This window comes from Pelodiscus sinensis, chromosome 3, assembly GCF_052426305.1.
Source record: "Pelodiscus sinensis isolate ZL-2025 chromosome 3, ASM5242630v1, whole genome shotgun sequence".
NCBI lineage: Eukaryota > Metazoa > Chordata > Testudines > Trionychidae > Pelodiscus > Pelodiscus sinensis.
The window spans coordinates 106,685,456-106,827,091 of NC_143054.1; the positions used below are offsets into that span (position 1 = coordinate 106,685,456).

The following is a 141,636-nucleotide window of genomic DNA, read 5'->3' on the forward strand; positions in this document are numbered from 1 at the left end:
AATAAACTTTTAGATTCTAAAGGATTGGCTCAGCGTGATCTTGTGGACAAGATCCAAAGAGCAACTGACTGGGAATTTGTGGCTGGTTCTTTGGGACAGGAAAAAGGGGTTCTATAATCCCTCACCTGGGTGTTAAGCCTGGGGCTGATTGTGGCATAGAGAGAGCTGGAGTGCATGAGCCGTTTTTCTCATGAGGCTTCCCGCTGGTGGGATTGGCAGCTGAAGCGCTGGGTGTTCAAGGGTTTGTGGCCTATTTGGGAAGGGTCTCCAGCCAGGGACTGTAAGGAGCCCTGAGGATCTGGCCCGGTCTAGAACAGGCTCAGAGTCAGCAATACAGGCTCATGAGCGCTAGGGGACCTAATGGTGTTGCGTGCTGACAGCAATACAGGCTAATGGTGTAAGGGGCTCAGATAGCAATACAGCCGACTAGGCACAAAGGTATTGGAGGCTGACACAGCAATACAACCTAAGGAGCACTCGGGGGCCCGATGGCGATACAGGCTTATGGGCAAAAGGGGACGCACTGGTGTTGGGGGCTTAGAGACAGCAGTACAGACTAATGGGCACGCATTTCCGTAATAGTGTTGGGGGCTCAGTCAGCATTACTGCTTCACGGGCATGATGGTTTTTGGGGACTCTCACGGAGCAATAAAGCCTAGTGCGCACAAGGGGGCACAATAGTGCTGGAACCTGAAACCGCAATACAGCATAATGGGTGCAACGGTGTTAGGTGATGAGAGCCAGCAAAGCATCCGAATACCCACGAGGGGGCAAAATGCTGTTAGGGGTTCAGACAGCAATACAGACTATGGGACACTGGAGGGGGGCGAAATGGTGCTGGGGCCTCAGTGGTAGCAATGCTGTCTAATGGGCACACGAGGGGCAGTGTTTTTAGGTGCTCAGAGACAGCAATACTGTCTAATGGGCACAAGGGGGCGCAATGGTATTAGTTGATCAGAGACCGCAATACAGCCACATAGGCAGAAGAGGGCGTAATGGTGGTGTGACCACAGACACAGCAATACAGGAAAATGTGCACAAGAGGGCGCAATGGTGGTAGGTGATCAGAGCGAGCAATACCGTCTAATGGGCACAAGGGGGGAGTAATGGTGTTGGGGGCTGAGACACAGCAATACAATGTCATGAGCACGAGGGGGCGCATTAGTGTTATGTGGTCAGACAGCAATGGAGGCTGATTCACGCTGGGGGGGGGGGGCTGCAATAGTGCTGCGGGCTCAGTGATAGCAATACAGACTAATGGGCGCAATGGTGTTAGCTGATCAGAGACAGTAATGCAACCTCATGGGCAGAAGAGGGCGTAATGGTGTTCTGGGCACGAACAGATAAGTAATAGGGGGCGGAATGCTGTTGCGGGCTGAGAGACCAATACAGCCTCATGGGCACAAGGGGGCGCAGGGGTGTTGGGGAGGCTCAGACGGCAATACTGTCTAATGGGCACAAGAGGGTGCAATGGTGTTAGCTGACCAGAGAGCAATACCGCCTAATGGGGCGCAATGCTTCTGGAGACAGCAATACGTTCTAATGGACACAAGGGGGCGCAATGGTCTTAGGTGACCGGAGAGAGCAATACAGCCTCATGGGTAGAAGAGGGCGTAATGGTGTTGGGGGCTCTGAGGCAGCAATACAGGCTAATAGGCACTAGGGGTTGCGAGCTGCGAGAGACCAATACGTCCTAGTACTAGCCACAAGGGGGCAAAATGCTGTTAGGGGCTCAGAGACAGCAATACAGACTAACGGGCACGAGGGAGGAGGCGAAATGGTGCTGCGGGCTCAGTGATAGCAATACAGAGACAGCAATACTGTCTAATGGGCACAAGAGGGTGCAGTGTTTTTAGGTGCTCAGAGAGCAATACTTTCTCATTGGCACAAGGGGGAGTAATGGTGTTGGTGGCTGAGAAACAGCAACACTGTGTAACGGGCGCTAGGGGGCGAAATGGTGTTGGGGAGGCTCAGAGACAGCAAAAGAAGGACATGAGCACAAGGGGGCGCCGTAGTGTTATGCGGTCAGACGGCAGTGGAGGCTGATACACACGGAGGGCTGCAAGAGTGCTGCGGGCTCAGTGATAGCAATACAGACTAACGGGCACGGGGGGAGCGAAATGGTGCTGGAGGCTCAGTGAGAGCAATACAGACTAATAGGCGCTAGGGGGCGCATTGGCGTTGCGGGCCGAGGGACAGCAATACAGTCTAAAGGGCACAAGGGGGCGGAATTCTCTTAGGTGCTCAGAGACAGCAATACAGACTAATAGGCACTAGGGGGTGCGTTGGTGTTGCGGGCCGAGGGACAGCAATACAGACTAATAGGCACTAGGGGGCGCGTTGGCGTTGCGGGCCGAGGGACAGCAATACAGGCTAATGGCCACAAGGGGGCGCAATTGCCTTAGGTGCTCAGAGACAGCAATACAGGATAATGGCCACAAGAGGGCGCAATTGCCTTAGGTGCTCAGAGACAGCAATACAGGATAATGGCCACAAGGGGGCGCAATTGCCTTAGGTGCTCAGAGACAGCAATACAGCCTAATAGGCACTAGGGGGCGCGATGGAGTTCCGGACCGAGGGACAGCAATACAGGCTAACGGCCACAAGGGGGCGCAATTGCCTTAGGTGCGCAGAGACAGCAATACAGGATAATGGCCACAAGGGGGCGCAATTGCCTTAGGTGCTCAGAGACAGCAATACAGGATAATGGCCACAAGGGGGCGCGTTGGCGTTGGGGACTGAGGGACAGCAATACAGGCTAATGGCCACAAGGGGGCGCAATTGCCTTAGGTGCGCAGAGACAGCAATACAGACTAATAGGCACTAGGGGGCGCGTTGGCGTTGCGGGCCGAGGGACAGCAATACAGGCTAACGGCCACAAGGGGGCGCAATTGACTTAGGTGCGCAGAGACAGCAATACAGGATAATGGCCACAAGGGGGCGCAATTGCCTTAGGTGCTCAGAGACAGCAATACAGGATAATGGGCACAAGGGGGCGCGTTGGCGTTGCGGGCCGAGGGACAGCAATACAGGCTAATGGCCACAAGGGGGCGCAATTGCCTTAGGTGCTCAGAGACAGCAATACAGGATAATGGCCACAAGGGGGCGCAATTGCCTTAGGTGCTCAGAGACAGCAATACAGGATAATGGGCACAAGGGGGTGCGTTGGCGTTGCGGGCCGAGGGACAGCAATACAGGCTAACGGCCACAAGGGGGCGCAATTGCCTTAGGTGCGCAGAGACAGCAATACAGGATAATGGCCACAAGGGGGCGCAATTGCCTTAGGTGCTCAGAGACAGCAATACAGGATAATGGGCACAAGGGGGCGCAATTGTCTTAGGTGCTCAGAGACAGCAATACAGACTAATAGGCACTAGGGGGCGCGTTGGCGTTGCCGGCTGAGGGACAGCAATACAGGCTAATGGCCACAAGGGGGCGCAATTGTCTTAGGTGCTCAGAGACAGCAATACAGACTAATAGGCACTAGGGGGCGCGTTGGCGTTGCGGGCCGAGGGACAGCAATACAGGCTAATGGCCACAAGGGGGTGCAATTGCCTTAGGTGCTCAGAGACAGCAATACAGGCTAATGGCCATAAGGGGGCGCAATTGCCTTAGGTGCTCAGAGACAGCAATACAGACTAATAGGCACTAGGGGGCGCGTTGGCGTTGCGGGCTGAGGGACAGCAATACAGGCTAACGGCCATAAGGGGGCGCAATTATCTTAGGTGCGCAGAGACAGCAATACAGACTAATAGGCACTAGGGGGCGCGTTGGCGTTGCGGGCCGAGGGACAGCAATACAGGCTAACGGCCACAAGGGGGCGCAATTGACTTAGGTGCGCAGAGACAGCAATACAGGATAATGGGCACAAGGGGGCGCGTTGGCGTTGCGGGCCGAGGGACAGCAATACAGGCTAATGGCCACAAGGGGGCGCAATTGCCTTAGGTGCTCAGAGACAGCAATACAGGATAATGGCCACAAGGGGGCGCAATTGCCTTAGGTGCTCAGAGACAGCAATACAGGATAATGGGCACAAGGGGGTGCGTTGGCGTTGCGGGCCGAGGGACAGCAATACAGGCTAACGGCCACAAGGGGGCGCAATTGCCTTAGGTGCGCAGAGACAGCAATACAGGATAATGGCCACAAGGGGGCGCAATTGCCTTAGGTGCTCAGAGACAGCAATACAGGATAATGGGCACAAGGGGGCGCAATTGTCTTAGGTGCTCAGAGACAGCAATACAGACTAATAGGCACTAGGGGGCGCGTTGGCGTTGCGGGCCAAGGGACAGCAATACAGGCTAATGGCCACAAGGGGGCGCAATTGCCTTAGGTGCTCAGAGACAGCAATACAGGCTAATGGCCACAAGGGGGCGCAATTGCCTTAGGTGCTCAGAGACAGCTATACAGGATAATGGCCACAAGGGGGCGCAATTGCCTTAGGTGCTCACAGACAGCAATACAGGATAATGGCCACAAGGGGGCGCAATTGCCTTAGGTGCTCAGAGACAGCAATACAGACTAATAGGCATTAGGGGGCGCGTTGGCGTTGCGGGCCGAGGGACAGCAATACAGGCTAACGGCCACAAGGGGGCGCAATTGTCTAAGGTGCGCAGAGACAGCAATACAGACTAATAGGCACTAGGGGGCGCGATGGAGTTCCGGACCGAGGGACAGCAATACAGGCTAATGGCCACAAGGGGGCGCAATTGCCTTAGGTGCTCAGAGTCAGCAATACAGGATAATGGCCACAAGGGGGCGCAATTGCCTTAGGTGCTCAGAGACAGCAATACAGGATAATGGCCACAAGGGGGCGCAATTGCCTTAGGTGCTCAGAGACAGCAATACAGGCTCATGGCCACAAGGGGGCGCAATTGTCTAAGGTGCGCAGAGACAGCAATACAGACTAATAGGCACTAGGGGGCGCGATGGAGTTCCGGACCGAGGGACAGCAATACAGGCTAACGGCCACAAGGGGGCGCAATTGCCTTAGGTGCGCAGAGACAGCAATACAGGATAATGGCCACAAGGGGGCGCAATTGCCTTAGGTGCTCAGAGTCAGCAATACAGGATAATGGCCACAAGGGGGCGCAATTGCCTTAGGTGCTCAGAGACAGCAATACAGGATAATGGCCACAAGGGGGCGCAATTGCCTTAGGTGCTCAGAGACAGCAATACAGGATAATGGCCACAAGGGGGCGCAATTGCCTTAGGTGCTCAGAGACAGCAATACAGGATAATGGGCACAAGGGGGCGCGTTGGCGTTGGGGACTGAGCGACAGCAATACAGGCTAATGGCCACAAGGGGGCGCAATTGTCTTAGGTGCTCAGAGACAGCAATACAGGATAATGGCCACAAGAGGGCGCAATTGCCTTAGGTGCTCAGAGACAGCAATACAGGATAATGGCCACAAGGGGGCGCAATTGCCTTAGGTGCTCAGAGACAGCAATACAGACTAACGGGTAGGGGGGGGCGAAATGGTGCTGGGGGCTCAGTGATAGCAATCCAGACTAATAGGCACTAGGGGGCGGATTGGCGTTGCGGGCTGAGGGACAGCAATACAGTCTAAAGGGCACAAGGGGGCGGAATTGTCTTAGTGGCTCAGAGACAGCAATACAGACTAATAGGCACTAGGGGGCGCAATCGTGTTGCGCGCCGAGAAAGACCAATACAGCCTCATGGGCACAAGAGGGCGCAATGGTGTTGGGGGCTCAGAGACAGCAATCCAGGCTGCCCGACACTCACTAAGGGGTGTAGAATAGTGATAGAAATGTAGCCGTGTTAGTCTGGGGTAGCTGAAGCAAAACGCAGGACAATGTAGCACTTTAAAGACTAACAAGATGGTTTATTAGATGATGAGCTTTCGCGGGCCAGACCCACTTCCTCAGAGGTCTGGCCCACGAAAGCTCATCACCTCATAAACCATCTTGATAGTCTTTAAAGTGCTACATTGTCCTGCATTTTGCTAAGGGGTGTAGAGAGGTGAAAATGGGTTAAGAGGTGTCTATATAGCTAGCACTAAGGGAACGAGCGGCAGGAGTGTGAAATGGAGGCGGAACGGTCCGTGGCTCTGAAACACTCTGACATTTGAGGGCCAAGGCTGTGGCCGTTGGCGAGGGAGTTTGTGGAAGAGAAGCCCGGTGGCATGCCATGCCATGTCCTGGCACTAGGGCTCAATGGCAGGCCTTGCACCGGTAGTTTTCTGCTGTATTTAATGCCGCCTGGCCGTGTGTGACCAAGGGCGGAATTTTGGGCGGGTAGGGGAGGCAGCAGCCGTGCGCTCCGGGAGGCGGCTTGCTCTTCATCCCGTACCCGCACGCTACGGGAGCGAGGGGAACGTAAGCAAGGAACGCAAGTGCTATCCCCTCGCTCCCTTAGCGTCTGGGCACGGGAGGAAAAGCAACCTGCGTCCGTCCCGCCGCCCGCCCGAAATTCCACCCTTGGCTAAATCCCTTAGCTAAATGACCATAAAAAAACCCAGGGACAAACGGCTTTCAGTGACACCGATGTAACTGCTCCAAATCAGAGGAGCTAGTTCAGATTCACACCAGTGTCTGAGGACAAAAAGTCAAGTTGAAAGGACTCCTGCGCTTTGATACGCGAGAACTGGCTCTTCCCTGCAGAGGAAGGCGTGGCTAGGGCACGAGACCTTCACGTGACCGAGAGAGGCGCGAGCAAAGGAGCCAATCAAAGAGAGGCGTCTGAAAGCAGCCAATCAGAGCCTCGCCGGGACATATAAAAGGAGCTGCAGCAGAGGTGAGCGCTATTTGCCGGTGTGGACTCCGAAGGTGAGGCTGGCGTCTGTGATGAGACTTGAGCGCTGCCGTTTTCGTTCCGCTGCTTCGTGAGTATTCCCCTCCCGTTGGGCCTGGAGTCTCCCCTTCGGCTGGGACCCTGCCCTGCATCCCTCACCCGCTCGGCCTAAAAACCCGTGCGCCTGGGGCCTGACTCTGCCTTGGGTGCCGTCCCACATGGGGGCGGCCGGGCCCGCGGCGTCCGGCCGCTTTTCCCCGGGGGCTGCGGGGCGGCCGGGCCCGCGGCGTCGGGCCGCCTTTCCCCGGGGGCTGCGGGGCGGCCGGGCCCGCGGCGTCGGGCCGCCTTTCCCCGGGGGCTGCGGGGCGGCCGGGCCCGCGGCGTCCGGCCGCCTTTCCCCGGGGGCTGCGGGGCGGCCGGGCCCGCGGCGTCGGGCCGCCTTTCCCCGGGGGCTGCGGGGCGGCCGGGCCCGCGGCGTCGGGCCGCCTTTCCCCGGGGGCTGCGGGGCGGCCGGGCCCGCGGCGTCGGGCCGCCTTTCCCCGGGGGCTGCGGGGCGGCCGGGCCCGCGGCGTCGGGCCGCCTTTCCCCGGGGGCTGCGGGGCGGCCGGGCCCGCGGCGTCGGGCCGCCTTTCCCCGGGGGCTGCGGGGCGGCCGGGCCCGCGGCGTCGGGCCGCCTTTCCCCGGGGGCTGCGGGGCGGCCGGGCCCGCGGCGTCGGGCCGCCTTTCCCCGGGGGCTGCGGGGCGGCCGGGCCCGCGGCGTCGGGCCGCCTTTCCCCGGGGGCTGCGGGGCGGCCGGGCCCGCGGCGTCGGGCCGCCTTTCCCCGGGGGCTGCGGGGCGGCCGGGCCCGCGGCGTCGGGCCGCCTTTCCCCGGGGGCTGCGGGGCGGCCGGGCCCGCGGCGTCGGGCCGCCTTTCCCCGGGGGCTGCGGGGCGGCCGGGCCCGCGGCGTCGGGCCGCCTTTCCCCGGGGGCTGCGGGGCGGCCGGGCCCGCGGCGTCGGGCCGCCTTTCCCCGGGGGCTGCGGGGCGGCCGGGCCCGCGGCGTCGGGCCGCCTTTCCCCGGGGGCTGCGGGGCGGCCGGGCCCGCGGCGTCGGGCCGCCTTTCCCCGGGGGCTGCGGGGCGGCCGGGCCCGCGGCGTCGGGCCGCCTTTCCCCGGGGGCTGCGGGGCGGCCGGGCCCGCGGCGTCGGGCCGCCTTTCCCCGGGGGCTGCGGGGCGGCCGGGCCCGCGGCGTCGGGCCGCCTTTCCCCGGGGGCTGCGGGGCGGCCGGGCCCGCGGCGTCGGGCCGCCTTTCCCCGGGGGCTGCGGGGCGGCCGGGCCCGCGGCGTCGGGCCGCCTTTCCCCGGGGGCTGCGGGGCGGCCGGGCCCGCGGCGTCGGGCCGCCTTTCCCCGGGGGCTGCGGGGCGGCCGGGCCCGCGGCGTCGGGCCGCCTTTCCCCGGGGGCTGCGGGGCGGCCGGGCCCGCGGCGTCGGGCCGCCTTTCCCCGGGGGCTGCGGGGCGGCCGGGCCCGCGGCGTCGGGCCGCTTTTCCCCGGGGGCTGCGGGGCGGCCGGGCCCGCGGCGTCGGGCCGCCTTTCCCCGGGGGCTGCGGGGCGGCCGGGCCCGCGGCGTCCGGCCGCTTTTCCCCGGGGGCTGCGGGGCGGCCGGGCCCGCGGCGTCGGGCCGCTTTTCCCCGGGGGCTGCGGGGCGGCCGGGCCCGCGGCGTCGGGCCGCCTTTCCCCGGGGGCTGCGGGGCGGCCGGGCCCGCGGCGTCGGGCCGCTTTTCCCCGGGGGCTGCGGGGCGGCCGGGCCCGCGGCGTCGGGCCGCCTTTCCCCGGGGGCTGCGGGGCGGCCGGGCCCGCGGCGTCCGGCCGCTTTTCCCCGGGGGCTGCGGGGCGGCCCTGCCCGCGGCGTCGGGCCGCTTTTCCCCGGGGGCTGCGGGGCGGCCGGGCCCGCGGCGTCGGGCCGCCTTTCCCCGGGGGCTGCGGGGCCTCCTGAGCGCAAGGGTCGGAGGTGAGGGCGGATCCTATGTACGTTGCTCTTCACGGTACTGCTCTCTCTCTCTCTCTCCCCTCAGGGTGCTAGGTCCGGCGCTCATTGACTGGCGGGAGTGGAGCGGGGACTTTGCAACTGTACTACATTACAGCTAGGAAGCTCTGGACTTTAGTTTAAGGGGTGGTTGCTGTGCTTAGGGGGCACTAGGAGCAGCAACGTGCACTACGGGAGACTTCCCCTCTTTCGCTCTGTGCTGACTATTAACCAGGGTGGCCACCTCTTTTTTCCTCCTTCCTGCCCCACAATATCACTCTCTGCCTCTGTCTAGTGTGTGTTAGGCAACCTAACATTTTCTCCTTGACTCTCTGCTTGCTGACCTGTGCCTGGTATATTAGAAGTGTATGTCTCTCCTCATCCTCTCGCCTTTATCTCTATGCCTCATCTGTTGTATTCAGGAGACTTTGTTCAGTTTAGCTGCCGCTTCCTGCCTATGGAAGCTCTCCTGTCCCTTTGTGCAATCTACCTGCTCCTCCTTCTCCCTTCCGCTCTTGGCTCTCTTCCACCCTAGTGCCCTGTGAAAACTATAACAGCTCTTTTTCCCCCCTTTCACCTCTGCTGGCTTCGTTTCCCCATTAAAGTGCCCCTTTGTCTTCAGTCATTTGCCCCTACTGCCCATTGTGTAGCAAAGCCTTCCATTTCTCCATCTGGTGCCCCTAAAGCCTGTTCCTCGGGATAGCCACCCTTCCTCCCACTCCTGCCTCGGGGGGCGTCCATGAGGCGCATTACCGTCCTTTTCTCCACTTTCCTTTCAGCTGTACTTAGTCCTGGTGTTGAGGTAGTTTGAGCCCCTGTCTCCTCTCAGTTTTTAATGGCCCTTGTGGGCTATAGTTGCCTCTGCTCCCCTTTCACTGTCTGCTGTCCTTCCTGCCCTTTTTGCAAGAGAGCTGCCCCTTTCTTGCCCCCCGTAGCGGCTATGAAATAAGGGCGTCCTTTTCCCGCTTGTTCTTCATTATTGAGCCTATCCTCCCTCGGTCCCCTTTCATCCTCTGCGTGCCCTGGTGGGCGTTAAAATGTGGGTTTTGCCTCCTTCTCGCCTCCTCAGTCCGCTGCCCCTACAGCCCGTTGACTCTGAGGAGGGGACAGGGCAGCTTTACTGCATAACGACGCCCCCTATGGCGTGGAGAGGGTAAACGGGGGTGAGGGGCGGGTCTCTGCACAGTGGACACTAGGAGCGGTAATGTAGTAGGAGGGCTCTTTGCCCTCTTGAACTCTCTGCTGCCCCTAGCGTCCATTAGCTTGTAAAGGGGGGGGAAACGGGACAATGGGCCTCACCCCCTGTGCTGTCCCCTAGTGGCCGTTGGGAGGTATAACATGTCTTCCTTCCCTCTTTTGCCCTGAGTGAGGGTTGGTTATGGAGGCTAGGCCGCCCCTGTTTTCTGCCCTGAGTTGTGCCTCTTAGCCTTTCGATCTGCCTTTCCCGCCTTTTGACCCTCTTGCCCCTTTCCTCGACCTTTCCCTGTTGTCCTAGTGCCCGTTGTACTTGAACTGCCTTCTTTTTCCCCTTCTCCCTCTCTGCTCCCCATTGTGCGTGTTACGGCCACCCTCCTCAATTTGCTCCCTCTATTGCTGTTGTGTGGTATACAAGTGCTTTTGCTCGGAGCTGACTATTAACCGGGGTGGCCTACTCTTTTTTCCTCCTCCCCGCCCCGCTATTTCACACTCTGCCTCTGCCTAGTGCGTGTTAGGCAACCTAACCTTTTCTCCTTGACTGTCTGCTCTCCTGTGCCTCTTACGTTAGAAATGTGTCTCTCTCCTCCTCCCCCCCTTTACCTCTATGCCTCATCTGTTGTATCCAGGAGACCTTGTTCAGTTTAGCTGCTGCTTCCTCCCTATAGAAGCTCTCCTTCCCCTTTGTGTGCTTTGTGCAATCTACCTGCTCCTCCTTCTCCCTTCCGCTCTTGGCTCTCTTCCACCCTAGTGCCCTGTGTAAACAATAACAGCTCTCTTCCCCCCTTTCACCTCTGCTGTGTTCGTTTCCCCATTAGCTTTATAAGTGCCCCTTTGTCTTCAGTCATTTGCCCCTACTGCCCATTGTGTAGTAAAGCCTTCCATTTTGCCATCTGGTGCCCCTAAAGCCTGTTCCTCAGGATAGCCACCCTTCCTTCCACTCCTGCCTCGGGGGCGTCCATGAGGCGCATAACCGTCCTTTTCTCCACTTTGCTTTCAGCTGTACTTAGTCGTGGTGTTGAGGTAGTTTGAGCCCCTGTCTCCTCTCAGTTTTTAATGGCCCTTGTGGGCTATAGTTGCCTCTGCTCCCCTTTCACTGTCTGCTGTCCTTCCTGCCCTTTTTGCAAGAGAGCTGCCCCTTTCTTGCCCCCGGTAGCGGCTATGAAATAAGGGCGTCCTTTTCCCGCTTGTTCTTCATTATTGAGCCTATCCTCCCTCGGTCCCCTTTCATCCTCTGCGTGCCCTGGTGGGCGTTAAAATGTGGGTTTTGCCTCCTTCTCGCCTCCTCAGTCCGCTGCCCCTACAGCCCGTTGACTCTGAGGAGGGGACAGGGCAGCTTTACTGCATAAGGACGCCCCCTATGGCGTGGAGAGGGTAAACGGGGGTGAGGGGCGGGTCCCTGCACAGTGACACTAGAAGGGGTAATGTAGTAAGGAGGGCTCTTTGCCCTCTTGAGCACTCTGCTGCCCCTAGCGTCCATTAGGTTGTAAAAGGAGGGCGTGGGGGGAAGGAACAATGGCCCTCAGCCCCTGTGCTGCCCCCTAGTGGCCGTTGGGAGGTAGAACATGTCTTCCCTCCCTCTTTTGCCATTTGTGAGGGTTGGTTATGGAGGCTAGGCGCCCCTGTTTTCTGCCCTGAGTTGTGCCTCTTAGCCTTTCGATCTGCCTTTCCCGCCTTTTGGCCCTCTTCTCCCTTTCCTCCTCCTCTCCCTGTTGTCCTAGTGCCCGTTGTACTTGGACTGCTTTCGTTCCCCTTCTCTCCTCCCCATTGTGCGTTACCTCCCCCTTCCTCAGTCTACCTGTAGTGTTGTTTTGTGGTATAGAAGTATCTACGCTCTGTGCTGGCTATTAACCGGGGTGGCCGCCTTTCCCTCTCTCCCACCATTTCACACTCCATCTGCCTACTGCATGTTAGGTAATCTAGGCCTCCTCTCCTGTGCTTCAAAAGTTACGTGTGTCTTCTTCTCCTCCTCCTCCCCCCCCCCCCCCCTTCTATGCCTCCTCTGTTGTGTTCAGGAGACTTGGTTTAGTTCAGCCACCACTTTATTCCTGCTTTGAATTCTCTGCTGCCTCTCGTATTGCTTAGACTGTATAAGCGGTCCACCTCCGTCTCCTGCTGCTTCCCCCCAGTGGCCAATGTGAAGAATAGCCTTCTGGGGCTCTGCTCCCCATTGTGTCGGTTATGCAGGATAGGCACGCTTGTTCCTTCCCCTTCTTTTCTGCCCTCAGTGGTGCTCTTTAAGCTTTTTCTACCATCTTAGCCCAAGTGCTTATTGCGCAGTGTAGCTGACGCTTTTAATTTTACCGCTTGTGCCTAGTGTAATTGTGCTTAGTGTCCCCTTACCCATATACCTTATAGCAGTGGTCTCCAACCTTTCTACACCCGAGATCGCTTTTTAAATCTCCAAACAGGCGAAGATCTACCAGCCTGCCCCTTCCTTGAAGCCCCGCCCTCTCTATTCCCCTCCTGTCCATCACTTGCTATCCCCAGCCCTTACTTACAGACTCTGATAAACAGTTTATTTTTAAATTATGCGATGTTTAAAATTAAAATCATGTGTTTATAGTTATGAAATAAATGTTTTTTATTCATGCTATTTAAATCTAAAATGAAGCATTTATAATTATACATTTTGTGGGGACAGAGTTCTGCGGCGGGGGGCAGGGAAGAGGACAGGGTTCTGCAGCAGGGGACAGAGTGCCAGTGGGGAAAGGTTTCTGCAGCTGGGGACAGGGTGTCAGTGGGGACAGGAATAGAGACAGATTTCTGTAGCTGGGAACAGGGGAGTGGGAACAGAATTCTGTGGCTGGGGAGCGGGGTGCCAGTGGAGGCAGAGAGTCCCCTGCTTCTGCCTCCTCTCAGGATTCCACCCCAGAGGGAAAGCAGCGTGTGCCTGCCCCGGGGCTGAACTCCTCTCTTCTCTCCCCCCCCCCCCGCCCGCCCGTGCAGGGAAACCCAGTGCGTGCCTGCCCCGGGGTTGACTCACCCCTCCTGTGTGGTGCAGGGAGCCAATGCTCCCTCCCGCAGTACACCCGGCAGAGCAGCTAGCGCTACTTCGGGAATCGCTGGAAGTGGTGCTAAGCTGCAGGACTTCTGTCCATCCCCGGGAAGCCTACACTACCTCCATTTTCACTTTAGGTAGGTAGTGGGGCTTCTCGGGGGTGGGAGGGAAATGAGGGCGGGGCGGACAGGATGCCTCGCTATCGACTGGTCGTGGCCTCACGATTGACCAGTCGATCACGATCGACCTGTTGGTGACCACAGCCTTATAGTGATCTTGTCTGTTTTAAGCTAGTTTTTTTCCTTCATCAGACTTCCTCTAATTGGTCAACATGATGCCTGATGATGGAATTGGCACACAAGCGCTGTGGATGAGAACAAAAGAATTACGGTAAGGCTTCCCTTTCCCTAGTGTTACCATTCCTTCCATGTGTGCTCTTTAGCAGGTATAAATGCCCCTTGAACATGAAAGCATCTGCTACCTATAGCTTCTGTGGCTGACAATATACGCACCCTTTCCTCTCCTTTGATTCTCTTACCCTATTTTCCATTGTGGAATATAACGGCTTCTTTCCCATTATGTGTTTTTGTTGGTCCTCACGCTCTTCCTCAGTGTAGCTGCCGCTTATTTGATTGACGGTCCTCTGCTGTTTGCTCCCCTTAGGAAGAATAAAGATCCCTTACCCACTTTTCTCTTGAAACCTCCTAGTCCCCATTACTTGTACTCAGATTTGCTACCCTTTCCCTCCTTTTCTCTCCCTGGTGTGTTCCGTATTCAATGTTAGGCAGATGATCCTTTCCCTCTCACTCCTCAATGGAGCCAATACCCCCTTCTCACCTTCTATACTTTGATCTGAGCTAGGGAGCATACCTTCCATTTAGATTCCCGCTATGACCTTTTAGGCCATTGAACTCACCCATAAATCCCTCCTGGGTCCTCGCCTGTCGGGCGCTTGCTTGCCTGTTTGGCTCGTCGCGGCTGTCTGTATTGCCCCCTTCTTCAGCATGGCCGCCCCAAATTCCCCTGGGACCTTCTGCCTCCTGCAGTGGGTTTTACGCGGTAGAGCTGCCCTTTTTCCCCTCCTCAGAGTCAACGGGCAGTAGGGGCTGCGGACTGGGAGGGGGGGGGGGAAAGGGCAGCTCTACTGCACGAGACCCAGTGTGGGATAGAGAAGGCGAAAGGGGAGTTTAGGGGCCAGGTGTGCTGCACGACGGGGCAATAGAGGTGGCGGCGGCGGCGGCGGCAGTGTCCCATATTGCCTGACGGCCACTAGGCGCAGCAGTCTAGCGAGGGAGCCGCTTGGCGCCCCCTCGTCCCTTTTCTGGTCCCAGTCCCCTTTTGGGCTTCCCCACACCCCTGTCCTCTGCTGCTCCGAGTGCCGGTTACGCCGTACAAGCTCCCCTTTGCCCGCTTCCCGTCTCGGCTCCAAGCTGGTGTTCCTTGGGCGGGGCCCGGGCCTCCTCTTGGCTGCCCTGCATCCATGCTCCTCCTAAGGGGTTGCTGTACGGTGTCGGTGCCCTTCCCTCTCCTGAGTCTCCTTAATGCTTCCTCCTTTCATACGGTAGAGCTGCCCCTTAGATACTCTCTCCCTCTTCAGCACTGCTGCCTCGTTTTCCCCTGTGTGCATTATAGCTGCCCTAGTGGGCCTTGGCCTCTAGTGCCCCTTGTACAGGTGTGGGCCGTTTGGTCGCCCTCTGCTGCCCCTCTCCTGCTCTCCTCTCGCTATGGCCCTTTAGGCCCTGGACCTCACCCGTCCCTCCTCGAGCCTCGGCTCTCGCTAGCGTCTTGTGAGGCCGAGGAAGTGTCCTCCGCTGAGCCCTGGTGACCGTTCTGCAATTTAGCCTCCCCCCTCTTTGTCCTATTGCGCGCCTCCCTCCCCGGGCCGGTGCCCGTGATGCGGGTCGGACGCTTGCTTGCCCGTTTGGCTCGTCCCGGCTGTCTGTATTGCCCTTTCTTCAGCATGGCCTCCCCTAATTCCCCTGGGACCTTCTGCCTCCTGCAGTGGGTTTTACGCAGTAGAGCTGCCCTTTTTCCCCCCCTCAGTGTCAACGGGCAGTAGGGGCCGCGGACTGGGAGGGGGGGGGGAAAGGGCAGCTCTACTGCACGAGACCCAGTGTGGGATAGAGAAGGCGAAAGGGGAGTTTAGGGGCCAGGTGTGCTGCCTGACGGGGCAATAGAGGCGGCGGCAGTGTCCCATATTGCCTGACGGCCACTAGGCGCAGCAGTCTAGAGAGGGAGCCGCTTGGCGCCCCTTCGTCCCTTTTCTTGTCCCAGTCCCCTTTTGGGCTTCCCCACGCCCCTGTCCTCTGCTGCTCCGAGTGCCCGTTACGCCGTACAGGCTCCCCTTTGCCCGCTTCCCGTCTCGGCTCCAAGCTGGTGTTCCTTGGGCGGGGCCCGGGCCTCCTCTTGGCTGCCCTGCATCCATGCTCCTCCTAAGGGGTTGCTGTACGGTGTCGGTGCCCTTCCCTCTCCTGAGTCTCCTTAATGCTTCCTCCTTTCATACGGTAGAGCTGCCCCTTAGACGCTCTCTCCCTCTTCAGCACTGCTGCCTCGTTTTCCCCTGTGTGCATTATAGCTGCCCGAGTGGGCCTTGGTCTCTAGTGCCCCTTGTACAGGTGTGGGCCGTTTGGTCGCCGTCTGCTGCCCCTCTCCTGCTCTCCTCCCGCTATGGCCCTTTAGGCCGCTGACCTCACTCGTCCATCCCTCCTGGGTCCTCGCCTGTCCCCCCGCTGTTTGGGAGGCGATCCACCGGGCCTCTCTGGCCCTTCCCCCCGCCCACTCCTGCTGCGCCCTAGTGGCCATTCTAAGGTATAGCGCTCCCCCTTCTCCTAGTCAAGGTGCCTTTTGGTAACTGGGTTTGGTTCTTTAAAGGATTTGAAACTACAGACAGAGGAATACTCTTTTTAGGGTCAAACAAAGACTTTTTTATTTTTTCTATTTAAATCAATTTACTATTCTTGATTTTTTTTTTAAGACAATATAATATACAAAGAAAAAGTAAAAAAAAATAGTACAGTTAAAAAAAGCAAGAAATAAAAACTTCTCTTCCAGAGATACCCTCCTGATTTACTTTTAAACAATTTATGGAGTTAACAAATATATAATATTTATGTTAAGAAAGATAGAAGCATTGCTTAGGTTCAGGAGATATTCTTTTGTTTATGTTTTTTCTGTCTTTGTGTTTTTCGTTGGAACTCACCACTGGTGTTCGTTCTTTTTTGGAGTTTATTTGTTCCCCTTTCGGAGCTTATGTACGGCAGCGAGATTCAGCGCCGGGGAGGGAGCTTTGGTTGATCAGACTTAGGATTTTGGATTCGCAACCCGTCCACTCTTGGTCTGTTTCAGCTAACTTTATATATCTTGTTTGGGTATTTTGGTGGTACTCCTCCACTCGCTTGACAATTGCTGACATTAGATTTTTGTTGTCTTATTCTGGTTTTACAAAAACTTTCGTCTGCTCCTTTTGGGGTAATTAGCACTTTTGTTGCATACCTCTGTCTGAGTTATTTACTTCTTTAAAAGCGGCGGGGTTATTGTTGGTCATCTAATCAAATTTTGTTTTCATTTTTATCTCCTGTATCTCAGAATGCTGACTTGCTTTGACACTTACAATTAAACTAGTGCTCATTTGACATATTCTGGGTAGGCTTTAACACATCCTTTTGAGTCAAATGAGACACTTTAATTACAATAACTTTATTTCCCTCTGTGCTTGTGGATTTGCTATTTGCTCGTTTTCTATTTGTTTTATTTTCATAAATGTTATAGTTTGTTTTTGGGAAAATTTTTTACACATATAGAATATTCTTATTACAATTATTAATATTATTATTGTACAAATAATCTAAAACTCTTTTTTTGATATCAACATGGATAAAAAGTTTTAAACACTTGCTTTTTGTCGTCTTGTACTTTTTATACTTAATTGTTTTATCTAAATTATGTAATACGTTTACTATTGTTATGGGTGATTCGTTTACGTGTTTTACAGTTTGATTCTTGATTGCTAGCTTAATACATTTTCTAACTTTTAACAAAATGTTCTAATTTCGTTTCTTTACGTCTAGATTTATAACTTCTATTTTTTGTAAGTTTAGTTTTTGTATTGTGAAATGCTCTACTGGTAATATTACTTGGGTGTCTTGGAAAGTTTGTTTTGTTATGGCTTTCATTTCTTTTGTTAAAAATCGGATCTACGACACTATATTTTGTTCAGTAGTCTTATTGCTTTTTTTAGTGCAGTTGTAACTCATTTGTGTTAAGTTTTATAGTTTGTTTACATTACGAAAAGGTACGGTGACATTCATTTTAACTGGTATAACATAACATTTATTATGCATTATTTTTTTGCTTAACAATTGCTAAATTGAGTCACTACAGTGACAAACAATTAAATGGGTTTGGTTAGAGCTTATGTATTCTTTACATTTATTTGGTAACTAATTAATTTTACTCGTTAATGTGGACACAACTTTTTGTCTATTAAACAATGCTGGTTTACACATCTTGAACTTTTCTGAACTATTACATTAATGCTTAGGTGTAGAAACTATTCTTTTTGTTTATACTTCACTTGTTTCTTTATATCTTTCTTGTTGGTATAATTATTGCTTCTTATCTTATATTAATTCTATGGGATGTTATTTCATGACTGATTTGTGCTGTATCTGGTATTTTGACGAATGGTGCTTTTTTACTTATCCCTCTCTCATCTTTCTTAATTTTTTGCAATAATTTTTTTCTAAAACTACTACTACTACTACTACTGTACAAACTTATGCAATTTAGATTATTTAAATACATAGATATATTTTTACTTTATTCTTGTTTTATCGGCATTTGTATTAGATATGTTTACAGCTGTATTTACTTAATGTAATAATTTTGCCGTTTCAGCTTTTTCATGGTGACTATTATTTTTCTACTTAATGAATTAATTGCTAACAAATCTGGTTTTACATCCTCCTCCCATTGCTTTAATAATTTTTTTGGTTGCTTATATATCTTCTTTTCTTTTTTCGTGACTTTCATGTTGTGCAATTTATACTATGTTCTATTCTTTCTTTCTTTTTTATATGCTGGTTGCAATCTTATTATTACTCTTCCTGTTTTTGTTGGTTGTAAATTTGAGGGGGGTATTACAACTGTTAATGTTGGAAGGGTTGCATTACTATCTGATGTAGCTAAGGCTGTGGTTCCAGATAGTGGAATTGTTACAAATGTGGTTTGGATCTATGGGTTGTGTGTTTCTGTTGGGTTGCTAATATTAAGCTATACGCCATATAATGGTGTTATGCTAAAGCTAAATAAACTTTGGTTTGGGGCTTGTATGCTTATCATTGTATGGGGGGGAGAGGGGGGAGTGTGCGCTTTCATATGATTTGTTTACTTAATTGTTCATGTTAGCTTTAATACTATACAAGCGGGACATATTCTAACTGGTATCATTTTGTTGAATTATAACTAGAGTTTGATTTACAGGCAGTCCCCGGGTTACGTACAAGATGGGGACTGTAGGTTTGTTCTTAAGTTGAATTTGTATGTAAGTCGGAACTGGTACATACTGTAGGGGAAACTCTAGCCAAACATTTCTCCAGAGCTCAGTTTTATTCTCCCACACCTCACTTCCCTCAGTCCTTTATTCTCAAGCTGAGGTGTCTGCTGAGAAAAGCCGCTCCGCGTCTCCCTGGTCCGCTGGGGGGAAGCAGCGAGTGCGGGGTTGCCTCACCCCGTTTGTAAGTAGGGATCCGATGTAAGTCGGATCCATGTAACCCGGGGACTGCCTGTACTTCTTCTTTCCTAGTGGGGGTGGTATAGTTTATTTTACACACTTGCCACTGGGCTGGTTTGTTAGCTAATTTAGTTTGGGTGGTGGTGGTGTTTTTGACTTGGGTCTAGTTTTGTTGTAATGGATCATACTTACTATTTAAGCTGGTCTATCTTGCACTGTTAACGTGATTTTTAGTGATGATGAACAACTTGTAATATATAATCTTGTGGAACTGTTAATTTCATTCTTTACTACTTAGCTAATTATGGTGTGCTAATCTTTTTCTTGTTTTTGTTGTGATTACATAGGTGAATGGTAACTTTTTTGGTCTTTCTAATGCTACTCTTTTCTCTTTATTTTTCGTTGGCTATACAATCTATATTTTTTCTCTTTGCTTTATAGGAGGGCTTTTTTTAGTTTGGTTGCTGCTTGGGTTTTATATCTGGCTGTCGGCTTGTATGTTCATTTACATTTAATAAAACTGTATCTAATACTAGGTGTTAACCTTTAAAGGTGCTATTTTTAGTTGCTGTTTTAAGGTATCAGTTTTCTTTTCTGCTACTTTGTTGGATTGAGGATGGTATGGGAAATTTAAATGCTATGTTATGCCTTTTTCTATGGACTATTGTTCTAATTTTTTACTTCTAAATGGTGGGCTTCTATCTGATTGTATTATTTGTGGGCGTCTTTAAGCTGCTATTATTTTTTCTAAGGCTTTTAGTATGTGTTTTGCTTTTGGTTTTTTAAAAAGGAATTACTATAGTACTCTGATTTCTTAACTCTACCACAACTACTCGCTTTGGGTATTGTTTAGCACTCGGTAATGGTCTTATTATAAATCTGTTTGCTAATGGTTTCCTGGTTTATGATATTCTGGGTTATATGCTTTATTAGGCATATTTTAGCTGATTTATACGTTTAGTATTGTGACAAATTTTACAGGCTTTTATGTATTTTTTCATGTTCTTTTATTTTAATTCTTGATTCTCTTCCTGTATATATTGCTTTATCTATTCTCTTTCTTTTTGTGTCTTCAAAGTGGCTTGTGTATTCATGTAAGTATTTTATGAATGGATTTACTTCTTCTTTTTCTTTGTTTTTTTCTACTAACACTTTAAATTCTTGCAATTCTTTATCTAGTTGTTTGTGGTTAGTGTTGTATCTTTCTTTATGGCTAGGGATATGTTTTACTGATGTACCACTTACGTGATTTCTGATGATGGTCTATATTTCTCTCCACCCTGCATGTGTTTCAATGTCTGTGTTCTTTTTTAACAGTCTTTTTATACCATACATACTATCTATGCTTAATTTTTATGGTGACTTTCTTGTGTATGTTGTAATCTTATTCTAACTTTTTCTACTTCTGCTTCTTTTCTTTTAACACAATAAAGAACTTGTTTTCACATTTGGTACAGTAATATCTTGCTTTTGTTTTTCCCCCTTTCATGCTTTTATCTGTTAATATCTAGGGTGTTTCTGTTATTCTTGGTGTAGCTTTTGGGGCTTTAGGGCATTACATTTTTTCTTAGTTTAACATTTGACTAACTAGCTCGCTATAATACAGTTTTTCTTAAGTATTTGTCTGGCTTTCAAAGTTTGGTGGTATTATTTTTATGGTAAGCTATGCTAAAGCTGACACTTTTGGAGTGTGTAAAGTAAGACTTACACTTGTCATTAAAAAAGTACTTATCTTTTATTTTATTAAACTTATAATAGTTTTCTATATTCACTATAATGTTTTGGGGGTTTGTTAAATTGCAAAATCAATTTATCTACTTTTTCTTGTTTTTCTCTTTGTGTTACCCACTCTTCATTCTAGTTAATTTGTAATTCTCTTGGGGGTTTCTTAGGGTCTTACTTTTTTAATAGAGTGGGGTGTTACAAATTTTGGTTTAATTCTATTAAGGCTGCTTGGGCTTTTTCATTGTAGATAATTAAATCTTTCTTTCTTTCTTTTTAATAATTTCAATAAGGGTTTTATTTTATGTCTTAACTGTTGAATACTTGCTTCATTATAATTTACTATGCTTAAAACTTCTTGTAGCTGTTTGTGGGTTTTCGGAGGGTTATTTAACTACTTACTTACACCATTGGGGTAAGTTGTACTTATTGTTTTATTTTCTATCACTTGAATTCTTAGAAGGGAGTATTTACTTTGGGCTATAGTTACTTTTCTTTCGTTTATTTGCTATCTTTGAGTGGTTAAGTGTTCTATAGCTTCTTGTGTCTTGTCTCTTCTTAAAAGGTCATCTACATAGTATATTATTCGGGGATCTTGTTCTTAACTTTGTTGACTAAGGGTATACTTTATGGCATCTGTTGCTAATGTGCTGGTGAATTTTTATAACCTTGGGGGTAATGCGTTCCACCTATAGTATTTTCTTCTAATTGAAAAATTTAAGGTTCTTTTTTATAGGTATACTATAAAACATATCGTTTAAATCTATTAGTGCTCTTTATTTTAATTCTTCTTTTTCTTTTAAATATTGTTCTATAGTTGGTTTGTTTTAGGGGGGGTGGTGGTAAAGGCAACTGGTTGTATTGCTTCATTTATTTTTCTATAATCTCTTTTCTCTTTTTTTTTCTTTTTTTTTTTTTGGTATTCTTTATGCTGGACTTTTATATTGGGTGTGTAATACTTGTTTAATTTATTAGTAACTCTTTTAATGACTGATTAATGGGTTCTTTTCTTTCTGCTTTTGTTGGTATACTATTCACCTTTTGTGACATGGAATTTTTCATTGGATATTTGTATTGATAATACTGTTTTTAAATTCTGTCGTATTGTTGGATTCTGTATTATTATATTTATGCTTAGTATATTCTTTTCTTTTAGTACTACTGTGGTTTTTGTTACATTCTGTTTTTGTTTTACTTTTATTACTTCTGGTTGATACATTTTATCTTCATTTAGTCTTGACGTTCATATTTTACGTTTTCTTTTTTAATGTGGTACTTTTGCTTCATTTATTATGGTTATTTGGGCTTTTGTATCTAATAACTATTTAAATTGTTCATAATTCTTGGTGTTCTAATTTAATACTTCAGCACTTATATAAATTCTATTATCTTTTTTTCTTGGATTGTTTCGGGGCTTCTGCTACTCGTTTTTTGATTTAGAGAATTTTTGTCTATTCCTGCTATCTTTTTTTTTTTCTATTGCTGCTTGTTTCTGTTCTTGGGGCGTTATCTTTTTAAAATCTGGTTTACTGTATCTATTTCTTAACAGAAAACTAAATATGGCTTTTTCTTCTGTGTTTGGGTCTTTCCCCTTCTTCGGGGTTTGGAAATTTTCGCACGTTTTACGCGTGTCTCTCGGGGGATCGTATGTTGGTGCTGAGGTATGTTTGCGTACTACTTTTAAATCATTTATAGTTTCTAATATTCCCCAAACACTAGTCTTTGTTAGGGCTGTTGGCTACAATTTTAGGCTTTGGTTTCTTTCGTTCTCTTCTACTCTTTGCTATACTGTTTGTGGTGTTACTTTGTCTTCTTGTTATCAGACCTGGATCTTGTATATATTTAAATTGGTGAGGATCAGCTCTCTGTGCTGCTGTTAACTGTTTTTGGCTTTTTTCAACTAGTGCTAAAGTACACGGACCCCTTTAGTTGGATCTCATTTGTCGGCAGTTAAATATTTTCTTTTCTTTTTTTTAGCATATTTTATAAGGTCTTCTAGTACTTGTTAGTTGTTTGACTTGGCAATTTTAATATTTCTGGGCTACTTCTATTTCGGTACGGATCTGTCGCGTATCGGCTGTTCTTTCTAATATGTTTTGCAGTTTTTTCTAATTTGTTTCTTTAGATGGGGTTTTTTGTGTTACGTCTGGTAATAGTATTTTGCAATCTTTTAACTTTTATTTTGCTAGATCATTATTAGCTATTAAACATCTTAACTTTGAACATGTTACATGTAGGGTTATAGGTATGATTTTTTTTTCCCCTATTGCTAGAAGTGCTCTTATTTTGAGCATGTTTTTCTTCCCTTTCATCTTTATTACGATAGAACTAGTGGTTGAGAGGTTTTATACCTTCTGTTTTGTTTAACTTATCAAAAGGGCATCTTCTGCTCTTGTCAAATCCTGTTCGTGACGCCATTTTGGTAACTGGGTTTGGTTCTTTAAAGGATTTGAAACTACAGACAGAGGAATACTTTTTTTTTTTTTTTAGGGTCAAACAGATTTTTTCTATTTACTTTATAATTAATTTTCTATTGAAATCAATTTACTATTTTTGATTTTTTAAGACCATATAATATACAAAGAAAGTAGAAAAATAATACAGTTAAAAAAAAAAAAAAAACCCCAAGAAATACTAACTTCTCTTACAGATATACACTCCTGATTTACTTTTAAACAATTTATGGAGTTAACAAATATATAATCTTTATGTTAAGAAAGATAGAAGCTTTGCTTAGATTCAGGAGATATTCTTTTCTTTGTTTTTTCTTTCCTTAGATTTTTTGTTGCAACTTACGACTGGTGTTCGTTCTTTTTTTAGAGTTTATTTGTTCCCCTTTCGGAGCTTATGTACGGCAGCGAGATTCAGCGCCAAAGAGGGAGCTTTAGTTGATTAAATTTAGTTTTTTAGATTCGCAACCCGTCCACTCTTAGTCTGTTTCAGCTAACTTGTTTTAGTATTTTTAGTACTCCTCCACTCGCTTGACAATTGCTGACATTAGATTTTTGTTGTCTTATTCTGTTTTTACAAAAACTTTCGTCTGCTCCTTTTGAGGTAATTAGCACATTTGTTGCATACTGCTGTCTGAGTTACTTACTCGTTTAAAAGCGGCGGGGTTATTGTTGGTCATCTAATCAAATTTTGTTTTCATTTTTATCTCCTGTATCTCACAATGCTGCCTCTCTTTGACAGTTACAATTAAACTAGTGCTCATTTGACATATTCCAAGTAAGCTTCAACACATCCTTTTCACAGTAGGCAAAAGAGACGGCCCTTTTCTCTTTGACACGCTTCTTCTGTCTGCAGTGCCCGCGAGCTCCTAGAGCTGCCCTGTCCCTGCTTTTCAGCGTCTGTGTCCACCAGGGCAGCATAGCACGCACTCCTTTTAGTCCTTTTCTGCCCCGGGTGCCCTTTCGCACTCTCTCCTTCCGCTCTGGCCCCAAGTGCCCAGCATATAGGTGGGCCTCTTTGCCCCCTTAGCCGCATAAACACCTCCTCTCCTCCCGCTATGGCCTTTTAGGCCCTGGACCTCACCCGTCCCTCCTTGAGCCTCGGCTCTCCCTAGCGTCTTGTGAGGCCGAGGAAGTGTCCTCTGCTGAGCCCTGGTGACCATTCCGCAGTTTGGCCTCCCCTTTTTCCTATTGCGCGCCCCCCCCCCCCCCCCCCCCCCGGGGCCGGTACCCGTGATGCGGGTCGGGCGCTTGCTTGCCCGCTCGGCTCGTCCCGGCTGTCTGTATTGCCCCCTTCTTCAGCGTGGCCGCCCCTAATTCCCCTGGGACCTTCTGCCTCCTGCAGTGGGCTTTACGCGGTAGAGCTGCCCTTTTTCCCCTCCTCAGAGTCAACGGGCAGTAGGGGCCGCGGACTGGGGGGGGGGGGGGGGGGAAGGGCAGCTCTACTGCACGAGACCCAGTGTGGGATAGAGAAGGCGAAAGGGGAGTTTAGGGGCCAGGTGTGCTGCATGACGGGGCAATAGAGGCGGCGGCGGCGGCAGTGTCCGTGTTGCCTGACGGCCACTAGGGAGCCGCTTGGCGCCCTCTAGTCCCTTTTCTGGACCCAGTCCCCTTTTGGCTTCCCCATGCCCCTGTCCTCTGCTGCTCCGAGTGCCCGTTACGCCGTACAGGCTCCCCTTTGCCCGCTTCCCTTCTCGGCTCCAAGCTGCTGTTCCTTGGGCGTGGCCCGGGCCTCCTCTTGGCTGCCCTGCATCCATGCTCCTCCTAAGGGGTGCTGTACGGTGTCGGTGCCCTTCCCTCTCCTGAGTCTCCTTAATGCTTCCTCCTTTCATACGGTAGGGCTGCCCCTTAGACACTCTCTCCCTCTTCAGTACTGCTGCCTGGCTTTCCCCTCAGGCCCTGTGTGCATTATAGCTGCCCGCGTGGGCCTTGCCTGTCGCCTTGGCCCCTAGTGCCCGTTGTACAGGTGTGGCCGTTGGGTTGCCCTCTGCTGCCCCTTAGGCTGGGCAGCGGCCCCTTTCCTGCTCTCCTCCCGCTATGGCCCTTTAGACCGTTGACCTCACCCGTCCATCCCTCCTGGCTCCTCGCCTGTCCCCGCTGTTTGGGAGGCGAACCACCGGGCCTCGCTGGCCCTTCCCCCCCACTCGCTTCTGCCGCGCCCTAGTGGCCATTCTAAGGTATAGCGCCCCCCTTCTCCAGTGTCCCCTTTCCCCCAGTTGCCACCAGGGCAGGATAGCACGCACTCCTTTTAGTACTTTTCTTACCTAGGTGCCCGTTCCCTCTCTCCTTCCACTCTGGCCCCTAGTGCCCGGCATAGAGGTCTGCTTAGTAGGCAGCAGGGTAGCACCATCATGCCATTTTTGAAGGGTTTTTTTTTTTTTGGTCTCTCGTGCTCTTTTCCCCTGTACTTTTCTTCCTTCCTTTTCTCCCTACTCTAATGGGTCATGATAGTGTGTCAGGTGCCCTTCCTTCTCCTCAGTCTCCTAAGGGTTAAGTTCTTAGCACATGTTTTCAGCCCAGTGCCCCATTACTAGATTTTAAAGGGAGCAGCCAGATAACTGCTGCGTCCACAGGGGGTTGTGTACGTAGGAGCCGATGTGAGGTGTGAAATGAAAGCTTATGTTCTAATGATTCTGTGTGTGTGGTTCATGTACTTTTATGATGTCTATATGTTGAATTATGGATATGGACTTTGTGCTGATACTGGCCTGAAGTGCCTTTTTATAGGGACGGATGTCCAGTCAATGACTCTGGTAATTAGCAATGGCTCTCAAGGTGCCCAATACACACTTGCAGAATGTGTCTGGGACCGTCAAGCCAGCCAATATCATAGCTTGTGACATGAGACTAAGGGATAGGTCACTTGGCCATGTCACCTGCTCCAGCTTGGAAGATACCAGGGGAGAATATAAAACGCCATGAGGTGGACTGCATCTTGCCTTCAAATCTGCTACTGATTCCAGATGCAGCCTTGCCAGGAACAGCGAGACTGGAAGACTTGTTGGCCCATCCTGACATAGGATGTAAACCAGAGACTTTTAAGATAGCAGTTTGTGACATGTCTGCCTGGAGCCTGCATTGAGAATTTGGTGATTCAATGCATGTAATGTATTCTCCTTAACAACCTTACTCTCGTGCTTTTCTTTCTTTTATTAATAAACCTTTAGGTTTTAGATTCTGAAGGATTGGCTCAGCGTGATCTTGTGGGTAAGATCCGAAGTATAAACTGACCGGGGATTTGTGGATGGTTCTTTGGGACTGGAAAGACCTGTTTGGGGTAGGTGAGATTTGGTTCTATCACCCCCTCACCTGTGTGCAGACTTGGGGCTGATTGTGGCGCACGGAGAGTTGGGGTGTCAGAGGGGTTTTGCTCTTGAGGTTTCCTGCTGTGGTTGGATTGGCAGCTGAAGTGCTCTGCGTGACTGGTATATGACCTGTTTGCAAATAGTCTCCAGTCTGGGGCTGTAATGAGCCGCCCTGGGTTTTGAGCAATTCGCCCTCAGTGGATGCCCTCAGCAGTGCCCAGACCCGGCCTGGTCCATCACGCCCATTGAGTATTTTAGGAACCGCTTTATCCTCTGCAGTCTAGTCCCAAATGTGACCGTTTGCATTCCGTAATAGGTCTTAAGTAATGTTGCCATTGGCTTTTGCTTGTTGCCTGAGGAGGAGAAAAAGGCCGTATGTTCCTTCAGAATACCCAGTGTAACACGTGAAAGCAAGGCCAGTTTTTTAAGTCTGTCTTCATATAGGTACTGTTGTATAGATTTTCTGCCTTGTTGTTTGTCTGCACTCTTTCTAGTTTGTGATCGTCTTCAATGAAACGTAGTTCCAGAAACTGGATGCCATATTGAAATGGACGCCTGATTGCTGAGGACTGGAATAGAAGAATTATGGTAAGTCTCCCACTATTCACTGCGTACGTCTTCTGCCATTAGTGCTTTTTAGGAGATATAGCTGCCCCCTTCTGCTACTCCCGGTTCCCCGATAAAAGATATAACCTCCTCTTTTCCCTATTGATTGTAATGTGTCCTAATGCCAACAGGAGCTGGAGCTGTCCCCCTACTCCTTGTGCCCGTTTTTGAATATGGCCTCTCCCTCTCTCTTTTCATTGTGGGATCCTTCCTCTTCAGTAGGAAGCCTTGCCATCTAACATTTCGCTGTTGGTTCTGTTTCCACATACACACACACACACACACACACACACACAGCTGTTCTGGACTTAGCATCTTGACTCACAAAGGTACTTAGACACAAACTCAGGAGTTGAAGTGTGAATCTGAATTCAGGTGTCTAAATTCCAGTTTTACTCTGCCACTGAACCTTATAGGCACCTAAGTTGACTTGGCGCCTGAGCTTTCAGAGTAGATGTTCCCCGCAAGCCTATCTTTCTGATTCCTCACAGATGATAGATCACCTCTCTAGCACTCCAGATGCCTATTGCCCATCAAAACCCCAATGGAAAACAGGAGTTCACCTGCCAATTGCACATGTGGGGGCCCATCTGAAAAGTTGGTTCCTAGGCCGTTTTGCATTCATAATCTGGGCAGCGAAGACTGTATCACCATGGGCTTTACAAGCCAGGGGTCAGTGCTCTCCCCAAACTGAGAGTTTAAGGTTCAGTTCTCCCCTTTGCCTGGTTCTCAGGCTAGTGTCATTCTGAGGCGGTGTCTACACTAAAATTAAGTTCAATGGCTGTGGACATACCCAGTCACTGTGTCGGTGCAGTACATCCTCACTAGCAGTGCTAGCATTGATGCAGAGCGCAGTGCACCGTGTGACAAAGGACATTTGTCCCAGGTTTTGTCACCGTGCCTGTGACCTGCACAGCACAGGCAGATACATGACCCTGGTCGCCCTGGCAACCACAATCCAAGGGCCCTCACCAGCCTTGTTAATGTTAGTGAGTGTGATATGTTCTTACTGTTTTCCTTTAATCCTAGATAATGGGCCCAGGACCCAAGGATCATCACGCCAGCTTGAGGCGGCATCGTCCTCCTGTATACGCATCATAACTTTTTTAGACAAAAGTTGCCATTGAATTGTCTGGCTTTTTTTGTTTGGTTTACTTAGCTTGTTAGGAATAACTACCTGTATTACTGATAAGAAGTTTAATTGGCGATGGGCGGAGTTGCTGTGTAACCTTCATAGTAGATTGGCTTATGTGCTCATTTGGTCTTGCTGCTAGAACCTATGGAATTGCTTGCCCTCCGTCCGCCGCGCCCCTCCTCCCCGATATAATGTATTGTAATGTTTTGCTTAACCAGTGTGTTCCAGCTTAACCCCTGGTTCTCGCTCGACCAGTGCTGTGTGTAATAAATCCTCCGACTTGTTTTCACCACATCCAGAGTGTTGAGACCTTATTCCTAACAAGTAGCTACATCTACTTGAGCTGTGCCGGAAAGGTGCCCTCGAGCCCAGATCCCACACTCCTGCAACGGTCCCTATTTCCAGACTCTGCAGCCCCATCCCGCTCCTGCACCCTTCTTCCTGCCCATAACCCTGCACCACCACACTCTAGCACCCTCTCACGCCCAGACCCCACACCTTCCCCCCCCCCCTCCCAGCCTGCTCCTGAACCCTCTCTCCTGCCCGCATTCTATGTTCCTGGCTCGCGCCCCCTCCCCCCCGCCAGACCTTGCTCTAGCAGCACACGGAGCCCCCCTCATTTTTGATCCCATCTTAGACACTAGCAGGGCCCCACAACTTCCACTAGCCCCAGCCTAAGGCAGACTTTTGAAAAACATGGTCAAAAAGTATTGCTTGTTTGCCATTGATATCGGGGTGGGAGTAAACTGCATCATGAGAGGTCTAAGGCAGGTTCCAATAACCCCTGTGACAATGTGCAAGTCTCATAAGGTTTTGCAAGTCTTTCCTACAATTGCTTGCAGCTAGGGTGTGTGGCTGGCTGGGGGGGGGGGGGGGGGGGGGGGAGAAGAAGTCATGTTCCCACCAAGATTTTTCCATCCCTGAGCAGAGTGAGTTTTGTCTTGTGTGCCAATATTGAGGTCACATGTGCTTGTTCAGACCTGTGCCACCCTCCTCATTAATGTATATCTTAGTATATATTTTAAATTGTTATATAAGCAGGAATACTCCAACAAGGGATAGTTAAAAATGGGGGGGGGGGGGGGAGAGGGGGCTAAAGTTGTTGAGCAAGAAAAAGGACACCAAGAGTTAAATTAAAAAAAAAAATATTAAAAAAGTATGGCCCCTTTAAGAAATGCTTTTGAGGCTTTTTGGCCCTAACAGGTTGCTTGTCTTCCTGTGCTGGGACAGGACAGCTCCCCTGTGGAACCAGGTAAGCCCCTGGGGTTTTTGTCTCCTGGCCAGAAAATACCAGACACTTTAGGTATTTTAAAATACCTAAGTCCGGTGTTGTCTGATTTTTTGCCAGACGGGTGAAAATACCAGGTGGTCAGGTTCAATACCAGACACCTGGCAACCCTACACCATTTCGCCAACACCACCCCCATCTGAGCCCTGCCGCCATCCTGACCTTGCTCCTCTGCCCAGCAGCTTCCTGCTATGGGCTCCTGTGTGGGATACACTTGCCTTCTCCGTTGGAGCTTTCCCAGCGGCGTGGGGTCCATGCGGCCTGACCTGTGTGCAGCTAGGCAGCCACCATGGGGCTCTGGCACCAGCTCCAGCCTTGGAGAAGTGCTGAAGCTGGGGCAGGGCCGCATGATGGGAAACTGCCCTGTATGCCAAGTCCGGAGCTCAGGTGGTGGCTTGGCTGTTCCTGGGGCTGCAGTGTTGTTTTTAGCAGTTCAAATTAATCAGGATTCTATAGTTCCTGTCTCCTGGCCCCGCTTAAAGCCGCAGGCACCCTGACTAAGCCTTGTGGCAGGAAGCAATACAGCCTAATAGACACACAGGGGTGCAAGGGTGTTGAGGCTGTCATGTTACTGGATTTTAAGGGGATCAGACAGGTCACTGCTGCATCCATGGGGGGGGGGGGGAGACGGACGGGACGGGACGTGTTTGCCCCCAAAGCCTGTACAAAGGGGGCCCAATGAGGTGTCAAATTAAAGTTTATGTTCTATTAATTCTGTATGTTCATTTACTTGTATGATATCTGTATGTGGAATTTTAAATATGTATTCTGTGCTTCTACTGGAAGATTGTCTGAGACAGATCAAAGGCCCAGGAAAGTTCAGTCAGTAACCATGCTAATTAGCAAGGCTCTCAGAGAGGCCAATACACGCGTGAAGAATGTGTCTGGGACCTGCAAACCAGCCAATAGCATGACTGCTGACTTGGAACACAAGGATAGGTCACTGAGCCATGTGACCTGCTCCAGCTTTGAAGACACCAGGGATGGATATAAAAGGCACGCTCCATCTTCCCTTGAATTCCGCCCCGATCTCCGATGCAGCCTTGTGAGGAATACTGAGCCGGGAAGAATCTTTCACCCATAGGATGTACACCGGAGACTTTTAAGATAGCAGTTAGCAGAGATGTTACAAAGAGCCTGCACCGAGAACTCAGTGATTCGGCGCATGTAATGTATCCTCCTTAACAACCTTGCACTCATGCTTTTTTCTTTTAATAATAAACTTTTAGATTCTAAAGGATTGGCTCAGCGTGATCTTGTGGACAAGATCCAAAGAGCAACTGACTGGGAATTTGTGGCTGGTTCTTTGGGACAGGAAAAAGGGGTTCTATAATCCCTCACCTGGGTGTTAAGCCTGGGGCTGATTGTGGCATAGAGAGAGCTGGAGTGCATGAGCCGTTTTTCTCATGAGGCTTCCCGCTGGTGGGATTGGCAGCTGAAGCGCTGGGTGTTCAAGGGTTTGTGGCCTATTTGGGAAGGGTCTCCAGCCAGGGACTGTAAGGAGCCCTGAGGATCTGGCCCGGTCTAGAACAGGCTCAGAGTCAGCAATACAGGCTCATGAGCGCTAGGGGACCTAATGGTGTTGCGTGCTGACAGCAATACAGGCTAATGGTGTAAGGGGCTCAGATAGCAATACAGCCGACTAGGCACAAAGGTATTGGAGGCTGACACAGCAATACAACCTAAGGAGCACTCGGGGGCCCGATGGCGATACAGGCTTATGGGCAAAAGGGGACGCACTGGTGTTGGGGGCTTAGAGACAGCAGTACAGACTAATGGGCACGCATTTCCGTAATAGTGTTGGGGGCTCAGTCAGCATTACTGCTTCACGGGCATGATGGTTTTTGGGGACTCTCACGGAGCAATAAAGCCTAGTGCGCACAAGGGGGCACAATAGTGCTGGAACCTGAAACCGCAATACAGCATAATGGGTGCAACGGTGTTAGGTGATGAGAGCCAGCAAAGCATCCGAATACCCACGAGGGGGCAAAATGCTGTTAGGGGTTCAGACAGCAATACAGACTATGGGACACTGGAGGGGGGCGAAATGGTGCTGGGGCCTCAGTGGTAGCAATGCTGTCTAATGGGCACACGAGGGGCAGTGTTTTTAGGTGCTCAGAGACAGCAATACTGTCTAATGGGCACAAGGGGGCGCAATGGTATTAGTTGATCAGAGACCGCAATACAGCCACATAGGCAGAAGAGGGCGTAATGGTGGTGTGACCACAGACACAGCAATACAGGAAAATGTGCACAAGAGGGCGCAATGGTGGTAGGTGATCAGAGCGAGCAATACCGTCTAATGGGCACAAGGGGGGAGTAATGGTGTTGGGGGCTGAGACACAGCAATACAATGTCATGAGCACGAGGGGGCGCATTAGTGTTATGTGGTCAGACAGCAATGGAGGCTGATTCACGCTGGGGGGGGGGGGCTGCAATAGTGCTGCGGGCTCAGTGATAGCAATACAGACTAATGGGCGCAATGGTGTTAGCTGATCAGAGACAGTAATGCAACCTCATGGGCAGAAGAGGGCGTAATGGTGTTCTGGGCACGAACAGATAAGTAATAGGGGGCGGAATGCTGTTGCGGGCTGAGAGACCAATACAGCCTCATGGGCACAAGGGGGCGCAGGGGTGTTGGGGAGGCTCAGACGGCAATACTGTCTAATGGGCACAAGAGGGTGCAATGGTGTTAGCTGACCAGAGAGCAATACCGCCTAATGGGGCGCAATGCTTCTGGAGACAGCAATACGTTCTAATGGACACAAGGGGGCGCAATGGTCTTAGGTGACCGGAGAGAGCAATACAGCCTCATGGGTAGAAGAGGGCGTAATGGTGTTGGGGGCTCTGAGGCAGCAATACAGGCTAATAGGCACTAGGGGTTGCGAGCTGCGAGAGACCAATACGTCCTAGTACTAGCCACAAGGGGGCAAAATGCTGTTAGGGGCTCAGAGACAGCAATACAGACTAACGGGCACGAGGGAGGAGGCGAAATGGTGCTGCGGGCTCAGTGATAGCAATACAGAGACAGCAATACTGTCTAATGGGCACAAGAGGGTGCAGTGTTTTTAGGTGCTCAGAGAGCAATACTTTCTCATTGGCACAAGGGGGAGTAATGGTGTTGGTGGCTGAGAAACAGCAACACTGTGTAACGGGCGCTAGGGGGCGAAATGGTGTTGGGGAGGCTCAGAGACAGCAAAAGAAGGACATGAGCACAAGGGGGCGCCGTAGTGTTATGCGGTCAGACGGCAGTGGAGGCTGATACACACGGAGGGCTGCAAGAGTGCTGCGGGCTCAGTGATAGCAATACAGACTAACGGGCACGGGGGGAGCGAAATGGTGCTGGAGGCTCAGTGAGAGCAATACAGACTAATAGGCGCTAGGGGGCGCATTGGCGTTGCGGGCCGAGGGACAGCAATACAGTCTAAAGGGCACAAGGGGGCGGAATTCTCTTAGGTGCTCAGAGACAGCAATACAGACTAATAGGCACTAGGGGGTGCGTTGGTGTTGCGGGCCGAGGGACAGCAATACAGACTAATAGGCACTAGGGGGCGCGTTGGCGTTGCGGGCCGAGGGACAGCAATACAGGCTAATGGCCACAAGGGGGCGCAATTGCCTTAGGTGCTCAGAGACAGCAATACAGGATAATGGCCACAAGAGGGCGCAATTGCCTTAGGTGCTCAGAGACAGCAATACAGGATAATGGCCACAAGGGGGCGCAATTGCCTTAGGTGCTCAGAGACAGCAATACAGCCTAATAGGCACTAGGGGGCGCGATGGAGTTCCGGACCGAGGGACAGCAATACAGGCTAACGGCCACAAGGGGGCGCAATTGCCTTAGGTGCGCAGAGACAGCAATACAGGATAATGGCCACAAGGGGGCGCAATTGCCTTAGGTGCTCAGAGACAGCAATACAGGATAATGGCCACAAGGGGGCGCGTTGGCGTTGGGGACTGAGGGACAGCAATACAGGCTAATGGCCACAAGGGGGCGCAATTGCCTTAGGTGCGCAGAGACAGCAATACAGACTAATAGGCACTAGGGGGCGCGTTGGCGTTGCGGGCCGAGGGACAGCAATACAGGCTAACGGCCACAAGGGGGCGCAATTGACTTAGGTGCGCAGAGACAGCAATACAGGATAATGGCCACAAGGGGGCGCAATTGCCTTAGGTGCTCAGAGACAGCAATACAGGATAATGGGCACAAGGGGGCGCGTTGGCGTTGCGGGCCGAGGGACAGCAATACAGGCTAATGGCCACAAGGGGGCGCAATTGCCTTAGGTGCTCAGAGACAGCAATACAGGATAATGGCCACAAGGGGGCGCAATTGCCTTAGGTGCTCAGAGACAGCAATACAGGATAATGGGCACAAGGGGGTGCGTTGGCGTTGCGGGCCGAGGGACAGCAATACAGGCTAACGGCCACAAGGGGGCGCAATTGCCTTAGGTGCGCAGAGACAGCAATACAGGATAATGGCCACAAGGGGGCGCAATTGCCTTAGGTGCTCAGAGACAGCAATACAGGATAATGGGCACAAGGGGGCGCAATTGTCTTAGGTGCTCAGAGACAGCAATACAGGCTAATGGCCACAAGGGGGCGCAATTGCCTTAGGTGCTCAGAGACAGCAATACAGGATAATGGCCACAAGGGGGCGCAATTGCCTTAGGTGCTCAGAGACAGCAATACAGGCTCATGGCCACAAGGGGGCGCAATTGTCTAAGGTGCGCAGAGACAGCAATACAGACTAATAGGCACTAGGGGGCGCGATGGAGTTCCGGACCGAGGGACAGCAATACAGGCTAACGGCCACAAGGGGGCGCAATTGCCTTAGGTGCGCAGAGACAGCAATACAGGATAATGGCCACAAGGGGGCGCAATTGCCTTAGGTGCTCAGAGTCAGCAATACAGGATAATGGCCACAAGGGGGCGCAATTGCCTTAGGTGCTCAGAGACAGCAATACAGGATAATGGCCACAAGGGGGCGCAATTGCCTTAGGTGCTCAGAGACAGCAATACAGGATAATGGCCACAAGGGGGCGCAATTGCCTTAGGTGCTCAGAGACAGCAATACAGACTAACGGGTAGGGGGGGGCGAAATGGTGCTGGGGGCTCAGTGATAGCAATACAGACTAATAGGCACTAGGGGGCGGATTGGCGTTGCGGGCTGAGGGACAGCAATACAGTCTAAAGGGCACAAGGGGGCGGAATTGTCTTAGTGGCTCAGAGACAGCAATACAGACTAATAGGCACTAGGGGGCGCAATCGTGTTGCGCGCCGACAAAGACCAATACAGCCTCATGGGCACAAGAGGGCGCAATGGTGTTGGGGGCTCAGAGACAGCAATCCAGGCTGCCCGACACTCACTACGGGGTGTAGAATAGTGATAGAAATGTAGCCGTGTTAGTCTGGGGTAGCTGAAGCAAAACGCAGGACAATGTAGCACTTTAAAGACTAACAAGATGGTTTATTAGATGATGAGCTTTCGCGGGCCAGACCCACTTCCTCAGAGGTCTGGCCCACGAAAGCTCATCACCTAATAAACCATCTTGATAGTCTTTAAAGTGCTACATTGTCCTGCATTTTGCTAAGGGGTGTAGAGAGGTGAAAATGGGTTAAGAGGTGTCTATATAGCTAGCACTAAGGGAACGAGCGGCAGGAGTGTGAAATGGAGGCGGAACGGTCCGTGGCTCTGAAACACTCTGACATTTGAGGGCCAAGGCTGTGGCCGTTGGCGAGGGAGTTTGTGGAAGAGAAGCCCGGTGGCATGCCATGCCATGTCCTGGCACTAGGGCTCAATGGCAGGCCTTGCACCGGTAGTTTTCTGCTGTATTTAATGCCGCCTGGCCGTGTGTGACCAAGGGCGGAATTTTGGGCGGGTAGGGGAGGCAGCAGCCGTGCGCTCCGGGAGGCGGCTTGCTCTTCATCCCGTACCCGCACGCTACGGGAGCGAGGGGAACGTAAGCAAGGAACGCAAGTGCTATCCCCTCGCTCCCTTAGCGTCTGGGCACGGGAGGAAAAGCAACCTGCGTCCGTCCCGCCGCCCGCCCGAAATTCCACCCTTGGCTAAATCCCTTAGCTAAATGACCATAAAAAAACCCAGGGACAAACGGCTTTCAGTGACACCGATGTAACTGCTCCAAATCAGAGGAGCTAGTTCAGATTCACACCAGTGTCTGAGGACAAAAAGTCAAGTTGAAAGGACTCCTGCGCTTTGATACGCGAGAACTGGCTCTTCCCTGCAGAGGAAGGCGTGGCTAGGGCACGAGACCTTCACGTGACCGAGAGAGGCGCGAGCAAAGGAGCCAATCAAAGAGAGGCGTCTGAAAGCAGCCAATCAGAGCCTCGCCGGGACATATAAAAGGAGCTGCAGCAGAGGTGAGCGCTATTTGCCGGTGGGGACTCCGAAGGTGAGGCTGGCGTCTGTGATGAGACTTGAGCGCTGCCGTTTTCGTTCCGCTGCTTCGTGAGTATTCCCCTCCCGTTGGGCCTGGAGTCTCCCCTTCGGCTGGGACCCTGCCCTGCATCCCTCACCCGCTCGGCCTAAAAACCCGTGCGCCTGGGGCCTGACTCTGCCTTGGGTGCCGTCCCACATGGGGGCGGCCGGGCCCGCGGCGTCCGGCCGCTTTTCCCCGGGGGCTGCGGGGCGGCCGGGCCCGCGGCGTCGGGCCGCCTTTCCCCGGGGGCTGCGGGGCGGCCGGGCCCGCGGCGTCGGGCCGCCTTTCCCCGGGGGCTGCGGGGCGGCCGGGCCCGCGGCGTCGGGCCGCCTTTCCCCGGGGGCTGCGGGGCGGCCGGGCCCGCGGCGTCGGGCCGCCTTTCCCCGGGGGCTGCGGGGCGGCCGGGCCCGCGGCGTCGGGCCGCCTTTCCCCGGGGGCTGCGGGGCGGCCGGGCCCGCGGCGTCGGGCCGCCTTTCCCCGGGGGCTGCGGGGCGGCCGGGCCCGCGGCGTCGGGCCGCCTTTCCCCGGGGGCTGCGGGGCGGCCGGGCCCGCGGCGTCGGGCCGCCTTTCCCCGGGGGCTGCGGGGCCTCCTGAGCGCAAGGGTCGGAGGTGAGGGCGGATCCTACGTACGTTGCTCTTCACGGTACTGCTCTCTCTCTCTCTCTCCCCTCAGGGTGCTAGGTCCGGCGCTCATTGACTGGCGGGAGTGGAGCGGGGACTTTGCAACTGTACTACATTACAGCTAGGAAGCTCTGGACTTTAGTTTAAGGGGTGGTTGCTGTGCTTAGGGGGCACTAGGAGCAGCAACGTGCACTACGGGAGACTTCCCCTCTTTCGCTCTGTGCTGACTATTAACCAGGGTGGCCACCTCTTTTTTCCTCCTTCCTGCCCCACAATATCACTCTCTGCCTCTGTCTAGTGTGTGTTAGGCAACCTAACATTTTCTCCTTGACTCTCTGCTTGCTGACCTGTGCCTGGTATATTAGAAGTGTATGTCTCTCCTCATCCTCTCGCCTTTATCTCTATGCCTCATCTGTTGTATTCAGGAGACTTTGTTCAGTTTAGCTGCCGCTTCCTGCCTATGGAAGCTCTCCTGTCCCTTTGTGCAATCTACCTGCTCCTCCTTCTCCCTTCCGCTCTTGGCTCTCTTCCACCCTAGTGCCCTGTGAAAACTATAACAGCTCTTTTTCCCCCCTTTCACCTCTGCTGGCTTCGTTTCCCCATTAAAGTGCCCCTTTGTCTTCAGTCATTTGCCCCTACTGCCCATTGTGTAGCAAAGCCTTCCATTTCTCCATCTGGTGCCCCTAAAGCCTGTTCCTCGGGATAGCCACCCTTCCTCCCACTCCTGCCTCGGGGGGCGTCCATGAGGCGCATTACCGTCCTTTTCTCCACTTTCCTTTCAGCTGTACTTAGTCCTGGTGTTGAGGTAGTTTGAGCCCCTGTCTCCTCTCAGTTTTTAATGGCCCTTGTGGGCTATAGTTGCCTCTGCTCCCCTTTCACTGTCTGCTGTCCTTCCTGCCCTTTTTGCAAGAGAGCTGCCCCTTTCTTGCCCCCCGTAGCGGCTATGAAATAAGGGCGTCCTTTTCCCGCTTGTTCTTCATTATTGAGCCTATCCTCCCTCGGTCCCCTTTCATCCTCTGCGTGCCCTGGTGGGCGTTAAAATGTGGGTTTTGCCTCCTTCTCGCCTCCTCAGTCCGCTGCCCCTACAGCCCGTTGACTCTGAGGAGGGGACAGGGCAGCTTTACTGCATAACGACGCCCCCTATGGCGTGGAGAGGGTAAACGGGGGTGAGGGGCGGGTCTCTGCACAGTGGACACTAGGAGCGGTAATGTAGTAGGAGGGCTCTTTGCCCTCTTGAACTCTCTGCTGCCCCTAGCGTCCATTAGCTTGTAAAGGGGGGGGAAACGGGACAATGGGCCTCACCCCCTGTGCTGTCCCCTAGTGGCCGTTGGGAGGTATAACATGTCTTCCTTCCCTCTTTTGCCCTGAGTGAGGGTTGGTTATGGAGGCTAGGCCGCCCCTGTTTTCTGCCCTGAGTTGTGCCTCTTAGCCTTTCGATCTGCCTTTCCCGCCTTTTGACCCTCTTGCCCCTTTCCTCGACCTTTCCCTGTTGTCCTAGTGCCCGTTGTACTTGAACTGCCTTCTTTTTCCCCTTCTCCCTCTCTGCTCCCCATTGTGCGTGTTACGGCCACCCTCCTCAATTTGCTCCCTCTATTGCTGTTGTGTGGTATACAAGTGCTTTTGCTCGGAGCTGACTATTAACCGGGGTGGCCTACTCTTTTTTCCTCCTCCCCGCCCCGCTATTTCACACTCTGCCTCTGCCTAGTGCGTGTTAGGCAACCTAACCTTTTCTCCTTGACTGTCTGCTCTCCTGTGCCTCTTACGTTAGAAATGTGTCTCTCTCCTCCTCCCCCCCTTTACCTCTATGCCTCATCTGTTGTATCCAGGAGACCTTGTTCAGTTTAGCTGCCGCTTCCTCCCTATAGAAGCTCTCCTTCCCCTTTGTGTGCTTTGTGCAATCTACCTGCTCCTCCTTCTCCCTTCCGCTCTTGGCTCTCTTCCACCCTAGTGCCCTGTGTAAACAATAACAGCTCTCTTCCCCCCTTTCACCTCTGCTGTGTTCGTTTCCCCATTAGCTTTATAAGTGCCCCTTTGTCTTCAGTCATTTGCCCCTACTGCCCATTGTGTAGTAAAGCCTTCCATTTTGCCATCTGGTGCCCCTAAAGCCTGTTCCTCAGGATAGCCACCCTTCCTTCCACTCCTGCCTCGGGGGGCGTCCATGAGGCGCATAACCGTCCTTTTCTCCACTTTGCTTTCAGCTGTACTTAGTCGTGGTGTTGAGGTAGTTTGAGCCCCTGTCTCCTCTCAGTTTTTAATGGCCCTTGTGGGCTATAGTTGCCTCTGCTCCCCTTTCACTGTCTGCTGTCCTTCCTGCCCTTTTTGCAAGAGAGCTGCCCCTTTCTTGCCCCCGGTAGCGGCTATGAAATAAGGGCGTCCTTTTCCCGCTTGTTCTTCATTATTGAGCCTATCCTCCCTCGGTCCCCTTTCATCCTCTGCGTGCCCTGGTGGGCGTTAAAATGTGGGTTTTGCCTCCTTCTCGCCTCCTCAGTCCGCTGCCCCTACAGCCCGTTGACTCTGAGGAGGGGACAGGGCAGCTTTACTGCATAAGGACGCCCCCTATGGCGTGGAGAGGGTAAACGGGGGTGAGGGGCGGGTCCCTGCACAGTGACACTAGAAGGGGTAATGTAGTAAGGAGGGCTCTTTGCCCTCTTGAGCACTCTGCTGCCCCTAGCGTCCATTAGGTTGTAAAAGGAGGGCGTGGGGGGAAGGAACAATGGCCCTCAGCCCCTGTGCTGCCCCCTAGTGGCCGTTGGGAGGTAGAACATGTCTTCCCTCCCTCTTTTGCCATTTGTGAGGGTTGGTTATGGAGGCTAGGCGCCCCTGTTTTCTGCCCTGAGTTGTGCCTCTTAGCCTTTCGATCTGCCTTTCCCGCCTTTTGGCCCTCTTCTCCCTTTCCTCCTCCTCTCCCTGTTGTCCTAGTGCCCGTTGTACTTGGACTGCTTTCGTTCCCCTTCTCTCCTCCCCATTGTGCGTTACCTCCCCCTTCCTCAGTCTACCTGTAGTGTTGTTTTGTGGTATAGAAGTATCTACGCTCTGTGCTGGCTATTAACCGGGGTGGCCGCCTTTCCCTCTCTCCCACCATTTCACTCTCCATCTGCCTACTGCATGTTAGGTAATCTAGGCCTCCTCTCCTGTGCTTCAAAAGTTACGTGTGTCTTCTTCTCCTCCTCCTCCCCCCCCCCCCCTTCTATGCCTCCTCTGTTGTGTTCAGGAGACTTGGTTTAGTTCAGCCACCACTTTATTCCTGCTTTGAATTCTCTGCTGCCTCTCGTATTGCTTAGACTGTATAAGCGGTCCACCTCCGTCTCCTGCTGCTTCCCCCCAGTGGCCAATGTGAAGAATAGCCTTCTGGGGCTCTGCTCCCCATTGTGTCGGTTATGCAGGATAGGCACGCTTGTTCCTTCCCCTTCTTTTCTGCCCTCAGTGGTGCTCTTTAAGCTTTTTCTACCATCTTAGCCCAAGTGCTTATTGCGCAGTGTAGCTGACGCTTTTAATTTTACCGCTTGTGCCTAGTGTAATTGTGCTTAGTGTCCCCTTACCCATATACCTTATAGCAGTGGTCTCCAACCTTTCTACACCCGAGATCGCTTTTTAAATCTCCAAACAGGCGAAGATCTACCAGCCTGCCCCTTCCTTGAAGCCCCGCCCTCTCTATTCCCCTCCTGTCCATCACTTGCTATCCCCAGCCCTTACTTACAGACTCTGATAAACAGTTTATTTTTAAATTATGCGATGTTTAAAATTAAAATCATGTGTTTATAGTTATGAAATAAATGTTTTTTATTCATGCTATTTAAATCTAAAATGAAGCATTTATAATTATACATTTTGTGGGGACAGAGTTCTGCGGCGGGGGGCAGGGAAGAGGACAGGGTTCTGCAGCAGGGGACAGAGTGCCAGTGGGGAAAGGTTTCTGCAGCTGGGGACAGGGTGTCAGTGGGGACAGGAATAGAGACAGATTTCTGTAGCTGGGAACAGGGGAGTGGGAACAGAATTCTGTGGCTGGGGAGCGGGGTGCCAGTGGAGGCAGAGAGTCCCCTGCTTCTGCCTCCTCTCAGGATTCCACCCCAGAGGGAAAGCAGCGTGTGCCTGCCCCGGGGCTGAACTCCTCTCTTCTCCCCCCCCCCGCCCGCCCGTGCAGGGAAACCCAGTGCGTGCCTGCCCCGGGGCTGACTCACCCCTCCTGTGTGGTGCAGGGAGCCAATGCTCCCTCCCGCAGTACACCCGGCAGAGCAGCTAGCGCTACTTCGGGAATCGCTGGAAGTGGTGCTAAGCTGCAGGACTTCTGTCCATCCCCGGGAAGCCTACACTACCTCCATTTTCACTTTAGGTAGGTAGTGGGGCTTCTCGGGGGTGGGAGGGAAATGAGGGCGGGGCGGACAGGATGCCTCGCTATCGACTGGTCGTGGCCTCACGATTGACCAGTCGATCACGATCGACCTGTTGGTGACCACAGCCTTATAGTGATCTTGTCTGTTTTAAGCTAGTTTTTTTCCTTCATCAGACTTCCTCTAATTGGTCAACATGATGCCTGATGATGGAATTGGCACACAAGCGCTGTGGATGAGAACAAAAGAATTACGGTAAGGCTTCCCTTTCCCTAGTGTTACCATTCCTTCCATGTGTGCTCTTTAGCAGGTATAAATGCCCCTTGAACATGAAAGCATCTGCTACCTATAGCTTCTGTGGCTGACAATATACGCACCCTTTCCTCTCCTTTGATTCTCTTACCCTATTTTCCATTGTGGAATATAACGGCTTCTTTCCCATTATGTGTTTTTGTTGGTCCTCACGCTCTTCCTCAGTGTAGCTGCCGCTTATTTGATTGACGGTCCTCTGCTGTTTGCTCCCCTTAGGAAGAATAAAGATCCCTTACCCACTTTTCTCTTGAAACCTCCTAGTCCCCATTACTTGTACTCAGATTTGCTACCCTTTCCCTCCTTTTCTCTCCCTGGTGTGTTCCGTATTCAATGTTAGGCAGATGATCCTTTCCCTCTCACTCCTCAATGGAGCCAATACCCCCTTCTCACCTTCTATACTTTGATCTGAGCTAGGGAGCATACCTTCCATTTAGATTCCCGCTATGACCTTTTAGGCCATTGAACTCACCCATAAATCCCTCCTGGGTCCTCGCCTGTCGGGCGCTTGCTTGCCTGTTTGGCTCGTCGCGGCTGTCTGTATTGCCCCCTTCTTCAGCATGGCCGCCCCAAATTCCCCTGGGACCTTCTGCCTCCTGCAGTGGGTTTTACGCGGTAGAGCTGCCCTTTTTCCCCTCCTCAGAGTCAACGGGCAGTAGGGGCTGCGGACTGGGAGGGGGGGGGGGAAAGGGCAGCTCTACTGCACGAGACCCAGTGTGGGATAGAGAAGGCGAAAGGGGAGTTTAGGGGCCAGGTGTGCTGCACGACGGGGCAATAGAGGTGGCGGCGGCGGCGGCGGCAGTGTCCCATATTGCCTGACGGCCACTAGGCGCAGCAGTCTAGCGAGGGAGCCGCTTGGCGCCCCCTCGTCCCTTTTCTGGTCCCAGTCCCCTTTTGGGCTTCCCCACACCCCTGTCCTCTGCTGCTCCGAGTGCCGGTTACGCCGTACAAGCTCCCCTTTGCCCGCTTCCCGTCTCGGCTCCAAGCTGGTGTTCCTTGGGCGGGGCCCGGGCCTCCTCTTGGCTGCCCTGCATCCATGCTCCTCCTAAGGGGTTGCTGTACGGTGTCGGTGCCCTTCCCTCTCCTGAGTCTCCTTAATGCTTCCTCCTTTCATACGGTAGAGCTGCCCCTTAGATACTCTCTCCCTCTTCAGCACTGCTGCCTCGTTTTCCCCTGTGTGCATTATAGCTGCCCTAGTGGGCCTTGGCCTCTAGTGCCCCTTGTACAGGTGTGGGCCGTTTGGTCGCCCTCTGCTGCCCCTCTCCTGCTCTCCTCTCGCTATGGCCCTTTAGGCCCTGGACCTCACCCGTCCCTCCTCGAGCCTCGGCTCTCGCTAGCGTCTTGTGAGGCCGAGGAAGTGTCCTCCGCTGAGCCCTGGTGACCGTTCTGCAATTTAGCCTCCCCCCTCTTTGTCCTATTGCGCGCCTCCCTCCCCCGGGCCGGTGCCCGTGATGCGGGTCGGACGCTTGCTTGCCCGTTTGGCTCGTCCCGGCTGTCTGTATTGCCCTTTCTTCAGCATGGCCTCCCCTAATTCCCCTGGGACCTTCTGCCTCCTGCAGTGGGTTTTACGCAGTAGAGCTGCCCTTTTTCCCCCCCTCAGTGTCAACGGGCAGTAGGGGCCGCGGACTGGGAGGGGGGGGGGAAAGGGCAGCTCTACTGCACGAGACCCAGTGTGGGATAGAGAAGGCGAAAGGGGAGTTTAGGGGCCAGGTGTGCTGCCTGACGGGGCAATAGAGGCGGCGGCAGTGTCCCATATTGCCTGACGGCCACTAGGCGCAGCAGTCTAGAGAGGGAGCCGCTTGGCGCCCCTTCGTCCCTTTTCTTGTCCCAGTCCCCTTTTGGGCTTCCCCACGCCCCTGTCCTCTGCTGCTCCGAGTGCCCGTTACGCCGTACAGGCTCCCCTTTGCCCGCTTCCCGTCTCGGCTCCAAGCTGGTGTTCCTTGGGCGGGGCCCGGGCCTCCTCTTGGCTGCCCTGCATCCATGCTCCTCCTAAGGGGTTGCTGTACGGTGTCGGTGCCCTTCCCTCTCCTGAGTCTCCTTAATGCTTCCTCCTTTCATACGGTAGAGCTGCCCCTTAGACGCTCTCTCCCTCTTCAGCACTGCTGCCTCGTTTTCCCCTGTGTGCATTATAGCTGCCCGAGTGGGCCTTGGTCTCTAGTGCCCCTTGTACAGGTGTGGGCCGTTTGGTCGCCGTCTGCTGCCCCTCTCCTGCTCTCCTCCCGCTATGGCCCTTTAGGCCGCTGACCTCACTCGTCCATCCCTCCTGGGTCCTCGCCTGTCCCCCCGCTGTTTGGGAGGCGATCCACCGGGCCTCTCTGGCCCTTCCCCCCGCCCACTCCTGCTGCGCCCTAGTGGCCATTCTAAGGTATAGCGCTCCCCCTTCTCCTAGTCAAGGTGCCTTTTGGTAACTGGGTTTGGTTCTTTAAAGGATTTGAAACTACAGACAGAGGAATACTCTTTTTAGGGTCAAACAAAGACTTTTTTATTTTTTCTATTTAAATCAATTTACTATTCTTGATTTTTTTTTTAAGACAATATAATATACAAAGAAAAAGTAAAAAAAAATAGTACAGTTAAAAAAAGCAAGAAATAAAAACTTCTCTTCCAGAGATACCCTCCTGATTTACTTTTAAACAATTTATGGAGTTAACAAATATATAATATTTATGTTAAGAAAGATAGAAGCATTGCTTAGGTTCAGGAGATATTCTTTTGTTTATGTTTTTTCTGTCTTTGTGTTTTTCGTTGGAACTCACCACTGGTGTTCGTTCTTTTTTGGAGTTTATTTGTTCCCCTTTCGGAGCTTATGTACGGCAGCGAGATTCAGCGCCGGGGAGGGAGCTTTGGTTGATCAGACTTAGGATTTTGGATTCGCAACCCGTCCACTCTTGGTCTGTTTCAGCTAACTTTATATATCTTGTTTGGGTATTTTGGTGGTACTCCTCCACTCGCTTGACAATTGCTGACATTAGATTTTTGTTGTCTTATTCTGGTTTTACAAAAACTTTCGTCTGCTCCTTTTGGGGTAATTAGCACTTTTGTTGCATACCTCTGTCTGAGTTATTTACTTCTTTAAAAGCGGCGGGGTTATTGTTGGTCATCTAATCAAATTTTGTTTTCATTTTTATCTCCTGTATCTCAGAATGCTGACTTGCTTTGACACTTACAATTAAACTAGTGCTCATTTGACATATTCTGGGTAGGCTTTAACACATCCTTTTGAGTCAAATGAGACACTTTAATTACAATAACTTTATTTCCCTCTGTGCTTGTGGATTTGCTATTTGCTCGTTTTCTATTTGTTTTATTTTCATAAATGTTATAGTTTGTTTTTGGGAAAAATTTTTACACATATAGAATATTCTTATTACAATTATTAATATTATTATTGTACAAATAATCTAAAACTCTTTTTTTGATATCAACATGGATAAAAAGTTTTAAACACTTGCTTTTTGTCGTCTTGTACTTTTTATACTTAATTGTTTTATCTAAATTATGTAATACGTTTACTATTGTTATGGGTGATTCGTTTACGTGTTTTACAGTTTGATTCTTGATTGCTAGCTTAATACATTTTCTAACTTTTAACAAAATGTTCTAATTTCGTTTCTTTACGTCTAGATTTATAACTTCTATTTTTTGTAAGTTTAGTTTTTGTATTGTGAAATGCTCTACTGGTAATATTACTTGGGTGTCTTGGAAAGTTTGTTTTGTTATGGCTTTCATTTCTTTTGTTAAAAATCGGATCTACGACACTATATTTTGTTCAGTAGTCTTATTGCTTTTTTTAGTGCAGTTGTAACTCATTTGTGTTAAGTTTTATAGTTTGTTTACATTACGAAAAGGTACGGTGACATTCATTTTAACTGGTATAACATAACATTTATTATGCATTATTTTTTTGCTTAACAATTGCTAAATTGAGTCACTACAGTGACAAACAATTAAATGGGTTTGGTTAGAGCTTATGTATTCTTTACATTTATTTGGTAACTAATTAATTTTACTCGTTAATGTGGACACAACTTTTTGTCTATTAAACAATGCTGGTTTACACATCTTGAACTTTTCTGAACTATTACATTAATGCTTAGGTGTAGAAACTATTCTTTTTCTTTATACTTCACTTGTTTCTTTATATCTTTCTTGTTGGTATAATTATTGCTTCTTATCTTATATTAATTCTATGGGATGTTATTTCATGACTGATTTGTGCTGTATCTGGTATTTTGACGAATGGTGCTTTTTTACTTATCCCTCTCTCATCTTTCTTAATTTTTTGCAATAATTTTTTTCTAAAACTACTACTACTACTACTACTGTACAAACTTATGCAATTTAGATTATTTAAATACATAGATATATTGTTACTTTATTCTTGTTTTATCGGCATTTGTATTAGATATGTTTACAGCTGTATTTACTTAATGTAATAATTTTGCCGTTTCAGCTTTTTCATGGTGACTATTATTTTTCTACTTAATGAATTAATTGCTAACAAATCTGGTTTTACATCCTCCTCCCATTGCTTTAATAATTTTTTTGGTTGCTTATATATCTTCTTTTCTTTTTTCGTGACTTTCATGTTGTGCAATTTATACTATGTTCTATTCTTTCTTTCTTTTTTATATGCTGGTTGCAATCTTATTATTACTCTTCCTGTTTTTGTTGGTTGTAAATTTGAGGGGGGTATTACAACTGTTAATGTTGGAAGGGTTGCATTACTATCTGATGTAGCTAAGGCTGTGGTTCCAGATAGTGGAATTGTTACAAATGTGGTTTGGATCTATGGGTTGTGTGTTTCTGTTGGGTTGCTAATATTAAGCTATACGCCATATAATGGTGTTATGCTAAAGCTAAATAAACTTTGGTTTGGGGCTTGCATGCTTATCATTGTATGGGGGGGAGACGGGGGAGTGTGCGCTTTCATATGATTTGTTTACTTAATTGTTCATGTTAGCTTTAATACTATACAAGCGGGACATATTCTAACTGGTATCATTTTGTTGAATTATAACTAGAGTTTGATTTACAGGCAGTCCCCGGGTTACGTACAAGATGGGGACTGTAGGTTTGTTCTTAAGTTGAATTTGTATGTAAGTCGGAACTGGTACATACTGTAGGGGGAAACTCTAGCCAAACATTTCTCCAGAGCTCAGTTTTATTCTCCCACACCTCACTTCCCTCAGTCCTTTATTCTCAAGCTGAGGTGTCTGCTGAGAAAAGCCGCTCCGCGTCTCCCTGGTCCGCTGGGGGGAAGCAGCGAGTGCGGGGTTGCCTCACCCCGTTTGTAAGTAGGGATCCGATGTAAGTCGGATCCATGTAACCCGGGGACTGCCTGTACTTCTTCTTTCCTAGTGGGGGTGGTATAGTTTATTTTACACACTTGCCACTGGGCTGGTTTGTTAGCTAATTTAGTTTGGGTGGTGGTGGTGTTTTTGACTTGGGTCTAGTTTTGTTGTAATGGATCATACTTACTATTTAAGCTGGTCTATCTTGCACTGTTAACGTGATTTTTAGTGATGATGAACAACTTGTAATATATAATCTTGTGGAACTGTTAATTTCATTCTTTACTACTTAGCTAATTATGGTGTGCTAATCTTTTTCTTGTTTTTGTTGTGATTACATAGGTGAATGGTAACTTTTTTGGTCTTTCTAATGCTACTCTTTTCTCTTTATTTTTCGTTGGCTATACAATCTATATTTTTTCTCTTTGCTTTATAGGAGGGCTTTTTTTAGTTTGGTTGCTGCTTGGGTTTTATATCTGGCTGTCGGCTTGTATGTTCATTTACATTTAATAAAACTGTATCTAATACTAGGTGTTAACCTTTAAAGGTGCTATTTTTAGTTGCTGTTTTAAGGTATCAGTTTTCTTTTCTGCTACTTTGTTGGATTGAGGATGGTATGGGAAATTTAAATGCTATGTTATGCCTTTTTCTATGGACTATTGTTCTAATTTTTTTACTTCTAAATGGTGGGCTTCTATCTGATTGTATTATTTGTGGGCGTCTTTAAGCTGCTATTATTTTTTCTAAGGCTTTTAGTATGTGTTTTGCTTTTGGTTTTTTAAAAAGGAATTACTATAGTACTCTGATTTCTTAACTCTACCACAACTACTCGCTTTGGGTATTGTTTAGCACTCGGTAATGGTCTTATTATAAATCTGTTTGCTAATGGTTTCCTGGTTTATGATATTCTGGGTTATATGCTTTATTAGGCATATTTTAGCTGATTTATACGTTTAGTATTGTGGCAAATTTTACAGGCTTTTATGTATTTTTTCATGTTCTTTTATTTTAATTCTTGATTCTCTTCCTGTATATTGCTTTATCTATTCTCTTTCTTTTTGTGTCTTCAAAGTGGCTTGTGTATTCATGTAAGTATTTTATGAATGGATTTACTTCTTCTTTTTCTTTGTTTTTTTCTACTAACACTTTAAATTCTTGCAATTCTTTATCTAGTTGTTTGTGGTTAGTGTTGTATCTTTCTTTATGGCTAGGGATATGTTTTACTGATGTACCACTTACGTGATTTCTGATGATGGTCTATATTTCTCTCCACCCTGCATGTGTTTCAATGTCTGTGTTCTTTTTTAACAGTCTTTTTATACCATACATACTATCTATGCTTAATTTTTATGGTGACTTTCTTGTGTATGTTGTAATCTTATTCTAACTTTTTCTACTTCTGCTTCTTTTCTTTTAACACAATAAAGAACTTGTTTTCACATTTGGTACAGTAATATCTTGCTTTTGTTTTTCCCCCTTTCATGCTTTTATCTGTTAATATCTAGGGTGTTTCTGTTATTCTTGGTGTAGCTTTTGGGGCTTTAGGGCATTACATTTTTTCTTAGTTTAACATTTGACTAACTAGCTCGCTATAATACAGTTTTTCTTAAGTATTTGTCTGGCTTTCAAAGTTTGGTGGTATTATTTTTATGGTAAGCTATGCTAAAGCTGACACTTTTGGAGTGTGTAAAGTAAGACTTACACTTGTCATTAAAAAAGTACTTATCTTTTATTTTATTAAACTTATAATAGTTTTCTATATTCACTATAATGTTTTGGGGGTTTGTTAAATTGCAAAATCAATTTATCTACTTTTTCTTGTTTTTCTCTTTGTGTTACCCACTCTTCATTCTAGTTAATTTGTAATTCTCTTGGGGGTTTCTTAGGGTCTTACTTTTTTAATAGAGTGGGGTGTTACAAATTTTGGTTTAATTCTATTAAGGCTGCTTGGGCTTTTTCATTGTAGATAATTAAATCTTTCTTTCTTTCTTTTTAATAATTTCAATAAGGGTTTTATTTTATGTCTTAACTGTTGAATACTTGCTTCATTATAATTTACTATGCTTAAAACTTCTTGTAGCTGTTTGTGGGTTTTCGGAGGGTTATTTAACTACTTACTTACACCATTGGGGTAAGTTGTACTTATTGTTTTATTTTCTATCACTTGAATTCTTAGAAGGGAGTATTTACTTTGGGCTATAGTTACTTTTCTTTCGTTTATTTGCTATCTTTGAGTGGTTAAGTGTTCTATAGCTTCTTGTGTCTTGTCTCTTCTTAAAAGGTCATCTACATAGTATATTATTCGGGGATCTTGTTCTTAACTTTGTTGACTAAGGGTATACTTTATGGCATCTGTTGCTAATGTGCTGGTGAATTTTTATAACCTTGGGGGTAATGCGTTCCACCTATAGTATTTTCTTCTAATTGAAAAATTTAAGGTTCTTTTTTATAGGTATACTATAAAACATATCGTTTAAATCTATTAGTGCTCTTTATTTTAATTCTTCTTTTTCTTTTAAATATTGTTCTATAGTTGGTTTGTTTTAGGGGGGGTGGTGGTAAAGGCAACTGGTTGTATTGCTTCATTTATTTTTCTATAATCTCTTTTTTCTTTTTTTTTGGTATTCTTTATGCTGGACTTTTATATTGGGTGTGTAATACTTGTTTAATTTATTAGTAACTCTTTTAATGACTGATTAATGGGTTCTTTTCTTTCTGCTTTTGTTGGTATACTATTCACCTTTTGTGACATGTAATTTTTCATTGGATATTTGTATTGATAATACTGTTTTTAAATTCTGTCGTATTGTTGGATTCTGTATTATTATATTTATGCTTAGTATATTCTTTTCTTTTAGTACTACTGTGGTTTTTGTTACATTCTGTTTTTGTTTTACTTTTATTACTTCTGGTTGATACATTTTATCTTCATTTAGTCTTGACGTTCATATTTTACGTTTTCTTTTTTAATGTGGTACTTTTGCTTCATTTATTATGGTTATTTGGGCTTTTGTATCTAATAACTATTTAAATTGTTCATAATTCTTGGTGTTCTAATTTAATACTTCAGCACTTATATAAATTCTATTATCTTTTTTTCTTGGATTGTTTCGGGGCTTCTGCTACTCGTTTTTTGATTTAGAGAATTTTTGTCTATTCCTGCTATCTTTTTTTTTTTCTATTGCTGCTTGTTTCTGTTCTTGGGGCGTTATCTTTTTAAAATCTGGTTTACTGTATCTATTTCTTAACAGAAAACTAAATATGGCTTTTTCTTCTGTGTTTGGGTCTTTCCCCTTCTTCGGGGTTTGGAAATTTTCGCACGTTTTACGCGTGTCTCTCGGGGGATCGTATGTTGGTGCTGAGGTATGTTTGCGTACTACTTTTAAATCATTTATAGTTTCTAATATTCCCCAAACACTAGTCTTTGTTAGGGCTGTTGGCTACAATTTTAGGCTTTGGTTTCTTTCGTTCTCTTCTACTCTTTGCTATACTGTTTGTGGTGTTACTTTGTCTTCTTGTTATCAGACCTGGATCTTGTATATATTTAAATTGGTGAGGATCAGCTCTCTGTGCTGCTGTTAACTGTTTTTGGCTTTTTTCAACTAGTGCTAAAGTACACGGACCCCTTTAGTTGGATCTCATTTGTCGGCAGTTAAATATTTTCTTTTCTTTTTTTTAGCATATTTTATAAGGTCTTCTAGTACTTGTTAGTTGTTTGACTTGGCAATTTTAATATTTCTGGGCTACTTCTATTTCGGTACGGATCTGTCGCGTATCGGCTGTTCTTTCTAATATGTTTTGCAGTTTTTTCTAATTTGTTTCTTTAGATGGGGTTTTTTGTGTTACGTCTGGTAATAGTATTTTGCAATCTTTTAACTTTTATTTTGCTAGATCATTATTAGCTATTAAACATCTTAACTTTGAACATGTTACATGTAGGGTTATAGGTATGATTTTTTTCCCCTATTGCTAGAAGTGCTCTTATTTTGGGCATGTTTTTCTTCCCTTTCATCTTTATTACGATAGAACTAGTGGTTGAGAGGTTTTATACCTTCTGTTTTGTTTAACTTATCAAAAGGGCATCTTCTGCTCTTGTCAAATCCTGTTCGTGACGCCATTTTGGTAACTGGGTTTGGTTCTTTAAAGGATTTGAAACTACAGACAGAGGAATACTTTTTTTTTTTTTTAGGGTCAAACAGATTTTTTCTATTTACTTTATAATTAATTTTCTATTGAAATCAATTTACTATTTTTGATTTTTTAAGACCATATAATATACAAAGAAAGTAGAAAAATAGTACAGTTAAAAAAAAAAAAAAAAAAAAACCCCCAAGAAATACTAACTTCTCTTACAGATATACACTCCTGATTTACTTTTAAACAATTTATGGAGTTAACAAATATATAATCTTTATGTTAAGAAAGATAGAAGCTTTGCTTAGATTCAGGAGATATTCTTTTCTTTGTTTTTTCTTTCCTTAGATTTTTTGTTGCAACTTACGACTGGTGTTCGTTCTTTTTTTAGAGTTTATTTGTTCCCCTTTCGGAGCTTATGTACGGCAGCGAGATTCAGCGCCAAAGAGGGAGCTTTAGTTGATTAAATTTAGTTTTTTAGATTCGCAACCCGTCCACTCTTAGTCTGTTTCAGCTAACTTGTTTTAGTATTTTTAGTACTCCTCCACTCGCTTGACAATTGCTGACATTAGATTTTTGTTGTCTTATTCTGCTTTTACAAAAACTTTCGTCTGCTCCTTTTGAGGTAATTAGCACATTTGTTGCATACTGCTGTCTGAGTTACTTACTCGTTTAAAAGCGGCGGGGTTATTGTTGGTCATCTAATCAAATTTTGTTTTCATTTTTATCTCCTGTATCTCACAATGCTGCCTCTCTTTGACAGTTACAATTAAACTAGTGCTCATTTGACATATTCCAAGTAAGCTTCAACACATCCTTTTCACAGTAGGCAAAAGAGACGGCCCTTTTCTCTTTGACACGCTTCTTCTGTCTGCAGTGCCCGCGAGCTCCTAGAGCTGCCCTGTCCCTGCTTTTCAGCGTCTGTGTCCACCAGGGCAGCATAGCACGCACTCCTTTTAGTCCTTTTCTGCCCCGGGTGCCCCTTCGCACTCTCTCCTTCCGCTCTGGCCCCAAGTGCCCAGCATATAGGTGGGCCTCTTTGCCCCCTTAGCCGCATAAACACCTCCTCTCCTCCCGCTATGGCCTTTTAGGCCCTGGACCTCACCCGTCCCTCCTTGAGCCTCGGCTCTCCCTAGCGTCTTGTGAGGCCGAGGAAGTGTCCTCTGCTGAGCCCTGGTGACCATTCCGCAGTTTGGCCTCCCCTTTTTCCTATTGCGCGCCCCCCCCCCCCCCCCCCCTCCGGGGCCGGTACCCGTGATGCGGGTCGGGCGCTTGCTTGCCCGCTCGGCGCGTCCCGGCTGTCTGTATTGCCCCCTTCTTCAGCGTGGCCGCCCCTAATTCCCCTGGGACCTTCTGCCTCCTGCAGTGGCCTTTACGCGGTAGAGCTGCCCTTTTTCCCCTCCTCAGAGTCAACGGGCAGTAGGGGCCGCGGACGGGGGGGGGGGGGGAAAGGGCAGCTCTACTGCACGAGACCCAGTGTGGGATAGAGAAGGCGAAAGGGGAGTTTAGGGGCCAGGTGTGCTGCATGACGGGGCAATAGAGGCGGCGGCGGCGGCAGTGTCCGTGTTGCCTGACGGCCACTAGGGAGCCGCTTGGCGCCCTCTAGTCCCTTTTCTGGACCCAGTCCCCTTTTGGCTTCCCCATGCCCCTGTCCTCTGCTGCTCCGAGTGCCCGTTACGCCGTACAGGCTCCCCTTTGCCCGCTTCCCTTCTCGGCTCCAAGCTGCTGTTCCTTGGGCGTGGCCCGGGCCTCCTCTTGGCTGCCCTGCATCCATGCTCCTCCTAAGGGGTGCTGTACGGTGTCGGTGCCCTTCCCTCTCCTGAGTCTCCTTAATGCTTCCTCCTTTCATACGGTAGGGCTGCCCCTTAGACACTCTCTCCCTCTTCAGTACTGCTGCCTGGCTTTCCCCTCAGGCCCTGTGTGCATTATAGCTGCCCGCGTGGGCCTTGCCTGTCGCCTTGGCCCCTAGTGCCCGTTGTACAGGTGTGGCCGTTGGGTTGCCCTCTGCTGCCCCTTAGGCTGGGCAGCGGCCCCTTTCCTGCTCTCCTCCCGCTATGGCCCTTTAGACCGTTGACCTCACCCGTCCATCCCTCCTGGCTCCTCGCCTGTCCCCGCTGTTTGGGAGGCGAACCACCGGGCCTCGCTGGCCCTTCCCCCCCACTCGCTTCTGCCGCGCCCTAGTGGCCATTCTAAGGTATAGCGCCCCCCTTCTCCCGTGTCCCCTTTCCCCCAGTTGCCACCAGGGCAGGATAGCACGCACTCCTTTTAGTACTTTTCTTACCTAGGTGCCCGTTCCCTCTCTCCTTCCACTCTGGCCCCTAGTGCCCGGCATAGAGGTCTGCTTAGTAGGCAGCAGGGTAGCACCATCATGCCATTTTTGAAGGGTTTTTTTTTTTTGGTCTCTCGTGCTCTTTTCCCCTGTACTTTTCTTCCTTCCTTTTCTCCCTACTCTAATGGGTCATGATAGTGTGTCAGGTGCCCTTCCTTCTCCTCAGTCTCCTAAGGGTTAAGTTCTTAGCACATGTTTTCAGCCCAGTGCCCCATTACTAGATTTTAAAGGGAGCAGCCAGATAACTGCTGCGTCCACAGGGGGTTGTGTACGTAGGAGCCGATGTGAGGTGTGAAATGAAAGCTTATGTTCTAATGATTCTGTGTGTGTGGTTCATGTACTTTTATGATGTCTATATGTTGAATTATGGATATGGACTTTGTGCTGATACTGGCCTGAAGTGCCTTTTTATAGGGACGGATGTCCAGTCAATGACTCTGGTAATTAGCAATGGCTCTCAAGGTGCCCAATACACACTTGCAGAATGTGTCTGGGACCGTCAAGCCAGCCAATATCATAGCTTGTGACATGAGACTAAGGGATAGGTCACTTGGCCATGTCACCTGCTCCAGCTTGGAAGATACCAGGGGAGAATATAAAACGCCATGAGGTGGACTGCATCTTGCCTTCAAATCTGCTACTGATTCCAGATGCAGCCTTGCCAGGAACAGCGAGACTGGAAGACTTGTTGGCCCATCCTGACATAGGATGTAAACCAGAGACTTTTAAGATAGCAGTTTGTGACATGTCTGCCTGGAGCCTGCATTGAGAATTTGGTGATTCAATGCATGTAATGTATTCTCCTTAACAACCTTACTCTCGTGCTTTTCTTTCTTTTATTAATAAACCTTTAGGTTTTAGATTCTGAAGGATTGGCTCAGCGTGATCTTGTGGGTAAGATCCGAAGTATAAACTGACCGGGGATTTGTGGATGGTTCTTTGGGACTGGAAAGACCTGTTTGGGGTAGGTGAGATTTGGTTCTATCACCCCCTCACCTGTGTGCAGACTTGGGGCTGATTGTGGCGCACGGAGAGTTGGGGTGTCAGAGGGGTTTTGCTCTTGAGGTTTCCTGCTGTGGTTGGATTGGCAGCTGAAGTGCTCTGCCTGACTGGTATATGACCTGTTTGCAAATAGTCTCCAGTCTGGGGCTGTAATGAGCCGCCCTGGGTTTTGAGCAATTCGCCCTCAGTGGATGCCCTCAGCAGTGCCCAGACCCGGCCTGGTCCATCACGCCCATTGAGTATTTTAGGAACCGCTTTATCCTCTGCAGTCTAGTCCCAAATGTGACCGTTTGCATTCCGTAATAGGTCTTAAGTAATGTTGCCATTGGCTTTTGCTTGTTGCCTGAGGAGGAGACAAAGGCCGTATGTTCCTTCAGAATACCCAGTGTAACACGTGAAAGCAAGGCCAGTTTTTTAAGTCTGTCTTCATATAGGTACTGTTGTATAGATTTTCTGCCTTGTTGTTTGTCTGCACTCTTTCTAGTTTGTGATCGTCTTCAATGAAACGTAGTTCCAGAAACTGGATGCCATATTGAAATGGACGCCTGATTGCTGAGGACTGGAATAGAAGAATTATGGTAAGTCTCCCACTATTCACTGCGTACGTCTTCTGCCATTAGTGCTTTTTAGGAGATATAGCTGCCCCCTTCTGCTACTCCCGGTTCCCCGATAAAAGATATAACCTCCTCTTTTCCCTATTGATTGTAATGTGTCCTAATGCCAACAGGAGCTGGAGCTGTCCCCCTACTCCTTGTGCCCGTTTTTGAATATGGCCTCTCCCTCTCTCTTTTCATTGTGGGATCCTTCCTCTTCAGTAGGAAGCCTTGCCATCTAACATTTCGCTGTTGGTTCTGTTTCCACATACACACACACACACACACACACACAGCTGTTCTGGACTTAGCATCTTGACTCACAAAGGTACTTAGACACAAACTCAGGAGTTGAAGTGTGAATCTGAATTCAGGTGTCTAAATTCCAGTTTTACTCTGCCACTGAACCTTATAGGCACCTAAGTTGACTTGGCGCCTGAGCTTTCAGAGTAGATGTTCCCCGCAAGCCTATCTTTCTGATTCCTCACAGATGATAGATCACCTCACTAGCACTCCAGATGCCTATTGCCCATCAAAACCCCAATGGAAAACAGGAGTTCACCTGCCAATTGCACATGTGGGGGCCCATCTGAAAAGTTGGTTCCTAGGCCGTTTTGCATTCATAATCTGGGCAGCGAAGACTGTATCACCATCGGCTTTACAAGCCAGGGGTCAGTGCTCTCCCCAAACTGAGAGTTTAAGGTTCAGTTCTCCCCTTTGCCTGGTTCTCAGGCTAGTGTCATTCTGAGGCGGTGTCTACACTAAAATTAAGTTCAATGGCTGTGGACATACCCAGTCACTGTGTCGGTGCAGTACATCCTCACTAGCAGTGCTAGCATTGATGCAGAGCGCAGTGCACCGTGTGACAAAGGACATTTGTCCCAGGTTTTGTCACCGTGCCTGTGACCTGCACAGCACAGGCAGATACATGACCCTGGTCGCCCTGGCAACCACAATCCAAGGGCCCTCACCAGCCTTGTTAATGTTAGTGAGTGTGATATGTTCTTACTGTTTTCCTTTAATCCTAGATAATGGGCCCAGGACCCAAGGATCATCACGCCAGCTTGAGGCGGCATCGTCCTCCTGTATACGCATCATAACTTTTTTAGACAAAAGTTGCCATTGAATTGTCTGGCTTTTTTTGTTTGGTTTACTTAGCTTGTTAGGAATAACTACCTGTATTACTGATAAGAAGTTTAATTGGCGATGGGCGGAGTTGCTGTGTAACCTTCATAGTAGATTGGCTTATGTGCTCATTTGGTCTTGCTGCTAGAACCTATGGAATTGCTTGCCCTCCGTCCGCCGCGCCCCTCCTCCCCGATATAATGTATTGTAATGTTTTGCTTAACCAGTGTGTTCCAGCTTAACCCCTGGTTCTCGCTCGACCAGTGCTGTGTGTAATAAATCCTCCGACTTGTTTTCACCACATCCAGAGTGTTGAGACCTTATTCCTAACAAGTAGCTACATCTACTTGAGCTGTGCCGGAAAGGTGCCCTCGAGCCCAGATCCCACACTCCTGCACCCTCCTTCCTGCCCAGACTCCATATGTACACTCCAACTCCTGCCCAGACCCTCCACACTCCTGCAACGGTCCCTATTTCCAGACTCTGCAGCCCCATCCCGCTCCTGCACCCTTCTTCCTGCCCATAACCCTGCACCACCACACTCTAGCACCCTCTCACGCCCAGACCCCACACCTTCCCCCCCCCCCCCAGCCTGCTCCTGAACCCTCTCTCCTGCCCGCATTCTATGTTCCTGGCTCGCGCCCCCTCCCCCCCGCCAGACCTTGCTCTGGCAGCACACGGAGCCCCCCTAATTTTTGATCCCATCTTAGACACTAGCAGGGCCCCACAACTTCCACTAGCCCCAGCCTAAGGCAGACTTTTGAAAAACATGGTCAAAAAGTATTGCTTGTTTGCCATTGATATCGGGGTGGGAGTAAACTGCATCATGAGAGGTCTAAGGCAGGTTCCAATAACCCCTGTGACAATGTGCAAGTCTCATAAGGTTTTGCAAGTCTTTCCTACAATTGCTTGCAGCTAGGGTGTGTGGCTGGCTGGGGGGGGGAGAAGAAGTCATGTTCCCACCAAGATTTTTCCATCCCTGAGCAGAGTGAGTTTTGTCTTGTGTGCCAATATTGAGGTCACATGTGCTTGTTCAGACCTGTGCCACCCTCCTCATTAATGTATATCTTAGTATATATTTTAAATTGTTATATAAGCAGGAATACTCCAACAAGGGATAGTTAAAAATGGGGGGGGGGGGGAGAGGGGGCTAAAGTTGTTGAGCAAGAAAAAGGACACCAAGAGTTAAATTAAAAAAAAAAATATTAAAAAAGTATGGCCCCTTTAAGAAATGCTTTTGAGGCTTTTTGGCCCTAACAGGTTGCTTGTCTTCCTGTGCTGGGACAGGACAGCTCCCCTGTGGAACCAGGTAAGCCCCTGGGGTTTTTGTCTCCTGGCCAGAAAATACCAGACACTTTAGGTATTTTAAAATACCTAAGTCCGGTGTTGTCTGATATTTTTGCCAGACGGGTGAAAATACCAGGTGGTCAGGTTCAATACCAGACACCTGGCAACCCTACACCATTTCGCCAACACCACCCCCATCTGAGCCCTGCCGCCATCCTGACCTTGCTCCTCTGCCCAGCAGCTTCCTGCTATGGGCTCCTGTGTGGGATACACTTGCCTTCTCCGTTGGAGCTTTCCCAGCGGCGTGGGGTCCATGCGGCCTGACCTGTGTGCAGCTAGGCAGCCACCATGGGGCTCTGGCACCAGCTCCAGCCTTGGAGAAGTGCTGAAGCTGGGGCAGGGCCGCATGATGGGAAACTGCCCTGTATGCCAAGTCCGGAGCTCAGGTGGTGGCTTGGCTGTTCCTGGGGCTGCAGTGTTGTTTTTAGCAGTTCAAATTAATCAGGATGCTATAGTTCCTGTCTCCTGGCCCCGCTTAAAGCCGCAGGCACCCTGACTAAGCCTTGTGGCAGGAAGCAATACAGCCTAATAGACACACAGGGGTGCAAGGGTGTTGAGGCTGTCATGTTACTGGATTTTAAGGGGATCAGACAGGTCACTGCTGCATCCATGGGGGGGGGGGGGGGAGACGGACGGGACGGGACGTGTTTGCCCCCAAAGCCTGTACAAAGGGGGCCCAATGAGGTGTCAAATTAAAGTTTATGTTCTATTAATTCTGTATGTTCATTTACTTGTATGATATCTGTATGTGGAATTTTAAATATGTATTCTGTGCTTCTACTGGAAGATTGTCTGAGACAGATCAAAGGCCCAGGAAAGTTCAGTCAGTAACCATGCTAATTAGCAAGGCTCTCAGAGAGGCCAATACACGCGTGAAGAATGTGTCTGGGACCTGCAAACCAGCCAATAGCATGACTGCTGACTTGGAACACAAGGATAGGTCACTGAGCCATGTGACCTGCTCCAGCTTTGAAGACACCAGGGATGGATATAAAAGGCACGCTCCATCTTCCCTTGAATTCCGCCCCGATCTCCGATGCAGCCTTGTGAGGAATACTGAACCGGGAAGAATCTTTCACCCATAGGATGTACACCGGAGACTTTTAAGATAGCAGTTAGCAGAGATGTTACAAAGAGCCTGCACCGAGAACTCAGTGATTCGGCGCATGTAATGTATCCTCCTTAACAACCTTGCACTCATGCTTTTTTCTTTTAATAATAAACTTTTAGATTCTAAAGGATTGGCTCAGCGTGATCTTGTGGACAAGATCCAAAGAGCAACTGACTGGGAATTTGTGGCTGGTTCTTTGGGACAGGAAAAAGGGGTTCTATAATCCCTCACCTGGGTGTTAAGCCTGGGGCTGATTGTGGCATAGAGAGAGCTGGAGTGCATGAGCCGTTTTTCTCATGAGGCTTCCCGCTGGTGGGATTGGCAGCTGAAGCGCTGGGTGTTCAAGGGTTTGTGGCCTATTTGGGAAGGGTCTCCAGCCAGGGACTGTAAGGAGCCCTGAGGATCTGGCCCGGTCTAGAACAGGCTCAGAGTCAGCAATACAGGCTCATGAGCGCTAGGGGACCTAATGGTGTTGCGTGCTGACAGCAATACAGGCTAATGGTGTAAGGGGCTCAGATAGCAATACAGCCGACTAGGCACAAAGGTATTGGAGGCTGACACGGCAATACAACCTAAGGAGCACTCGGGGACCCGATGGCGATACAGGCTTATGGGCAAAAGGGGACGCACTGGTGTTGGGGGCTTAGAGACAGCAGTACAGACTAATGGGCACGCATTTCCGTAATAGTGTTGGGGGCTCAGTCAGCATTACTGCTTCACGGGCATGATGGTTTTTGGGGACTCTCACGGAGCAATAAAGCCTAGTGCGCACAAGGGGGCACAATAGTGCTGGAACCTGAAACCGCAATACAGCATAATGGGTGCAACGGTGTTAGGTGATGAGAGCCAGCAAAGCATCCGAATACCCACGAGGGGGCAAAATGCTGTTAGGGGTTCAGACAGCAATACAGACTATGGGACACTGGAGGGGGGCGAAATGGTGCTGGGGCCTCAGTGGTAGCAATGCTGTCTAATGGGCACATGAGGGGCAGTGTTTTTAGGTGCTCAGAGACAGCAATACTGTCTAATGGGCACAAGGGGGCGCAATGGTATTAGTTGATCAGAGACCGCAATACAGCCACATAGGCAGAAGAGGGCGTAATGGTGGTGTGACCACAGAGACAGCAATACAGGAAAATGTGCACAAGAGGGCGCAATGGTGGTAGGTGATCAGAGCGAGCAATACCGTCTAATGGGCACAAGGGGGGAGTAATGGTGTTGGGGGCTGACACACAGCAATACAATGTCATGAGCACGAGGGGGCGCATTAGTGTTACGTGGTCAGACAGCAATGGAGGCTGATTCACGCTGGGGGGGGGGGCTGCAATAGTGCTGCGGGCTCAGTGATAGCAATACAGACTAATGGGCACAAGGGGGCGCAATGGTGTTAGCTGATCAGAGACAGTAATGCAACCTCATGGGCAGAAGAGGGCGTAATGGTGTTCTGGGCACGAACAGATAAGTAATAGGGGGCGGAATGCTGTTGCGGGCTGAGAGAGACCAATACAGCCTCATGGGCACAAGGGGGCGCAGGGGTGTTGGGGAGGCTCAGACGGCAATACTGTCTAATGGGCACAAGAGGGTGCAATGGTGTTAGCTGACCAGAGAGCAATACCGCCTAATGGGGCGCAATGCTTCTGGAGACAGCAATACGTTCTAATGGACACAAGGGGGCGCAATGGTCTTAGGTGACCGGAGAGAGCAATACAGCCTCATGGGTAGAAGAGGGCGTAATGGTGTTGGGGGCTCTGAGGCAGCAATACAGGCTAATAGGCACTAGGGGTTGCGAGCTGCGAGAGACCAATACGTCCTAGTACTAGCCACAAGGGGGCAAAATGCTGTTAGGGGCTCAGAGACAGCAATACAGACTAACGGGCACGAGGGAGGAGGCGAAATGGTGCTGCGGGCTCAGTGATAGCAATACAGAGACAGCAATACTGTCTAATGGGCACAAGAGGGTGCAGTGTTTTTAGGTGCTCAGAGAGCAATACTTTCTCATTGGCACAAGGGGGAGTAATGGTGTTGGTGGCTGAGAAACAGCAACACTGTGTAACGGGCGCTAGGGGGCGAAATGGTGTTGGGGAGGCTCAGAGACAGCAAAAGAAGGACATGAGCACAAGGGGGCGCCGTAGTGTTATGCGGTCAGACGGCAGTGGAGGCTGATACACACGGAGGGCTGCAAGAGTGCTGCGGGCTCAGTGATAGCAATACAGACTAACGGGCACAAGGGGGCGCAATTGCCTTAGGTGCTCAGAGACAGCAATACGGGATAATGGCCACAAGAGGGCGCAATTGCCTTAGGTGCGCAGAGACAGCAATACAGGATAATGGCCACAAGGGGGCGCAATTGCCTTAGGTGCTCAGAGACAGCAATACAGGATAATGGCCACAAGGGGGCGCAATTGTCTTAGGTGCTCAGAGACAGCAATACAGGATAATGGCCACAAGGGGGCGCAATTGCCTTAGGTGCTCAGAGACAGCAATACAGACTAATAGGCACTAGGGGGCGCGTTGGCGTTGCGGGCCGAGGGACAGCAATACAGGCTAATGGCCACAAGGGGGCGCAATTGTCTTAGGTGCTCAGAGACAGCAATACAGGATAATGGCCACAAGAGGGCGCAATTGCCTTAGGTGCTCAGAGACAGCAATACAGGATAATGGCCACAAGGGGGCGCAATTGTCTTAGGTGCTCAGAGACAGCAATACAGGATAATGGCCACAAGGGGGCGCAATTGCCTTAGGTGCTCAGAGACAGCAATACAGACTAATAGGCACTAGGGGGCGCGTTGGCGTTGCGGGCCGAGGGACAGCAATACAGGCTAACGGCCACAAGGGGGCGCAATTGACTTAGGTGCGCAGAGACAGCAATACAGGATAATGGCCACAAGGGGGCGCAATTGCCTTAGGTGCTCAGAGACAGCAATACAGGATAATGGGCACAAGGGGGCGCGTTGGCGTTGGGGACTGAGCGACAGCAATACAGGCTAATGGCCACAAGGGGGCGCAATTGTCTTAGGTGCTCAGAGACAGCAATACAGGATAATGGCCACAAGAGGGCGCAATTGCCTTAGGTGCTCAGAGACAGCAATACAGGATAATGGCCACAAGGGGGCGCAATTGCCTTAGGTGCTCAGAGACAGCAATACAGACTAACGGGTAGGGGGGGCGAAATGGTGCTGGGGGCTCAGTGATAGCAATCCAGACTAATAGGCACTAGGGGGCGGATTGGCGTTGCGGGCTGAGGGACAGCAATACAGTCTAAAGGGCACAAGGGGGCGGAATTGTCTTAGTGGCTCAGAGACAGCAATACAGACTAATAGGCACTAGGGGGCGCAATCGTGTTGCGCGCCGAGAAAGACCAATACAGCCTCATGGGCACAAGAGGGCGCAATGGTGTTGGGGGCTCAGAGACAGCAATCCAGGCTGCCCGACACTCACTAAGGGGTGTAGAATAGTGATAGAAATGTAGCCGTGTTAGTCTGGGGTAGCTGAAGCAAAACGCAGGACAATGTAGCACTTTAAAGACTAACAAGATGGTTTATTAGATGATGAGCTTTCGCGGGCCAGACCCACTTCCTCAGAGGTCTGGCCCACGAAAGCTCATCACCTCATAAACCATCTTGATAGTCTTTAAAGTGCTACATTGTCCTGCATTTTGCTAAGGGGTGTAGAGAGGTGAAAATGGGTTAAGAGGTGTCTATATAGCTAGCACTAAGGGAACGAGCGGCAGGAGTGTGAAATGGAGGCGGAACGGTCCGTGGCTCTGAAACACTCTGACATTTGAGGGCCAAGGCTGTGGCCGTTGGCGAGGGAGTTTGTGGAAGAGAAGCCCGGTGGCATGCCATGCCATGTCCTGGCACTAGGGCTCAATGGCAGGCCTTGCACCGGTAGTTTTCTGCTGTATTTAATGCCGCCTGGCCGTGTGTGACCAAGGGCGGAATTTTGGGCGGGTAGGGGAGGCAGCAGCCGTGCGCTCCGGGAGGCGGCTTGCTCTTCATCCCGTACCCGCACGCTACGGGAGCGAGGGGAACGTAAGCAAGGAACGCAAGTGCTATCCCCTCGCTCCCTTAGCGTCTGGGCACGGGAGGAAAAGCAACCTGCGTCCGTCCCGCCGCCGCCCCCGCCCGCCCGCCCGAAATTCCACCCTTGGCTAAATCCCTTAGCTAAATGACCATAAAAAAACCCAGGGACAAACGGCTTTCAGTGACACCGATGTAACTGCTCCAAATCAGAGGAGCTAGTTCAGATTCACACCAGTGTCTGAGGACAAAAAGTCAAGTTGAAAGGACTCCTGCGCTTTGATACGCGAGAACTGGCTCTTCCCTGCAGAGGAAGGCGTGGCTAGAGCACGAGACCTTCACGTGACCGAGAGAGGCGCGAGCAAAGGAGCCAATCAAAGAGAGGCGTCTGAAAGCAGCCAATCAGAGCCTCGCCGGGACATATAAAAGGAGCTGCAGCAGAGGTGAGCGCTATTTGCCGGTGGGGACTCCGAAGGTGAGGCTGCCGTCTGTGATGAGACTTGAGCGCTGCCGTTTTCGTTCCGCTGCTTCGTGAGTATTCCCCTCCCGTTGGGCCTGGAGTCTCCCCTTCGGCTGGGACCCTGCCCTGCATCCCTCACCCGCTCGGCCTAAAAACCCGTGCGCCTGGGGCCTGACTCTGCCTTGGGTGCCGTCCCACATGGGGGCGGCCGGGCCCGCGGCGTCCGGCCGCTTTTCCCCGGGGGCTGCGGGGCGGCCGGGCCCGCGGCGTCCGGCCGCTTTTCCCCGGGGGCTGCGGGGCGGCCGGGCCCGCGGCGTCCGGCCGCTTTTCCCCGGGGGCTGCGGAGCGGCCGGGCCCGCGGCGTCCGGCCGCTTTTCCCCGGGGGCTGCGGGGCGGCCGGGCCCGCGGCGTCGGGCCGCTTTTCCCCGGGGGCTGCGGGGCGGCCGGGCCCGCGGCGTCGGGCCGCTTTTCCCCGGGGGCTGCGGGGCGGCCGGGCCCGCGGCGTCGGGCCGCCTTTCCCCGGGGGCTGCGGGGCGGCCGGGCCCGCGGCGTCGGGCCGCCTTTCCCCGGGGGCTGCGGGGCGGCCGGGCCCGCGGCGTCGGGCCGCCTTTCCCCGGGGGCTGCGGGGCGGCCGGGCCCGCGGCGTCGGGCCGCCTTTCCCCGGGGGCTGCGGGGCGGCCGGGCCCGCGGCGTCGGGCCGCCTTTCCCCGGGGGCTGCGGGGCGGCCGGGCCCGCGGCGTCGGGCCGCCTTTCCCCGGGGGCTGCGGGGCGGCCGGGCCCGCGGCGTCGGGCCGCCTTTCCCCGGGGGCTGCGGGGCGGCCGGGCCCGCGGCGTCGGGCCGCCTTTCCCCGGGGGCTGCGGGGCGGCCGGGCCCGCGGCGTCGGGCCGCCTTTCCCCGGGGGCTGCGGGGCGGCCGGGCCCGCGGCGTCGGGCCGCCTTTCCCCGGGGGCTGCGGGGCGGCCGGGCCCGCGGCGTCGGGCCGCCTTTCCCCGGGGGCTGCGGGGCGGCCGGGCCCGCGGCGTCGGGCCGCCTTTCCCCGGGGGCTGCGGGGCGGCCGGGCCCGCGGCGTCGGGCTGCTTTTCCCCGGGGGCTGCGGGGCCTCCTGAGCGCAAGGGTCGGAGGTGAGGGCGGATCCTATGTACGTTGCTCTTCACGGTACTGCTCTCTCTCTCTCTCTCTCCCCTCAGGGTGCTAGGTCCGGCGCTCATTGACTGGCGGGAGTGGAGCGGGGACTTTGCAACTGTACTACATTACAGCTAGGAAGCTCTGGACTTTAGTTTAAGGGGTGGTTGCTGTGCTTAGGGGGCACTAGGAGCAGCAACGTGCACTACGGGAGACTTCCCCTCTTTCGCTCTGTGCTGACTATTAACCAGGGTGGCCACCTCTTTTTTCCTCCTTCCTGCCCCACAATATCACTCTCTGCCTCTGTCTAGTGTGTGTTAGGCAACCTAACATTTTCTCCTTGACTCTCTGCTTGCTGACCTGTGCCTGGTATATTAGAAGTGTATGTCTCTCCTCATCCTCTCGCCTTTATCTCTATGCCTCATCTGTTGTATTCAGGAGACTTTGTTCAGTTTAGCTGCCGCTTCCTGCCTATGGAAGCTCTCCTGTCCCTTTGTGCAATCTACCTGCTCCTCCTTCTCCCTTCCGCTCTTGGCTCTCTTCCACCCTAGTGCCCTGTGAAAACTATAACAGCTCTTTTTCCCCCCTTTCACCTCTGCTGGCTTCGTTTCCCCATTAGCTTTATAAGTGCCCCTTTGTCTTCAGTCATTTGCCCCTACTGCCCATTGTGTAGCAAAGCCTTCCATTTCTCCATCTGGTGCCCCTAAAGCCTGTTCCTCGGGATAGCCACCCTTCCTCCCACTCCTGCCTCGGGGGGCGTCCATGAGGCGCATTACCGTCCTTTTCTCCACTTTCCTTTCAGCTGTACTTAGTCCTGGTGTTGAGGTAGTTTGAGCCCCTGTCTCCTCTCAGTTTTTAATGGCCCTTGTGGGCTATAGTTGCCTCTGCTCCCCTTTCACTGTCTGCTGTCCTTCCTGCCCTTTTTGCAAGAGAGCTGCCCCTTTCTTGCCCCCCCGTAGCGGCTATGAAATAAGGGCGTCCTTTTCCCGCTTGTTCTTCATTATTGAGCCTATCCTCCCTCGGTCCCCTTTCATCCTCTGCGTGCCCTGGTGGGCGTTAAAATGTGGGTTTTGCCTCCTTCTCGCCTCCTCAGTCCGCTGCCCCTACAGCCCGTTGACTCTGAGGAGGGGACAGGGCAGCTTTACTGCATAACGACGCCCCCTATGGCGTGGAGAGGGTAAACGGGGGTGAGGGGCGGGTCTCTGCACAGTGGACACTAGGAGCGGTAATGTAGTAGGAGGGCTCTTTGCCCTCTTGAACTCTCTGCTGCCCCTAGCGTCCATTAGCTTGTAAAGGGGGGGGAAACGGGACAATGGGCCTCACCCCCTGTGCTGTCCCCTAGTGGCCGTTGGGAGGTATAACATGTCTTCCTTCCCTCTTTTGCTCTGAGTGAGGGTTGGTTATGGAGGCTAGGCCGCCCCTGTTTTCTGCCCTGAGTTGTGCCTCTTAGCCTTTCGATCTGCCTTTCCCGCCTTTTGACCCTCTTGCCCCTTTCCTCGACCTTTCCCTGTTGTCCTAGTGCCCGTTGTACTTGAACTGCCTTCTTTTTCCCCTTCTCCCTCTCTGCTCCCCATTGTGCGTGTTACGGCCACCCTCCTCAATTTGCTCCCTCTATTGCTGTTGTGTGGTATACAAGTGCTTTTGCTCGGAGCTGACTATTAACCGGGGTGGCCTACTCTTTTTTCCTCCTCCCCGCCCCGCTATTTCACACTCTGCCTCTGCCTAGTGCGTGTTAGGCAACCTAACCTTTTCTCCTTGACTGTCTGCTCTCCTGTGCCTCTTACGTTAGAAATGTGTCTCTCTCCTCCTCCCCCCCCTTTACCTCTATGCCTCATCTGTTGTATCCAGGAGACCTTGTTCAGTTTAGCTGCCGCTTCCTCCCTATAGAAGCTCTCCTTCCCCTTTGTGTGCTTTGTGCAATCTACCTGCTCCTCCTTCTCCCTTCCGCTCTTGGCTCTCTTCCACCCTAGTGCCCTGTGTAAACAATAACAGCTCTCTTCCCCCCTTTCACCTCTGCTGTGTTCGTTTCCCCATTAGCTTTATAAGTGCCCCTTTGTCTTCAGTCATTTGCCCCTACTGCCCATTGTGTAGTAAAGCCTTCCATTTTGCCATCTGGTGCCCCTAAAGCCTGTTCCTCAGGATAGCCACCCTTCCTTCCACTCCTGCCTCGGGGGGCGTCCATGAGGCGCATAACCGTCCTTTTCTCCACTTTGCTTTCAGCTGTACTTAGTCGTGGTGTTGAGGTAGTTGGAGCCCCTGTCTCCTCTCAGTTTTTAATGGCCCTTGTGGGCTATAGTTGCCTCTGCTCCCCTTTCACTGTCTGCTGTCCTTCCTGCCCTTTTTGCAAGAGAGCTGCCCCTTTCTTGCCCCCGGTAGCGGCTATGAAATAAGGGCGTCCTTTTCCCGCTTGTTCTTCATTATTGAGCCTATCCTCCCTCGGTCCCCTTTCATCCTCTGCGTGCCCTGGTGGGCGTTAAAATGTGGGTTTTGCCTCCTTCTCGCCTCCTCAGTCCGCTGCCCCTACAGCCCGTTGACTCTGAGGAGGGGACAGGGCAGCTTTACTGCATAAGGACGCCCCCTATGGCGTGGAGAGGGTAAACGGGGGTGAGGGGCGGGTCCCTGCACAGTGACACTAGAAGGGGTAATGTAGTAAGGAGGGCTCTTTGCCCTCTTGAGCACTCTGCTGCCCCTAGCGTCCATTAGGTTGTAAAAGGAGGGCGTGGGGGGAAGGAACAATGGCCCTCAGCCCCTGTGCTGCCCCCTAGTGGCCGTTGGGAGGTAGAACATGTCTTCCCTCCCTCTTTTGCCATTTGTGAGGGTTGGTTATGGAGGCTAGGCGCCCCTGTTTTCTGCCCTGAGTTGTGCCTCTTAGCCTTTCGATCTGCCTTTCCCGCCTTTTGGCCCTCTTCTCCCTTTCCTCCTCCTCTCCCTGTTGTCCTAGTGCCCGTTGTACTTGGACTGCTTTCGTTCCCCTTCTCTCCTCCCCATTGTGCGTTACCTCCCCCTTCCTCAGTCTACCTGTAGTGTTGTTTTGTGGTATAGAAGTATCTACGCTCTGTGCTGGCTATTAACCGGGGTGGCCGCCTTTCCCTCTCTCCCACCATTTCACTCTCCATCTGCCTACTGCATGTTAGGTAATCTAGGCCTCCTCTCCTGTGCTTCAAAAGTTACGTGTGTCTTCTTCTCCTCCTCCCCCCCCCCCCTTTCTATGCCTCCTCTGTTGTGTTCAGGAGACTTGGTTTAGTTCAGCCACCACTTTATTCCTGCTTTGAATTCTCTGCTGCCTCTCGTATTGCTTAGACTGTATAAGCGGTCCACCTCCGTCTCCTGCTGCTTCCCCCCAGTGGCCAATGTGAAGAATAGCCTTCTGGGGCTCTGCTTCCCATTGTGTCGGTTATGCAGGATAGGCACGCTTGTTCCTTCCCCTTCTTTTCTGCCCTCAGTGGTGCTCTTTAAGCTTTTTCTACCATCTTAGCCCAAGTGCTTATTGCGCAGTGTAGCTGACGCTTTTAATTTTACCGCTTGTGCCTAGTGTAATTGTGCTTAGTGTCCCCTTGCCCATATACCTTATAGCAGTGGTCTCCAACCTTTTTACACCCGAGATCGCTTTTTAAATCTCCAAACAGGCGAAGATCTACCAGCCTGCCCCTTCCTTGAAGCCCCGCCCTCTCTATTCCCCTCCTGTCCATCACTTGCTATCCCCAGCCCTTACTTACAGACTCTGATAAACAGTTTATTTTTAAATTATGCGATGTTTAAAATTAAAATCATGTGTTTATAGTTATGAAATAAATGTTTTTTATTCATGCTATTTAAATCTAAAATGAAGCATTTATAATTATACATTTTGTGGGGACAGAGTTCTGCGGCGGGGGGCAGGGAAGAGGACAGGGTTCTGCAGCAGGGGACAGAGTGCCAGTGGGGAAAGGTTTCTGCAGCTGGGGACAGGGTGTCAGTGGGGACAGGAATAGAGACAGATTTCTGTAGCTGGGAACAGGGGAGTGGGAACAGAATTCTGTGGCTGGGGAGCGGGGTGCCAGTGGAGGCAGAGAGTCCCCTGCTTCTGCCTCCTCTCAGGATTCCACCCCAGAGGGAAAGCAGCGTGTGCCTGCCCCGGGGCTGAACTCCTCTCTTCTCCCCCCCCCCGCCCGCCCGTGCAGGGAAACCCAGTGCGTGCCTGCCCCGGGGCTGACTCACCCCTCCTGTGTGGTGCAGGGAGCCAATGCTCCCTCCCGCAGTACACCCGGCAGAGCAGCTAGCGCTACTTCGGGAATCGCTGGAAGTGGTGCTAAGCTGCAGGACTTCTGTCCATCCCCGGGAAGCCTACACTACCTCCATTTTCACTTTAGGTAGGTAGTGGGGCTTCTCGGGGGTGGGAGGGAAATGGGGGCGGGGCGGACAGGATGCCTCGCTATCGACTGGTCGTGGCCTCACGATTGACCAGTCGATCACGATCGACCTGTTGGTGACCACAGCCTTATAGTGATTTTGTCTGTTTTAAGCTAGTTTTTTTCCTTCATCAGACTTCCTCTAATTGGTCAACATGATGCCTGATGATGGAATTGGCACACAAGCGCTGTGGATGAGAACAAAAGAATTACGGTAAGGCTTCCCTTTCCCTAGTGTTACCATTCCTTCCATGTGTGCTCTTTAGCAGGTATAAATGCCCCTTGAACATGAAAGCATCTGCTACCTATAGCTTCTGTGGCTGACAATATACGCACCCTTTCCTCTCCTTTGATTCTCTTACCCTATTTTCCATTGTGGAATATAACGGCTTCTTTCCCATTATGTGTTTTTGTTGGTCCTCACGCTCTTCCTCAGTGTAGCTGCCGCTTATTTGATTGACGGTCCTCTGCTGTTTGCTCCCCTTAGGAAGAATAAAGATCCCTTACCCACTTTTCTCTTGAAACCTCCTAGTCCCCATTACTTGTACTCAGATTTGCTACCCTTTCCCTCCTTTTCTCTCCCTGGTGTGTTCCGTATTCAATGTTAGGCAGATGATCCTTTCCCTCTCGGCTAATCCCTCATACCCCTCAATGGAGCCAATACCCCCTTCTCACCTTCTATACTTTGATCTGAGCTAGGGCGCATACCTTCCATTTAGATTCCCGCTATGACCTTTTAGGCCATTGAACTCACCCATAAATCCCTCCTGGGTCCTCGCCTGTCGGGCGCTTGCTTGCCTGTTTGGCTCGTCGCGGCTGTCTGTATTGCCCTTTCTTCAGCATGGCCTCCCCTAATTCCCCTGGGACCTTCTGCCTCCTGCAGTGGGTTTTACGCAGTAGAGCTGCCCTTTTTCCCCCCCTCAGTGTCAACGGGCAGTAGGGGCCGCGGACTGGGAGGGGGGGGGGAAAGGGCAGCTCTACTGCACGAGACCCAGTGTGGGATAGAGAAGGCGAAAGGGGAGTTTAGGGGCCAGGTGTGCTGCCTGACGGGGCAATAGAGGCGGCGGCAGTGTCCCATATTGCCTGACGGCCACTAGGCGCAGCAGTCTAGAGAGGGAGCCGCTTGGCGCCCCTTCGTCCCTGTTCTTGTCCCAGTCCCCTTTTGGGCTTCCCCACGCCCCTGTCCTCTGCTGCTCCGAGTGCCCGTTACGCCGTACAGGCTCCCCTTTGCCCGCTTCCCGTCTCGGCTCCAAGCTGGTGTTCCTTGGGCGGGGCCCGGGCCTCCTCTTGGCTGCCCTGCATCCATGCTCCTCCTAAGGGGTTGCTGTACGGTGTCGGTGCCCTTCCCTCTCCTGAGTCTCCTTAATGCTTCCTCCTTTCATACGGTAGAGCTGCCCCTTAGACGCTCTCTCCCTCTTCAGCACTGCTGCCTCGTTTTCCCCTGTGTGCATTATAGCTGCCCGAGTGGGCCTTGGTCTCTAGTGCCCCTTGTACAGGTGTGGGCCGTTTGGTCGCCGTCTGCTGCCCCTCTCCTGCTCTCCTCCCGCTATGGCCCTTTAGGCCGCTGACCTCACTCGTCCATCCCTCCTGGGTCCTCGCCTGTCCCCCCGCTGTTTGGGAGGCGATCCGCCGGGCCTCGCTGGCCCTTCCCCCCCCACTCGCTTCTGCCGCGCCCTAGTGGCCATTCTAAGGTATAGCGCTCCCCCTTCTCCTAGTCTCCTCCTAGTCAGGTGCCGCGTAGGTAAGAGACGGCCCTTTTCTCTTTGACACGCTTCTTCTGTCTGCAGTGCCCACGAGCTCCTAGAGCTGCACTGTCCCTGATTTTCAGCGTCTGTGGCCACCAGGGCAGCGTGTAGCACGCACTCCTTTTAGTCCTTTTCTGCCCCTTCCCTCTCTCCTTCCGCTCTGGCCCCAAGTGCCCAGCACATAGGTGGGCCTCCTTGCCCCCTTAGCCGCACAAACACCTCCTCTCCTCCCGCTATGTCCTTTTACGCCCTGGACCTCACCGGTGCCTCCTTGAGCCTCGGCTCTTCCTAGCATCTTGTGAGGCCGAGGAAGTGTCCTCTGCTGAGCCCTGGTGACCTTTCTGCAGTTTAACCTCCCCCGCTTTTTCCTATTGCGCGCCTCCCTCCCCGGGCCGGTGCCCGTGATGCGGGTCGGACGCTTGCTTGCCCGTTTGGCTCGTCCCGGCTGTCTGTATTGCCCCTTCTTCAGCATGGCCGCCCCTAATTCCCCTGGGACCTTCTGCCTCCTGCAGTGGGTTTTACACGGTAGAGCTGCCCTTTTTCCCCTCCTCAGAGTCAACGGGCAGTAGGGGCAGCGGACTGGGAGGGGGGGGAAAAAGGGCAGATCTACTGCACGAGACCCAGTGTGGGATAGAGAAGGCGAAAGGGGAGTTTAAGGGCCAGGTGTGCTGCCTGACGGGGCAATAGAGGCGGCGGCAGTGTCCCATATTGCCTGACGGCCACTAGGCGCAGCAGTCTAGAGAGGGAGCCGCTTGGCGCCCCTTCGTCCCTGTTCTTGTCCCAGTCCCCTTTTGGGCTTCCCCACGCCCCTGTCCTCTGCTGCTCCGAGTGCCCGTTACGCCGTACAGGCTCCCCTTTGCCCGCTTCCCGTCTCGGCTCCAAGCTGGTGTTCCTTGGGCGGGGCCCGGGCCTCCTCTTGGCTGCCCTGCATCCATGCTCCTCCTAAGGGGTTGCTGTACGGTGTCGGTGCCCTTCCCTCTCCTGAGTCTCCTTAATGCTTCCTCCTTTCATACGGTAGAGCTGCCCCTTAGACGCTCTCTCCCTCTTCAGCACTGCTGCCTCGTTTTCCCCTGTGTGCATTATAGCTGCCCGAGTGGGCCTTGGTCTCTAGTGCCCCTTGTACAGGTGTGGGCCGTTTGGTCGCCGTCTGCTGCCCCTCTCCTGCTCTCCTCCCGCTATGGCCCTTTAGGCCGTTGACCTCACTCGTCCATCCCTCCTGGGTCCTCGCCTGTCCCCCCGCTGTTTGGGAGGCGATCCGCCGGGCCTCTCTGGCCCTTCCCCCCGCCCACTCCTGCCGCGCCCTAGTGGCCATTCTAAGGTATAGCGCTCCCCCTTCTCCTAGTCTCCTCCTAGTCAAGGTGCCTTTTGGTAACTGGGTTTGGTTCTTTAAAGGATTTGAAACTACAGACAGAGGAATACTCTTTTTAGGGTCAAACAAAGACTTTTTTATTTTTTCTATTTAAATCAATTTACTATTCTTGATTTTTTTTAAGACAATATAATATACAAAGAAAAAGTAAAAAAAAATAGTACAGTTAAAAAAAGCAAGAAATAAAAACTTCTCTTCCAGAGATGCCCTCCTGATTTACTTTTAAACAATTTATGGAGTTAACAAATATATAATATTTATGTTAAGAAAGATAGAAGCATTGCTTAGGTTCAGGAGATATTCTTTTGTTTATGTTTTTTCTGTCTTTGTGTTTTTCGTTGGAACTCACCACTGGTGTTCGTTCTTTTTTGGAGTTTATTTGTTCCCCTTTCGGAGCTTATGTACGGCAGCGAGATTCAGCGCCGGGGAGGGAGCTTTGGTTGATCAGACTTAGGATTTTGGATTCGCAACCCGTCCACTCTTGGTCTGTTTCAGCTAACTTTATATATCTTGTTTGGGTATTTTGGTACTCCTCCACTCGCTTGACAATTGCTGACATTAGATTTTTGTTGTCTTATTCTGGTTTTACAAAAACTTTCGTCTGCTCCTTTTGGGGTAATTAGCACTTTTGTTGCATACCTCTGTCTGAGTTATTTACTTCTTTAAAAGCGGCGGGGTTATTGTTGGTCATCTAATCAAATTTTGTTTTCATTTTTATCTCCTGTATCTCAGAATGCTGACTTGCTTTGACACTTACAATTAAACTAGTGCTCATTTGACATATTCTGGGTAGGCTTTAACACATCCTTTTGAGTCAAATGAGACACTTTAATTACAATAACTTTATTTCCCTCTGTGCTTGTGGATTTGCTATTTGCTCGTTTTCTATTTGTTTTATTTTCATAAATTTTATAGTTTGTTTTTGGGAAAAATTTTTACACATATAGAATATTCTTATTACAATTATTAATATTATTATTGTACAAATAATCTAAAACTCTTTTTTTGATATCAACATGGATAAAAAGTTTTAAACACTTGCTTTTTGTCGTCTTGTACTTTTTATACTTAATTGTTTTATCTAAATTATGTAATACGTTTACTATTGTTATGGGTGATTCGTTTACGTGTTTTACAGTTTGATTCTTGATTGCTAGCTTAATACATTTTCTAACTTTTAACAAAATGTTCTAATTTCGTTTCTTTACGTCTAGATTTATAACTTCTATTTTTTGTAAGTTTAGTTTTTGTATTGTGAAATGCTCTACTGGTAATATTACTTGGGTGTCTTGGAAAGTTTGTTTTGTTATGGCTTTCATTTCTTTTGTTAAAAATCGGATCTACGACACTATATTTTGTTCAGTAGTCTTATTGCTTTTTTTAGTGCAGTTGTAACTCATTTGTGTTAAGTTTTATAGTTTGTTTACATTACGAAAAGGTACGGTGACATTCATTTTAACTGGTATAACATAACATTTATTATGCATTATTTTTTTGCTTAACAATTGCTAAATTGAGTCACTACAGTGACAAACAATTAAATGGGTTTGGTTAGAGCTTATGTATTCTTTACATTTATTTGGTAACTAATTAATTTTACTCGTTAATGTGGACACAACTTTTTGTCTATTAAACAATGCTGGTTTACACATCTTGAACTTTTCTGAACTATTACATTAATGCTTAGGTGTAGAAACTATTCTTTTTCTTTATACTTCACTTGTTTCTTTATATCTTTCTTGTTGGTATAATTATTGCTTCTTATCTTATATTAATTCTATGGGATGTTATTTCATGACTGATTTGTGCTGTATCTGGTATTTTGACTAATGGTGCTTTTTTACTTATCCCTCTCTCATCTTTCTTAATTTTTTGCAATAATTTTTTTCTAAAACTACTACTACTACTACTACTGTACAAACTTATGCAATTTAGATTATTTAAATACATAGATATATTGTTACTTTATTCTTGTTTTATCGGCATTTGTATTAGATATGTTTACAGCTGTATTTACTTAATGTAATAATTTTGCCGTTTCAGCTTTTTCATGGTGACTATTATTTTTCTACTTAATGAATTAATTGCTAACAAATCTGGTTTTACATCCTCCTCCCATTGCTTTAATAATTTTTTTGGTTGCTTATATATCTTCTTTTCTTTTTTCGTGACTTTCATGTTGTGCAATTTATACTATGTTCTATTCTTTCTTTCTTTTTTATATGCTGGTTGCAATCTTATTATTACTCTTCCTGTTTTTGTTGGTTGTAAATTTGAGGGGGGTATTACAACTGTTAATGTTGGAAGGGTTGCATTACTATCTGATGTAGCTAAGGCTGTGGTTCCAGATAGTGGAATTGTTAACAAATGTGGTTTGGATCTATGGGTTGTGTGTTTCTGTTGGGTTGCTAATATTAAGCTATACGCCATATAATGGTGTTATGCTAAAGCTAAATAAACTTTGGTTTGGGGCTTGTATGCTTATCATTGTATGGGGGGGAGAGGGGGGAGTGTGCGCTTTCATATGATTTGTTTACTTAATTGTTCATGTTAGCTTTAATACTATACAAGCGGGACATATTCTAACTGGTATCATTTTGTTGAATTATAACTAGAGTTTGATTTACAGGCAGTCCCCGGGTTACGTACAAGATGGGGACTGTAGGTTTGTTCTTAAGTTGAATTTGTATGTAAGTCGGAACTGGTACATACTGTAGGGGGAAACTCTAGCCAAACATTTCTCCAGAGCTCAGTTTTATTCTCCCACACCTCACTTCCCTCAGTCCTTTATTCTCAAGCTGAGGTGTCTGCTGAGAAAAGCCGCTCCGCGTCTCCCTGGTCCGCTGGGGGGAAGCAGCGAGTGCGGGGTTGCCTCACCCCGTTTGTAAGTAGGGATCCGATGTAAGTCGGATCCATGTAACCCGGGGACTGCCTGTACTTCTTCTTTCCTAGTGGGGGTGGTATAGTTTATTTTACACACTTGCCACTGGGCTGGTTTGTTAGCTAATTTAGTTTGGGTGGTGGTGGTGTTTTTGACTTGGGTCTAGTTTTGTTGTAATGGATCATACTTACTATTTAAGCTGGTCTATCTTGCACTGTTAACGTGATTTTTAGTGATGATGAACAACTTGTAATATATAATCTTGTGGAACTGTTAATTTCATTCTTTACTACTTAGCTAATTATGGTGTGCTAATCTTTTTCTTGTTTTTGTTGTGATTACATAGGTGAATGGTAACTTTTTTGGTCTTTCTAATGCTACTCTTTTCTCTTTATTTTTCGTTGGCTATACAATCTATATTTTTTCTCTTTGCTTTATAGGAGGGCTTTTTTTAGTTTGGTTGCTGCTTGGGTTTTATATCTGGCTGTCGGCTTGTATGTTCATTTACATTTAATAAAACTGTATCTAATACTAGGTGTTAACCTTTAAAGGTGCTATTTTTAGTTGCTGTTTTAAGGTATCAGTTTTCTTTTCTGCTACTTTGTTGGATTGAGGATGGTATGGGAAATTTAAATGCTATGTTATGCCTTTTTCTATGGACTATTCTTCTAATTTTTTACTTCTAAATGGTGGGCTTCTATCTGATTGTATTATTTGTGGGCGTCTTTAAGCTGCTATTATTTTTTCTAAGGCTTTTAGTATGTGTTTTGCTTTTGGTTTTTTAAAAAGGAATTACTATAGTACTCTGATTTCTTAACTCTACCACAACTACTCGCTTTGGGTATTGTTTAGCACTCGGTAATGGTCTTATTATAAATCTGTTTGCTAATGGTTTCCTGGTTTATGATATTCTGGGTTATATGCTTTATTAGGCATATTTTAGCTGATTTATACGTTTAGTATTGTGACAAATTTTACAGGCTTTTATGTATTTTTTCATGTTCTTTTATTTTAATTCTTGATTCTCTTCCTGTATATATTGCTTTATCTATTCTCTTTCTTTTTGTGTCTTCAAAGTGGCTTGTGTATTCATGTAAGTATTTTATGAATGGATTTACTTCTTCTTTTTCTTTGTTTTTTTCTACTAACACTTTAAATTCTTGCAATTCTTTATCTAGTTGTTTGTGGTTAGTGTTGTATCTTTCTTTATGGCTAGGGATATGTTTTACTGATGTACCACTTACGTGATTTCTGATGATGGTCTATATTTCTCTCCACCCTGCATGTGTTTCAATGTCTGTGTTCTTTTTTAACAGTCTTTTTATACCATACATACTATCTATGCTTAATTTTTATGGTGACTTTCTTGTGTATGTTGTAATCTTATTCTAACTTTTTCTACTTCTGCTTCTTTTCTTTTAACACAATAAAGAACTTGTTTTCACATTTGGTACAGTAATATCTTGCTTTTGTTTTTCCCCCTTTCATGCTTTTATCTGTTAATATCTAGGGTGTTTCTGTTATTCTTGGTGTAGCTTTTGGGGCTTTAGGGCATTACATTTTTTCTTAGTTTAACATTTGACTAACTAGCTCGCTATAATACAGTTTTTCTTAAGTATTTGTCTGGCTTTCAAAGTTTGGTGGTATTATTTTTATGGTAAGCTATGCTAAAGCTGACACTTTTGGAGTGTGTAAAGTAAGACTTACACTTGTCATTAAAAAAGTACTTATCTTTTATTTTATTAAACTTATAATAGTTTTCTATATTCACTATAATGTTTTGGGGGTTTGTTAAATTGCAAAATCAATTTATCTACTTTTTCTTGTTTTTCTCTTTGTGTTACCCACTCTTCATTCTAGTTAATTTGTAATTCTCTTGGGGGTTTCTTAGGGTCTTACTTTTTTAATAGAGTGGGGTGTTACAAATTTTGGTTTAATTCTATTAAGGCTGCTTGGGCTTTTTCATTGTAGATAATTAAATCTTTCTTTCTTTCTTTTTAATAATTTCAATAAGGGTTTTATTTTATGTCTTAACTGTTGAATACTTGCTTCATTATAATTTACTATGCTTAAAACTTCTTGTAGCTGTTTGTGGGTTTTCGGAGGGTTATTTAACTACTTACTTACACCATTGGGGTAAGTTGTACTTATTGTTTTATTTTCTATCACTTGAATTCTTAGAAGGGAGTATTTACTTTGGGCTATAGTTACTTTTCTTTCGTTTATTTGCTATCTTTGAGTGGTTAAGTGTTCTATAGCTTCTTGTGTCTTGTCTCTTCTTAAAAGGTCATCTACATAGTATACTATTCGGGGATCTTGTTCTTAACTTTGTTGACTAAGGGTATACTTTATGGCATCTGTTGCTAATGTGCTGGTGAATTTTTATAACCTTGGGGGTAATGCGTTCCACCTATAGTATTTTCTTCTAATTGAAAAATTTAAGGTTCTTTTTTATAGGTATACTATAAAACATATCGTTTAAATCTATTAGTGCTCTTTATTTTAATTCTTCTTTTTCTTTTAAATATTGTTCTATAGTTGGTTTGTTTTGGGGGGGGGGGTGGTAAAGGCAACTGGTTGTATTGCTTCATTTATTTTTCTATAATCTCTTTTCTCTTTTTTTCTTTTTTTTTTTTTGGTATTCTTTATGCTGGACTTTTATATTGGGTGTGTAATACTTGTTTAATTTATTAGTAACTCTTTTAATGACTGATTAATGGGTTCTTTTCTTTCTGCTTTTGTTGGTATACTATTCACCTTTTGTGACATGTAATTTTTCATTGGATATTTGTATTGATAATACTGTTTTTAAATTCTGTCGTATTGTTGGATTCTGTATTATTATATTTATGCTTAGTATATTCTTTTCTTTTAGTACTACTGTGGTTTTTGTTACATTCTGTTTTTGTTTTACTTTTATTACTTCTGGTTGATACATTTTATCTTCATTTAGTCTTGACGTTCATATTTTACGTTTTCTTTTTTAATGTGGTACTTTTGCTTCATTTATTATGGTTATTTGGGCTTTTGTATCTAATAACTATTTAAATTGTTCATAATTCTTGGTGTTCTAATTTAATACTTCAGCACTTATATAAATTCTATTATCTTTTTTTCTTGGATTGTTTCGGGGCTTCTGCTACTCGTTTTTTGATTTAGAGAATTTTTGTCTATTCCTGCTATCTTTTTTTTTTCTATTGCTGCTTGTTTCTGTTCTTGGGGCGTTATCTTTTTAAAATCTGGTTTACTGTATCTATTTCTTAACAGAAAACTAAATATGGCTTTTTCTTCTGTGTTTGGGTCTTTCCCCTTCTTCGGGGTTTGGAAATTTTCGCACGTTTTACGCGTGTCTCTCGGGGGATCGTATGTTGGTGCTGAGGTATGTTTGCGTACTACTTTTAAATCATTTATAGTTTCTAATATTCCCCAAACACTAGTCTTTGTTAGGGCTGTTGGCTACAATTTTAGGCTTTGGTTTCTTTCGTTCTCTTCTACTCTTTGCTATACTGTTTGTGGTGTTACTTTGTCTTCTTGTTATCAGACCTGGATCTTGTATATATTTAAATTGGTGAGGATCAGCTCTCTGTGCTGCTGTTAACTGTTTTTGGCTTTTTTCAACTAGTGCTAAAGTACACGGACCCCTTTAGTTGGATCTCATTTGTCGGCAGTTAAATATTTTCTTTTCTTTTTTTTAGCATATTTTATAAGGTCTTCTAGTACTTGTTAGTTGTTTGACTTGGCAATTTTAATATTTCTGGGCTACTTCTATTTCGGTACGGATCTGTCGCGTATCGGCTGTTCTTTCTAATATGTTTTGCAGTTTTTTCTAATTTGTTTCTTTAGATGGGGTTTTTTGTGTTACGTCTGGTAATAGTATTTTGCAATCTTTTAACTTTTATTTTGCTAGATCATTATTAGCTATTAAACATCTTAACTTTGAACATGTTACATGTAGGGTTATAGGTATGATTTTTTTCCCCTATTGCTAGAAGTGCTCTTATTTTGAGCATGTTTTTCTTCCCTTTCATCTTTATTACGATAGAACTAGTGGTTGAGAGGTTTTATACCTTCTGTTTTGTTTAACTTATCAAAAGGGCATCTTCTGCTCTTGTCAAATCCTGTTCGTGACGCCATTTTGGTAACTGGGTTTGGTTCTTTAAAGGATTTGAAACTACAGACAGAGGAATACTTTTTTTTTTTTTAGGGTCAAACAGATTTTTTCTATTTACTTTATAATTAATTTTCTATTGAAATCAATTTACTATTTTTGATTTTTTAAGGCCATATAATATACAAAGAAAGTAGAAAAATAGTACAGTTAAAAAAAAAAAAAAACCCCAAGAAATACTAACTTCTCTTACAGATATACACTCCTGATTTACTTTTAAACAATTTATGGAGTTAACAAATATATAATCTTTATGTTAAGAAAGATAGAAGCTTTGCTTAGATTCAGGAGATATTCTTTTCTTTGTTTTTTCTTTCCTTAGATTTTTTGTTGCAACTTACGACTGGTGTTCGTTCTTTTTTTAGAGTTTATTTGTTCCCCTTTCGGAGCTTATGTACGGCAGCGAGATTCAGCGCCAAAGAGGGAGCTTTAGTTGATTAAATTTAGTTTTTTAGATTCGCAACCCGTCCACTCTTAGTCTGTTTCAGCTAACTTGTTTTAGTATTTTTAGTACTCCTCCACTCGCTTGACAATTGCTGACATTAGATTTTTGTTGTCTTATTCTGCTTTTACAAAAACTTTCGTCTGCTCCTTTTGAGGTAATTAGCACATTTGTTGCATACTGCTGTCTGAGTTACTTACTCGTTTAAAAGCGGCGGGGTTATTGTTGGTCATCTAATCAAATTTTGTTTTCATTTTTATCTCCTGTATCTCACAATGCTGCCTCTCTTTGACAGTTACAATTAAACTAGTGCTCATTTGACATATTCCAAGTAAGCTTCAACACATCCTTTTCACAGTAGGCAAAAGAGACGGCCCTTTTCTCTTTGACACGCTTCTTCTGTCTGCAGTGCCCGCGAGCTCCTAGAGCTGCCCTGTCCCTGCTTTTCAGCGTCTGTGTCCACCAGGGCAGCATAGCACGCACTCCTTTTAGTCCTTTTCTGCCCCGGGTGCCCCTTCGCACTCTCTCCTTCCGCTCTGGCCCCAAGTGCCCAGCATATAGGTGGGCCTCTTTGCCCCCTTAGCCGCATAAACACCTCCTCTCCTCCCGCTATGGCCTTTTAGGCCCTGGACCTCACCCGTCCCTCCTTGAGCCTCGGCTCTCCCTAGCGTCTTGTGAGGCCGAGGAAGTGTCCTCTGCTGAGCCCTGGTGACCATTCCGCAGTTTGGCCTCCCCTTTTTCCTATTGCGCGCCCCCCCCCCCCCCCTCCGGGGCCGGTACCCGTGATGCGGGTCGGGCGCTTGCTTGCCCGCTCGGCGCGTCCCGGCTGTCTGTATTGCCCCCTTCTTCAGCGTGGCCGCCCCTAATTCCCCTGGGACCTTCTGCCTCCTGCAGTGGCCTTTACGCGGTAGAGCTGCCCTTTTTCCCCTCCTCAGAGTCAACGGGCAGTAGGGGCCGCGGACTGGGAGGGGGGGGGGAAAGGGCAGCTCTACTGCACGAGACCCAGTGTGGGATAGAGAAGGCGAAAGGGGAGTTTAGGGGCCAGGTGTGCTGCATGACGGGGCAATAGAGGCGGCGGCGGCAGTGTCCGTGTTGCCTGACGGCCACTAGGGAGCCGCTTGGCGCCCTCTAGTCCCTTTTCTGGACCCAGTCCCCTTTTGGCTTCCCCATGCCCCTGTCCTCTGCTGCTCCGAGTGCCCGTTACGCCGTACAGGCTCCCCTTTGCCCGCTTCCCTTCTCGGCTCCAAGCTGCTGTTCCTTGGGCGTGGCCCGGGCCTCCTCTTGGCTGCCCTGCATCCATGCTCCTCCTAAGGGGTTGCTGTACGGTGTCGGTGCCCTTCCCTCTCCTGAGTCTCCTTAATGCTTCCTCCTTTCATACGGTAGGGCTGCCCCTTAGACACTCTCTCCCTCTTCAGTACTGCTGCCTGGCTTTCCCCTCAGGCCCTGTGTGCATTATAGCTGCCCGCGTGGGCCTTGCCTGTCGCCTTGGCCCCTAGTGCCCGTTGTACAGGTGTGGCCGTTGGGTTGCCCTCTGCTGCCCCTTAGGCTGGGCAGCGGCCCCTTTCCTGCTCTCCTCCCGCTATGGCCCTTTAGACCGTTGACCTCACCCGTCCATCCCTCCTGGCTCCTCGCCTGTCCCCGCTGTTTGGGAGGCGAACCACCGGGCCTCGCTGGCCCTTCCCCCCCACTCGCTTCTGCCGCGCCCTAGTGGCCATTCTAAGGTATAGCGCCCCCCTTCTCCCGTGTCCCCTTTCCCCCAGTTGCCACCAGGGCAGGATAGCACGCACTCCTTTTAGTACTTTTCTTACCTAGGTGCCCGTTCCCTCTCTCCTTCCACTCTGGCCCCTAGTGCCCGGCATAGAGGTCTGCTTAGTAGGCAGCAGGGTAGCACCATCATGCCATTTTTGAAGGGTTTTTTTTTTTTGGTCTCTCGTGCTCTTTTCCCCTGTACTTTTCTTCCTTCCTTTTCTCCCTACTCTAATGGGTCATGATAGTGTGTCAGGTGCCCTTCCTTCTCCTCAGTCTCCTAAGGGTTAAGTTCTTAGCACATGTTTTCAGCCCAGTGCCCCATTACTAGATTTTAAAGGGAGCAGCCAGATAACTGCTGCGTCCACAGGGGGTTGTGTACGTAGGAGCCGATGTGAGGTGTGAAATGAAAGCTTATGTTCTAATGATTCTGTGTGTGTGGTTCATGTACTTTTATGATGTCTATATGTTGAATTATGGATATGGACTTTGTGCTGATACTGGCCTGAAGTGCCTTTTTATAGGGACGGATGTCCAGTCAATGACTCTGGTAATTAGCAATGGCTCTCAAGGTGCCCAATACACACTTGCAGAATGTGTCTGGGACCGTCAAGCCAGCCAATATCATAGCTTGTGACATGAGACTAAGGGATAGGTCACTTGGCCATGTCACCTGCTCCAGCTTGGAAGATACCAGGGGAGAATATAAAACGCCATGAGGTGGACTGCATCTTGCCTTCAAATCTGCTACTGATTCCAGATGCAGCCTTGCCAGGAACAGCGAGACTGGAAGACTTGTTGGCCCATCCTGACATAGGATGTAAACCAGAGACTTTTAAGATAGCAGTTTGTGACATGTCTGCCTGGAGCCTGCATTGAGAATTTGGTGATTCAATGCATGTAATGTATTCTCCTTAACAACCTTACTCTCGTGCTTTTCTTTCTTTTATTAATAAACCTTTAGGTTTTAGATTCTGAAGGATTGGCTCAGCGTGATCTTGTGGGTAAGATCCGAAGTATAAACTGACCGGGGATTTGTGGATGGTTCTTTGGGACTGGAAAGACCTGTTTGGGGTAGGTGAGATTTGGTTCTATCACCCCCTCACCTGTGTGCAGACTTGGGGCTGATTGTGGCGCACGGAGAGTTGGGGTGTCAGAGGGGTTTTGCTCTTGAGGTTTCCTGCTGTGGTTGGATTGGCAGCTGAAGTGCTCTGCCTGACTGGTATATGACCTGTTTGCAAATAGTCTCCAGTCTGGGGCTGTAATGAGCCGCCCTGGGTTTTGAGCAATTCGCCCTCAGTGGATGCCCTCAGCAGTGCCCAGACCCGGCCTGGTCCATCACGCCCATTGAGTATTTTAGGAACCGCTTTATCCTCTGCAGTCTAGTCCCAAATGTGACCGTTTGCATTCCGTAATAGGTCTTAAGTAATGTTGCCATTGGCTTTTGCTTGTTGCCTGAGGAGGAGACAAAGGCCGTATGTTCCTTCAGAATACCCAGTGTAACACGTGAAAGCAAGGCCAGTTTTTTAAGTCTGTCTTCATATAGGTACTGTTGTATAGATTTTCTGCCTTGTTGTTTGTCTGCACTCTTTCTAGTTTGTGATCGTCTTCAATGAAACGTAGTTCCAGAAACTGGATGCCATATTGAAATGGACGCCTGATTGCTGAGGACTGGAATAGAAGAATTATGGTAAGTCTCCCACTATTCACTGCGTACGTCTTCTGCCATTAGTGCTTTTTAGGAGATATAGCTGCCCCCTTCTGCTACTCCCGGTTCCCCGATAAAAGATATAACCTCCTCTTTTCCCTATTGATTGTAATGTGTCCTAATGCCAACAGGAGCTGGAGCTGTCCCCCTACTCCTTGTGCCCGTTTTTGAATATGGCCTCTCCCTCTCTCTTTTCATTGTGGGATCCTTCCTCTTCAGTAGGAAGCCTTGCCATCTAACATTTCGCTGTTGGTTCTGTTTCCACATACACACACACACACACACACACAGCTGTTCTGGACTTAGCATCTTGACTCACAAAGGTACTTAGACACAAACTCAGGAGTTGAAGTGTGAATCTGAATTCAGGTGTCTAAATTCCAGTTTTACTCTGCCACTGAACCTTATAGGCACCTAAGTTGACTTGGCGCCTGAGCTTTCAGAGTAGATGTTCCCCGCAAGCCTATCTTTCTGATTCCTCACAGATGATAGATCACCTCACTAGCACTCCAGATGCCTATTGCCCATCAAAACCCCAATGGAAAACAGGAGTTCACCTGCCAATTGCACATGTGGGGGCCCATCTGAAAAGTTGGTTCCTAGGCCGTTTTGCATTCATAATCTGGGCAGCGAAGACTGTATCACCATCGGCTTTACAAGCCAGGGGTCAGTGCTCTCCCCAAACTGAGAGTTTAAGGTTCAGTTCTCCCCTTTGCCTGGTTCTCAGGCTAGTGTCATTCTGAGGCGGTGTCTACACTAAAATTAAGTTCAATGGCTGTGGACATACCCAGTCACTGTGTCGGTGCAGTACATCCTCACTAGCAGTGCTAGCATTGATGCAGAGCGCAGTGCACCGTGTGACAAAGGACATTTGTCCCAGGTTTTGTCACCGTGCCTGTGACCTGCACAGCACAGGCAGATACATGACCCTGGTCGCCCTGGCAACCACAATCCAAGGGCCCTCACCAGCCTTGTTAATGTTAGTGAGTGTGATATGTTCTTACTGTTTTCCTTTAATCCTAGATAATGGGCCCAGGACCCAAGGATCATCACGCCAGCTTGAGGCGGCATCGTCCTCCTGTATACGCATCATAACTTTTTTAGACAAAAGTTGCCATTGAATTGTCTGGCTTTTTTTGTTTGGTTTACTTAGCTTGTTAGGAATAACTACCTGTATTACTGATAAGAAGTTTAATTGGCGATGGGCGGAGTTGCTGTGTAACCTTCATAGTAGATTGGCTTATGTGCTCATTTGGTCTTGCTGCTAGAACCTATGGAATTGCTTGCCCTCCGTCCGCCGCGCCCCTCCTCCCCGATATAATGTATTGTAATGTTTTGCTTAACCAGTGTGTTCCAGCTTAACCCCTGGTTCTCGCTCGACCAGTGCTGTGTGTAATAAATCCTCCGACTTGTTTTCACCACATCCAGAGTGTTGAGACCTTATTCCTAACAAGTAGCTACATCTACTTGAGCTGTGCCGGAAAGGTGCCCTCGAGCCCAGATCCCACACTCCTGCACCCTCCTTCCTGCCCAGACTCCATATGTACACTCCAACTCCTGCCCAGACCCTCCACACTCCTGCAACGGTCCCTATTTCCAGACTCTGCAGCCCCATCCCGCTCCTGCACCCTTCTTCCTGCCCATAACCCTGCACCACCACACTCTAGCACCCTCTCACGCCCAGACCCCACACCTTCTCCCCCCCCCCCCCCAGCCTGCTCCTGAACCCTCTCTCCTGCCCGCATTCTATGTTCCTGGCTCGCGCCCCCTCCCCCCCGCCAGACCTTGCTCTGGCAGCACACGGAGCCCCCCTCATTTTTGATCCCATCTTAGACACTAGCAGGGCCCCACAACTTCCACTAGCCCCAGCCTAAGGCAGACTTTTGAAAAACATGGTCAAAAAGTATTGCTTGTTTGCCATTGATATCGGGGTGGGAGTAAACTGCATCATGAGAGGTCTAAGGCAGGTTCCAATAACCCCTGTGACAATGTGCAAGTCTCATAAGGTTTTGCAAGTCTTTCCTACAATTGCTTGCAGCTAGGGTGTGTGGCTGGCTGGGGGGGGGAGAAGAAGTCATGTTCCCACCAAGATTTTTCCATCCCTGAGCAGAGTGAGTTTTGTCTTGTGTGCCAATATTGAGGTCACATGTGCTTGTTCAGACCTGTGCCACCCTCCTCATTAATGTATATCTTAGTATATATTTTAAATTGTTATATAAGCAGGAATACTCCAACAAGGGATAGTTAAAAATGGGGGGGGGGGGAGAGGGGGCTAAAGTTGTTGAGCAAGAAAAAGGACACCAAGAGTTAAATTAAAAAAAAAAATATTAAAAAAGTATGGCCCCTTTAAGAAATGCTTTTGAGGCTTTTTGGCCCTAACAGGTTGCTTGTCTTCCTGTGCTGGGACAGGACAGCTCCCCTGTGGAACCAGGTAAGCCCCTGGGGTTTTTGTCTCCTGGCCAGAAAATACCAGACACTTTAGGTATTTTAAAATACCTAAGTCCGGTGTTGTCTGATATTTTTGCCAGACGGGTGAAAATACCAGGTGGTCAGGTTCAATACCAGACACCTGGCAACCCTACACCATTTCGCCAACACCACCCCCATCTGAGCCCTGCCGCCATCCTGACCTTGCTCCTCTGCCCAGCAGCTTCCTGCTATGGGCTCCTGTGTGGGATACACTTGCCTTCTCCGTTGGAGCTTTCCCAGCGGCGTGGGGTCCATGCGGCCTGACCTGTGTGCAGCTAGGCAGCCACCATGGGGCTCTGGCACCAGCTCCAGCCTTGGAGAAGTGCTGAAGCTGGGGCAGGGCCGCATGATGGGAAACTGCCCTGTATGCCAAGTCCGGAGCTCAGGTGGTGGCTTGGCTGTTCCTGGGGCTGCAGTGTTGTTTTTAGCAGTTCAAATTAATCAGGATGCTATAGTTCCTGTCTCCTGGCCCCGCTTAAAGCCGCAGGCACCCTGACTAAGCCTTGTGGCAGGAAGCAATACAGCCTAATAGACACACAGGGGTGCAAGGGTGTTGAGGCTGTCATGTTACTGGATTTTAAGGGGATCAGACAGGTCACTGCTGCATCCATGGGGGGGGGGGGGGGAGACGGACGGGACGGGACGTGTTTGCCCCCAAAGCCTGTACAAAGGGGGCCCAATGAGGTGTCAAATTAAAGTTTATGTTCTATTAATTCTGTATGTTCATTTACTTGTATGATATCTGTATGTGGAATTTTAAATATGTATTCTGTGCTTCTACTGGAAGATTGTCTGAGACAGATCAAAGGCCCAGGAAAGTTCAGTCAGTAACCATGCTAATTAGCAAGGCTCTCAGAGAGGCCAATACACGCGTGAAGAATGTGTCTGGGACCTGCAAACCAGCCAATAGCATGACTGCTGACTTGGAACACAAGGATAGGTCACTGAGCCATGTGACCTGCTCCAGCTTTGAAGACACCAGGGATGGATATAAAAGGCACGCTCCATCTTCCCTTGAATTCCGCCCCGATCTCCGATGCAGCCTTGTGAGGAATACTGAACCGGGAAGAATCTTTCACCCATAGGATGTACACCGGAGACTTTTAAGATAGCAGTTAGCAGAGATGTTACAAAGAGCCTGCACCGAGAACTCAGTGATTCGGCGCATGTAATGTATCCTCCTTAACAACCTTGCACTCATGCTTTTTTCTTTTAATAATAAACTTTTAGATTCTAAAGGATTGGCTCAGCGTGATCTTGTGGACAAGATCCAAAGAGCAACTGACTGGGAATTTGTGGCTGGTTCTTTGGGACAGGAAAAAGGGGTTCTATAATCCCTCACCTGGGTGTTAAGCCTGGGGCTGATTGTGGCATAGAGAGAGCTGGAGTGCATGAGCCGTTTTTCTCATGAGGCTTCCCGCTGGTGGGATTGGCAGCTGAAGCGCTGGGTGTTCAAGGGTTTGTGGCCTATTTGGGAAGGGTCTCCAGCCAGGGACTGTAAGGAGCCCTGAGGATCTGGCCCGGTCTAGAACAGGCTCAGAGTCAGCAATACAGGCTCATGAGCGCTAGGGGACCTAATGGTGTTGCGTGCTGACAGCAATACAGGCTAATGGTGTAAGGGGCTCAGATAGCAATACAGCCGACTAGGCACAAAGGTATTGGAGGCTGACACGGCAATACAACCTAAGGAGCACTCGGGGACCCGATGGCGATACAGGCTTATGGGCAAAAGGGGACGCACTGGTGTTGGGGGCTTAGAGACAGCAGTACAGACTAATGGGCACGCATTTCCGTAATAGTGTTGGGGGCTCAGTCAGCATTACTGCTTCACGGGCATGATGGTTTTTGGGGACTCTCACGGAGCAATAAAGCCTAGTGCGCACAAGGGGGCACAATAGTGCTGGAACCTGAAACCGCAATACAGCATAATGGGTGCAACGGTGTTAGGTGATGAGAGCCAGCAAAGCATCCGAATACCCACGAGGGGGCAAAATGCTGTTAGGGGTTCAGACAGCAATACAGACTATGGGACACTGGAGGGGGGCGAAATGGTGCTGGGGCCTCAGTGGTAGCAATGCTGTCTAATGGGCACATGAGGGGCAGTGTTTTTAGGTGCTCAGAGACAGCAATACTGTCTAATGGGCACAAGGGGGCGCAATGGTATTAGTTGATCAGAGACCGCAATACAGCCACATAGGCAGAAGAGGGCGTAATGGTGGTGTGACCACAGAGACAGCAATACAGGAAAATGTGCACAAGAGGGCGCAATGGTGGTAGGTGATCAGAGCGAGCAATACCGTCTAATGGGCACAAGGGGGGAGTAATGGTGTTGGGGGCTGACACACAGCAATACAATGTCATGAGCACGAGGGGGCGCATTAGTGTTACGTGGTCAGACAGCAATGGAGGCTGATTCACGCTGGGGGGGGGGGCTGCAATAGTGCTGCGGGCTCAGTGATAGCAATACAGACTAATGGGCACAAGGGGGCGCAATGGTGTTAGCTGATCAGAGACAGTAATGCAACCTCATGGGCAGAAGAGGGCGTAATGGTGTTCTGGGCACGAACAGATAAGTAATAGGGGGCGGAATGCTGTTGCGGGCTGAGAGAGACCAATACAGCCTCATGGGCACAAGGGGGCGCAGGGGTGTTGGGGAGGCTCAGACGGCAATACTGTCTAATGGGCACAAGAGGGTGCAATGGTGTTAGCTGACCAGAGAGCAATACCGCCTAATGGGGCGCAATGCTTCTGGAGACAGCAATACGTTCTAATGGACACAAGGGGGCGCAATGGTCTTAGGTGACCGGAGAGAGCAATACAGCCTCATGGGTAGAAGAGGGCGTAATGGTGTTGGGGGCTCTGAGGCAGCAATACAGGCTAATAGGCACTAGGGGTTGCGAGCTGCGAGAGACCAATACGTCCTAGTACTAGCCACAAGGGGGCAAAATGCTGTTAGGGGCTCAGAGACAGCAATACAGACTAACGGGCACGAGGGAGGAGGCGAAATGGTGCTGCGGGCTCAGTGATAGCAATACAGAGACAGCAATACTGTCTAATGGGCACAAGAGGGTGCAGTGTTTTTAGGTGCTCAGAGAGCAATACTTTCTCATTGGCACAAGGGGGAGTAATGGTGTTGGTGGCTGAGAAACAGCAACACTGTGTAACGGGCGCTAGGGGGCGAAATGGTGTTGGGGAGGCTCAGAGACAGCAAAAGAAGGACATGAGCACAAGGGGGCGCCGTAGTGTTATGCGGTCAGACGGCAGTGGAGGCTGATACACACGGAGGGCTGCAAGAGTGCTGCGGGCTCAGTGATAGCAATACAGACTAACGGGCACAAGGGGGCGCAATTGCCTTAGGTGCTCAGAGACAGCAATACGGGATAATGGCCACAAGAGGGCGCAATTGCCTTAGGTGCGCAGAGACAGCAATACAGGATAATGGCCACAAGGGGGCGCAATTGCCTTAGGTGCTCAGAGACAGCAATACAGGATAATGGCCACAAGGGGGCGCAATTGTCTTAGGTGCTCAGAGACAGCAATACAGGATAATGGCCACAAGGGGGCGCAATTGCCTTAGGTGCTCAGAGACAGCAATACAGACTAATAGGCACTAGGGGGCGCGTTGGCGTTGCGGGCCGAGGGACAGCAATACAGGCTAATGGCCACAAGGGGGCGCAATTGTCTTAGGTGCTCAGAGACAGCAATACAGGATAATGGCCACAAGAGGGCGCAATTGCCTTAGGTGCTCAGAGACAGCAATACAGGATAATGGCCACAAGGGGGCGCAATTGTCTTAGGTGCTCAGAGACAGCAATACAGGATAATGGCCACAAGGGGGCGCAATTGCCTTAGGTGCTCAGAGACAGCAATACAGACTAATAGGCACTAGGGGGCGCGTTGGCGTTGCGGGCCGAGGGACAGCAATACAGGCTAACGGCCACAAGGGGGCGCAATTGACTTAGGTGCGCAGAGACAGCAATACAGGATAATGGCCACAAGGGGGCGCAATTGCCTTAGGTGCTCAGAGACAGCAATACAGGATAATGGGCACAAGGGGGCGCGTTGGCGTTGGGGACTGAGCGACAGCAATACAGGCTAATGGCCACAAGGGGGCGCAATTGTCTTAGGTGCTCAGAGACAGCAATACAGGATAATGGCCACAAGAGGGCGCAATTGCCTTAGGTGCTCAGAGACAGCAATACAGGATAATGGCCACAAGGGGGCGCAATTGCCTTAGGTGCTCAGAGACAGCAATACAGACTAACGGGTAGGGGGGGGCGAAATGGTGCTGGGGGCTCAGTGATAGCAATCCAGACTAATAGGCACTAGGGGGCGGATTGGCGTTGCGGGCTGAGGGACAGCAATACAGTCTAAAGGGCACAAGGGGGCGGAATTGTCTTAGTGGCTCAGAGACAGCAATACAGACTAATAGGCACTAGGGGGCGCAATCGTGTTGCGCGCCGAGAAAGACCAATACAGCCTCATGGGCACAAGAGGGCGCAATGGTGTTGGGGGCTCAGAGACAGCAATCCAGGCTGCCCGACACTCACTAAGGGGTGTAGAATAGTGATAGAAATGTAGCCGTGTTAGTCTGGGGTAGCTGAAGCAAAACGCAGGACAATGTAGCACTTTAAAGACTAACAAGATGGTTTATTAGATGATGAGCTTTCGCGGGCCAGACCCACTTCCTCAGAGGTCTGGCCCACGAAAGCTCATCACCTCATAAACCATCTTGATAGTCTTTAAAGTGCTACATTGTCCTGCATTTTGCTAAGGGGTGTAGAGAGGTGAAAATGGGTTAAGAGGTGTCTATATAGCTAGCACTAAGGGAACGAGCGGCAGGAGTGTGAAATGGAGGCGGAACGGTCCGTGGCTCTGAAACACTCTGACATTTGAGGGCCAAGGCTGTGGCCGTTGGCGAGGGAGTTTGTGGAAGAGAAGCCCGGTGGCATGCCATGCCATGTCCTGGCACTAGGGCTCAATGGCAGGCCTTGCACCGGTAGTTTTCTGCTGTATTTAATGCCGCCTGGCCGTGTGTGACCAAGGGCGGAATTTTGGGCGGGTAGGGGAGGCAGCAGCCGTGCGCTCCGGGAGGCGGCTTGCTCTTCATCCCGTACCCGCACGCTACGGGAGCGAGGGGAACGTAAGCAAGGAACGCAAGTGCTATCCCCTCGCTCCCTTAGCGTCTGGGCACGGGAGGAAAAGCAACCTGCGTCCGTCCCGCCGCCGCCCCCGCCCGCCCGCCCGAAATTCCACCCTTGGCTAAATCCCTTAGCTAAATGACCATAAAAAAACCCAGGGACAAACGGCTTTCAGTGACACCGATGTAACTGCTCCAAATCAGAGGAGCTAGTTCAGATTCACACCAGTGTCTGAGGACAAAAAGTCAAGTTGAAAGGACTCCTGCGCTTTGATACGCGAGAACTGGCTCTTCCCTGCAGAGGAAGGCGTGGCTAGAGCACGAGACCTTCACGTGACCGAGAGAGGCGCGAGCAAAGGAGCCAATCAAAGAGAGGCGTCTGAAAGCAGCCAATCAGAGCCTCGCCGGGACATATAAAAGGAGCTGCAGCAGAGGTGAGCGCTATTTGCCGGTGGGGACTCCGAAGGTGAGGCTGCCGTCTGTGATGAGACTTGAGCGCTGCCGTTTTCGTTCCGCTGCTTCGTGAGTATTCCCCTCCCGTTGGGCCTGGAGTCTCCCCTTCGGCTGGGACCCTGCCCTGCATCCCTCACCCGCTCGGCCTAAAAACCCGTGCGCCTGGGGCCTGACTCTGCCTTGGGTGCCGTCCCACATGGGGGCGGCCGGGCCCGCGGCGTCCGGCCGCTTTTCCCCGGGGGCTGCGGGGCGGCCGGGCCCGCGGCGTCCGGCCGCTTTTCCCCGGGGGCTGCGGGGCGGCCGGGCCCGCGGCGTCCGGCCGCTTTTCCCCGGGGGCTGCGGAGCGGCCGGGCCCGCGGCGTCCGGCCGCTTTTCCCCGGGGGCTGCGGGGCGGCCGGGCCCGCGGCGTCGGGCCGCTTTTCCCCGGGGGCTGCGGGGCGGCCGGGCCCGCGGCGTCGGGCCGCTTTTCCCCGGGGGCTGCGGGGCGGCCGGGCCCGCGGCGTCGGGCCGCCTTTCCCCGGGGGCTGCGGGGCGGCCGGGCCCGCGGCGTCGGGCCGCCTTTCCCCGGGGGCTGCGGGGCGGCCGGGCCCGCGGCGTCGGGCCGCCTTTCCCCGGGGGCTGCGGGGCGGCCGGGCCCGCGGCGTCGGGCCGCCTTTCCCCGGGGGCTGCGGGGCGGCCGGGCCCGCGGCGTCGGGCCGCCTTTCCCCGGGGGCTGCGGGGCGGCCGGGCCCGCGGCGTCGGGCCGCCTTTCCCCGGGGGCTGCGGGGCGGCCGGGCCCGCGGCGTCGGGCCGCCTTTCCCCGGGGGCTGCGGGGCGGCCGGGCCCGCGGCGTCGGGCCGCCTTTCCCCGGGGGCTGCGGGGCGGCCGGGCCCGCGGCGTCGGGCCGCCTTTCCCCGGGGGCTGCGGGGCGGCCGGGCCCGCGGCGTCGGGCCGCCTTTCCCCGGGGGCTGCGGGGCGGCCGGGCCCGCGGCGTCGGGCCGCCTTTCCCCGGGGGCTGCGGGGCGGCCGGGCCCGCGGCGTCGGGCCGCCTTTCCCCGGGGGCTGCGGGGCGGCCGGGCCCGCGGCGTCGGGCTGCTTTTCCCCGGGGGCTGCGGGGCCTCCTGAGCGCAAGGGTCGGAGGTGAGGGCGGATCCTATGTACGTTGCTCTTCACGGTACTGCTCTCTCTCTCTCTCTCTCCCCTCAGGGTGCTAGGTCCGGCGCTCATTGACTGGCGGGAGTGGAGCGGGGACTTTGCAACTGTACTACATTACAGCTAGGAAGCTCTGGACTTTAGTTTAAGGGGTGGTTGCTGTGCTTAGGGGGCACTAGGAGCAGCAACGTGCACTACGGGAGACTTCCCCTCTTTCGCTCTGTGCTGACTATTAACCAGGGTGGCCACCTCTTTTTTCCTCCTTCCTGCCCCACAATATCACTCTCTGCCTCTGTCTAGTGTGTGTTAGGCAACCTAACATTTTCTCCTTGACTCTCTGCTTGCTGACCTGTGCCTGGTATATTAGAAGTGTATGTCTCTCCTCATCCTCTCGCCTTTATCTCTATGCCTCATCTGTTGTATTCAGGAGACTTTGTTCAGTTTAGCTGCCGCTTCCTGCCTATGGAAGCTCTCCTGTCCCTTTGTGCAATCTACCTGCTCCTCCTTCTCCCTTCCGCTCTTGGCTCTCTTCCACCCTAGTGCCCTGTGAAAACTATAACAGCTCTTTTTCCCCCCTTTCACCTCTGCTGGCTTCGTTTCCCCATTAGCTTTATAAGTGCCCCTTTGTCTTCAGTCATTTGCCCCTACTGCCCATTGTGTAGCAAAGCCTTCCATTTCTCCATCTGGTGCCCCTAAAGCCTGTTCCTCGGGATAGCCACCCTTCCTCCCACTCCTGCCTCGGGGGGCGTCCATGAGGCGCATTACCGTCCTTTTCTCCACTTTCCTTTCAGCTGTACTTAGTCCTGGTGTTGAGGTAGTTTGAGCCCCTGTCTCCTCTCAGTTTTTAATGGCCCTTGTGGGCTATAGTTGCCTCTGCTCCCCTTTCACTGTCTGCTGTCCTTCCTGCCCTTTTTGCAAGAGAGCTGCCCCTTTCTTGCCCCCCCGTAGCGGCTATGAAATAAGGGCGTCCTTTTCCCGCTTGTTCTTCATTATTGAGCCTATCCTCCCTCGGTCCCCTTTCATCCTCTGCGTGCCCTGGTGGGCGTTAAAATGTGGGTTTTGCCTCCTTCTCGCCTCCTCAGTCCGCTGCCCCTACAGCCCGTTGACTCTGAGGAGGGGACAGGGCAGCTTTACTGCATAACGACGCCCCCTATGGCGTGGAGAGGGTAAACGGGGGTGAGGGGCGGGTCTCTGCACAGTGGACACTAGGAGCGGTAATGTAGTAGGAGGGCTCTTTGCCCTCTTGAACTCTCTGCTGCCCCTAGCGTCCATTAGCTTGTAAAGGGGGGGGAAACGGGACAATGGGCCTCACCCCCTGTGCTGTCCCCTAGTGGCCGTTGGGAGGTATAACATGTCTTCCTTCCCTCTTTTGCCCTGAGTGAGGGTTGGTTATGGAGGCTAGGCCGCCCCTGTTTTCTGCCCTGAGTTGTGCCTCTTAGCCTTTCGATCTGCCTTTCCCGCCTTTTGACCCTCTTGCCCCTTTCCTCGACCTTTCCCTGTTGTCCTAGTGCCCGTTGTACTTGAACTGCCTTCTTTTTCCCCTTCTCCCTCTCTGCTCCCCATTGTGCGTGTTACGGCCACCCTCCTCAATTTGCTCCCTCTATTGCTGTTGTGTGGTATACAAGTGCTTTTGCTCGGAGCTGACTATTAACCGGGGTGGCCTACTCTTTTTTCCTCCTCCCCGCCCCGCTATTTCACACTCTGCCTCTGCCTAGTGCGTGTTAGGCAACCTAACCTTTTCTCCTTGACTGTCTGCTCTCCTGTGCCTCTTACGTTAGAAATGTGTCTCTCTCCTCCTCCCCCCCCTTTACCTCTATGCCTCATCTGTTGTATCCAGGAGACCTTGTTCAGTTTAGCTGCCGCTTCCTCCCTATAGAAGCTCTCCTTCCCCTTTGTGTGCTTTGTGCAATCTACCTGCTCCTCCTTCTCCCTTCCGCTCTTGGCTCTCTTCCACCCTAGTGCCCTGTGTAAACAATAACAGCTCTCTTCCCCCCTTTCACCTCTGCTGTGTTCGTTTCCCCATTAGCTTTATAAGTGCCCCTTTGTCTTCAGTCATTTGCCCCTACTGCCCATTGTGTAGTAAAGCCTTCCATTTTGCCATCTGGTGCCCCTAAAGCCTGTTCCTCAGGATAGCCACCCTTCCTTCCACTCCTGCCTCGGGGGCGTCCATGAGGCGCATAACCGTCCTTTTCTCCACTTTGCTTTCAGCTGTACTTAGTCGTGGTGTTGAGGTAGTTGGAGCCCCTGTCTCCTCTCAGTTTTTAATGGCCCTTGTGGGCTATAGTTGCCTCTGCTCCCCTTTCACTGTCTGCTGTCCTTCCTGCCCTTTTTGCAAGAGAGCTGCCCCTTTCTTGCCCCCGGTAGCGGCTATGAAATAAGGGCGTCCTTTTCCCGCTTGTTCTTCATTATTGAGCCTATCCTCCCTCGGTCCCCTTTCATCCTCTGCGTGCCCTGGTGGGCGTTAAAATGTGGGTTTTGCCTCCTTCTCGCCTCCTCAGTCCGCTGCCCCTACAGCCCGTTGACTCTGAGGAGGGGACAGGGCAGCTTTACTGCATAAGGACGCCCCCTATGGCGTGGAGAGGGTAAACGGGGGTGAGGGGCGGGTCCCTGCACAGTGACACTAGAAGGGGTAATGTAGTAAGGAGGGCTCTTTGCCCTCTTGAGCACTCTGCTGCCCCTAGCGTCCATTAGGTTGTAAAAGGAGGGCGTGGGGGGAAGGAACAATGGCCCTCAGCCCCTGTGCTGCCCCCTAGTGGCCGTTGGGAGGTAGAACATGTCTTCCCTCCCTCTTTTGCCATTTGTGAGGGTTGGTTATGGAGGCTAGGCGCCCCTGTTTTCTGCCCTGAGTTGTGCCTCTTAGCCTTTCGATCTGCCTTTCCCGCCTTTTGGCCCTCTTCTCCCTTTCCTCCTCCTCTCCCTGTTGTCCTAGTGCCCGTTGTACTTGGACTGCTTTCGTTCCCCTTCTCTCCTCCCCATTGTGCGTTACCTCCCCCTTCCTCAGTCTACCTGTAGTGTTGTTTTGTGGTATAGAAGTATCTACGCTCTGTGCTGGCTATTAACCGGGGTGGCCGCCTTTCCCTCTCTCCCACCATTTCACTCTCCATCTGCCTACTGCATGTTAGGTAATCTAGGCCTCCTCTCCTGTGCTTCAAAAGTTACGTGTGTCTTCTTCTCCTCCTCCCCCCCCCCCCCTTTCTATGCCTCCTCTGTTGTGTTCAGGAGACTTGGTTTAGTTCAGCCACCACTTTATTCCTGCTTTGAATTCTCTGCTGCCTCTCGTATTGCTTAGACTGTATAAGCGGTCCACCTCCGTCTCCTGCTGCTTCCCCCCAGTGGCCAATGTGAAGAATAGCCTTCTGGGGCTCTGCTCCCCATTGTGTCGGTTATGCAGGATAGGCACGCTTGTTCCTTCCCCTTCTTTTCTGCCCTCAGTGGTGCTCTTTAAGCTTTTTCTACCATCTTAGCCCAAGTGCTTATTGCGCAGTGTAGCTGACGCTTTTAATTTTACCGCTTGTGCCTAGTGTAATTGTGCTTAGTGTCCCCTTGCCCATATACCTTATAGCAGTGGTCTCCAACCTTTTTACACCCGAGATCGCTTTTTAAATCTCCAAACAGGCGAAGATCTACCAGCCTGCCCCTTCCTTGAAGCCCCGCCCTCTCTATTCCCCTCCTGTCCATCACTTGCTATCCCCAGCCCTTACTTACAGACTCTGATAAACAGTTTATTTTTAAATTATGCGATGTTTAAAATTAAAATCATGTGTTTATAGTTATGAAATAAATGTTTTTTATTCATGCTATTTAAATCTAAAATGAAGCATTTATAATTATACATTTTGTGGGGACAGAGTTCTGCGGCGGGGGGCAGGGAAGAGGACAGGGTTCTGCAGCAGGGGACAGAGTGCCAGTGGGGAAAGGTTTCTGCAGCTGGGGACAGGGTGTCAGTGGGGACAGGAATAGAGACAGATTTCTGTAGCTGGGAACAGGGGAGTGGGAACAGAATTCTGTGGCTGGGGAGCGGGGTGCCAGTGGAGGCAGAGAGTCCCCTGCTTCTGCCTCCTCTCAGGATTCCACCCCAGAGGGAAAGCAGCGTGTGCCTGCCCCGGGGCTGAACTCCTCTCTTCTCCCCCCCCCCGCCCGCCCGTGCAGGGAAACCCAGTGCGTGCCTGCCCCGGGGCTGACTCACCCCTCCTGTGTGGTGCAGGGAGCCAATGCTCCCTCCCGCAGTACACCCGGCAGAGCAGCTAGCGCTACTTCGGGAATCGCTGGAAGTGGTGCTAAGCTGCAGGACTTCTGTCCATCCCCGGGAAGCCTACACTACCTCCATTTTCACTTTAGGTAGGTAGTGGGGCTTCTCGGGGGTGGGAGGGAAATGGGGGCGGGGCGGACAGGATGCCTCGCTATCGACTGGTCGTGGCCTCACGATTGACCAGTCGATCACGATCGACCTGTTGGTGACCACAGCCTTATAGTGATTTTGTCTGTTTTAAGCTAGTTTTTTTCCTTCATCAGACTTCCTCTAATTGGTCAACATGATGCCTGATGATGGAATTGGCACACAAGCGCTGTGGATGAGAACAAAAGAATTACGGTAAGGCTTCCCTTTCCCTAGTGTTACCATTCCTTCCATGTGTGCTCTTTAGCAGGTATAAATGCCCCTTGAACATGAAAGCATCTGCTACCTATAGCTTCTGTGGCTGACAATATACGCACCCTTTCCTCTCCTTTGATTCTCTTACCCTATTTTCCATTGTGGAATATAACGGCTTCTTTCCCATTATGTGTTTTTGTTGGTCCTCACGCTCTTCCTCAGTGTAGCTGCCGCTTATTTGATTGACGGTCCTCTGCTGTTTGCTCCCCTTAGGAAGAATAAAGATCCCTTACCCACTTTTCTCTTGAAACCTCCTAGTCCCCATTACTTGTACTCAGATTTGCTACCCTTTCCCTCCTTTTCTCTCCCTGGTGTGTTCCGTATTCAATGTTAGGCAGATGATCCTTTCCCTCTCGGCTAATCCCTCATACCCCTCAATGGAGCCAATACCCCCTTCTCACCTTCTATACTTTGATCTGAGCTAGGGCGCATACCTTCCATTTAGATTCCCGCTATGACCTTTTAGGCCATTGAACTCACCCATAAATCCCTCCTGGGTCCTCGCCTGTCGGGCGCTTGCTTGCCTGTTTGGCTCGTCGCGGCTGTCTGTATTGCCCTTTCTTCAGCATGGCCTCCCCTAATTCCCCTGGGACCTTCTGCCTCCTGCAGTGGGTTTTACGCGGTAGAGCTGCCCTTTTTCCCCCCCTCAGTGTCAACGGGCAGTAGGGGCCGCGGACTGGGAGGGGGGGGGGAAAGGGCAGCTCTACTGCACGAGACCCAGTGTGGGATAGAGAAGGCGAAAGGGGAGTTTAGGGGCCAGGTGTGCTGCCTGACGGGGCAATAGAGGCGGCGGCAGTGTCCCATATTGCCTGACGGCCACTAGGCGCAGCAGTCTAGAGAGGGAGCCGCTTGGCGCCCCTTCGTCCCTTTTCTTGTCCCAGTCCCCTTTTGGGCTTCCCCACGCCCCTGTCCTCTGCTGCTCCGAGTGCCCGTTACGCCGTACAGGCTCCCCTTTGCCCGCTTCCCGTCTCGGCTCCAAGCTGGTGTTCCTTGGGCGGGGCCCGGGCCTCCTCTTGGCTGCCCTGCATCCATGCTCCTCCTAAGGGGTTGCTGTACGGTGTCGGTGCCCTTCCCTCTCCTGAGTCTCCTTAATGCTTCCTCCTTTCATACGGTAGAGCTGCCCCTTAGACGCTCTCTCCCTCTTCAGCACTGCTGCCTCGTTTTCCCCTGTGTGCATTATAGCTGCCCGAGTGGGCCTTGGTCTCTAGTGCCCCTTGTACAGGTGTGGGCCGTTTGGTCGCCGTCTGCTGCCCCTCTCCTGCTCTCCTCCCGCTATGGCCCTTTAGGCCGCGGACCTCACTCGTCCATCCCTCCTGGGTCCTCGCCTGTCCCCCCGCTGTTTGGGAGGCGATCCGCCGGGCCTCGCTGGCCCTTCCCCCCCCACTCGCTTCTGCCGCGCCCTAGTGGCCATTCTAAGGTATAGCGCTCCCCCTTCTCCTAGTCTCCTCCTAGTCAGGTGCCGCGTAGGTAAGAGACGGCCCTTTTCTCTTTGACACGCTTCTTCTGTCTGCAGTGCCCACGAGCTCCTAGAGCTGCACTGTCCCTGATTTTCAGCGTCTGTGGCCACCAGGGCAGCGTGTAGCACGCACTCCTTTTAGTCCTTTTCTGCCCCTTCCCTCTCTCCTTCCGCTCTGGCCCCAAGTGCCCAGCACATAGGTGGGCCTCCTTGCCCCCTTAGCCGCACAAACACCTCCTCTCCTCCCGCTATGTCCTTTTACGCCCTGGACCTCACCGGTGCCTCCTTGAGCCTCGGCTCTTCCTAGCATCTTGTGAGGCCGAGGAAGTGTCCTCTGCTGAGCCCTGGTGACCTTTCTGCAGTTTAACCTCCCCCGCTTTTTCCTATTGCGCGCCTCCCTCCCCCGGGCCGGTGCCCGTGATGCGGGTCGGACGCTTGCTTGCCCGTTTGGCTCGTCCCGGCTGTCTGTATTGCCCCTTCTTCAGCATGGCCGCCCCTAATTCCCCTGGGACCTTCTGCCTCCTGCAGTGGGTTTTACACGGTAGAGCTGCCCTTTTTCCCCTCCTCAGAGTCAACGGGCAGTAGGGGCAGCGGACTGGGAGGGGGGGGAAAAAGGGCAGATCTACTGCACGAGACCCAGTGTGGGATAGAGAAGGCGAAAGGGGAGTTTAAGGGCCAGGTGTGCTGCCTGACGGGGCAATAGAGGCGGCGGCAGTGTCCCATATTGCCTGACGGCCACTAGGCGCAGCAGTCTAGAGAGGGAGCCGCTTGGCGCCCCTTCGTCCCTGTTCTTGTCCCAGTCCCCTTTTGGGCTTCCCCACGCCCCTGTCCTCTGCTGCTCCGAGTGCCCGTTACGCCGTACAGGCTCCCCTTTGCCCGCTTCCCGTCTCGGCTCCAAGCTGGTGTTCCTTGGGCGGGGCCCGGGCCTCCTCTTGGCTGCCCTGCATCCATGCTCCTCCTAAGGGGTTGCTGTACGGTGTCGGTGCCCTTCCCTCTCCTGAGTCTCCTTAATGCTTCCTCCTTTCATACGGTAGAGCTGCCCCTTAGACGCTCTCTCCCTCTTCAGCACTGCTGCCTCGTTTTCCCCTGTGTGCATTATAGCTGCCCGAGTGGGCCTTGGTCTCTAGTGCCCCTTGTACAGGTGTGGGCCGTTTGGTCGCCCTCTGCTGCCCCTCTCCTGCTCTCCTCCCGCTATGGCCCTTTAGGCCCTGGACCTCACCCGTCCCTCCTCGAGCCTCGGCTCTCCCTAGCGTCTTGTGAGGCCGAGGAAGTGTCCTCCGCTGAGCCCTGGTGACCGTTCTGCAGTTTAGCCTCCCCCCTCTTTGTCCTATTGCGCGCCTCCCTCCCCCGGGCCGGTGCCCGTGATGCGGGTCGGACGCTTGCTTGCCCGTTTGGCTCGTCCCGGCTGTCTGTATTGCCCTTTCTTCAGCATGGCCTCCCCTAATTCCCCTAGGACCTTCTGCCTCGTGCAGTGGGTTTTACGCGGTAGAGCTGCCCTTTTTCCCCCCCTCAGTGTCAACGGGCAGTAGGGGCCGCGGACTGGGAGAGGGGGGGGAAAAAGGGCAGCTCTACTGCACGAGACCCAGTGTGGGATAGAGAAGGCGAAAGGGGAGTTTAGGGGCCAGGTGTGCTGCCTGACGGGGCAATAGAGGCGGCGGCAGTGTCCCATATTGCCTGACGGCCACTAGGCGCAGCAGTTTAGAGAGGGAGCCGCTTGGCGCCCCTTCGTCCCTGTTCTTGTCCCAGTCCCCTTTTGGGCTTCCCCACGCCCCTGTCCTCTGCTGCTCCGAGTGCCCGTTACGCCGTACAGGCTCCCCTTTGCCCGCTTCCCGTCTCGGCTCCAAGCTGGTGTTCCTTGGGCGGGGCCCGGGCCTCCTCTTGGCTGCCCTGCATCCATGCTCCTCCTAAGGGGTTGCTGTACGGTGTCGGTGCCCTTCCCTCTCCTGAGTCTCCTTAATGCTTCCTCCTTTCATACGGTAGAGCTGCCCCTTAGACGCTCTCTCCCTCTTCAGCACTGCTGCCTCGTTTTCCCCTGTGTGCATTATAGCTGCCCGAGTGGGCCTTGGTCTCTAGTGCCCCTTGTACAGGTGTGGGCCGTTTGGTCGCCGTCTGCTGCCCCTCTCCTGCTCTCCTCCCGCTATGGCCCTTTAGGCCGTTGACCTCACTCGTCCATCCCTCCTGGGTCCTCGCCTGTCCCCCCGCTGTTTGGGAGGCGATCCGCCGGGCCTCTCTGGCCCTTCCCCCCGCCCACTCCTGCCGCGCCCTAGTGGCCATTCTAAGGTATAGCGCTCCCCCTTCTCCTAGTCTCCTCCTAGTCAAGGTGCCTTTTGGTAACTGGGTTTGGTTCTTTAAAGGATTTGAAACTACAGACAGAGGAATACTCTTTTTAGGGTCAAACAAAGACTTTTTTATTTTTTCTATTTATATCAATTTACTATTCTTGATTTTTTTTAAGACAATATAATATACAAAGAAAAAGTAAAAAAAAATAGTACAGTTAAAAAAAGCAAGAAATAAAAACTTCTCTTCCAGAGATGCCCTCCTGATTTACTTTTAAACAATTTATGGAGTTAACAAATATATAATATTTATGTTAAGAAAGATAGAAGCATTGCTTAGGTTCAGGAGATATTCTTTTGTTTATGTTTTTTCTGTCTTTGTGTTTTTCGTTGGAACTCACCACTGGTGTTCGTTCTTTTTTGGAGTTTATTTGTTCCCCTTTCGGAGCTTATGTACGGCAGCGAGATTCAGCGCCGGGGAGGGAGCTTTGGTTGATCAGACTTAGGATTTTGGATTCGCAACCCGTCCACTCTTGGTCTGTTTCAGCTAACTTTATATATCTTGTTTGGGTATTTTGGTACTCCTCCACTCGCTTGACAATTGCTGACATTAGATTTTTGTTGTCTTATTCTGGTTTTACAAAAACTTTCGTCTGCTCCTTTTGGGGTAATTAGCACTTTTGTTGCATACCTCTGTCTGAGTTATTTACTTCTTTAAAAGCGGCGGGGTTATTGTTGGTCATCTAATCAAATTTTGTTTTCATTTTTATCTCCTGTATCTCAGAATGCTGACTTGCTTTGACACTTACAATTAAACTAGTGCTCATTTGACATATTCTGGGTAGGCTTTAACACATCCTTTTGAGTCAAATGAGACACTTTAATTACAATAACTTTATTTCCCTCTGTGCTTGTGGATTTGCTATTTGCTCGTTTTCTGTTTGTTTTATTTTCATAAATTTTATAGTTTGTTTTTGGGAAAATTTTTTACACATATAGAATATTCTTATTACAATTATTAATATTATTATTGTACAAATAATCTAAAACTCTTTTTTTGATATCAACATGGATAAAAAGTTTTAAACACTTGCTTTTTGTCGTCTTGTACTTTTTATACTTAATTGTTTTATCTAAATTATGTAATACGTTTACTATTGTTATGGGTGATTCGTTTACGTGTTTTACAGTTTGATTCTTGATTGCTAGCTTAATACATTTTCTAACTTTTAACAAAATGTTCTAATTTCGTTTCTTTACGTCTAGATTTATAACTTCTATTTTTTGTAAGTTTAGTTTTTGTATTGTGAAATGCTCTACTGGTAATATTACTTGGGTGTCTTGGAAAGTTTGTTTTGTTATGGCTTTCATTTCTTTTGTTAAAAATCGGATCTACGACACTATATTTTGTTCAGTAGTCTTATTGCTTTTTTTAGTGCAGTTGTAACTCATTTGTGTTAAGTTTTATAGTTTGTTTACATTACGAAAAGGTACGGTGACATTCATTTTAACTGGTATAACATAACATTTATTATGCATTATTTTTTTGCTTAACAATTGCTAAATTGAGTCACTACAGTGACAAACAATTAAATGGGTTTGGTTAGAGCTTATGTATTCTTTACATTTATTTGGTAACTAATTAATTTTACTCGTTAATGTGGACACAACTTTTTGTCTATTAAACAATGCTGGTTTACACATCTTGAACTTTTCTGAACTATTACATTAATGCTTAGGTGTAGAAACTATTCTTTTTCTTTATACTTCACTTGTTTCTTTATATCTTTCTTGTTGGTATAATTATTGCTTCTTATCTTATATTAATTCTATGGGATGTTATTTCATGACTGATTTGTGCTGTATCTGGTATTTTGACTAATGGTGCTTTTTTACTTATCCCTCTCTCATCTTTCTTAATTTTTTGCAATAATTTTTTTCTAAAACTACTACTACTACTACTACTGTACAAACTTATGCAATTTAGATTATTTAAATACATAGATATATTGTTACTTTATTCTTGTTTTATCGGCATTTGTATTAGATATGTTTACAGCTGTATTTACTTAATGTAATAATTTTGCCGTTTCAGCTTTTTCATGGTGACTATTATTTTTCTACTTAATGAATTAATTGCTAACAAATCTGGTTTTACATCCTCCTCCCATTGCTTTAATAATTTTTTTGGTTGCTTATATATCTTCTTTTCTTTTTTCGTGACTTTCATGTTGTGCAATTTATACTATGTTCTATTCTTTCTTTCTTTTTTATATGCTGGTTGCAATCTTATTATTACTCTTCCTGTTTTTGTTGGTTGTAAATTTGAGGGGGGTATTACAACTGTTAATGTTGGAAGGGTTGCATTACTATCTGATGTAGCTAAGGCTGTGGTTCCAGATAGTGGAATTGTTAACAAATGTGGTTTGGATCTATGGGTTGTGTGTTTCTGTTGGGTTGCTAATATTAAGCTATACGCCATATAATGGTGTTATGCTAAAGCTAAATAAACTTTGGTTTGGGGCTTGTATGCTTATCATTGTATGGGGGGGAGAGGGGGGAGTGTGCGCTTTCATATGATTTGTTTACTTAATTGTTCATGTTAGCTTTAATACTATACAAGCGGGACATATTCTAACTGGTATCATTTTGTTGAATTATAACTAGAGTTTGATTTACAGGCAGTCCCCGGGTTACGTACAAGATGGGGACTGTAGGTTTGTTCTTAAGTTGAATTTGTATGTAAGTCGGAACTGGTACATACTGTAGGGGGAAACTCTAGCCAAACATTTCTCCAGAGCTCAGTTTTATTCTCCCACACCTCACTTCCCTCAGTCCTTTATTCTCAAGCTGAGGTGTCTGCTGAGAAAAGCCGCTCCGCGTCTCCCTGGTCCGCTGGGGGGAAGCAGCGAGTGCGGGGTTGCCTCACCCCGTTTGTAAGTAGGGATCCGATGTAAGTCGGATCCATGTAACCCGGGGACTGCCTGTACTTCTTCTTTCCTAGTGGGGGTGGTATAGTTTATTTTACACACTTGCCACTGGGCTGGTTTGTTAGCTAATTTAGTTTGGGTGGTGGTGGTGTTTTTGACTTGGGTCTAGTTTTGTTGTAATGGATCATACTTACTATTTAAGCTGGTCTATCTTGCACTGTTAACGTGATTTTTAGTGATGATGAACAACTTGTAATATATAATCTTGTGGAACTGTTAATTTCATTCTTTACTACTTAGCTAATTATGGTGTGCTAATCTTTTTCTTGTTTTTGTTGTGATTACATAGGTGAATGGTAACTTTTTTGGTCTTTCTAATGCTACTCTTTTCTCTTTATTTTTCGTTGGCTATACAATCTATATTTTTTCTCTTTGCTTTATAGGAGGGCTTTTTTTAGTTTGGTTGCTGCTTGGGTTTTATATCTGGCTGTCGGCTTGTATGTTCATTTACATTTAATAAAACTGTATCTAATACTAGGTGTTAACCTTTAAAGGTGCTATTTTTAGTTGCTGTTTTAAGGTATCAGTTTTCTTTTCTGCTACTTTGTTGGATTGAGGATGGTATGGGAAATTTAAATGCTATGTTATGCCTTTTTCTATGGACTATTGTTCTAATTTTTTACTTCTAAATGGTGGGCTTCTATCTGATTGTATTATTTGTGGGCGTCTTTAAGCTGCTATTATTTTTTCTAAGGCTTTTAGTATGTGTTTTGCTTTTGGTTTTTTAAAAAGGAATTACTATAGTACTCTGATTTCTTAACTCTACCACAACTACTCGCTTTGGGTATTGTTTAGCACTCGGTAATGGTCTTATTATAAATCTGTTTGCTAATGGTTTCCTGGTTTATGATATTCTGGGTTATATGCTTTATTAGGCATATTTTAGCTGATTTATACGTTTAGTATTGTGGCAAATTTTACAGGCTTTTATGTATTTTTTCATGTTCTTTTATTTTAATTCTTGATTCTCTTCTGTATATTGCTTTATCTATTCTCTTTCTTTTTGTGTCTTCAAAGTGGCTTGTGTATTCATGTAAGTATTTTATGAATGGATTTACTTCTTCTTTTTCTTTGTTTTTTTTCTACTAACACTTTAAATTCTTGCAATTCTTTATCTAGTTGTTTGTGGTTAGTGTTGTATCTTTCTTTATGGCTAGGGATATGTTTTACTGATGTACCACTTACGTGATTTCTGATGATGGTCTATATTTCTCTCCACCCTGCATGTGTTTCAATGTCTGTGTTCTTTTTTAACAGTCTTTTTATACCATACATACTATCTATGCTTAATTTTTATGGTGACTTTCTTGTGTATGTTGTAATCTTATTCTAACTTTTTCTACTTCTGCTTCTTTTCTTTTAACACAATAAAGAACTTGTTTTCACATTTGGTACAGTAATATCTTGCTTTTGTTTTTCCCCCTTTCATGCTTTTATCTGTTAATATCTAGGGTGTTTCTGTTATTCTTGGTGTAGCTTTTGGGGCTTTAGGGCATTACATTTTTTCTTAGTTTAACATTTGACTAACTAGCTCGCTATAATACAGTTTTTCTTAAGTATTTGTCTGGCTTTCAAAGTTTGGTGGTATTATTTTTATGGTAAGCTATGCTAAAGCTGACACTTTTGGAGTGTGTAAAGTAAGACTTACACTTGTCATTAAAAAAGTACTTATCTTTTATTTTATTAAACTTATAATAGTTTTCTATATTCACTATAATGTTTTGGGGGTTTGTTAAATTGCAAAATCAATTTATCTACTTTTTCTTGTTTTTCTCTTTGTGTTACCCACTCTTCATTCTAGTTAATTTGTAATTCTCTTGGGGGTTTCTTAGGGTCTTACTTTTTTAATAGAGTGGGGTGTTACAAATTTTGGTTTAATTCTATTAAGGCTGCTTGGGCTTTTTCATTGTAGATAATTAAATCTTTCTTTCTTTCTTTTTAATAATTTCAATAAGGGTTTTATTTTATGTCTTAACTGTTGAATACTTGCTTCATTATAATTTACTATGCTTAAAACTTCTTGTAGCTGTTTGTGGGTTTTCGGAGGGTTATTTAACTACTTACTTACACCATTGGGGTAAGTTGTACTTATTGTTTTATTTTCTATCACTTGAATTCTTAGAAGGGAGTATTTACTTTGGGCTATAGTTACTTTTCTTTCGTTTATTTGCTATCTTTGAGTGGTTAAGTGTTCTATAGCTTCTTGTGTCTTGTCTCTTCTTAAAAGGTCATCTACATAGTATACTATTCGGGGATCTTGTTCTTAACTTTGTTGACTAAGGGTATACTTTATGGCATCTGTTGCTAATGTGCTGGTGAATTTTTATAACCTTGGGGGTAATGCGTTCCACCTATAGTATTTTCTTCTAATTGAAAAATTTAAGGTTCTTTTTTATAGGTATACTATAAAACATATCGTTTAAATCTATTAGTGCTCTTTATTTTAATTCTTCTTTTTCTTTTAAATATTGTTCTATAGTTGGTTTGTTTTAGGGGGGGGTGGTGGTAAAGGCAACTGGTTGTATTGCTTCATTTATTTTTCTATAATCTCTTTTCTCTTTTTTTCTTTTTTTTTTTTTGGTATTCTTTATGCTGGACTTTTATATTGGGTGTGTAATACTTGTTTAATTTATTAGTAACTCTTTTAATGACTGATTAATGGGTTCTTTTCTTTCTGCTTTTGTTGGTATACTATTCACCTTTTGTGACATGTAATTTTTCATTGGATATTTGTATTGATAATACTGTTTTTAAATTCTGTCGTATTGTTGGATTCTGTATTATTATATTTATGCTTAGTATATTCTTTTCTTTTAGTACTACTGTGGTTTTTGTTACATTCTGTTTTTGTTTTACTTTTATTACTTCTGGTTGATACATTTTATCTTCATTTAGTCTTGACGTTCATATTTTACGTTTTCTTTTTTAATGTGGTACTTTTGCTTCATTTATTATGGTTATTTGGGCTTTTGTATCTAATAACTATTTAAATTGTTCATAATTCTTGGTGTTCTAATTTAATACTTCAGCACTTATATAAATTCTATTATCTTTTTTTCTTGGATTGTTTCGGGGCTTCTGCTACTCGTTTTTTGATTTAGAGAATTTTTGTCTATTCCTGCTATCTTTTTTTTTCTATTGCTGCTTGTTTCTGTTCTTGGGGCGTTATCTTTTTAAAATCTGGTTTACTGTATCTATTTCTTAACAGAAAACTAAATATGGCTTTTTCTTCTGTGTTTGGGTCTTTCCCCTTCTTCGGGGTTTGGAAATTTTCGCACGTTTTACGCGTGTCTCTCGGGGGATCGTATGTTGGTGCTGAGGTATGTTTGCGTACTACTTTTAAATCATTTATAGTTTCTAATATTCCCCAAACACTAGTCTTTGTTAGGGCTGTTGGCTACAATTTTAGGCTTTGGTTTCTTTCGTTCTCTTCTACTCTTTGCTATACTGTTTGTGGTGTTACTTTGTCTTCTTGTTATCAGACCTGGATCTTGTATATATTTAAATTGGTGAGGATCAGCTCTCTGTGCTGCTGTTAACTGTTTTTGGCTTTTTTCAACTAGTGCTAAAGTACACGGACCCCTTTAGTTGGATCTCATTTGTCGGCAGTTAAATATTTTCTTTTCTTTTTTTTAGCATATTTTATAAGGTCTTCTAGTACTTGTTAGTTGTTTGACTTGGCAATTTTAATATTTCTGGGCTACTTCTATTTCGGTACGGATCTGTCGCGTATCGGCTGTTCTTTCTAATATGTTTTGCAGTTTTTTCTAATTTGTTTCTTTAGATGGGGTTTTTTGTGTTACGTCTGGTAATAGTATTTTGCAATCTTTTAACTTTTATTTTGCTAGATCATTATTAGCTATTAAACATCTTAACTTTGAACATGTTACATGTAGGGTTATAGGTATGATTTTTTTCCCCTATTGCTAGAAGTGCTCTTATTTTGAGCATGTTTTTCTTCCCTTTCATCTTTATTACGATAGAACTAGTGGTTGAGAGGTTTTATACCTTCTGTTTTGTTTAACTTATCAAAAGGGCATCTTCTGCTCTTGTCAAATCCTGTTCGTGACGCCATTTTGGTAACTGGGTTTGGTTCTTTAAAGGATTTGAAACTACAGACAGAGGAATACTTTTTTTTTTTTAGGGTCAAACAGATTTTTTCTATTTACTTTATAATTAATTTTCTATTGAAATCAATTTACTATTTTTGATTTTTTAAGACCATATAATATACAAAGAAAGTAGAAAAATAGTACAGTTAAAAAAAAAAAAAAAACCCCAAGAAATACTAACTTCTCTTACAGATATACACTCCTGATTTACTTTTAAACAATTTATGGAGTTAACAAATATATAATCTTTATGTTAAGAAAGATAGAAGCTTTGCTTAGATTCAGGAGATATTCTTTTCTTTGTTTTTTCTTTCCTTAGATTTTTTGTTGCAACTTACGACTGGTGTTCGTTCTTTTTTTAGAGTTTATTTGTTCCCCTTTCGGAGCTTATGTACGGCAGCGAGATTCAGCGCCAAAGAGGGAGCTTTAGTTGATTAAATTTAGTTTTTTAGATTCGCAACCCGTCCACTCTTAGTCTGTTTCAGCTAACTTGTTTTAGTATTTTTAGTACTCCTCCACTCGCTTGACAATTGCTGACATTAGATTTTTGTTGTCTTATTCTGCTTTTACAAAAACTTTCGTCTGCTCCTTTTGAGGTAATTAGCACATTTGTTGCATACTGCTGTCTGAGTTACTTACTCGTTTAAAAGCGGCGGGGTTATTGTTGGTCATCTAATCAAATTTTGTTTTCATTTTTATCTCCTGTATCTCACAATGCTGCCTCTCTTTGACAGTTACAATTAAACTAGTGCTCATTTGACATATTCCAAGTAAGCTTCAACACATCCTTTTCACAGTAGGCAAAAGAGACGGCCCTTTTCTCTTTGACACGCTTCTTCTGTCTGCAGTGCCCGCGAGCTCCTAGAGCTGCCCTGTCCCTGCTTTTCAGCGTCTGTGTCCACCAGGGCAGCATAGCACGCACTCCTTTTAGTCCTTTTCTGCCCCGGGTGCCCCTTCGCACTCTCTCCTTCCGCTCTGGCCCCAAGTGCCCAGCATATAGGTGGGCCTCTTTGCCCCCTTAGCCGCATAAACACCTCCTCTCCTCCCGCTATGGCCTTTTAGGCCCTGGACCTCACCCGTCCCTCCTTGAGCCTCGGCTCTCCCTAGCGTCTTGTGAGGCCGAGGAAGTGTCCTCTGCTGAGCCCTGGTGACCATTCCGCAGTTTGGCCTCCCCTTTTTCCTATTGCGCGCCCCCCCCCCCCCCCTCCGGGGCCGGTACCCGTGATGCGGGTCGGGCGCTTGCTTGCCCGCTCGGCGCGTCCCGGCTGTCTGTATTGCCCCCTTCTTCAGCGTGGCCGCCCCTAATTCCCCTGGGACCTTCTGCCTCCTGCAGTGGCCTTTACGCGGTAGAGCTGCCCTTTTTCCCCTCCTCAGAGTCAACGGGCAGTAGGGGCCGCGGACTGGGAGGGGGGGGGGAAAGGGCAGCTCTACTGCACGAGACCCAGTGTGGGATAGAGAAGGCGAAAGGGGAGTTTAGGGGCCAGGTGTGCTGCATGACGGGGCAATAGAGGCGGCGGCGGCAGTGTCCGTGTTGCCTGACGGCCACTAGGGAGCCGCTTGGCGCCCTCTAGTCCCTTTTCTGGACCCAGTCCCCTTTTGGCTTCCCCATGCCCCTGTCCTCTGCTGCTCCGAGTGCCCGTTACGCCGTACAGGCTCCCCTTTGCCCGCTTCCCTTCTCGGCTCCAAGCTGCTGTTCCTTGGGCGTGGCCCGGGCCTCCTCTTGGCTGCCCTGCATCCATGCTCCTCCTAAGGGGTGCTGTACGGTGTCGGTGCCCTTCCCTCTCCTGAGTCTCCTTAATGCTTCCTCCTTTCATACGGTAGGGCTGCCCCTTAGACACTCTCTCCCTCTTCAGTACTGCTGCCTGGCTTTCCCCTCAGGCCCTGTGTGCATTATAGCTGCCCGCGTGGGCCTTGCCTGTCGCCTTGGCCCCTAGTGCCCGTTGTACAGGTGTGGCCGTTGGGTTGCCCTCTGCTGCCCCTTAGGCTGGGCAGCGGCCCCTTTCCTGCTCTCCTCCCGCTATGGCCCTTTAGACCGTTGACCTCACCCGTCCATCCCTCCTGGCTCCTCGCCTGTCCCCGCTGTTTGGGAGGCGAACCACCGGGCCTCGCTGGCCCTTCCCCCCCACTCGCTTCTGCCGCGCCCTAGTGGCCATTCTAAGGTATAGCGCCCCCCTTCTCCCGTGTCCCCTTTCCCCCAGTTGCCACCAGGGCAGGATAGCACGCACTCCTTTTAGTACTTTTCTTACCTAGGTGCCCGTTCCCTCTCTCCTTCCACTCTGGCCCCTAGTGCCCGGCATAGAGGTCTGCTTAGTAGGCAGCAGGGTAGCACCATCATGCCATTTTTGAAGGGTTTTTTTTTTTTGGTCTCTCGTGCTCTTTTCCCCTGTACTTTTCTTCCTTCCTTTTCTCCCTACTCTAATGGGTCATGATAGTGTGTCAGGTGCCCTTCCTTCTCCTCAGTCTCCTAAGGGTTAAGTTCTTAGCACATGTTTTCAGCCCAGTGCCCCATTACTAGATTTTAAAGGGAGCAGCCAGATAACTGCTGCGTCCACAGGGGGTTGTGTACGTAGGAGCCGATGTGAGGTGTGAAATGAAAGCTTATGTTCTAATGATTCTGTGTGTGTGGTTCATGTACTTTTATGATGTCTATATGTTGAATTATGGATATGGACTTTGTGCTGATACTGGCCTGAAGTGCCTTTTTATAGGGACGGATGTCCAGTCAATGACTCTGGTAATTAGCAATGGCTCTCAAGGTGCCCAATACACACTTGCAGAATGTGTCTGGGACCGTCAAGCCAGCCAATATCATAGCTTGTGACATGAGACTAAGGGATAGGTCACTTGGCCATGTCACCTGCTCCAGCTTGGAAGATACCAGGGGAGAATATAAAACGCCATGAGGTGGACTGCATCTTGCCTTCAAATCTGCTACTGATTCCAGATGCAGCCTTGCCAGGAACAGCGAGACTGGAAGACTTGTTGGCCCATCCTGACATAGGATGTAAACCAGAGACTTTTAAGATAGCAGTTTGTGACATGTCTGCCTGGAGCCTGCATTGAGAATTTGGTGATTCAATGCATGTAATGTATTCTCCTTAACAACCTTACTCTCGTGCTTTTCTTTCTTTTATTAATAAACCTTTAGGTTTTAGATTCTGAAGGATTGGCTCAGCGTGATCTTGTGGGTAAGATCCGAAGTATAAACTGACCGGGGATTTGTGGATGGTTCTTTGGGACTGGAAAGACCTGTTTGGGGTAGGTGAGATTTGGTTCTATAACCCCCTCACCTGTGTGCAGACTTGGGGCTGATTGTGGCGCACGGAGAGTTGGGGTGTCAGAGGGGTTTTGCTCTTGAGGTTTCCTGCTGTGGTTGGATTGGCAGCTGAAGTGCTCTGCCTGACTGGTATATGACCTGTTTGCAAATAGTCTCCAGTCTGGGGCTGTAATGAGCCGCCCTGGGTTTTGAGCAATTCGCCCTCAGTGGATGCCCTCAGCAGTGCCCAGACCCGGCCTGGTCCATCACGCCCATTGAGTATTTTAGGAACCGCTTTATCCTCTGCAGTCTAGTCCCAAATGTGACCGTTTGCATTCCGTAATAGGTCTTAAGTAATGTTGCCATTGGCTTTTGCTTGTTGCCTGAGGAGGAGACAAAGGCCGTATGTTCCTTCAGAATACCCAGTGTAACACGTGAAAGCAAGGCCAGTTTTTTAAGTCTGTCTTCATATAGGTACTGTTGTATAGATTTTCTGCCTTGTTGTTTGTCTGCACTCTTTCTAGTTTGTGATCGTCTTCAATGAAACGTAGTTCCAGAAACTGGATGCCATATTGAAATGGACGCCTGATTGCTGAGGACTGGAATAGAAGAATTATGGTAAGTCTCCCACTATTCACTGCGTACGTCTTCTGCCATTAGTGCTTTTTAGGAGATATAGCTGCCCCCTTCTGCTACTCCCGGTTCCCCGATAAAAGATATAACCTCCTCTTTTCCCTATTGATTGTAATGTGTCCTAATGCCAACAGGAGCTGGAGCTGTCCCCCTACTCCTTGTGCCCGTTTTTGAATATGGCCTCTCCCTCTCTCTTTTCATTGTGGGATCCTTCCTCTTCAGTAGGAAGCCTTGCCATCTAACATTTCGCTGTTGGTTCTGTTTCCACATACACACACACACACACACACACAGCTGTTCTGGACTTAGCATCTTGACTCACAAAGGTACTTAGACACAAACTCAGGAGTTGAAGTGTGAATCTGAATTCAGGTGTCTAAATTCCAGTTTTACTCTGCCACTGAACCTTATAGGCACCTAAGTTGACTTGGCGCCTGAGCTTTCAGAGTAGATGTTCCCCGCAAGCCTATCTTTCTGATTCCTCACAGATGATAGATCACCTCACTAGCACTCCAGATGCCTATTGCCCATCAAAACCCCAATGGAAAACAGGAGTTCACCTGCCAATTGCACATGTGGGGGCCCATCTGAAAAGTTGGTTCCTAGGCCGTTTTGCATTCATAATCTGGGCAGCGAAGACTGTATCACCATCGGCTTTACAAGCCAGGGGTCAGTGCTCTCCCCAAACTGAGAGTTTAAGGTTCAGTTCTCCCCTTTGCCTGGTTCTCAGGCTAGTGTCATTCTGAGGCGGTGTCTACACTAAAATTAAGTTCAATGGCTGTGGACATACCCAGTCACTGTGTCGGTGCAGTACATCCTCACTAGCAGTGCTAGCATTGATGCAGAGCGCAGTGCACCGTGTGACAAAGGACATTTGTCCCAGGTTTTGTCACCGTGCCTGTGACCTGCACAGCACAGGCAGATACATGACCCTGGTCGCCCTGGCAACCACAATCCAAGGGCCCTCACCAGCCTTGTTAATGTTAGTGAGTGTGATATGTTCTTACTGTTTTCCTTTAATCCTAGATAATGGGCCCAGGACCCAAGGATCATCACGCCAGCTTGAGGCGGCATCGTCCTCCTGTATACGCATCATAACTTTTTTAGACAAAAGTTGCCATTGAATTGTCTGGCTTTTTTTGTTTGGTTTACTTAGCTTGTTAGGAATAACTACCTGTATTACTGATAAGAAGTTTAATTGGCGATGGGCGGAGTTGCTGTGTAACCTTCATAGTAGATTGGCTTATGTGCTCATTTGGTCTTGCTGCTAGAACCTATGGAATTGCTTGCCCTCCGTCCGCCGCGCCCCTCCTCCCCGATATAATGTATTGTAATGTTTTGCTTAACCAGTGTGTTCCAGCTTAACCCCTGGTTCTCGCTCGACCAGTGCTGTGTGTAATAAATCCTCCGACTTGTTTTCACCACATCCAGAGTGTTGAGACCTTATTCCTAACAAGTAGCTACATCTACTTGAGCTGTGCCGGAAAGGTGCCCTCGAGCCCAGATCCCACACTCCTGCACCCTCCTTCCTGCCCAGACTCCATATGTACACTCCAACTCCTGCCCAGACCCTCCACACTCCTGCAACGGTCCCTATTTCCAGACTCTGCAGCCCCATCCCGCTCCTGCACCCTTCTTCCTGCCCATAACCCTGCACCACCACACTCTAGCACCCTCTCACGCCCAGACCCCACACCTTCCCCCCCCCCCCCCCAGCCTGCTCCTGAACCCTCTCTCCTGCCCGCATTCTATGTTCCTGGCTCGCGCCCCCTCCCCCCCGCCAGACCTTGCTCTGGCAGCACACGGAGCCCCCCTCATTTTTGATCCCATCTTAGACACTAGCAGGGCCCCACAACTTCCACTAGCCCCAGCCTAAGGCAGACTTTTGAAAAACATGGTCAAAAAGTATTGCTTGTTTGCCATTGATATCGGGGTGGGAGTAAACTGCATCATGAGAGGTCTAAGGCAGGTTCCAATAACCCCTGTGACAATGTGCAAGTCTCATAAGGTTTTGCAAGTCTTTCCTACAATTGCTTGCAGCTAGGGTGTGTGGCTGGCTGGGGGGGGGGGGGGGGGGGGAGAAGTCATGTTCCCACCAAGATTTTTCCATCCCTGAGCAGAGTGAGTTTTGTCTTGTGTGCCAATATTGAGGTCACATGTGCTTGTTCAGACCTGTGCCACCCTCCTCATTAATGTATATCTTAGTATATATTTTAAATTGTTATATAAGCAGGAATACTCCAACAAGGGATAGTTAAAAATGGGGGGGGGGGGGGAGAGGGGGCTAAAGTTGTTGAGCAAGAAAAAGGACACCAAGAGTTAAATTAAAAAAAAAAATATTAAAAAAGTATGGCCCCTTTAAGAAATGCTTTTGAGGCTTTTTGGCCCTAACAGGTTGCTTGTCTTCCTGTGCTGGGACAGGACAGCTCCCCTGTGGAACCAGGTAAGCCCCTGGGGTTTTTGTCTCCTGGCCAGAAAATACCAGACACTTTAGGTATTTTAAAATACCTAAGTCCGGTGTTGTCTGATTTTTTTGCCAGACGGGTGAAAATACCAGGTGGTCAGGTTCAATACCAGACACCTGGCAACCCTACACCATTTCGCCAACACCACCCCCATCTGAGCCCTGCCGCCATCCTGACCTTGCTCCTCTGCCCAGCAGCTTCCTGCTATGGGCTCCTGTGTGGGATACACTTGCCTTCTCCGTTGGAGCTTTCCCAGCGGCGTGGGGTCCATGCGGCCTGACCTGTGTGCAGCTAGGCAGCCACCATGGGGCTCTGGCACCAGCTCCAGCCTTGGAGAAGTGCTGAAGCTGGGGCAGGGCCGCATGATGGGAAACTGCCTTGTATGCCAAGTCCGGAGCTCAGGTGGTGGCTTGGCTGTTCCTGGGGCTGCAGTGTTGTTTTTAGCAGTTCAAATTAATCAGGATGCTATAGTTCCTGTCTCCTGGCCCCGCTTAAAGCCGCAGGCACCCTGACTAAGCCTTGTGGCAGGAAGCAATACAGCCTAATAGACACACAGGGGTGCAAGGGTGTTGAGGCTGTCATGTTACTGGATTTTAAGGGGATCAGACAGGTCACTGCTGCATCCATGGGGGGGGGGGGGGGGGAGACGGACGGGACGGGACGTGTTTGCCCCCAAAGCCTGTACAAAGGGGGCCCAATGAGGTGTCAAATTAAAGTTTATGTTCTATTAATTCTGTATGTTCATTTACTTGTATGATATCTGTATGTGGAATTTTAAATATGTATTCTGTGCTTCTACTGGAAGATTGTCTGAGACAGATCAAAGGCCCAGGAAAGTTCAGTCAGTAACCATGCTAATTAGCAAGGCTCTCAGAGAGGCCAATACACGCGTGAAGAATGTGTCTGGGACCTGCAAACCAGCCAATAGCATGACTGCTGACTTGGAACACAAGGATAGGTCACTGAGCCATGTGACCTGCTCCAGCTTTGAAGACACCAGGGATGGATATAAAAGGCACGCTCCATCTTCCCTTGAATTCCGCCCCGATCTCCGATGCAGCCTTGTGAGGAATACTGAACCGGGAAGAATCTTTCACCCATAGGATGTACACCGGAGACTTTTAAGATAGCAGTTAGCAGAGATGTTACAAAGAGCCTGCACCGAGAACTCAGTGATTCGGCGCATGTAATGTATCCTCCTTAACAACCTTGCACTCATGCTTTTTTCTTTTAATAATAAACTTTTAGATTCTAAAGGATTGGCTCAGCGTGATCTTGTGGACAAGATCCAAAGAGCAACTGACTGGGAATTTGTGGCTGGTTCTTTGGGACAGGAAAAAGGGGTTCTATAATCCCTCACCTGGGTGTTAAGCCTGGGGCTGATTGTGGCATAGAGAGAGCTGGAGTGCATGAGCCGTTTTTCTCATGAGGCTTCCCGCTGGTGGGATTGGCAGCTGAAGCGCTGGGTGTTCAAGGGTTTGTGGCCTATTTGGGAAGGGTCTCCAGCCAGGGACTGTAAGGAGCCCTGAGGATCTGGCCCGGTCTAGAACAGGCTCAGAGTCAGCAATACAGGCTCATGAGCGCTAGGGGACCTAATGGTGTTGCGTGCTGACAGCAATACAGGCTAATGGTGTAAGGGGCTCAGATAGCAATACAGCCGACTAGGCACAAAGGTATTGGAGGCTGACACGGCAATACAACCTAAGGAGCACTCGGGGACCCGATGGCGATACAGGCTTATGGGCAAAAGGGGACGCACTGGTGTTGGGGGCTTAGAGACAGCAGTACAGACTAATGGGCACGCATTTCCGTAATAGTGTTGGGGGCTCAGTCAGCATTACTGCTTCACGGGCATGATGGTTTTTGGGGACTCTCACGGAGCAATAAAGCCTAGTGCGCACAAGGGGGCACAATAGTGCTGGAACCTGAAACCGCAATACAGCATAATGGGTGCAACGGTGTTAGGTGATGAGAGCCAGCAAAGCATCCGAATACCCACGAGGGGGCAAAATGCTGTTAGGGGTTCAGACAGCAATACAGACTATGGGACACTGGAGGGGGGCGAAATGGTGCTGGGGCCTCAGTGGTAGCAATGCTGTCTAATGGGCACACGAGGGGCAGTGTTTTTAGGTGCTCAGAGACAGCAATACTGTCTAATGGGCACAAGGGGGCGCAATGGTATTAGTTGATCAGAGACCGCAATACAGCCACATAGGCAGAAGAGGGCGTAATGGTGGTGTGACCACAGAGACAGCAATACAGGAAAATGTGCACAAGAGGGCGCAATGGTGGTAGGTGATCAGAGCGAGCAATACCGTCTAATGGGCACAAGGGGGGAGTAATGGTGTTGGGGGCTGACACACAGCAATACAATGTCATGAGCACGAGGGGGCGCATTAGTGTTACGTGGTCAGACAGCAATGGAGGCTGATTCACGCTGGGGGGGGGGGCTGCAATAGTGCTGCGGGCTCAGTGATAGCAATACAGACTAATGGGCACAAGGGGGCGCAATGGTGTTAGCTGATCAGAGACAGTAATGCAACCTCATGGGCAGAAGAGGGCGTAATGGTGTTCTGGGCACGAACAGATAAGTAATAGGGGGCGGAATGCTGTTGCGGGCTGAGAGAGACCAATACAGCCTCATGGGCACAAGGGGGCGCAGGGGTGTTGGGGAGGCTCAGACGGCAATACTGTCTAATGGGCACAAGAGGGTGCAATGGTGTTAGCTGACCAGAGAGCAATACCGCCTAATGGGGCGCAATGCTTCTGGAGACAGCAATACGTTCTAATGGACACAAGGGGGCGCAATGGTCTTAGGTGACCGGAGAGAGCAATACAGCCTCATGGGTAGAAGAGGGCGTAATGGTGTTGGGGGCTCTGAGGCAGCAATACAGGCTAATAGGCACTAGGGGTTGCGAGCTGCAAGAGACCAATACGTCCTAGTACTAGCCACAAGGGGGCAAAATGCTGTTAGGGGCTCAGAGACAGCAATACAGACTAACGGGCACGAGGGAGGAGGCGAAATGGTGCTGCGGGCTCAGTGATAGCAATACAGAGACAGCAATACTGTCTAATGGGCACAAGAGGGTGCAGTGTTTTTAGGTGCTCAGAGAGCAATACTTTCTCATTGGCACAAGGGGGAGTAATGGTGTTGGTGGCTGAGAAACAGCAACACTGTGTAACGGGCGCTAGGGGGCGACTCAGACAGCAAAAGAAGGACATGAGCACAAGGGGGCGCCGTAGTGTTATGCGGTCAGACGGCAGTGGAGGCTGATACACACGGAGGGCTGCAAGAGTGCTGCGGGCTCAGTGATAGCAATACAGACTAACGGGCACGGGGGGAGCGAAATGGTGCTGGAGGCTCAGTGAGAGCAATACAGACTAATAGGCGCTAGGGGGCGCATTGGCGTTGCGGGCCGAGGGACAGCAATACAGTCTAAAGGGCACAAGGGGGCGGAATTCTCTTAGGTGCTCAGAGACAGCAATACAGACTAATAGGCACTAGGGGGCGCGTTGGCGTTGCGGGCCGAGGGACAGCAATACAGGCTAACGGCCACAAGGGGGTGCAATTGCCTTAGGTGCTCAGAGACAGCAATACGGGATAATGGCCACAAGAGGGCGCAATTGCCTTAGGTGCTCAGAGACAGCAATACAGGATAATGGCCACAAGGGGGCGCAATTGCCTTAGGTGCTCAGAGACAGCAATACAGACTAATAGGCACGAGGGGGCGCGATGGAGTTCCGGACCGAGGGACAGCAATACAGGCTAACGGCCACAAGGGGACGCAATTGCCTTAGGTGCGCAGAGACAGCAATACAGGATAATGGCCACAAGGGGGCGCAATTGCCTTAGGTGCTCAGAGACAGCAATACAGGATAATGGGCACAAGGGGGCGCGTTGGCGTTGGGGACTGAGGGACAGCAATACAGGCTAATGGCCACAAGGGGGCGCAATTGTCTTAGGTGCTCAGAGACAGCAATACAGGATAATGGCCACAAGAGGGCGCAATTGCCTTAGGTGCTCAGAGACAGCAATACAGGATAATGGCCACAAGGGGGCGCAATTGCCTTAGGTGCTCAGAGACAGCAATACGGACTAATAGGCACAAGGGGGCGCGTTGGCGTTGCGGGCCGAGGGACAGCAATACAGGCTAATGGCCACAAGGGGGCGCAATTGCCTTAGGTGCGCAGAGACAGCAATACAGGATACTGGCCACAAGGGGGCGCAATTGCCTTAGGTGCTCAGAGACAGCAATACAGACTAATGGGCACTAGGGGGCGCGTTGGCGTTGCGGGCCGAGGGACAGCAATACAGGCTAACGGCCACAAGGGGGCGCAATTGACTTAGGTGCGCAGAGACAGCAATACAGGATAATGGCCACAAGGGGGCGCAATTGCCTGAGGTGCTCAGAGACAGCAATACAGGATAATGGGCACAAGGGGGCGCGTTGGCGTTGCGGGCCGAGGGACAGCAATACAGGCTAATGGCCACAAGGGGGCGCAATTGCCTTAGGTGCTCAGAGACAGCAATACAGGATAATGGCCACAAGGGGGCGCAATTGCCTTAGGTGCTCAGAGACAGCAATACAGGATAATGGGCACAAGGGGGTGCGTTGGCGTTGCGGGCGGAGGGACAGCAATACAGGCTAACGGCCACAAGGGGGCGCAATTGCCTTAGGTGCGCAGAGACAGCAATACAGGATAATGGCCACAAGGGGGCGCAATTGCCTTAGGTGCTCAGAGACAGCAATACAGGATAATGGGCACAAGGGGGCGCAATTGTCTTAGGTGCTCAGAGACAGCAATACAGACTAATAGGCACTAGGGGGCGCGTTGGCGTTGCCGGCTGAGGGACAGCAATAGAGGCTAATGGCCACAAGGGGGCGCAATTGCCTTAGGTGCTCAGAGACAGCAATACAGACTAATAGGCACTAGGGGGCGCGTTGGCGTTGCGGGCCGAGGGACAGCAATACAGGCTAACGGCCACAAGGGGGCGCAATTGTCTAAGGTGCGCAGAGACAGCAATACAGACTAATAGGCACTAGGGGGCGCGATGGAGTTCCGGACCGAGGGACAGCAATACAGGCTAATGGCCACAAGGGGGCGCAATTGTCTTAGATGCTCAGAGACAGCAATACCGGATAATGGGCACAAGGGGGCGGACTTGCCTTAGGTGCTCCGAGACAGCAATACGGACTAATAGGCACTAGGGGGCGCGTTGGCTTTGCGGGCCGAGGGACAGCAATACAGGCTAATGGCCACAAGGGGGCGCAATTGCCTTAGGTGCTCAGAGTCAGCAATACAGGATAATGGCCACAAGGGGGCGCAATTGCCTTAGGTGCTCAGAGACAGCAATACAGGATAATGGCCACAAGGGGGCGCAATTGCCTTAGGTGCTCAGAGACAGCAATACAGGATAATGGGCACAAGGGGGCGCAATTGCCTTAGGTGCTCAGAGACAGCAATACAGGATAATGGCCACAAGGGGGCGCAATTGCCTTAGGTGCTCAGAGACAGCAATACAGACTAACGGGTAGGGGGGGGCGAAATGGTGCTGGGGGCTCAGTGATAGCAATCCAGACTAATAGGCACTAGGGGGCGGATTGGCGTTGCGGGCTGAGGGACAGCAATACAGTCTAAAGGGCACAAGGGGGCGGAATTGTCTTAGTGGCTCAGAGACAGCAATACAGACTAATAGGCACTAGGGGGCGCAATCGTGTTGCGCGCCGAGAAAGACCAATACAGCCTCATGGGCACAAGAGGGCGCAATGGTGTTGGGGGCTCAGAGACAGCAATCCAGGCTGCCCGACACTCACTAAGGGGTGTAGAATAGTGATAGAAATGTAGCCGTGTTAGTCTGGGGTAGCTGAAGCAAAACGCAGGACAATGTAGCACTTTAAAGACTAACAAGATGGTTTATTAGATGATGAGCTTTCGCGGGCCAGACCCACTTCCTCAGAGGTCTGGCCCAGGAAAGCTCATCACCTCATAAACCATCTTGATAGTCTTTAAAGTGCTACATTGTCCTGCATTTTGCTAAGGGGTGTAGAGAGGTGAAAATGGGTTAAGAGGTGTCTATATAGCTAGCACTAAGGGAACGAGCGGCAGGAGTGTGAAATGGAGGCGGAACGGTCCGTGGCTCTGAAACACTCTGACATTTGAGGGCCAAGGCTGTGGCCGTTGGCGAGGGAGTTTGTGGAAGAGAAGCCCGGTGGCATGCCATGCCATGTCCTGGCACTAGGGCTCAATGGCAGGCCTTGCACCGGTAGTTTTCTGCTGTATTTAATGCCGCCTGGCCGTGTGTGACCAAGGGCGGAATTTTGGGCGGGTAGGGGAGGCAGCAGCCGTGCGCTCCGGGAGGCGGCTTGCTCTTCATCCCGTACCCGCACGCTACGGGAGCGAGGGGAACGTAAGCAAGGAACGCAAGTGCTATCCCCTCGCTCCCTTAGCGTCTGGGCACGGGAGGAAAAGCAACCTGCGTCCGTCCCGCCGCCGCCCCCGCCCGCCCGCCCGAAATTCCACCCTTGGCTAAATCCCTTAGCTAAATGACCATAAAAAAACCCAGGGACAAACGGCTTTCAGTGACACCGATGTAACTGCTCCAAATCAGAGGAGCTAGTTCAGATTCACACCAGTGTCTGAGGACAAAAAGTCAAGTTGAAAGGACTCCTGCGCTTTGATACGCGAGAACTGGCTCTTCCCTGCAGAGGAAGGCGTGGCTAGAGCACGAGACCTTCACGTGACCGAGAGAGGCGCGAGCAAAGGAGCCAATCAAAGAGAGGCGTCTGAAAGCAGCCAATCAGAGCCTCGCCGGGACATATAAAAGGAGCTGCAGCAGAGGTGAGCGCTATTTGCCGGTGGGGACTCCGAAGGTGAGGCTGCCGTCTGTGATGAGACTTGAGCGCTGCCGTTTTCGTTCCGCTGCTTCGTGAGTATTCCCCTCCCGTTGGGCCTGGAGTCTCCCCTTCGGCTGGGACCCTGCCCTGCATCCCTCACCCGCTCGGCCTAAAAACCCGTGCGCCTGGGGCCTGACTCTGCCTTGGGTGCCGTCCCACATGGGGGCGGCCGGGCCCGCGGCGTCCGGCCGCTTTTCCCCGGGGGCTGCGGGGCGGCCGGGCCCGCGGCGTCCGGCCGCTTTTCCCCGGGGGCTGCGGGGCGGCCGGGCCCGCGGCGTCCGGCCGCTTTTCCCCGGGGGCTGCGGGGCGGCCGGGCCCGCGGCGTCGGGCCGCTTTTCCCCGGGGGCTGCGGGGCGGCCGGGCCCGCGGCGTCGGGCCGCTTTTCCCCGGGGGCTGCGGGGCGGCCGGGCCCGCGGCGTCGGGCCGCTTTTCCCCGGGGGCTGCGGGGCGGCCGGGCCCGCGGCGTCGGGCCGCTTTTCCCCGGGGGCTGCGGGGCGGCCGGGCCCGCGGCGTCGGGCCGCCTTTCCCCGGGGGCTGCGGGGCGGCCGGGCCCGCGGCGTCGGGCCGCCTTTCCCCGGGGGCTGCGGGGCGGCCGGGCCCGCGGCGTCGGGCCGCCTTTCCCCGGGGGCTGCGGGGCGGCCGGGCCCGCGGCGTCGGGCCGCCTTTCCCCGGGGGCTGCGGGGCGGCCGGGCCCGCGGCGTCGGGCCGCCTTTCCCCGGGGGCTGCGGGGCGGCCGGGCCCGCGGCGTCGGGCCGCCTTTCCCCGGGGGCTGCGGGGCGGCCGGGCCCGCGGCGTCGGGCCGCCTTTCCCCGGGGGCTGCGGGGCGGCCGGGCCCGCGGCGTCGGGCCGCCTTTCCCCGGGGGCTGCGGGGCGGCCGGGCCCGCGGCGTCGGGCCGCCTTTCCCCGGGGGCTGCGGGGCGGCCGGGCCCGCGGCGTCGGGCCGCCTTTCCCCGGGGGCTGCGGGGCGGCCGGGCCCGCGGCGTCGGGCTGCTTTTCCCCGGGGGCTGCGGGGCCTCCTGAGCGCAAGGGTCGGAGGTGAGGGCGGATCCTATGTACGTTGCTCTTCACGGTACTGCTCTCTCTCTCTCTCTCCCCTCAGGGTGCTAGGTCCGGCGCTCATTGACTGGCGGGAGTGGAGCGGGGACTTTGCAACTGTACTACATTACAGCTAGGAAGCTCTGGACTTTAGTTTAAGGGGTGGTTGCTGTGCTTAGGGGGCACTAGGAGCAGCAACGTGCACTACGGGAGACTTCCCCTCTTTCGCTCTGTGCTGACTATTAACCAGGGTGGCCACCTCTTTTTTCCTCCTTCCTGCCCCACAATATCACTCTCTGCCTCTGTCTAGTGTGTGTTAGGCAACCTAACATTTTCTCCTTGACTCTCTGCTTGCTGACCTGTGCCTGGTATATTAGAAGTGTATGTCTCTCCTCATCCTCTCGCCTTTATCTCTATGCCTCATCTGTTGTATTCAGGAGACTTTGTTCAGTTTAGCTGCCGCTTCCTGCCTATGGAAGCTCTCCTGTCCCTTTGTGCAATCTACCTGCTCCTCCTTCTCCCTTCCGCTCTTGGCTCTCTTCCACCCTAGTGCCCTGTGAAAACTATAACAGCTCTTTTTCCCCCCTTTCACCTCTGCTGGCTTCGTTTCCCCATTAGCTTTATAAGTGCCCCTTTGTCTTCAGTCATTTGCCCCTACTGCCCATTGTGTAGCAAAGCCTTCCATTTCTCCATCTGGTGCCCCTAAAGCCTGTTCCTCGGGATAGCCACCCTTCCTCCCACTCCTGCCTCGGGGGGCGTCCATGAGGCGCATTACCGTCCTTTTCTCCACTTTCCTTTCAGCTGTACTTAGTCCTGGTGTTGAGGTAGTTTGAGCCCCTGTCTCCTCTCAGTTTTTAATGGCCCTTGTGGGCTATAGTTGCCTCTGCTCCCCTTTCACTGTCTGCTGTCCTTCCTGCCCTTTTTGCAAGAGAGCTGCCCCTTTCTTGCCCCCCCGTAGCGGCTATGAAATAAGGGCGTCCTTTTCCCGCTTGTTCTTCATTATTGAGCCTATCCTCCCTCGGTCCCCTTTCATCCTCTGCGTGCCCTGGTGGGCGTTAAAATGTGGGTTTTGCCTCCTTCTCGCCTCCTCAGTCCGCTGCCCCTACAGCCCGTTGACTCTGAGGAGGGGACAGGGCAGCTTTACTGCATAACGACGCCCCCTATGGCGTGGAGAGGGTAAACGGGGGTGAGGGGCGGGTCTCTGCACAGTGGACACTAGGAGCGGTAATGTAGTAGGAGGGCTCTTTGCCCTCTTGAACTCTCTGCTGCCCCTAGCGTCCATTAGCTTGTAAAGGGGGGGGAAACGGGACAATGGGCCTCACCCCCTGTGCTGTCCCCTAGTGGCCGTTGGGAGGTATAACATGTCTTCCTTCCCTCTTTTGCCCTGAGTGAGGGTTGGTTATGGAGGCTAGGCCGCCCCTGTTTTCTGCCCTGAGTTGTGCCTCTTAGCCTTTCGATCTGCCTTTCCCGCCTTTTGACCCTCTTGCCCCTTTCCTCGACCTTTCCCTGTTGTCCTAGTGCCCGTTGTACTTGAACTGCCTTCTTTTTCCCCTTCTCCCTCTCTGCTCCCCATTGTGCGTGTTACGGCCACCCTCCTCAATTTGCTCCCTCTATTGCTGTTGTGTGGTATACAAGTGCTTTTGCTCGGAGCTGACTATTAACCGGGGTGGCCTACTCTTTTTTCCTCCTCCCCGCCCCGCTATTTCACACTCTGCCTCTGCCTAGTGCGTGTTAGGCAACCTAACCTTTTCTCCTTGACTGTCTGCTCTCCTGTGCCTCTTACGTTAGAAATGTGTCTCTCTCCTCCTCCCCCCCCTTTACCTCTATGCCTCATCTGTTGTATCCAGGAGACCTTGTTCAGTTTAGCTGCCGCTTCCTCCCTATAGAAGCTCTCCTTCCCCTTTGTGTGCTTTGTGCAATCTACCTGCTCCTCCTTCTCCCTTCCGCTCTTGGCTCTCTTCCACCCTAGTGCCCTGTGTAAACAATAACAGCTCTCTTCCCCCCTTTCACCTCTGCTGTGTTCGTTTCCCCATTAGCTTTATAAGTGCCCCTTTGTCTTCAGTCATTTGCCCCTACTGCCCATTGTGTAGTAAAGCCTTCCATTTTGCCATCTGGTGCCCCTAAAGCCTGTTCCTCAGGATAGCCACCCTTCCTTCCACTCCTGCCTCGGGGGCGTCCATGAGGCGCATAACCGTCCTTTTCTCCACTTTGCTTTCAGCTGTACTTAGTCGTGGTGTTGAGGTAGTTGGAGCCCCTGTCTCCTCTCAGTTTTTAATGGCCCTTGTGGGCTATAGTTGCCTCTGCTCCCCTTTCACTGTCTGCTGTCCTTCCTGCCCTTTTTGCAAGAGAGCTGCCCCTTTCTTGCCCCCGGTAGCGGCTATGAAATAAGGGCGTCCTTTTCCCGCTTGTTCTTCATTATTGAGCCTATCCTCCCTCGGTCCCCTTTCATCCTCTGCGTGCCCTGGTGGGCGTTAAAATGTGGGTTTTGCCTCCTTCTCGCCTCCTCAGTCCGCTGCCCCTACAGCCCGTTGACTCTGAGGAGGGGACAGGGCAGCTTTACTGCATAAGGACGCCCCCTATGGCGTGGAGAGGGTAAACGGGGGTGAGGGGCGGGTCCCTGCACAGTGACACTAGAAGGGGTAATGTAGTAAGGAGGGCTCTTTGCCCTCTTGAGCACTCTGCTGCCCCTAGCGTCCATTAGGTTGTAAAAGGAGGGCGTGGGGGGAAGGAACAATGGCCCTCAGCCCCTGTGCTGCCCCCTAGTGGCCGTTGGGAGGTAGAACATGTCTTCCCTCCCTCTTTTGCCATTTGTGAGGGTTGGTTATGGAGGCTAGGCGCCCCTGTTTTCTGCCCTGAGTTGTGCCTCTTAGCCTTTCGATCTGCCTTTCCCGCCTTTTGGCCCTCTTCTCCCTTTCCTCCTCCTCTCCCTGTTGTCCTAGTGCCCGTTGTACTTGGACTGCTTTCGTTCCCCTTCTCTCCTCCCCATTGTGCGTTACCTCCCCCTTCCTCAGTCTACCTGTAGTGTTGTTTTGTGGTATAGAAGTATCTACGCTCTGTGCTGGCTATTAACCGGGGTGGCCGCCTTTCCCTCTCTCCCACCATTTCACTCTCCATCTGCCTACTGCATGTTAGGTAATCTAGGCCTCCTCTCCTGTGCTTCAAAAGTTACGTGTGTCTTCTTCTCCTCCTCCCCCCCCCCCCCTTTCTATGCCTCCTCTGTTGTGTTCAGGAGACTTGGTTTAGTTCAGCCACCACTTTATTCCTGCTTTGAATTCTCTGCTGCCTCTCGTATTGCTTAGACTGTATAAGCGGTCCACCTCCGTCTCCTGCTGCTTCCCCCCAGTGGCCAATGTGAAGAATAGCCTTCTGGGGCTCTGCTCCCCATTGTGTCGGTTATGCAGGATAGGCACGCTTGTTCCTTCCCCTTCTTTTCTGCCCTCAGTGGTGCTCTTTAAGCTTTTTCTACCATCTTAGCCCAAGTGCTTATTGCGCAGTGTAGCTGACGCTTTTAATTTTACCGCTTGTGCCTAGTGTAATTGTGCTTAGTGTCCCCTTGCCCATATACCTTATAGCAGTGGTCTCCAACCTTTTTACACCCGAGATCGCTTTTTAAATCTCCAAACAGGCGAAGATCTACCAGCCTGCCCCTTCCTTGAAGCCCCGCCCTCTCTATTCCCCTCCTGTCCATCACTTGCTATCCCCAGCCCTTACTTACAGACTCTGATAAACAGTTTATTTTTAAATTATGCGATGTTTAAAATTAAAATCATGTGTTTATAGTTATGAAATAAATGTTTTTTATTCATGCTATTTAAATCTAAAATGAAGCATTTATAATTATACATTTTGTGGGGACAGAGTTCTGCGGCGGGGGGCAGGGAAGAGGACAGGGTTCTGCAGCAGGGGACAGAGTGCCAGTGGGGAAAGGTTTCTGCAGCTGGGGACAGGGTGTCAGTGGGGACAGGAATAGAGACAGATTTCTGTAGCTGGGAACAGGGGAGTGGGAACAGAATTCTGTGGCTGGGGAGCGGGGTGCCAGTGGAGGCAGAGAGTCCCCTGCTTCTGCCTCCTCTCAGGATTCCACCCCAGAGGGAAAGCAGCGTGTGCCTGCCCCGGGGCTGAACTCCTCTCTTCTCCCCCCCCCCGCCCGCCCGTGCAGGGAAACCCAGTGCGTGCCTGCCCCGGGGCTGACTCACCCCTCCTGTGTGGTGCAGGGAGCCAATGCTCCCTCCCGCAGTACACCCGGCAGAGCAGCTAGCGCTACTTCGGGAATCGCTGGAAGTGGTGCTAAGCTGCAGGACTTCTGTCCATCCCCGGGAAGCCTACACTACCTCCATTTTCACTTTAGGTAGGTAGTGGGGCTTCTCGGGGGTGGGAGGGAAATGGGGGCGGGGCGGACAGGATGCCTCGCTATCGACTGGTCGTGGCCTCACGATTGACCAGTCGATCACGATCGACCTGTTGGTGACCACAGCCTTATAGTGATTTTGTCTGTTTTAAGCTAGTTTTTTTCCTTCATCAGACTTCCTCTAATTGGTCAACATGATGCCTGATGATGGAATTGGCACACAAGCGCTGTGGATGAGAACAAAAGAATTACGGTAAGGCTTCCCTTTCCCTAGTGTTACCATTCCTTCCATGTGTGCTCTTTAGCAGGTATAAATGCCCCTTGAACATGAAAGCATCTGCTACCTATAGCTTCTGTGGCTGACAATATACGCACCCTTTCCTCTCCTTTGATTCTCTTACCCTATTTTCCATTGTGGAATATAACGGCTTCTTTCCCATTATGTGTTTTTGTTGGTCCTCACGCTCTTCCTCAGTGTAGCTGCCGCTTATTTGATTGACGGTCCTCTGCTGTTTGCTCCCCTTAGGAAGAATAAAGATCCCTTACCCACTTTTCTCTTGAAACCTCCTAGTCCCCATTACTTGTACTCAGATTTGCTACCCTTTCCCTCCTTTTCTCTCCCTGGTGTGTTCCGTATTCAATGTTAGGCAGATGATCCTTTCCCTCTCGGCTAATCCCTCATACCCCTCAATGGAGCCAATACCCCCTTCTCACCTTCTATACTTTGATCTGAGCTAGGGCGCATACCTTCCATTTAGATTCCCGCTATGACCTTTTAGGCCATTGAACTCACCCATAAATCCCTCCTGGGTCCTCGCCTGTCGGGCGCTTGCTTGCCTGTTTGGCTCGTCGCGGCTGTCTGTATTGCCCTTTCTTCAGCATGGCCTCCCCTAATTCCCCTGGGACCTTCTGCCTCCTGCAGTGGGTTTTACGCAGTAGAGCTGCCCTTTTTCCTCCCCTCAGTGTCAACGGGCAGTAGGGGCCGCGGACTGGGAGGGGGGGGGGAAAGGGCAGCTCTACTGCACGAGACCCAGTGTGGGATAGAGAAGGCGAAAGGGGAGTTTAGGGGCCAGGTGTGCTGCCTGACGGGGCAATAGAGGCGGCGGCAGTGTCCCATATTGCCTGACGGCCACTAGGCGCAGCAGTCTAGAGAGGGAGCCGCTTGGCGCCCCTTCGTCCCTTTTCTTGTCCCAGTCCCCTTTTGGGCTTCCCCACGCCCCTGTCCTCTGCTGCTCCGAGTGCCCGTTACGCCGTACAGGCTCCCCTTTGCCCGCTTCCCGTCTCGGCTCCAAGCTGGTGTTCCTTGGGCGGGGCCCGGGCCTCCTCTTGGCTGCCCTGCATCCATGCTCCTCCTAAGGGGTTGCTGTACGGTGTCGGTGCCCTTCCCTCTCCTGAGTCTCCTTAATGCTTCCTCCTTTCATACGGTAGAGCTGCCCCTTAGACGCTCTCTCCCTCTTCAGCACTGCTGCCTCGTTTTCCCCTGTGTGCATTATAGCTGCCCGAGTGGGCCTTGGTCTCTAGTGCCCCTTGTACAGGTGTGGGCCGTTTGGTCGCCCTCTGCTGCCCCTCTCCTGCTCTCCTCCCGCTATGGCCCTTTAGGCCCTGGACCTCACCCGTCCCTCCTCGAGCCTCGGCTCTCCCTAGCGTCTTGAGGCCGAGGAAGTGTCCTCCGCTGAGCCCTGGTGACCGTTCTGCAGTTTAGCCTCCCCCCTCTTTGTCCTATTGCGCGCCTCCCTCCCCCGGGCCGGTGCCCGTGATGCGGGTCGGACGCTTGCTTGCCCGTTTGGCTCGTCCCGGCTGTCTGTATTGCCCTTTCTTCAGCATGGCCTCCCCTAATTCCCCTAGGACCTTCTGCCTCGTGCAGTGGGTTTTACGCGGTAGAGCTGCCCTTTTCCCCCCCTCAGTGTCAACGGGCAGTAGGGGCCGCGGACTGGGAGAGGGGGGGGGAAAAAGGGCAGCTCTACTGCACGAGACCCAGTGTGGGATAGAGAAGGCGAAAGGGGAGTTTAGGGGCCAGGTGTGCTGCCTGACGGGGCAATAGAGGCGGCGGCAGTGTCCCATATTGCCTGACGGCCACTAGGCGCAGCAGTTTAGAGAGGGAGCCGCTTGGCGCCCCTTCGTCCCTGTTCTTGTCCCAGTCCCCTTTTGGGCTTCCCCACGCCCCTGTCCTCTGCTGCTCCGAGTGCCCGTTACGCCGTACAGGCTCCCCTTTGCCCGCTTCCCGTCTCGGCTCCAAGCTGGTGTTCCTTGGGCGGGGCCCGGGCCTCCTCTTGGCTGCCCTGCATCCATGCTCCTCCTAAGGGGTTGCTGTATGGTGTCGGTGCCCTTCCCTCTCCTGAGTCTCCTTAATGCTTCCTCCTTTCATACGGTAGAGCTGCCCCTTAGACGCGCTCTCCCTCTTCAGCACTGCTGCCTCGTTTTCCCCTGTGTGCATTATAGCTGCCCGAGTGGGCCTTGGTCTCTAGTGCCCCTTGTACAGGTGTGGGCCGTTTGGTCGCCGTCTGCTGCCCCTCTCCTGCTCTCCTCCCGCTATGGCCCTTTAGGCCGTTGACCTCACTCGTCCATCCCTCCTGGGTCCTCGCCTGTCCCCCCGCTGTTTGGGAGGCGATCCGCCGGGCCTCTCTGGCCCTTCCCCCCGCCCACTCCTGCCGCGCCCTAGTGGCCATTCTAAGGTATAGCGCTCCCCCTTCTCCTAGTCTCCTCCTAGTCAAGGTGCCTTTTGGTAACTGGGTTTGGTTCTTTAAAGGATTTGAAACTACAGACAGAGGAATACGCTTTTTAGGGTCAAACAAAGACTTTTTTATTTTTTCTATTTAAATCAATTTACTATTCTTGATTTTTTTTAAGACAATATAATATACAAAGAAAAAGTAAAAAAAAATAGTACAGTTAAAAAAAGCAAGAAATAAAAACTTCTCTTCCAGAGATGCCCTCCTGATTTACTTTTAAACAATTTATGGAGTTAACAAATATATAATATTTATGTTAAGAAAGATAGAAGCATTGCTTAGGTTCAGGAGATATTCTTTTGTTTGTTTTTTCTGTCTTTGTGTTTTTCGTTGGAACTCACCACTGGTGTTCGTTCTTTTTTGGAGTTTATTTGTTCCCCTTTCGGAGCTTATGTACGGCAGCGAGATTCAGCGCCGGGGAGGGAGCTTTGGTTGATCAGACTTAGGATTTTGGATTCGCAACCCGTCCACTCTTGGTCTGTTTCAGCTAACTTTATATATCTTGTTTGGGTATTTTGGTACTCCTCCACTCGCTTGACAATTGCTGACATTAGATTTTTGTTGTCTTATTCTGGTTTTACAAAAACTTTCGTCTGCTCCTTTTGGGGTAATTAGCACTTTTGTTGCATACCTCTGTCTGAGTTATTTACTTCTTTAAAAGCGGCGGGGTTATTGTTGGTCATCTAATCAAATTTTGTTTTCATTTTTATCTCCTGTATCTCAGAATGCTGACTTGCTTTGACACTTACAATTAAACTAGTGCTCATTTGACATATTCTGGGTAGGCTTTAACACATCCTTTTGAGTCAAATGAGACACTTTAATTACAATAACTTTATTTCCCTCTGTGCTTGTGGATTTGCTATTTGCTCGTTTTCTATTTGTTTTATTTTCATAAATTTTATAGTTTGTTTTTGGGAAAAATTTTTACACATATAGAATATTCTTATTACAATTATTAATATTATTATTGTACAAATAATCTAAAACTCTTTTTTGATATCAACATGGATAAAAAGTTTTAAACACTTGCTTTTTGTCGTCTTGTACTTTTTATACTTAATTGTTTTATCTAAATTATGTAATACGTTTACTATTGTTATGGGTGATTCGTTTACGTGTTTTACAGTTTGATTCTTGATTGCTAGCTTAATACATTTTCTAACTTTTAACAAAATGTTCTAATTTCGTTTCTTTACGTCTAGATTTATAACTTCTATTTTTTGTAAGTTTAGTTTTTGTATTGTGAAATGCTCTACTGGTAATATTACTTGGGTGTCTTGGAAAGTTTGTTTTGTTATGGCTTTCATTTCTTTTGTTAAAAATCGGATCTACGACACTATATTTTGTTCAGTAGTCTTATTGCTTTTTTTAGTGCAGTTGTAACTCATTTGTGTTAAGTTTTATAGTTTGTTTACATTACGAAAAGGTACGGTGACATTCATTTTAACTGGTATAACATAACATTTATTATGCATTATTTTTTTGCTTAACAATTGCTAAATTGAGTCACTACAGTGACAAACAATTAAATGGGTTTGGTTAGAGCTTATGTATTCTTTACATTTATTTGGTAACTAATTAATTTTACTCGTTAATGTGGACACAACTTTTTGTCTATTAAACAATGCTGGTTTACACATCTTGAACTTTTCTGAACTATTACATTAATGCTTAGGTGTAGAAACTATTCTTTTTCTTTATACTTCACTTGTTTCTTTATATCTTTCTTGTTGGTATAATTATTGCTTCTTATCTTATATTAATTCTATGGGATGTTATTTCATGACTGATTTGTGCTGTATCTGGTATTTTGACGAATGGTGCTTTTTTACTTATCCCTCTCTCATCTTTCTTAATTTTTTGCAATAATTTTTTTCTAAAACTACTACTACTACTACTACTGTACAAACTTATGCAATTTAGATTATTTAAATACATAGATATATTGTTACTTTATTCTTGTTTTATCGGCATTTGTATTAGATATGTTTACAGCTGTATTTACTTAATGTAATAATTTTGCCGTTTCAGCTTTTTCATGGTGACTATTATTTTTCTACTTAATGAATTAATTGCTAACAAATCTGGTTTTACATCCTCCTCCCATTGCTTTAATAATTTTTTTGGTTGCTTATATATCTTCTTTTCTTTTTTCGTGACTTTCATGTTGTGCAATTTATACTATGTTCTATTCTTTCTTTCTTTTTTATATGCTGGTTGCAATCTTATTATTACTCTTCCTGTTTTTGTTGGTTGTAAATTTGAGGGGGGTATTACAACTGTTAATGTTGGAAGGGTTGCATTACTATCTGATGTAGCTAAGGCTGTGGTTCCAGATAGTGGAATTGTTAACAAATGTGGTTTGGATCTATGGGTTGTGTGTTTCTGTTGGGTTGCTAATATTAAGCTATACGCCATATAATGGTGTTATGCTAAAGCTAAATAAACTTTGGTTTGGGGCTTGTATGCTTATCATTGTATGGGGGGGAGAGGGGGGAGTGTGCGCTTTCATATGATTTGTTTACTTAATTGTTCATGTTAGCTTTAATACTATACAAGCGGGACATATTCTAACTGGTATCATTTTGTTGAATTATAACTAGAGTTTGATTTACAGGCAGTCCCCGGGTTACGTACAAGATGGGGACTGTAGGTTTGTTCTTAAGTTGAATTTGTATGTAAGTCGGAACTGGTACATACTGTAGGGGGAAACTCTAGCCAAACATTTCTCCAGAGCTCAGTTTTATTCTCCCACACCTCACTTCCCTCAGTCCTTTATTCTCAAGCTGAGGTGTCTGCTGAGAAAAGCCGCTCCGCGTCTCCCTGGTCCGCTGGGGGGAAGCAGCGAGTGCGGGGTTGCCTCACCCCGTTTGTAAGTAGGGATCCGATGTAAGTCGGATCCATGTAACCCGGGGACTGCCTGTACTTCTTCTTTCCTAGTGGGGGTGGTATAGTTTATTTTACACACTTGCCACTGGGCTGGTTTGTTAGCTAATTTAGTTTGGGTGGTGGTGGTGTTTTTGACTTGGGTCTAGTTTTGTTGTAATGGATCATACTTACTATTTAAGCTGGTCTATCTTGCACTGTTAACGTGATTTTTAGTGATGATGAACAACTTGTAATATATAATCTTGTGGAACTGTTAATTTCATTCTTTACTACTTAGCTAATTATGGTGTGCTAATCTTTTTCTTGTTTTTGTTGTGATTACATAGGTGAATGGTAACTTTTTTGGTCTTTCTAATGCTACTCTTTTCTCTTTATTTTTCGTTGGCTATACAATCTATATTTTTTCTCTTTGCTTTATAGGAGGGCTTTTTTTAGTTTGGTTGCTGCTTGGGTTTTATATCTGGCTGTCGGCTTGTATGTTCATTTACATTTAATAAAACTGTATCTAATACTAGGTGTTAACCTTTAAAGGTGCTATTTTTAGTTGCTGTTTTAAGGTATCAGTTTTCTTTTCTGCTACTTTGTTGGATTGAGGATGGTATGGGAAATTTAAATGCTATGTTATGCCTTTTTCTATGGACTATTCTTCTAATTTTTTACTTCTAAATGGTGGGCTTCTATCTGATTGTATTATTTGTGGGCGTCTTTAAGCTGCTATTATTTTTTCTAAGGCTTTTAGTATGTGTTTTGCTTTTGGTTTTTTAAAAAGGAATTACTATAGTACTCTGATTTCTTAACTCTACCACAACTACTCGCTTTGGGTATTGTTTAGCACTCGGTAATGGTCTTATTATAAATCTGTTTGCTAATGGTTTCCTGGTTTATGATATTCTGGGTTATATGCTTTATTAGGCATATTTTAGCTGATTTATACGTTTAGTATTGTGACAAATTTTACAGGCTTTTATGTATTTTTTCATGTTCTTTTATTTTAATTCTTGATTCTCTTCCTGTATATTGCTTTATCTATTCTCTTTCTTTTTGTGTCTTCAAAGTGGCTTGTGTATTCATGTAAGTATTTTATGAATGGATTTACTTCTTCTTTTTCTTTGTTTTTTTCTACTAACACTTTAAATTCTTGCAATTCTTTATCTAGTTGTTTGTGGTTAGTGTTGTATCTTTCTTTATGGCTAGGGATATGTTTTACTGATGTACCACTTACGTGATTTCTGATGATGGTCTATATTTCTCTCCACCCTGCATGTGTTTCAATGTCTGTGTTCTTTTTTAACAGTCTTTTTATACCATACATACTATCTATGCTTAATTTTTATGGTGACTTTCTTGTGTATGTTGTAATCTTATTCTAACTTTTTCTACTTCTGCTTCTTTTCTTTTAACACAATAAAGAACTTGTTTTCACATTTGGTACAGTAATATCTTGCTTTTGTTTTTCCCCCTTTCATGCTTTTATCTGTTAATATCTAGGGTGTTTCTGTTATTCTTGGTGTAGCTTTTGGGGCTTTAGGGCATTACATTTTTTCTTAGTTTAACATTTGACTAACTAGCTCGCTATAATACAGTTTTTCTTAAGTATTTGTCTGGCTTTCAAAGTTTGGTGGTATTATTTTTATGGTAAGCTATGCTAAAGCTGACACTTTTGGAGTGTGTAAAGTAAGACTTACACTTGTCATTAAAAAAGTACTTATCTTTTATTTTATTAAACTTATAATAGTTTTCTATATTCACTATAATGTTTTGGGGGTTTGTTAAATTGCAAAATCAATTTATCTACTTTTTCTTGTTTTTCTCTTTGTGTTACCCACTCTTCATTCTAGTTAATTTGTAATTCTCTTGGGGGTTTCTTAGGGTCTTACTTTTTTAATAGAGTGGGGTGTTACAAATTTTGGTTTAATTCTATTAAGGCTGCTTGGGCTTTTTCATTGTAGATAATTAAATCTTTCTTTCTTTCTTTTTAATAATTTCAATAAGGGTTTTATTTTATGTCTTAACTGTTGAATACTTGCTTCATTATAATTTACTATGCTTAAAACTTCTTGTAGCTGTTTGTGGGTTTTCGGAGGGTTATTTAACTACTTACTTACACCATTGGGGTAAGTTGTACTTATTGTTTTATTTTCTATCACTTGAATTCTTAGAAGGGAGTATTTACTTTGGGCTATAGTTACTTTTCTTTCGTTTATTTGCTATCTTTGAGTGGTTAAGTGTTCTATAGCTTCTTGTGTCTTGTCTCTTCTTAAAAGGTCATCTACATAGTATACTATTCGGGGATCTTGTTCTTAACTTTGTTGACTAAGGGTATACTTTATGGCATCTGTTGCTAATGTGCTGGTGAATTTTTATAACCTTGGGGGTAATGCGTTCCACCTATAGTATTTTCTTCTAATTGAAAAATTTAAGGTTCTTTTTTATAGGTATACTATAAAACATATCGTTTAAATCTATTAGTGCTCTTTATTTTAATTCTTCTTTTTCTTTTAAATATTGTTCTATAGTTGGTTTGTTTTAGGGGGGGGTGGTGGTAAAGGCAACTGGTTGTATTGCTTCATTTATTTTTCTATAATCTCTTTTCTCTTTTTTTCTTTTTTTTTTTTGGTATTCTTTATGCTGGACTTTTATATTGGGTGTGTAATACTTGTTTAATTTATTAGTAACTCTTTTAATGACTGATTAATGGGTTCTTTTCTTTCTGCTTTTGTTGGTATACTATTCACCTTTTGTGACATGTAATTTTTCATTGGATATTTGTATTGATAATACTGTTTTTAAATTCTGTCGTATTGTTGGATTCTGTATTATTATATTTATGCTTAGTATATTCTTTTCTTTTAGTACTACTGTGGTTTTTGTTACATTCTGTTTTTGTTTTACTTTTATTACTTCTGGTTGATACATTTTATCTTCATTTAGTCTTGACGTTCATATTTTACGTTTTCTTTTTTAATGTGGTACTTTTGCTTCATTTATTATGGTTATTTGGGCTTTTGTATCTAATAACTATTTAAATTGTTCATAATTCTTGGTGTTCTAATTTAATACTTCAGCACTTATATAAATTCTATTATCTTTTTTTCTTGGATTGTTTCGGGGCTTCTGCTACTCGTTTTTTGATTTAGAGAATTTTTGTCTATTCCTGCTATCTTTTTTTTTTCTATTGCTGCTTGTTTCTGTTCTTGGGGCGTTATCTTTTTAAAATCTGGTTTACTGTATCTATTTCTTAACAGAAAACTAAATATGGCTTTTTCTTCTGTGTTTGGGTCTTTCCCCTTCTTCGGGGTTTGGAAATTTTCGCACGTTTTACGCGTGTCTCTCGGGGGATCGTATGTTGGTGCTGAGGTATGTTTGCGTACTACTTTTAAATCATTTATAGTTTCTAATATTCCCCAAACACTAGTCTTTGTTAGGGCTGTTGGCTACAATTTTAGGCTTTGGTTTCTTTCGTTCTCTTCTACTCTTTGCTATACTGTTTGTGGTGTTACTTTGTCTTCTTGTTATCAGACCTGGATCTTGTATATATTTAAATTGGTGAGGATCAGCTCTCTGTGCTGCTGTTAACTGTTTTTGGCTTTTTTCAACTAGTGCTAAAGTACACGGACCCCTTTAGTTGGATCTCATTTGTCGGCAGTTAAATATTTTCTTTTCTTTTTTTTAGCATATTTTATAAGGTCTTCTAGTACTTGTTAGTTGTTTGACTTGGCAATTTTAATATTTCTGGGCTACTTCTATTTCGGTACGGATCTGTCGCGTATCGGCTGTTCTTTCTAATATGTTTTGCAGTTTTTTCTAATTTGTTTCTTTAGATGGGGTTTTTTGTGTTACGTCTGGTAATAGTATTTTGCAATCTTTTAACTTTTATTTTGCTAGATCATTATTAGCTATTAAACATCTTAACTTTGAACATGTTACATGTAGGGTTATAGGTATGATTTTTTTCCCCTATTGCTAGAAGTGCTCTTATTTTGAGCATGTTTTTCTTCCCTTTCATCTTTATTACGATAGAACTAGTGGTTGAGAGGTTTTATACCTTCTGTTTTGTTTAACTTATCAAAAGGGCATCTTCTGCTCTTGTCAAATCCTGTTCGTGACGCCATTTTGGTAACTGGGTTTGGTTCTTTAAAGGATTTGAAACTACAGACAGAGGAATACTTTTTTTTTTTTTAGGGTCAAACAGATTTTTTCTATTTACTTTATAATTAATTTTCTATTGAAATCAATTTACTATTTTTGATTTTTTAAGGCCATATAATATACAAAGAAAGTAGAAAAATAGTACAGTTAAAAAAAAAAAAAAAACCCCAAGAAATACTAACTTCTCTTACAGATATACACTCCTGATTTACTTTTAAACAATTTATGGAGTTAACAAATATATAATCTTTATGTTAAGAAAGATAGAAGCTTTGCTTAGATTCAGGAGATATTCTTTTCTTTGTTTTTTCTTTCCTTAGATTTTTTGTTGCAACTTACGACTGGTGTTCGTTCTTTTTTTAGAGTTTATTTGTTCCCCTTTCGGAGCTTATGTACGGCAGCGAGATTCAGCGCCAAAGAGGGAGCTTTAGTTGATTAAATTTAGTTTTTTAGATTCGCAACCCGTCCACTCTTAGTCTGTTTCAGCTAACTTGTTTTAGTATTTTTAGTACTCCTCCACTCGCTTGACAATTGCTGACATTAGATTTTTGTTGTCTTATTCTGCTTTTACAAAAACTTTCGTCTGCTCCTTTTGAGGTAATTAGCACATTTGTTGCATACTGCTGTCTGAGTTACTTACTCGTTTAAAAGCGGCGGGGTTATTGTTGGTCATCTAATCAAATTTTGTTTTCATTTTTATCTCCTGTATCTCACAATGCTGCCTCTCTTTGACAGTTACAATTAAACTAGTGCTCATTTGACATATTCCAAGTAAGCTTCAACACATCCTTTTCACAGTAGGCAAAAGAGACGGCCCTTTTCTCTTTGACACGCTTCTTCTGTCTGCAGTGCCCGCGAGCTCCTAGAGCTGCCCTGTCCCTGCTTTTCAGCGTCTGTGTCCACCAGGGCAGCATAGCACGCACTCCTTTTAGTCCTTTTCTGCCCCGGGTGCCCCTTCGCACTCTCTCCTTCCGCTCTGGCCCCAAGTGCCCAGCATATAGGTGGGCCTCTTTGCCCCCTTAGCCGCACAAACACCTCCTCTCCTCCCGCTATGGCCTTTTAGGCCCTGGACCTCACCCGTCCCTCCTTGAGCCTCGGCTCTCCCTAGCGTCTTGTGAGGCCGAGGAAGTGTCCTCTGCTGAGCCCTGGTGACCATTCCGCAGTTTGGCCTCCCCTTTTTCCTATTGCGCCCCCCCCCCCCCTCCGGGGCCGGTACCCGTGATGCGGGTCGGGCGCTTGCTTGCCCGCTCGGCTCGTCCCGGCTGTCTGTATTGCCCCCTTCTTCAGCGTGGCCGCCCCTAATTCCCCTGGGACCTTCTGCCTCCTGCAGTGGCCTTTACGCGGTAGAGCTGCCCTTTTTCCCCTCCTCAGAGTCAACGGGCAGTAGGGGCCGCGGACTGGGAGGGGGGGGGGAAAGGGCAGCTCTACTGCACGAGACCCAGTGTGGGATAGAGAAGGCGAAAGGGGAGTTTAGGGGCCAGGTGTGCTGCATGACGGGGCAATAGAGGCGGCGGCGGCGGCAGTGTCCGTGTTGCCTGACGGCCACTAGGGAGCCGCTTGGCGCCCTCTAGTCCCTTTTCTGGACCCAGTCCCCTTTTGGCTTCCCCATGCCCCTGTCCTCTGCTGCTCCGAGTGCCCGTTACGCCGTACAGGCTCCCCTTTGCCCGCTTCCCTTCTCGGCTCCAAGCTGCTGTTCCTTGGGCGTGGCCCGGGCCTCCTCTTGGCTGCCCTGCATCCATGCTCCTCCTAAGGGGTGCTGTACGGTGTCGGTGCCCTTCCCTCTCCTGAGTCTCCTTAATGCTTCCTCCTTTCATACGGTAGGGCTGCCCCTTAGACACTCTCTCCCTCTTCAGTACTGCTGCCTGGCTTTCCCCTCAGGCCCTGTGTGCATTATAGCTGCCCGCGTGGGCCTTGCCTGTCGCCTTGGCCCCTAGTGCCCGTTGTACAGGTGTGGCCGTTGGGTTGCCCTCTGCTGCCCCTTAGGCTGGGCAGCGGCCCCTTTCCTGCTCTCCTCCCGCTATGGCCCTTTAGACCGTTGACCTCACCCGTCCATCCCTCCTGGCTCCTCGCCTGTCCCCGCTGTTTGGGAGGCGAACCACCGGGCCTCGCTGGCCCTTCCCCCCCACTCGCTTCTGCCGCGCCCTAGTGGCCATTCTAAGGTATAGCGCCCCCCTTCTCCCGTGTCCCCTTTCCCCCAGTTGCCACCAGGGCAGGATAGCACGCACTCCTTTTAGTACTTTTCTTACCTAGGTGCCCGTTCCCTCTCTCCTTCCACTCTGGCCCCTAGTGCCCGGCATAGAGGTCTGCTTAGTAGGCAGCAGGGTAGCACCATCATGCCATTTTTGAAGGGTTTTTTTTTTTTTGGTCTCTCGTGCTCTTTTCCCCTGTACTTTTCTTCCTTCCTTTTCTCCCTACTCTAATGGGTCATGATAGTGTGTCAGGTGCCCTTCCTTCTCCTCAGTCTCCTAAGGGTTAAGTTCTTAGCACATGTTTTCAGCCCAGTGCCCCATTACTAGATTTTAAAGGGAGCAGCCAGATAACTGCTGCGTCCACAGGGGGTTGTGTACGTAGGAGCCGATGTGAGGTGTGAAATGAAAGCTTATGTTCTAATGATTCTGTGTGTGTGGTTCATGTACTTTTATGATGTCTATATGTTGAATTATGGATATGGACTTTGTGCTGATACTGGCCTGAAGTGCCTTTTTATAGGGACGGATGTCCAGTCAATGACTCTGGTAATTAGCAATGGCTCTCAAGGTGCCCAATACACACTTGCAGAATGTGTCTGGGACCGTCAAGCCAGCCAATATCATAGCTTGTGACATGAGACTAAGGGATAGGTCACTTGGCCATGTCACCTGCTCCAGCTTGGAAGATACCAGGGGAGAATATAAAACGCCATGAGGTGGACTGCATCTTGCCTTCAAATCTGCTACTGATTCCAGATGCAGCCTTGCCAGGAACAGCGAGACTGGAAGACTTGTTGGCCCATCCTGACATAGGATGTAAACCAGAGACTTTTAAGATAGCAGTTTGTGACATGTCTGCCTGGAGCCTGCATTGAGAATTTGGTGATTCAATGCATGTAATGTATTCTCCTTAACAACCTTACTCTCGTGCTTTTCTTTCTTTTATTAATAAACCTTTAGGTTTTAGATTCTGAAGGATTGGCTCAGCGTGATCTTGTGGGTAAGATCCGAAGTATAAACTGACCGGGGATTTGTGGATGGTTCTTTGGGACTGGAAAGACCTGTTTGGGGTAGGTGAGATTTGGTTCTATCACCCCCTCACCTGTGTGCAGACTTGGGGCTGATTGTGGCGCACGGAGAGTTGGGGTGTCAGAGGGGTTTTGCTCTTGAGGTTTCCTGCTGTGGTTGGATTGGCAGCTGAAGTGCTCTGCCTGACTGGTATATGACCTGTTTGCAAATAGTCTCCAGTCTGGGGCTGTAATGAGCCGCCCTGGGTTTTGAGCAATTCGCCCTCAGTGGATGCCCTCAGCAGTGCCCAGACCCGGCCTGGTCCATCACGCCCATTGAGTATTTTAGGAACCGCTTTATCCTCTGCAGTCTAGTCCCAAATGTGACCGTTTGCATTCCGTAATAGGTCTTAAGTAATGTTGCCATTGGCTTTTGCTTGTTGCCTGAGGAGGAGACAAAGGCCGTATGTTCCTTCAGAATACCCAGTGTAACACGTGAAAGCAAGGCCAGTTTTTTAAGTCTGTCTTCATATAGGTACTGTTGTATAGATTTTCTGCCTTGTTGTTTGTCTGCACTCTTTCTAGTTTGTGATCGTCTTCAATGAAACGTAGTTCCAGAAACTGGATGCCATATTGAAATGGACGCCTGATTGCTGAGGACTGGAATAGAAGAATTATGGTAAGTCTCCCACTATTCACTGCGTACGTCTTCTGCCATTAGTGCTTTTTAGGAGATATAGCTGCCCCCTTCTGCTACTCCCGGTTCCCCGATAAAAGATATAACCTCCTCTTTTCCCTATTGATTGTAATGTGTCCTAATGCCAACAGGAGCTGGAGCTGTCCCCCTACTCCTTGTGCCCGTTTTTGAATATGGCCTCTCCCTCTCTCTTTTCATTGTGGGATCCTTCCTCTTCAGTAGGAAGCCTTGCCATCTAACATTTCGCTGTTGGTTCTGTTTCCACATACACACACACACACACACACACAGCTGTTCTGGACTTAGCATCTTGACTCACAAAGGTACTTAGACACAAACTCAGGAGTTGAAGTGTGAATCTGAATTCAGGTGTCTAAATTCCAGTTTTACTCTGCCACTGAACCTTATAGGCACCTAAGTTGACTTGGCGCCTGAGCTTTCAGAGTAGATGTTCCCCGCAAGCCTATCTTTCTGATTCCTCACAGATGATAGATCACCTCACTAGCACTCCAGATGCCTATTGCCCATCAAAACCCCAATGGAAAACAGGAGTTCACCTGCCAATTGCACATGTGGGGGCCCATCTGAAAAGTTGGTTCCTAGGCCGTTTTGCATTCATAATCTGGGCAGCGAAGACTGTATCACCATCGGCTTTACAAGCCAGGGGTCAGTGCTCTCCCCAAACTGAGAGTTTAAGGTTCAGTTCTCCCCTTTGCCTGGTTCTCAGGCTAGTGTCATTCTGAGGCGGTGTCTACACTAAAATTAAGTTCAATGGCTGTGGACATACCCAGTCACTGTGTCGGTGCAGTACATCCTCACTAGCAGTGCTAGCATTGATGCAGAGCGCAGTGCACCGTGTGACAAAGGACATTTGTCCCAGGTTTTGTCACCGTGCCTGTGACCTGCACAGCACAGGCAGATACATGACCCTGGTCGCCCTGGCAACCACAATCCAAGGGCCCTCACCAGCCTTGTTAATGTTAGTGAGTGTGATATGTTCTTACTGTTTTCCTTTAATCCTAGATAATGGGCCCAGGACCCAAGGATCATCACGCCAGCTTGAGGCGGCATCGTCCTCCTGTATACGCATCATAACTTTTTTAGACAAAAGTTGCCATTGAATTGTCTGGCTTTTTTTGTTTGGTTTACTTAGCTTGTTAGGAATAACTACCTGTATTACTGATAAGAAGTTTAATTGGCGATGGGCGGAGTTGCTGTGTAACCTTCATAGTAGATTGGCTTATGTGCTCATTTGGTCTTGCTGCTAGAACCTATGGAATTGCTTGCCCTCCGTCCGCCGCGCCCCTCCTCCCCGATATAATGTATTGTAATGTTTTGCTTAACCAGTGTGTTCCAGCTTAACCCCTGGTTCTCGCTCGACCAGTGCTGTGTGTAATAAATCCTCCGACTTGTTTTCACCACATCCAGAGTGTTGAGACCTTATTCCTAACAAGTAGCTACATCTACTTGAGCTGTGCCGGAAAGGTGCCCTCGAGCCCAGATCCCACACTCCTGCACCCTCCTTCCTGCCCAGACTCCATATGTACACTCCAACTCCTGCCCAGACCCTCCACACTCCTGCAACGGTCCCTATTTCCAGACTCTGCAGCCCCATCCCGCTCCTGCACCCTTCTTCCTGCCCATAACCCTGCACCACCACACTCTAGCACCCTCTCACGCCCAGACCCCACACCTTCTCCCCCCCCCCCCCCCAGCCTGCTCCTGAACCCTCTCTCCTGCCCGCATTCTATGTTCCTGGCTCGCGCCCCCTCCCCCCCGCCAGACCTTGCTCTGGCAGCACACGGAGCCCCCCTCATTTTTGATCCCATCTTAGACACTAGCAGGGCCCCACAACTTCCACTAGCCCCAGCCTAAGGCAGACTTTTGAAAAACATGGTCAAAAAGTATTGCTTGTTTGCCATTGATATCGGGGTGGGAGTAAACTGCATCATGAGAGGTCTAAGGCAGGTTCCAATAACCCCTGTGACAATGTGCAAGTCTCATAAGGTTTTGCAAGTCTTTCCTACAATTGCTTGCAGCTAGGGTGTGTGGCTGGCTGGGGGGGGGGGGGGAGAAGAAGTCATGTTCCCACCAAGATTTTTCCATCCCTGAGCAGAGTGAGTTTTGTCTTGTGTGCCAATATTGAGGTCACATGTGCTTGTTCAGACCTGTGCCACCCTCCTCATTAATGTATATCTTAGTATATATTTTAAATTGTTATATAAGCAGGAATACTCCAACAAGGGATAGTTAAAAATGGGGGGGGGGGGGGAGAGGGGGCTAAAGTTGTTGAGCAAGAAAAAGGACACCAAGAGTTAAATTAAAAAAAAAAATATTAAAAAAGTATGGCCCCTTTAAGAAATGCTTTTGAGGCTTTTTGGCCCTAACAGGTTGCTTGTCTTCCTGTGCTGGGACAGGACAGCTCCCCTGTGGAACCAGGTAAGCCCCTGGGGTTTTTGTCTCCTGGCCAGAAAATACCAGACACTTTAGGTATTTTAAAATACCTAAGTCCGGTGTTGTCTGATTTTTTTGCCAGACGGGTGAAAATACCAGGTGGTCAGGTTCAATACCAGACACCTGGCAACCCTACACCATTTCGCCAACACCACCCCCATCTGAGCCCTGCCGCCATCCTGACCTTGCTCCTCTGCCCAGCAGCTTCCTGCTATGGGCTCCTGTGTGGGATACACTTGCCTTCTCCGTTGGAGCTTTCCCAGCGGCGTGGGGTCCATGCGGCCTGACCTGTGTGCAGCTAGGCAGCCACCATGGGGCTCTGGCACCAGCTCCAGCCTTGGAGAA

At 49.1% G+C, this 141,636-nt stretch overlaps 5 long non-coding RNA genes across 6 annotated transcripts; all 5 read left to right on the plus strand.

Annotated features, from left to right (window-relative positions):
* Positions 1–6,774: 6,774 nt before the first annotated feature.
* Positions 6,775–28,191, plus strand: LOC149524704 (uncharacterized). The gene is made up of 5 exons (XR_016349202.1): positions 6,775–6,842; positions 13,260–13,338; positions 26,019–26,128; positions 26,651–26,744; positions 27,792–28,191. It is a non-coding gene; the product is annotated as an uncharacterized LOC149524704 (long non-coding RNA).
* Positions 28,192–35,554: 7,363 nt separating this feature from the next.
* Positions 35,555–55,657, plus strand: LOC142827907 (uncharacterized). Of its 2 annotated transcripts, XR_012902709.2 has the most exons (5): positions 35,555–35,648; positions 40,745–40,823; positions 53,489–53,598; positions 54,121–54,214; positions 55,258–55,657. It is a non-coding gene; the product is annotated as an uncharacterized LOC142827907 (long non-coding RNA). The 2 variants fall into 2 exon arrangements; XR_016349203.1 differs by having other exon boundaries at positions 53,489–54,214.
* Positions 55,658–62,300: 6,643 nt separating this feature from the next.
* LOC142827911 (uncharacterized) lies at positions 62,301–83,283 on the plus strand. Its single transcript, XR_016349204.1, has 5 exons — positions 62,301–62,362; positions 67,937–68,015; positions 81,117–81,226; positions 81,749–81,842; positions 82,884–83,283. It is a non-coding gene; the product is annotated as an uncharacterized LOC142827911 (long non-coding RNA).
* Positions 83,284–89,929: 6,646 nt separating this feature from the next.
* Positions 89,930–111,856, plus strand: LOC142827909 (uncharacterized). The gene is made up of 5 exons (XR_016349205.1): positions 89,930–89,991; positions 95,566–95,644; positions 109,690–109,799; positions 110,322–110,415; positions 111,457–111,856. It is a non-coding gene; the product is annotated as an uncharacterized LOC142827909 (long non-coding RNA).
* A 7,905-nt stretch (positions 111,857–119,761) lies between these two features.
* On the plus strand, positions 119,762–140,260 carry LOC149524705 (uncharacterized). Its single transcript, XR_016349206.1, has 5 exons — positions 119,762–119,823; positions 125,349–125,427; positions 138,094–138,203; positions 138,726–138,819; positions 139,861–140,260. It is a non-coding gene; the product is annotated as an uncharacterized LOC149524705 (long non-coding RNA).
* Positions 140,261–141,636: the final 1,376 nt, after the last annotated feature.